At 31.2% G+C, this 144179-nt stretch overlaps 2 protein-coding genes across 2 annotated transcripts; both read right to left on the reverse strand.

Moving 5' to 3' along the window:
- Positions 1-8790: 8790 nt before the first annotated feature.
- Positions 8791-62985, reverse strand: LOC132953626 (uncharacterized; the record flags this gene model as incomplete). Its single annotated transcript, XM_061026002.1, has 4 exons — positions 8791-17588; positions 21966-22168; positions 23827-23928; positions 62929-62985. Coding segments are annotated over 4 exons (555 nt in total), but the record flags the coding sequence as incomplete, so codon positions are not given.
- Positions 62986-103787: 40802 nt separating this feature from the next.
- On the reverse strand, positions 103788-122280 carry LOC132934839 (putative mediator of RNA polymerase II transcription subunit 26). The gene is made up of 3 exons (XM_061001222.1): positions 121793-122280; positions 107643-108265; positions 103788-107112 (listed from the first exon to the last, which is right to left on the reverse strand). Exons 2-3 carry the CDS (start codon positions 108255-108257, stop codon positions 105811-105813), a joined length of 1917 nt encoding a protein of 638 aa, XP_060857205.1. The 5' UTR covers positions 108258-108265; positions 121793-122280; the 3' UTR covers positions 103788-105810.
- Between the last annotated feature and the right edge of the window lie 21899 nt (positions 122281-144179).

Consider the following 144179-nt stretch of genomic DNA (forward strand, 5'->3'; position numbering starts at 1 on the left):
TCCATAGATTTATAATATAAAACATAAAACCCGAAATATATAAATAGCATCTCATGTATTGCTCGTCAGACTTATCAATTGTCATTAATTTCAGACGTATTGCAAATACGGAACGAATAGACGGCTGGTCTATCTTTATTTCTCAATGAATAATATTATATTCTATGGAATTTTGTTTGGGACGGCGGTGGTTATAACTTGCCATCTGTTCTATTATTTGTATTTTAATTATAGTTTAAAAATATTTATAAAATTCTGGGAATTTGACATATTTGTAGCGACAGTAATATACTAATATAGGCTAATTACATAAATTACCTAGTATATTATTTTATATATTATCAACCGAATACAGAATATTAATTACTTATAAGTAATAAGTACTAAATAGGAATAATTTATAGTCTTTTCAGAATAACGTCATATATTTTTAGCCCTGGATGTTATTTTACGTACAAGTTGTGCCTCAGATAATGAGAATAAAAATAAAACATTTTCGCTAATAAAATGATGTCGCTCTGCTGTACAGTAGGTTACAAGTGGGTCACTGTAATGGATGGTGTTAAATTTGAATTCAATGATATAATATCATTGTATAAGAAAAACGATTCTGAGCGAAAACGGTCAGTCACCCTATGATATTATCAAGTATATTTGATGATATTATTGTGAATAAAGTAATTTATATATAACCTATTTACGTGGAGCCTTGTTTTCAATTTTCAATCCTTAGCTATAAAAATTGAACATTTTATAAATTTTTCAATACAAAATAATTATTAAATGTTAGATTTGATCAATTTTGTCAAAATTTGAACCTTAAATGCTTATAAAAAAAAATTGTGCATATATATTTGTAATATTTTTCAACTGCTATTAGTATAAACATTCAGTGAAATTGTCAAGTATCTACAGTCATTCGTTTTTAATAACAATAAAATAAGAAAATTGTTACATGAGAAATCGAGTGAATATCAAATGTTGTAAAAATATAAATTTCAGACGCTCATAAAAATTTAATTTAAGTTTCTTGTAGACATTTTTTTTTGATAAAGGTAGACAAACTTATGAGTAATCTTAAATTAAATTTTCAAATCTTAGATTTAAACAGAAAAATTTTTATGAATTCTCAACTCAAAATAATTTGCTAATTTTCGTGATTTTTCCGTATTTTTAACTTTAAATGCTTATAAATAAAAACTGTGACTAAGGATTTTTAATTTTTTTGATCTGCCTTTGAAACAATAACCTAGGATCCTTCTATTACATTTTCAAGCTTTTTTACTCAACAGGTAAAATTTTATTGATATTTATAGAAAAAAAACTAAAAAAAATGGAAATTGACAATGTCCGTAAACAGCTCAAAATAAGTCAAAATATTTGGAAAATGTTATGGTGTATAGGAAATGCAATTATAAACATTCAGCAAAAATTTCATGTCCCTACTATGTCATTTGTTTAGAGTTACACCAAAAACCAAAATCGATTTTCTCAAAAACAGATTTTGCGTAAAAATTCCCGTTTTTCCTTAATTTTTCTTTTGTTTTTCACATCGCTTTTGAAAACTACTGGGAAATTTTTACTTTTGACCCCACAAAGTACCAACTAGATTCACTTTCCTATCAGAAAAGTTACTGTTGAAGAAAATCCAAGCACTTTTACTGTCCTAAAAGTTGATGACAGACACAAAACAAATTAAAAATTAAAAAAAAAACACACATCATTGTAAAATCAATACATTCATCGCTTCACTCAGAATCTAAAAATAATTATCTTGATAATTTATCTAGATAAGTCCTAACACTGGTCACCGATGGGTGGCTTCTTCGGTCTAAAGTTTCAATTGAATATAAAATCAGCCATTTACACATTTGCTTATTTGTTCTCTACATAAAAGATTGTGAATATCATATAAAAAAAAGGTGGATAAGTGGATGTCGCTCTGCTGTACAGTAGGTTACAAGTGGGTCACTGTAATGGATGGTGTTAAATTTGAATTCAATGATATAATATCATTGTATAAGAAAAACGATTCTGAGCGAAAACGGTCAGTCACCCTATGATATTACCAATATCCAAAATCGATTTTGTTAAAAATCGATTTTGCGTAAAAATTCCCGTTTTTCCTTAATTTTTCTTTTGTTTTTCACATCGCTTTTGAAAACTACTGGGAAATTAAAATTTTGACCTCCCCAATGCACCAACGATATTCACTTTCCCATCGAACAAGATACTGAAGTCGAAAATCGAAGCATTATTTCGACTACTTATCGTGTACACAGACACAAAAATAAAAAAATAAAAAAAAAACAAAAAAAAAAACACACATCATTGTAAAATCAATACATTCATCGTTTCACTCAGAATCTAAAAAACAAACATAGTTTGAAATTTTAGACGCTTATAAAAAAATATTTGTGCAATCATAATCAAATTTGATTTTATATAGTTATACGGAATCTTGGGTTAAATGTTAAATCCATAAGTATGAATGCTAAAAATGTTATGAATTTTTGAATACAAAAAATTTGCAAATACCTATATGCAGTAATTGATGGATTTATTCAAAATAAAAAACTACTGTGGATTTACCATACCAACTTTAATCAAAACCACTGTACTTACATTTTTTGTTCAAATCACAACCATAATTCTTATTCATAGTAAATTTGAGATACGTCATACGTGGTTCTAAGGCACAAGCCACTAAACCCAAAAAATTCTAATGTTCAAACTTGAAATATTTATAATTATATATAGTTATATGAACAATTTCAAAATTACTAATCAAATCAAACGACAAGAGTTACTTACTTAAATCACACTCTAAAAGTCTAAACAAAAAATGAATCAAATTAAATATTATTGATTCATACTTTAATAATGTAGAATGATTTTTACTAAATGTTCTAAATCAACATTTAAAAATTGTGCAAGTAGGTAACAACTAAACCACTCTGGTGTACTACAGTTGTAGGTGTGGATTGTACCTCGGCATTGAGTAGGTCACTGAAATGGACGTATTGAATTTGGATTCAATCGTTGAATCGATAAATCGTTGCTCATAAAAAAAAACGATTCTGAGCGGAGACGGTCTATAGGCTTATATTATTAAGTACCTACATTTTATCATAATAGCTTCTAATTGCTGTCGTATTCATTTATTTTAGTATAAGTAATACGGTACACAAACTTGAAATATTTCCAAAAATATCACATTTATTTATTTATTAATTTTTATAATAATACCTATATAATAATACATTATATATTATTGTCACCTATAAAATTTCGAGTTGATACTGACTTACCCTACAACGGTCTGAATAGGTCCTTGGTATAAATAGGCAATAGTTTAAAATTAATTTAAATATTTAAAAAATGTCAGTGTATATAGCAATATATATTAATATTCGTAAAAGTTACAAGTTACGACAAATAATATTTTTGAACTGCAGCAAAAAAAAACTAAATTCGTTATCCTCCGTTTAAATATCGAATTTTGTCGATTTAACTAAGGTGTTAAATCTATATATTTGGTGACCTTAATTAACAAAAAGTTCTCCTACGTCCATCTATCCATCTCATCTATTTGTTTCAAAAACATTGTTTATAGATATCTTTAAATGGTCTTTATTACTGTAGGTAATAATAAACCATTGTCTAATGTTGTATTAATTGTTTGTAAAATTTCTGCATTTAAATATTTAATTTATTGACTGCTGAAGTTGCTCTAAACAGTCTAAAGTTACAGTCTAGACTATAGAGTCTATATTTTAACTCAACGTTTAAATAAAGCAATTAATGTACTTTTGCAATTTATTTTTCATTATATTTAAAATAACCATTAAACATTTCATTGAAACAAAACAACTTTTTTATCTACATTAATATAACATTTTATCTACTTATGTCAAAGTCGTGAAATACACGGAATTCCATGATTATAATATACGGTAGATAGTTATAGAAGATTATATAATAAAAATATCTCCTATAGAATTGGCTAGTACTGCTAGTAGTATAGAAACGAAATTTAAAAGACAAGTAAATTATTAATTGGTCATAAGCATCAAAGATTCCTAACATAAAATTGTATATTGCAAGTTTTTAAATAAATTAAGCATGTCATATATTTAATGATCTCATGTTTCCAGTTTTACCTAGTGCTATATTTTTAGTATCTAATATGCATTTTATGTATTTTTAATTTAAAAATATGATATAAAAATATATAAAAAATATTATAAATCAATATATGCGAATATATAAGCACTCATTTCATTGCGTTAAATCTTCGTTTTCATAAAAGTTAATTTAGTATTTTTTTTATTAATTTCTTAAATCATTTTTATAAATTAATTACTTTGAAATTGTTAATACAAGATATTATTAAATAAAAAACATTTTAAATACATTTTTTCTGCTAGCTATTTGTTAATTTTGTTTGCACATGTTTAGCGCAAATCATAAGATATTTTTGACAAATTTTTTTAGTGTAAACATCATTAGGTACTTTTATTGTAACAAAATCCTAGTACTATAATATTACAATATTATATAAATGTTTAACCAGTGCCATAAAAAAGTTTGCCTACCTAGTGGTATAGTAATTGTTTATGTTTTTCACTTCAGCAGTAGTGCTTTAAATACATTCAAGTTATAACTAATTAACTACTAGTTCAAAATGTTTACGTTTCGAAATACTCTGAAAAAAAACTGTTTTCAAATATAATAAACGGGCAAGTGGGTAACATTCTGCTGTACATGTGTCTAAATAAGTGAGTGTAATGGGTGTATTAAAATTTAATTCAATTATATAAAATAATTGTATGGGAAAATCTGAGCAAAGACGGTCTGCAAGACTTTATCACAGGGACTGGAACCTTGATGAATTTTAGTGTTCCAGTTCGGTTCCCAGATAAACTAAAATTTAGGTTTTGGTTTCTTTTCGGTTCTTAAAAAATAAATGTTGTTACCTGTTTTGATTTATACCTATGTAATAAGAATTATTTATACCTGATATAATAGGTCAATGGTTGTTACCATAAAACAATATTGTATTCCATGACATGGTTATAAATGTCATGGATTAATCAATCGTATTTTTCCGTCTTGACATTATGGCTGTCTGACTTCAATATACTTATTAAGTCGGCTATCTAGTCGTTTTATATATCCATGGATATTATGAAAACTAATAAGGAACCTTGAATTACATTTTTTAGCTTTTAAACATAACAAAAAAATTTTATTGACATTCATACAAAAAAAAAATGAAAATGAAAAATGTCTATAAATATCTGGAAACGAGTAAAAATATTTTCAAAATTGTATTTTATCTATCTATAAACATTTAATACAATTTTAAATATCTAAGGTTATTATTTTTTGAATTACAACAATATAAGAAATTATTCCATGAGTAATTAGGTGAATATTTCAAAATTTCAAACTCTTATAAGAAATTTATTTGAATTTACGGTAAACTCTTTTTTTATTTAAGGTGGGATAACTTGTTAGGAGTCGTGTATTTGTTTTTAGATTTTAATAGAAACTTTTCTTTTAATTTATAAACCTAAATAATTTTATAATTTACGTGCTTTTGAGAGTTATGTCAACATTCTAACTTTAGACGATCTTAAATAATTATTTTGGATGTACGCTCAACTTTTTTTATTTTCCACTAATAACTTATTAGGAACCTTGTATTAATTTTTAAGTTTTTTGACCAAGCGAATATATTTTTATCAACACAAGTCACTATTTAAATAAAAACTAATGAAAATCTAAATTTTCTTATGCTTATAAATACCTCAAAATTTGTCAAAATCTTTTGAAAATTGTATGGTAAATAGATAATGTTAATATAAACTTTAATGTATTTACGATTATTCTTTAGTTGAATTTCGGTAGATTTTAGTAAAAACTGGCTTTCCGTAAAAATCTACTTTTTTTCCTGCCGTTTTTGAAAATTATTGGGAATATTTTTCTTTTTGGCCCCAAATAATCGATTAGGTTTACTTTCCAGAAAACATAGGTACTGAAGTAGAAAATTGAAGCATTTTTACTTCCCCAAAAGACAAAAAAAAAACATATCATTCCTTGAAATCAATACATTCATCACTTCGCTCTAGAATCTAATACCTATAATGATTAAATGTTTAATATTATTTTCAAAAAACGTGTTTTGCAATGACATCAAATTATGTAAAAATCATATTTTCAAAAATGTTAAAGCTTTTTTAATTAATGGTGGTAGATATAATTAGGTACTTAAATAGATCATCTATACACTGATCAGTGACCCCTCCCCGCTTACACGACCAATCATGCTTACACAAAAGTTACACATCTAGGGATTTTGAGAGCATTTTGGCTTAGCTATAGACAGGTTTTAAAATTTATTTTCAACAACTTTTCTCAAAAATATTTTAAATATGCAAAAACCCTAGAAATATGCAAAACAAAGTCGTATAGGTGTTTGAATTTTATTTACACTCGTTTATCTGTAGAATTATGCAATACATATTTCTTTACAATTTTCGTTTGTAATACAATACATTATTAATTAATAGAACTGATTTATGACTGAAAATAATTAATACGAATTAGTGTTATTCGATGCCGATGGCGTTATTTATAAATACCACGGATTTGTGTTTTAATTTATTACTACGCAACTCTACCTTTAAGTTAAACATAATTTAACGTTATTGTAGAGTTTATAATGGGTATCGTTCCGCTATGTTCGATGAAAGATTAATTTAGAACATTTCATGCAAATTAAAGAGATTGAGAATATTATATTATGAACACACCTTTTTATTCACTCTTAAAAAAACTTGATTAAGGAGTCAAATGGGGCAAACCAGATTAACAGGACTGACATTAATGTATGTACCTACCTACACAGATACATTCAAATTGATATAAACATAATAATACATTTACCAATTTAAAGATTTATAAAAAATTTAAGTGAAATAGACTTAGGTATTATAAACAACATAATATGTTATAGGTTCTTGAAATGACAGTTTTACATTTTTTTAGTTTTTAAGTTCTTAAGTTTTTTTTTTTAATCGTACCTATATAATAATATATATATTTTACCTATTGTAATCTGTTATTGAAGTTCTGATGGTTTTTTTTACAACATTTATAAAAAATTAAATAGGTGACTGCAATCAACCCTTACGTTTTGATGACTATACATACAAAAATATAGTATATAGGACATAGGTATACTAACCTATGTAGTCTTATGATATTTAGATTTGAGGTTATGCCAAACAAACTCTCACAATGATTTAAAAACCAAAACAGTACTTATGACAATATTATGGCTACTAAACACCATTCCAGATTTCACTAAAAAGTATAACACATCCAAACCCTTAAATTTACTTTCTCTTGTAATTCTATCCATGAAAATCTAACGCACAACTTGAAACTTCCATTTTGTGCACTGTAGATTTCGCATTACTATTAGTACAATAAAAACATAGCGAAATAAAAATCCCGTTGGGTTCTATTATATCAATTGAGACGGTTTCCTTCATCGTGTGTTTCTATAATATTATGTTATATTTTATTATTATTTGTACAATAGAATTATTTAACTATTGTGTGTGAAATACAGATTTTAATTTTTTCCAATAAAAAATATAACACACTAATAGTACCTGTGTATAATATTTTACATATTGCGTCATAATTTTTGTAAAAAAAAAAAAACAAAACTATTATTACGTAAATGTACATGCGTATGAGGGAAAAAAGTCTATTGACAATAAACATAATACACTATTATATAATATTATACGCTTAAGCACGGTACCTATACAGTTTAAGTTCAATAATTGTTGAAATCTGAATCTCATTAAGCGATTGTCTTGCGACCGTATCGTAGGTAAGAGTCACAATCGAGACAAACTTAAAAGTTGAATAAAGCGTATACCTATGCATTATTCATGTATTGTTTATTTATTTATTATTATATGTATATATTTTTTACAGCTCGATTTGGTTACGTACAATACCATTGTACGGATCTCTGCTCGAGATGTAAGATTGCTCGATAGGAAAAAAAAAACGACCGAACGCTTACTCGCTTACGAAATCCAAACAATTACCATTCATTCGTCTGAAGACACACAGGCTGATAATGTCACGCCGCCCTCGACCTTTGCTTCGGTGGTATTATTAGGTTATATACCCACGGCAGCAACAGGTGTTATATATATAGGTCGTCATATTATTAGTTCTGTCATTGTTTCCACTGCTGCAGTATCATACACGCAGGTTTATAATATGATTGCGCATCGGTGTAATATTATTATAATTTATGTAAAATGGCAATTTTAAATGACTATACTATACGCATATTCACCTATACTCTGGCTCGGGAATCAAAAACACAATCAAGCACGTACACGAAAAATAATTTTTTTTGTGGGGGCGGGGGGGGGGTGTTTGATCCCCGAATTCCCTCCACCCCTTTTGTGTGTACGTGACCGATCACAATAATCCATTTACTCATAATTATACATGCCGAACACCCATCGTTAATAATTGTATTTCAATCAACTCGAATCAACCGTTATTTTCGTTGCTGAAATATAATAATAATATAACGCACACGAATCGTGTACAAGGAATAACTGTGTTCAAATAATATTATCGCAATATTATTACTAAACTATAGTAAGCGATTTCTATATTCTATGTTATGGAATTACGGAAATAAAGGACGAATGTCGGATGAATGACAATACATAAGGCAAACCACAATATTCCACTCGTATATTCATATTAAATACAACGCATATTGTACACAACTAATATTGGTACTTAAGTTTATCATATTAATATAATATAATTATAGTTATTTTAATATTAGGTATAGGTACATCATGCAAAAAAAAAAAATCCATTATTTTATTTATTAAAATAAATAAGTAATATATTATATTTTGTACCTAAAATGTCATTGTATTCAATGATAATAATATTATAATATGTTCAACCATAATACTATTTTAAAGATAAAAACAGTCATGCCGATTGCCAATAAATTACAGAGGCATCTACTTCATCTGCCAAATATACCAAGATAAAAAATTATAGTTATAATATGTTTTATAGGTACTTAGAAGTGGCGGTTCTAACGTACAGGGTAGGCAGCTGCCCGTGCCAATTTTTTTTGATGGTCGCCTGTTAAAAAGTTCAATATCGTGTCGTTTTGATAAGTAAAGTAAAGAATTATTGGTCGAAAGAATGAAAATAGTTCATTCATTTTTACAACTTGTTAAATTAATTTTTCTTTTTTTAACTTATCAATTATACGCATAACGTTGTCACTAATTTCAATGGTGACGTCTTCATTATTTCTGATGAAATTATTTTGCTATCCAAAAACCAACTGTTCTCGTACTTGTCCAATTTTTCATGTAATCACTGACGTACACGGTTCAGTTATTGCGTTTTAATTGATTGTTGATTTTGTAAGACAAAAAAATTTAATACTACATAACTCCAAAAGATGACATTTTATAAACATAAATCAGTTACGTTCTTTATGTTAAAATATGAACATCAGACATTTTTTTAAAAACGATATTTTAACACGGACTATAAAAAACAATTTTTACGAGTAATTTTGAAATAAATAGTAAAATTAATCGAACATTTTTTTTTTTACAAAATAATGTTCCTTTAATAATTTATACTTGGAATAATTCAATGCCTAACACTGGGAACTGGTTTATTTTTTACTACAGGTACCTAATAGTGAATCGTAAAATATGTAATATAAAATGTGAATAATTATTATATAAAATCTTAATGCCGGTTTGACTTAAACTTAATAGCTCGATTATATAAATTATTATCACTTATCACCTATCACCTATCACACATAAATTATTTATTTAATTCTGCCCTAAACCTACTGGTTTTTACTTTTTAAGAATTTCAAATAAAAACATTCAATGTTGAAAACTATTGTTATTGAATTAATTGAAATTATATTGACCTTGTGAATTTTTGGAGTTATTGTTCAAAGCGAACAAATAATATTTTTAGAGATTAACTATAGAAATCATAGCATGAATTTGCGTTTTATAAATTTGGTCAAAAACGCCTTAGAAGCATTCCACAACGTAATTAATTTTTATTAATGTTTTTCATAATTTTTATGTACGCTGAACAGTTTTTTTTAAGACTGACAAAATTTCCAATCTAAAAATAAAGTCCCTATTTAAATTAAGATTAATGTTATTGTAGAACTAAAAAAGTAAATCGATTAAACGACTAAATGGCGAGAATATTGGAAGCCACTAGAGGGCCAGTGCAGTATGGCGAGTTAATCCGTTTTTAAATGACTCGACGTTAGCAGCTGATATCGTACCAGTATTAAATGTCCCTGTTCATTGCGATTCTGAGTAGAGCTTGATTTACCATATATTTATATGTTATGGGCCGTAATTTGCACATCGTCTGTTTACCTGTACCAAAATATCGTAGGTACGTCGTTTGAGGTACATACGTACCTATTGTACCTAATGGAGGTATAAAAACAATTTTTGGTTGAAAATTCAATAATTTACATAATTTACATATAAAAATAGATACAAACAACTAAAAATAAATTGGATTAATTAAATTGAGTTGTAGTCATACTAACTATGTAAATTTAAATACATATTTAACTATATAAATGATGAATAAATCTAAGATTTTTTAGTTTAAAATCATAAAGATACATACATAGGCGAGCCCGGTTGTAAAAAATGTAACAGGTGCCAATTAGGGCTGCCACCCTTTAAAGATGGCCCAATAAGCAAAAAAAACACCAAATTATCTCCGTAGGATTTCAATTAAATTTCCAATAAAAATGACAAGTCTTAAGAAAGTTGTGATTGTTTATCCTTTGGGTGTAAGTCGCTGTAAGTACAACTCCGAAACTATACACCTGATACTTATGAAATATGAGTATATGAGGGTGAATAGTTAGGCGATGGAAACACCCTATTTCAGATGCCCGTGTTTTTAAAACTTCTAATATAACATTTTTTTTTAAAAAAGGCGGGTAAGTGGGTTACAAGAAGGTCACTGTAATGTATGGTGTTAATTTTTGCGTGAAATGTATAATACAAGATAATACAATATTGTATTTGGATTGATACACTAATATGGACTAATGCAACAGTATTTTTAAACTGTATAATTTTGTGCATTGCAGTAATAACTCACAGTAATTTAATTTATTAATTTCCTTTAGTCTAATACTATATTATACAGTTTAACGCATTTAATTTTTCCAGTACGAAATAATATTATACACTAGTGCATTGTAAAGAATGCTATTTTCACTATAAGAAAACATGTAAAATTAAAAATCGTCAATTTTTTGGTTAAATCTACACTAATGTACTCGAGTGTGATAAATTTCACAGTTTTTTCGATAGCTTTTCACAATTTTTAAGAAAATTCAACAAAGATTAACTCTGTAAAATACAGATCTATTGTCCAATAATCCTAAACTGTAAAAAGGAGCCGCTCAGAGTAATTAATACGTCATTGGAAAAGCAATAGCTCTACTCAGAATCTAAAATACCAGTAACACATTAAATACACGACAGTGAAATAAAAATAAATCAAATTAATTTGCTTATGAAAAACTAGTTTACTATCCTTAATCAAGTTAATTGAGTCTTGAACTTGAATTAATAAAAAAAAAAATATGAACACATAAAATAATATGTTTTTTAAATAAATTACGATTATTATATGATTAATATAAAATGAATGGCAATTTAAAATTCCAAGATTTTAAATTAACTGTGTTCTTAGAATTTATTTAACATAATATTATGGTATAATGATGTCTGCATGCTTAACGTACATTTTAAACCATATTTGACCATATTTACACACAAGTCTTATAATTTTATAGTACCTATATTATAATGTAACGAATAACAACAGTATAATAATATTATAATATTACAACAGTATTATTATAATCGACTTATAATTAATGTTGATGAAATCGCCATCTAGTAATTTTACTCACTTAATGAATAAAATGTGGTGTTAGAAAATGTCTATGTCTCGCATGTCTTGTTTTGAGGACAATCGTTGCAATCGACGAATTGGAAGACGAAACATCTTAGTTAATGTAGATAGGCAAATAGGTCCTCATATAACTTCTGTAAGCGTTTTGTCGCGTTATATTATTAGTAATTATAGTAGATTCCAGTCAAGTCTTCGACGTCACTCTTAGTTTTTATTGGTATTGTAAATAGGGATTTCCCTTGGTTAGGATTCGTTAACTGCAACAACTCCGGTGTAAACAAACAAACAAAAATTAAATTCTGTTTTTTTTTTTTAATATGTTTTTAGGCTGGATACACATTTCATTACTTCTGACAAAATTTTCGTAAGTTTTTCGTTGTCGTGGTTATTTATTAACAAAAACATATTTATGGTTCATAGATTTTCCTTGTAGAGGAAAAATATCGAATAGTAGGTACACACGTCTTGTAACTTTTTTAAACGTATCTATCAAATATCAATAAAACCATATAAAACCAATTAATTCGAATTGAAAAAATTATTTTTAATGTAAATTGTTACTGTCATTCTCATAATTTCTTGATACAGTAAAGTAACCTAATCCAGACAAAAATTAGCATAAACAGTAATTGAATCATTATTGAAGGTATAAATACAAATTTTAAATACCTAGGTACCTATTCTAAGACTTTTCCACCAATATTATATAATTAATACCTATTTAGGGGGGGAGGGGGTTGATAGGGTGTATTATATCGAAAAAAATGATTTCATGGGAATAACTCCAAGCTTTGTAGAGTTGTCGGATTTTGATGACTATTTTTTTTTATCCGAAAGAAGAAGACTTCCTACAGCCCTCATCGATCTCTGATTTTGTATTTTATTTCTAATAATTGTATTAAAAAATGTGTATAAAAATGCTTTTTATCTTGTATTTTTTTTTAGACATATTCTAAAGTTTGAGAATAAAATATTGAAAACAGAGATCGATGCGGGTTGCAGACTATTTCCCTCTAGCAATGCAAAAAAATATATAAAATTTGGTTGATTTTACAAGGCGGTATCGTTATTCCCGCAGAGTGTATTTTTGAGGAAAAAATGGCATCGGCACCAAGTGCCTTAACACATGAATACTTTAACATGAAAATAAAGTCTTTAAATCAGTAATTTTAGATTTTTTTTTTATTAAAGAAATAAAACTTTGAAAGCTGTGGCACTGACTGTGATTTAAATTATTACTTTATTTTAGTATTGATTATGGGATTGAATATAAGCTTTTAAATTTTTACCGAAACTTTAATACTTATTCGTAAAATAAATTATACCTAATACATATAGGTACCTATAGTCTTAAATTCTCAAATTACATGGATTATAAATAAATAAAAACTGACTATGGAAAGAAATCTAAAGAATATTACTCAATTCTTTAGTTAAAAGGCTTCGTTACTACCATACATTTCAGCACAAAATAGCTTTAGTTTTGACAAAATTATAGTTAGTTTACGTTGTCCAATTTTGATTCTAAAAAAAAATTTTACCTCGACAGAAAATTGTCACTAGAGCGAACGGAACACTCAGTAAATATTTTAAATCTTACATAATTGTGAACTGTAAATGAAAACTTGAAAATACAGTTTTTTTTTCAAATACTAATTAAAATCAAAAACAGAAAGTGTTTTGTGGGATCTACAGAATCTGTAGAATCTGCTGAATTAAAATACTCTTTTCAGAATCAAAATCAGACAACGTTAAGTAACTTTATTTTGTCAAAACATTAAGTCAGTTGTTGTAAAATTCGTATAGTGAATTATAATATATTGTTATCGAGTGATTAACATGTGCTTGCACGTACGCATTGAATTTCACTCAAACTAATAATCATTAATTACAACCCGGGTGGATAAAACTACATTAGAAATTGACTAAATGTTGTCCCTTAAAATATAATAGCCGTAGCGAGACACCTTCATAAAGAGTATTAAATTCTGTTCTCATTTGATTTTTAAATAATAATAATTTATTATTTTTACATTTGAAATATAAAATTTAAACATGCTATTTTCATATATTGTATTCAATTTAACAGTATAATAAGATGGCCGGTGAAAAGTATTTCGTCGAGAGCGAATTTACGTATAGGTAAATGAAAATTATTTAAATGGAATTTTTTATTCAGAATGGAAAACTACCGTTCAAATCTAACGCGTAATTATGTCATAATGTGGCCGTAATGTTCATAAAAAAAAAAAAAAAATTGTTCGACCGGTGCTAGAGGTGAGTTGTTGCGAAAATCCTTCCAAAGGGACCTCCCTATATTATTATTATTAAATCTTGTTGACACAGCAGAACTGGTGTGAGATTTTGATACGTCATTTTCCGTCTTCCGTGAAAACAAACAATAAAAATCACACGTGGTTGGAACACAATTTAGACTTCATCGTTCGTTTTTTGGCTCCTCTTCTTGCAGCATCCACTTGAGAGTTTCGAAAAAGGACTTCATACCATGATCAGTGTTCGGGTCATAATAGAATTTACACATTATTTTTGTTAAACTTTACTGTGAAATCTATGTAGAGCAAGGTTCAAAATAATTCAATTTATTAATTCCAAAAATCAAATGTGAAAACTTAATGCAAAATTATTTCCACGTTTTATAAGTTATTGTACAATACGAGTGCTGACTTTCAGTTTTGCATGATTTTTTTACAAGGCTGGGCATTAATGAGTTAAACATTTGAGTTACTTTTAACTAAGTTATTACTTTACTAGTGTTACTTTTTTTTAGAAGTTACTCCTATCCTACCGACTTTTTTTACCTTATCAGCTAATTAATTTTGTTGTCACGTTAAGTTAATTTTTTTCCTAATAAACAGATTGAAAATATATTCTATTTTGTAAAAATTAGTTTTATAAAAAAAAATATTTTACTATCAGAAGTACCTATATCAAATATTATTTATAAATATAATTACAAGGTAATTATAATTTAGTATAGTTGTGGACCATAGGTAAGGTAAACAAATACATAAAAATAATTATTTTGTTGGATTTTGTCATTGATTAGAATATTTAAGTTATAAGTATATAAGTAATTATTTTAATACATACATTTATTTGAAACTGTATGACCTTTATTAAATTACTATGTTAATTTAAAACTGTAAGACCTATATTAAATTACTACCTATGTACTAGCTTTATGTAAAAGTAACCTTTAACTTTAAATTTTACTTATACTTGTCTATATTAACTTAACTTCACAAGTTAAAAAAAAAGTTAACTTGCCCAGCCATGCTTTTTTAATTGTTCTGCAATTTAAATTTAAATTTAAGACATTTTAATCAATAATTAGATGGAACTAAAAACAATAATAAATTAGAATTCACACTTTTTTCGTAAGGTGTTTATTAGTTGTTGTGACTAGCCGCATATTCAATAATTTAATTTTTTCTTTTTCAAATTAAAAATTTAATATACTTCCATAGAAGTATGGTATTTCAAGTCTATTATACAGTACATTGTAACTTCTTGTATTTATGATTTTAATTTTCTCATCTTTATTAAAAGTTTTTTTCAGAAGATTTTTAACTAAAAAAAATGTATCCAAGTATCAGCCATTATGCGCAATGGTTTTTAGGACTGGTACAATACACAATAGAACTTAAAAAGATGTCCCCGAACCCTGATCATGGTACTTTTCGGCTCAAGGCATTACAACCAGCCAGACGCGCCTAGACGTGTCTATTCAATTTTGACCCCTAATCAGTGGCGTTTCCGGTCTTCCTGCTGTAGCCGTGGTAGTTGGTGTCAGCGGCGCAAAGGCGACAAATGCAAAAAATTAAACACATCAAATACCACTGGACGACGATCCACAGGACTGACTGTCCGGATCAGTCGACTGTGCTCTGTTGAAATAAAAACGGTCCAGACTTTTCGTCGACGAACATTTTTCTTAAAAAAACATTTCACGCGTTATACTGTGGATACACACACCGAAGAAATATCAGGAATACGTTAGAGTTTTGACTGGAGAAAAAAATCCTTAAAAGTTATGAACTTTTGTTTGGTTTTTTTTCAAGGTCTTTGTCGTGCTACTTTGTATTGAATAGACATAAATAGAACATCATGAGATATTATATTATAGTTTATCGTCCACACAAAGCAAACGGAATCGTTCTGACATCGGTACATGGAAATTAATTTGCATGTGAACAATATTACAATTATTTATAATTCGGTGTCAGTGTATTCAAGTACATGCGACGCGGCAGTTCGTAGTTTGGTCTGTTGAAAAACCATCAATGATAATAATATTAAAAGGTCACGTATTTGGTGGGTGCCCTATAGTATTATGCGTACAACCGACGGACAAGACACCTCCACCGATGTGTGTTCGGAGTTAACCGTTCGTGAACTTTACGACTTAAAGTCGTAAAGGTGTGTCAACGGGCGTGCGCGTAAATAGAATCTTTTGACGATTTACTCGACTTGAAGAGCTACTCGACTTGACGAGTATAGTAAATGTTGTACACAGGTCATATCATGCCACGGTTAATCGTGAATATTATGTGCAAGTTGGACGTCCGTCGTGTTTGATAAGCGGTATCTCATTATTGTTTTCAATATCGTCACACGCCACACTGGTCAAAAGTGCTTCGTTAACGCAATGGCATTGCATTGCGCGGTTTTTGCACATAATATATTATTTAAGTTTAAATCGAATGTATCGGCTTGGAATCAAAACCAGTCGACATTTTAAGTTCTCGGCAATATGATATTCATATAACGGTACCATGTCGGGTTGTGCAGTCGAGTTCGACACACGGTATTTAAGCGTACCGGAGAAAGCTCAAATATTTTGGAGCCTTTTTCCGAGAAGTCGACGATATTATAATAATATATGTATAATAATTATTAAAAGAAAATCGATGATATATAATATATATAATTATTAAAAGAAAATCGTGCATCCCGATACATTCGTCCGACGCTAAAATGTTTGAAAATCGATTGAATCACCTAAATTGATCACAGGCAATAGAATTAGTAGTTTGCATGCGTTTTATATATAGCCATTAGCCAATTTTGAATGAATCACTAATTATGTGTATGAAAAACATAATAGTATGTATTAAACTTAAGGTATTCAACTCGTATTCGTGGCAATTAGTATAATAATGATTGTAATCGTCATCGAACAACGCTTCACTGTTCCTCGCGTGTCGGAATGCACACTGATCACGAGATTATATAAGTCTTAAATTACAATTTCCCTGGATATCTGGTAAAGTTATTCTTATATTATACATTATAAAACCGTTAAGTTTACTCCATGAGAGTATAGGGAAAAATAACGTCTTACCCATTGTAGCATATCCAAGCGCTTATCACATAATATCAACTCCAATGGTTTGTTTTTGTCCATAGCGTTGAAAGGGTCCATAAACAATCCACGTCTGTTTTTCTTCATCGCTGTACTCAAGGCGGCGATCAATGGCGGCCTGTAAAGACAATAACACATAATAATATTATAATGATACGTTGCCCGAAAGATTATTTTACTGCCAATAGTAATATTGTTATTATTTAATCACTACAAACGGTAATGACGTGTTTTCCTGTTATGTAGACAATCATATAAAAATCGTACTATATATAATTATTTCTGCTCAGTGTTGTAAGATATTTCATTAAAAATATTACAGTATTGGTATTCAAACACTTTGTCGAGTATAGGTAAGTTACTGTAGTTAACAAATAATAAATAATAAAGTGTAAAAAGTAACAAGTTTAAAGATTCTACAACCTACAGTATATGTCTAATACTCTAATGTGTATAGGTACTGCACAGTATTACAAATTACAATTCATTAATTACGTTTAACTACTACTGCCTACTACTACTACTATTACATATTACTTGTTTAGTGAATAATTTAAATTTAGTTGTAAAATACAACTAAATACTTTTTTGAAGCTTTACTGGTTCTAAATTAAGGAAAAATATGTATATAATATCATAATAACTTAAAAAAGATAATAATTAAAATATGGTTCAAATACTTATGAAAAAGTATTTTAGTTATATTTTAAATACTTTTTTTCATGTGTATCTTAAATACAACTCTAATAGGTACATTTTAAACATATTTTTACATAATTGTTCTAAACCCCACCAGATTGGCTGACGTACTAACTGATAATAATATTATTGTCTCCTCCAATTCTGTATGTCAACTTTGGTTTTGAGTGACCTAGTAAGCACACCGTATATTATAATTTTAATTCACGTGATCGCGCGTAATTAACTAATTTTTATCATAATTTCAAATAGTTGAAAAAAGAACTGTTCCGAGTACTCTTTTCTTTCTATTTTAATTAATTAAAGTCTCCTTCGACTTTTTACAGAACGTACCAAAAAGTCTGAGAGTTTTGTGTGCGTATTTGGATAAGTAACTCTATTTAATATAATATGTTATATCACACACCTCCCGCCACCATAGCTTTTTTTCTTTTATATTTTTAATCAAATTTTAGTGTTGACTTTTATATTCGTAGACGACATGTACATTTCACTCCTTAACTTTCGTTAGAATACAAAGCTCGTACCACTATAATTTATATTTGTTATCACTAAGTTAGATTAGTTTTATTATTTTCAATTTAGGATTTGGTTTGGTAATACTAATCATAGGCTAATCGCAATATGTACGTTGATATAGAAGAAGAGTCGGATTATATATAGCCCGAGAACACCGGAGATTGATTATTATTTTGTGCAGTATAATAAATCAAATAAAGAATTTTAAAACACAAGTCCCAAACGTGATGTTGAAAGCCACGATATGTTTTGAAACATAGCCTATAATACACAAGTGCTGGCCCAGGGGAGGGGGGTTCTAGTGTTCAACCCCCCCCTGAACTTTTTTATGTGTACGCGCCTGTATAAGTGTACTTTACATGAATGTTAACGAATAAATAAGGAACCTAGGGGAGACTGCTGAATGTTCATGTGATGCGCCAATATTTTTAATCCAATATCATCCCCAGAAGAAAATCGTAAATACGCAACTGCAGTGTAAAGGATATGTTAAATTTTAACTCGATGATATATTATTATCATTGTAAAAGAGAAACGGTCTGAGCGGAGACGGTGCCGTGTGTCAGCCCAAGATATTATATACATATTATATTAATATTGCTATTGCTATTAGTAAAAATCAATTAATACAAAATGGTGTTCCACCGGTATCTATCTTATAATATTATTCATTTTATTATAGTAACAATGAGACAATGAGCATGTTTACGTAAAATATACCCAAATATATTCTCAACACTACACAAACGACGTTAAATAATTGTATGTTGCCTATACAATAAACCTTGCACTCAAGAATATAAATTTATTATTTATATATAATAAACATTATAAAAAAAACAATTGATAATCACGGACAAGCCATTGTTGTGTATTCTTCTCATAATACATTTTGAATATATTATGATAAAATGTAATCAGAGAAAAAAACAATGGTCAGTAGCTTTAACGATCTCTTCCGAAACGGTTAATATTCATTTCTTGGCATGAAAACAATAATACAATATTATGATCATAATATTACACGTTTAGCCGTGTTTCGTTTTTATTTCTTGTTTTTGAGAATATAATATCATGAAAACTGCCATTAAATGCCTAAAACAAAATAATTATTCTCAGATTTTTAAACAAAATCCACCATTATTAATTTTCTATAAAAACGCTGCGCGAAACTTGTCAAACATTAATTTTGTAATGTCTCAAAATGAGCTTCCCAAAAACCATAACTGACGACGATAATAATATAACGATGAGTCGTTATAACGTGGCTGACATGGTTCTCAATAACCACATCAATGTGATAATAAATTTTATACGACGACATTATTACATTAGCGAATCGTTTTTATATAATAATAGATTTGTTTGATTTTGGCGTCGCGATTTGTACTGCGTAGTTTACTATCCAAACATGTTTACTACAACTTGTGAAAATTATCATAAATTAATGATTTACTGTCGTGTTGTAATAGTTAAAATATTATGAATATTATGTGAAAAAAATATATGAAAACACCCACCAGCGCTTTCTTGATTTAGTCCTCATCAATGCACGCATTATCGACTTAAGTATTGGTGGGGGGGGAGGTGCGGGGAAACGGAGTAAGTAATATTATTTTTCTTAAAAATATTTTACCATACTTTCTAGTTATATCCTAATCAAAAAAAAAAAACACTAAATATTTGGGTACGCAAATTCTTTGATAGTTTTGATAGTATCCTCCTTCAATTTTTTTCTCCCCACCAAGTCACGTGGATACCGACGGTATTATCGAAGTGTATGGGTAGTATTCGTTTGTGCAAATTTGAACTTATTATAATGACTCCACATAAATTTGTCATAAAATCACAATGTACTCATGTTATGTTTATGGACCAGGGATTTCCAACCTACGGTCCACGATGATCGGACCCGTCAAGCTGAACGATGTTATGACTCTGATCTATAAACTCTATATTATTATGTATATCCAATTTTTATTGTGAAAAACTTGGTCAAATTTAATCATAATACAATTATTTTTTCCTTTGTACAATATACCTAATGCGGTGAAACAACATGATACAATTTAAAACGATGATTCATCTCTCTTTTAATGCCATTATTACATCTCTACAACTCTTATCCAAACAATTGCATCATCTGATGCTGAAAGGTATCTCATATTCAACACACCGTAAAAAAAAATGTAGGAGACCCCAGAACGGTTAGGTCTACACGGTTAATTGTTCGGACATTGTCAGCAGATTAAAATAAAAAAAATAAACCTATACCCAAAATACTGAAAACACTGAAGTAGGCCTTCACCTTGTGGACTCGATGATTATATTATTATGTTTTAAATCACAACAATGAAACCACGACACTGACTAGTTGGCTAGTTGGCTGGCGCAGTGCAACGAGTCTCTGCGTTTTAAATTATGCGTTTTATTCTCGTTATCGTGTCATTATAATAAAAATATTATAATGTGCCTAGAATACTTATTTAACACTCGACGTTACTTTCTACTCTGTCCCACATAATATTAATCCCGCCGAGTGACGGTAACCATAATAATAATATAATATAATAATATTATGATATTATACAGACTGAATATAGGTAGGCACGAGATCGCGGTTATTGTCGAGTTGTCAATCTGCTCGTTTTTATTGAATACAGGTACGAACGAACGTGCAATATTATGCAGATCATTATATTTTTACAGCTGCAAACCTACAATCTTACAGTTGCTCGCTTTAATTTTTTTTTTGCTTTTTGCTGCACTCGAGAAATCATAGCCGTTTCATTTTACTTAAACACTTAACAACATATAGGGACAGGCGGCCCAAAACTTGGTAGTGAGAGGGGGGGGGGCTAGACGAAGCAATTGCCCCCTCCCCCCACAATAGATTTATTTCTTTTTGCAAAGATGTGTATTTTAAATTTATATTATGTATAATTTGTACATTTTAGATAATATGATGGTATTATAACACATTAATGTTAAAGAGTTTTTTTGATAAAAAAATAACCTTTTATTTTTAAATTACCATTGCTCCTCTCCCTCCCTAGAAAACTATCTGAGGACATCCAACCAGTGGACCTACTGCAGTGGCTTATATTATAAAAATATGAAACCGCATAAGAGGCCTACAATACGCAATATTAGTCCTAACGTTTTTCGTCGTCACGGAGCTTAGAAATATTAATTGTTCACGCCGTATCATATTATATGTTTTTATAGGCACATCAGTGTAAACAGACGTGGAGACGTGGTTATAACTTATACTTACGGTTTTAATCCACTCACGCCAGTTAAGCTTAATCTTAAGCTCAACTGAGTCATTTTCGTGCAGTTTTTCGAATTACGTTGGTAATAGCAATTTTTCTTTCCACTGCACGACCATAAATCCTCTACGGGTATCGAGAAGACTATTTTGGAGACGCCGTTGTTGCTAATGCTGCCTGTTAAATCTTGACATGTATATGACACGATCTAAACAATATAAATGCAAACAAATTAAGTGTTGATTAGACATCGCATGCGATGCTGTACGCTATATCGTATGCGACAGTAGAGGATTAGACGAAATTCCAAAGGTGGGTAGAATCTAGAGACTAGAAGGGACAAAATATAATAGTAAGAAAGTACCATGGAAAAAATAATATTCGAAAAAACGGTTTGCTCCCTCTTAAAAAATCTGTGCGCATTTATATTTGCATTATTGACTATTGTTATATAATACTTTAAAACTTTTTCAATATATACTGTTAATACATATTATCGTCGTATATTATTTTAAATTTACGTAATTAAAAGAATTAACTAATTCCCAAGAGGAGAACGCCGTGTCGATGGTTTTACATATTATGGTCAGGTTAAAAAATCGGTTAGTCGCCAATCTCCTCGATTCGAGTGTTCGACATTATATTCCGTGGGAATATTATAATAATAATAATATTATATCATAATGGAATGTCGTACAAGAAACAATTATATTAATAATCGGGGGACGGAGTGGCCGAGCGGACTAAGGCGTTGGTTGCGACGCGCACCGTGACCGGTTCGAACTCGGTCAGGGGTGGCATTTTTCTTCGAGCAATCATGGTGTCCATCTCCCACCCGGGTATGGTTACCTACGGGTGCCCACTTAAAAATTCTGCCAAAACAAACACACACGTGTTCAAAACCTACAGTACCCTCCCCCATGGTTCCACAGGCTAATGACCTCAGTTGTCGAGGCCTCAACCAAAAAAAAAAAAAAGAAGTTATTTTAATGACAATATATCGTTACACGTGGTGTGTATACCATAATCCTTTTCGGAAAAAGGTTAGCACATAAGGTGTATAGTAAATTGGTGTTGTACATTCGCATGTTTTTGTTTCTCAAATCATTAAGTTATCTGTTAAAAGACTGAACTATTATAAGCTTATTTAATGATAATAAATACAATGTAACAATAACACGGAAAACCGAGTGGAGAAGCCTTCCAATAGAGGTACTTTTGAAGAATACGAAAATGTACGTGAAGAAATTATTATATTATTGTTGTTGTTGTTGCTGGAACTTGGATATCATTGTTTTAGTCCAATTGCATCAGATCAGTTAGGTTACGCTGTGCGGTTACCACGGTCGCTTTCTATCAATGAAACGCGTTTAAGACCGAAATAGAGAAACACGTCGAAAATACTGGTTAGGATGCGTTGGGTAATAATTGGTAGGCCGCTGAAGTAGGTATATAGAAAGACTATACACGGTTTATACCGTACACGGTTCGTGTGGATATATCCAACTAAACTTTAAAATCGGAACGGTTAGCGACTTAGCGTATACCTACTACCTACGTAAAATATTTTACGATGGTATTATATATTTTTTAAAAAACAGTGACGTTTATTATAGTATTATAATATATTATTATGTATAATATTATACCTAATATTATGTAGAAGGTTTTTGATAATTTTTTTTTATGGGGGGTTTTCTCTGGGATGAACTTTTTCATGAGGGCATATTTTTGGTGTTATAAGTTATAACTTTACATTTGAAAATACACATATAGTTAAAATAATTGTATTACTATTAATTGTTATTTTTGTTTTTTAAATTTATTTTTCCTACTTAATTATACGAAAAAAATTTAATTTCATACCTTCGTCATAACTATTACCAGGAACAGCATCAAACATATAATTTTGTATGGAAACCATTTGGAGACCACATTGTTTCTTTTCGGTAAGTCCATTTTGGATGACTGAAAAAAAAGAATATTATATTATAATAAATAGATTAATTTAGAATTTTTAGAATTTTTAGAAAACACCACTTTAAAATATTTTACAACATTATAATATCACTAAAATCAAACGAATGATAAAATATAATATATTTAAAACGCTCAATACAGTATTATTATGAATTTATGAAGAATTATCTATGATAATTCTGTGCGTATTTATCGGGTAGACAATTATTAATTAGATACCTTAATCAATATTCAATAGTACAACAATACGAGTACAATTAACAATAATAAATAATAATAATAATACATTAATATGATGTCGCGTGTTATTTCGCAGTGCAACGGTTCGATCCGTTTAGCGTCGGTGCGGGCGGCGGCGGCGGCGGCGACCGTCGACGACGACAATCGATGCCATAACGATTTAGGACTTTGAACTTGAACCGAGGTCCCTCGTGTACGCCTGACACGGATAATATATAATATCGTATTATATATTTCGCGCGTACTTTCACGGCCGACTTTCTTCAGGCGTCGACGACCGGGCGGGAGAACGACGTTTTCTCCGTAACGTCGTTTACGTAAAGAAGAGAGAGAGAGAGAGAGAGAAATTATTATTGAAGAAAAAAAAACCGTCTGCGGTGAGTACCAACAATATAATAATCTATAATATTATGCGAACGAACGTGGCGAACTCGGGTCGACGACCCGGTAGTAGATATCTAGTCCGCGAAATCCGATGATGACGACGGCGACGCGCATAGTCCCTCCGCGATCCGTACGCGCGAGTTACGACTGTAATAATTGTATATCGATGACGACGACGACGATGACGATGATGATGGAGATGATTATGGCGATGGCGATGACGATGACGATGATTGATGATGATGATGACGATGATGATGATACACACGATAATAATAATATTATGAATACTATACATATACATATTATGCTAATGTGCGATATGTGACGATAGAGTACTGGTTAGGTATTAGGTATGGTATTAGGTATGGTATTATCTTATTATTTACGAGGGACTATATTACGCGTCACATATTTAAAATAACCGATGCATACGATCTATTATACGATTTCGCGGTCACTTTATAATAATATATTATATTATACGATGATGATAATATTATACAGGTAATGCCCTATACGGTCCGAGCGAATGGCGATTATTATTATTTTCTGTCGTATTTCGCGCGGCTCGTTTCGAACGTACCTACCTATACCGTCGGGTATAATTTCGTCGGGAATGATAATACAGTCGAGTCTAGATAACTCGAATTCATTTCTTGATCCTTGCAGTGTTGATAAGTTGTGTTTGAGGTATATAAATCAAAAAATATAACACGAGTCGAATTCATTTTTGTTCCCTCGAGATGATTCGAGTTATCGATACTCGACTGTAAAAATCATTGTGTCGTATATACTATATATATATGATTTGAAAATTGGCACAGCGTCATCTCAAATATTGGAGATTAATCTTCAACAGTAATTGGGGGTTGCGTATCAACAAAAACCTATTCGGGTTTCGAGTTATTTCGGGTGCTGGACGTATTTAGGTGTTGAAAGACCGGGATAAAAAACTAAAAAAAACGTTTGGGTGTTATTACCAGTTAATATTCGGTTTAAAATATTATAGGTTAATACCGGTGTCTTTTATTTGGGTATTTAGACCCGAGAAAAATTGAAAGAGTAATCAGATACATCACGTAGGTACGTCACGTACATAATATATTATACATCACGCAAGAAAGGAATTTTTTCGGATATCATCAAAATAACTTAGCACCCCCACTCCCTGAGCATATTCGTGCCTATATTACTGCATTTAATAATTTATTATTAACAATTATTTAATACAATTATTCCTCTTAATAATTATTATACACATTTGTAAAATAAAACATTTTCAGGTTTATCCGGGTTAACCAAGGAATGTTTTATTCAAATTTCGGTTAAATCGGGGGTTTCCGGAAAAAAAAATCATTCGGATTATTCGGGTGTTGATTTTTCAAGGGGTTTTTAGGCGTGTTACGTGTTCGGGTCGATTCTGGTGCAAAGCCTATAAACAATAATATTAAGACGCGTTTTTGCAATTTTTGGTAAATTTCAATATGAGTACTATTGTCGAGTTGAACGCGAAAAAATATTCAATTAAGTGCCCACATTATTTTCTGTTTTCGATTTCGTCCAGTTTGGAGGTGACGATTAATAATAAGCGAATACTTTCGAAATGGATTCGACGCACCGTTTACCGTTGATCCTATGTGATTATACACCTATAAATATACCGATTAAAGACGTCTTGTCATAACCTGCATGGTAATAATTATATTATAATATTATTATGTATTGCTCGATAACGATCACAGAGTCGGCAGCGAAAATAATATTACGTCGAAATGATTTCAAAATCGATTTCGAACCACGCGACGGCGACCGAACGGTAACCCGTAACCTGCTCCGGTCCACGACGGTTGTCGTAAACAGCACATTATACGCTTAGGGACATCGAGACGGTGTCGTCTCGTGTTCGGTATGCAAATGCGTGTAGGTAATACATATAATGATTGTAATGCGACGACGACGACAATACGAAAATTGTCGTTTCCGTCCGGTCGAAAACGGTCCCGTGTACGATAATATAATATGTAACATAATAATAATAATAATAATATATAATATCTGTACATAATATTATATGCATTGTTATAGTACCTGTACGCGAACGGTGCGCGATGACGTGGCTCGCGTATTGTGTTCCGGTTGTGCGTATTTTTTTCCGCTCTTTCTCCTCCTCCCCATCTTCTATCCCTCGTCACTCTTTGACTTCTACTTCTTCTCCTACTTCTACGCGTCTTATTATACTTCTTCTTCTCCTCCTCCTCGCCGTCATCGTCGTCGTATAATTCCTCCACCTCCCTGTATAGGTACACTCGCGGCTTCTCTCCCCCCGAAACGAGGTCAAACGCGGCTCGGATCGGTTGCGCGCCGCCGATGCCGCCGCCCGAGAGAAAGACGGTCAACGACCTTAACCGGGATATGTGACGTGAACGGCGGCGAGTTCACGAAACGCTATTATTATAGGTGTGTGAGTGTGTGTATGTGTGTGTGTGTGTGTGTGTGTGTGTGTGTGTGTGTGTGTGTGTGTGTGTGTGTGTGTACAGGCCGCCGCCGAGTATCGTAATACTTTCACCGGAGTAGGTGAAATTTCTTATATCTTTTTGCGGACGACGATTTTTTTTTTTGAAATCTTTATTTTTCTCGGGAGCGCGCGCGGTACACTTTTACGTCCCCGCCGCACCGTCGATCGTATAATATGACGACACGAAAAATATAATACTATCGTCAAAATTCGTAAATTTTTTAACGACACCGTGCACTATAATACACGAGTGATCGTGAGTTCAGAGTTGTAACACCCTACGCGTACAACATACGACGTCATAACGGGCGAAAACCCGTTCGTCACGAACACGAAATGTAAAAATAATCATTACAATATTGTAATGTATTATTACAGTGATAAATATTATACTGCCGACGCCGTACGATTCTCTTCCTGCTCGGCGTCGGGTTTTTATTTTTTTTTCGTTTAATTTTGGGTTTGGTCGTATACGACACTATACGAGTAGGTATTTTTAAACGTTTTCCTCGTCGTGGAATACGTATACTTACATCAGCCAAGTATTAGCCTAAGTGTTGTAAGTGTAATGAGTCAATAACATCGATGGACCAAGGCGTAAATAATATTCGAAATTAGTTGCGTTCTCGAAAACCTTAACGACCTGAATGCCGTTTCTGTCTGTGGGTTAGGTCAATTTTGGTGGTCAATTTTAACGGAACGATTAAGACATAATAATAATATAATATAACTAAAAACGTTTTCAAATTTATATTACATTATATGAGTACGTATAATATTAATTAGTCAGTATAGGTACCGTTATCGGTATATTATATTATATAGGTTATTAAATGTTGAGCAACCGCGAAATTTCGTAGGTATGGGAAAAATATTGCTTCACACTAGATGTTTACACGATTTAATAATATCAAATACATACCTAGGTATATAATATATTACAACTCGATAGCTCTACTGCAGAGTCGGCCAACTCGAAAAATGTATAGTTATTACAATCCGATAAAATAATAACTTGACCTGCAGGCTGCAGTCGAGATATAAAAACTATAATAATTAAATAATAACTACAATATTATATTGAATAATAATAATAACAACTTATACCGTGGTATAGTAACATTTCGACAGCTGAGTGAACTGACAGAATTTCTCGTCTCTGCACGAGATAATTATAATATAGGTAGGTATATCATTGGCTACTAACTTGAAGTCATTACGCAAATAATATAACCTACTTAACACACATAACAGTTTGCCCCGAAGACGACGATCTTAATATTCTGTTTATAAACTATTACAACGAACCATCGGTCATTGTACCTAATCATTACATTATTATATTTAAGATATTGATGCAACGTAATTTTTTTTTCTAAAAACATATAGCTCTGTAAGTAGAAATGTGTTTTAGGTACTTAACACTGATTATTTAAATGAAATTTTAAGTTTGTATTTTTCACAATATTTTATTTTTATTTTACAAATATAAAAAATATTTGAATATAGGTACATGAGTACTTAGTGCATTGGATATATTGACCGAACGTGAATTATATAATATAATAACAGTTACTAATTATATAGTACAACACGTTTCCCGAGATAAACTCATCCAATGATTACTCTTCGCCGGGAAGTTAAACCCGATCAACGGAAAGACCAATCCATCCAATTGAAATATTAATATTTGAAAATCAAAGTATAATATTATTATTATCCAAACTATGTATAACATATATTACTATGTAGGTATACTCTAACGATCGTGGTACAAGACGTAGGTACACTATACCACTATATAATATTATACATTATAATAATCCGAATAACCTCTTCGGTGCTCTAAATCATAATAATATGCTCTCGGAAGATTAAAAAAATAACCTCGTGGTACAGTTTCACATATTATAGACGATTTTGACTTTGTCTTACGTCAGGTACCTATTATAACATTATTTTTTAAATCTTTATCGTTACTCGCGCACGCGCGTCGGACGATTACGACGAAGACGATAACAATAATAATGTACCATCGATATTAGGTCATACACAAAAATATGTGCCTACACAAAACATTATAACGTTATTGACGTATTGTTCAGTGGAGTTATTTTGACCTGCTCAATTATTTAGAACGCGTCGAGATCGGTGGAAAAAACCACATATCGCGTATTACGTCCGACAAGAATATTCGGCTGGCCTCCTTAAGAGTTATGACGTTGGTAAATATTACATTTTGTAAACTCCGAACGAGTGGGTTTGTTATTATTAACATCGTAATGCGTGGGTTTACAAGGCGATTATTTTAAATGGTAAACATTTCATTTTCCAGAAAAGTATTAAGTAACGTTTTTTGAAATATTTTTTCACATGAATTGAGGAGATAATCTGTAGAAATATTATTATTACTAAATAGAATTTTGAAAGAAAAAACATTGTATTTTACTTTTTTAATTCTTTGAACAAAGCGTACATTTTAATTTCATGTTCCTAAGCAAAATATTTTTCTTGGAATTCAAATCTTAATATATATATATATATTTCTTCTGTCCGTGGTAAGTATTCAAGAATTTCAAGTATTCCTAAACGGCTGAACCGATTTTGATGAAATTTTTTGTGTGTTCTTGAGTGGGTCCTTGAATGGTGTAGATTCGCAATTTATTGGACTCGGTAGGCTCAACTTGGCCGGGAGATACTCAAACCGGGATTTTGAGATTTACGATGGACATTTTTGTTTATAAATGGTCGCTATTGGTTATAGGAGAAATAATTAGTAGAATTTAGTTTTTATATTTTATTATTTATTGCCATTGGTTATTCGTGCAGATCAGGTACAAGCATGCATCAAATCGAATTTTTGCACATTTCCTACCAAGGAGGCTGAGTCGCACTTATAGCAGGTGGATTGCCTACTATGATATATGGTGTCGCACATTGTCCGCGATCCGACGTCCGACTTACTGCAGCGGGTTATACCCATAAGGAGTTGATCAATCACAATTTTTTTTAAGATTTGTCATTTTTTATTGTCAACGAAGTGCGCGTGAGATCAGGCTCATTCTTCAGCCCAATCATAACGGCTGCATTTAAATTATTGAAAGTGATTAATGAATCACATATTATACTGATTTATGTCAAATTTAATTTTAAATTATATTCATAAACTGTTTTGTACTTAATGGTCATTATTATTATGATTGATACTGTATATATTATTATCCAATTTGAATTATATAAACTGTGTTTTATGAATTTTTCGTATGAATTGGCTTCGATGATTTATAATAATAAATATTTAATAACTAAGAAACTGTAGCTCGTTCAAAATTTCATTTTTAAACATTTAAATCGTCAAAAAAATATTCTGTTTGGGAATACGAAATCAAAAATGTATACGCTGGCTGTTCAAGGCAAACAACGATGCCGATGAGAAAATAGTATAAATATAATTTATATTCAAAAATGTTGTTTTGTAATGACTTCAAATTATGTAAAAAAGTGTTTCCAAAAATGTTGCCTGATAATTTTCGAAAAAAAAATATCGTTTAGCTTTAAAAGAATCACCTTGTATAATTATAATATGATACCAGTTACAGGTGTACCACATTAACGACGTGTGCGTTTCGAATGTGGAATTAATGAGGTTATTGCCTAACAGCGAAAACGTTTTGCGCCCGAATCCCAAACACTCGCGACGAACGTTTCTGGGTCGGAGGTATGAAGTTAATAATATTATAATACTTGTTTACGGATTATTTACGATTTGGATCCGAAACGTCGTACCAATACAATAATATTGTATTTTTATGGACGCATAACATTATATAAATAATATTGTTTGGAACGTCCAGGAATCGCGTTGGAAAGCGCACGTGACATCATTATTACTGAGCTCGTTTTTCGAAATTCTACGAATTGTTCACGACGTATCTTACAACGAAACAGTATTTAAGCACCGAATTTCCGAAATACCTGACCCTCGAAAATTGTTCCGATATTTTTTTACGTTTTGAATATTATTGCAGAGAGTCAGATCGGAATTTCCATTAAGACGGTGAATAACGCACGCATTGCGCTTTTGAAACGGTAAATAGAATACGCTTTTGCCGACATTATTTCGTACACATTTTTTAACTTTTCCATAAAATTGCGTCAAATAAAAGGTTAAGGGAGTTCACACTAATATTATCACTTTAACATTATAATATAAATTCCAACGTGTACGACTTATATGATTGGAATACCTATACTGACGTTTCATTTCATTACATTTTACGATTTCAGCGAACAAAATTGTGTTTATTTATTTTCAGTTGAACACCCGTATAACGGCCAGTATTCTACGATGAATATTGTTGTAAATAAATTCACATAACAAATATATACAAATTATGTAATATAACTGTATTAATTATATAATAAGTAGGTATACGGTACACGTGTTGTTATATTATTGACGCATATATAATATATTATAACACATTAGCACATGGCGATAAACCAACCATGCTCTCGCCACTTTTATAAATTATTTATTTAAAATTTTGATTTTCAGAGTTTTCCAATTCAATTAAAGACCATATTATTATTATTTTCAAATAGATAATTTGATTTTTATATCGTTATTCAAACAGTGTCTTTTGACGATACAAACTTCTTTTTTCAAATAACAACCACCCATTTGTACCGTTCGTTGTTGAGCACATGATTATTTTGAAACGGGAGTAGGCAGTGACAATGAGTAATATTTTAGTATATAATAAACTTTGTTTAGAGAGGATAATAGTCCTGCATGATGTCTGTGTAAAACTTAAAATATATGTAACATTTTAGTGTAGCACTTATTAGTTTTAAAACAATTTAACTAATTTTTACTGACAGAGTATCTATATTAGATAGTATTAATTATATTATTAAAAATGATAAACTATCATATTTTGCATACATATTTTAAACCTGAGATCATGAACATTGTCTCTAGTTGATACCCAAAGTTTAATAACTCTGAAACTTTTCTACTTATTTATTTAAATTTATTTATGTACACACACATTTTTAAATAGAATCATAATACTATGCTTACTAATAATAATAATAATATAGAAGGTGCTCCATGGTCCTATTGCTTGTAAAAATGTGTGTATCGCTACAGCAGGACACGCTTTAAATGGTATAAAATTCTAAGTATTTAAAAAAATTGTCATAAAGTAAACTTAGTTATTCCAAAATATCAGAACATGAATAAGTACATACCTAGTTAAAAGGAAAAATTGTGAAGAGAACGCTTAGTGAATCACACAGTTTAATCGTTAATGACTCAATAAATTGCTTAATTATTATTATGTAGTGACAATTTGTATGGCACTTCCCTAATCTTAAATAATATTTACATAGTAGTATGTAGGTACTATATAATATGGTCTATAAAATATATGGATAACACGACACATGCTGCAGGTTTATACCTAGAACCAAATTATTTAATTACGTTTTGATTAGCTTTATGGTTTTTATGATTATATTATTAGCTAGGTATTTATTTTATCAATTATACGGCTAAAGATTATGGGTCTTATTTTATTATTAGACAAACAAAACAGTACATCTGACTTATTCATGATTTGGGTTTTCGGCTTCACTTAATCGGATTAAAAAAAATGCATTAACACACTTGAAATAAATAAATATTATACATTCAATAGCTCTCTTAACTCTAGCGTCATCGAACAATTTTCATGAAAAATAACCGTAACGAAGGAAAATAATATTATGCAGTAAGTACCTACCCTAAATCCTAGTACCTATTTGTTTTACTCAAAATTGCACATTTAAATTATAAACTTTGTATACAATACTTATTAGTTATTGTAGTTACTACGTAATTACACACTTCAGTTTAATTAAAATCACCAAATTTAATAAATTACAGTTTTAAGTACCCACAAAATTAATCTCTATACGCGTTTGTTGAGTGGAAATAAATTAAATTTGCAATCGTATGTTTTTACAGCACTGTTCGCTTCATACAATACAATTAATAGTCATGACTCGACTCTTGAATTATATTTATTTTACATCGTTATAATTATAACTAATAGGTAGGTACACTGTAAACACTGTGATCGCTTCGCTTGACAACCCCTCGACCAAAAACAAATGAGGACATTTGTGAAAATGAACTTGTTAAACACTCCAGTTGAACGGTATTTTTTGATGCCGAGCAAAAACCAAGGTAAAAACACTGCAAAATCAAAAATAACTTACCAAGGTGGCAATTGTAACGATGTTATTGACAAAATTCGAAATTTTACCACATGACTATTGAATTATGATTATTATAAAAATCACTTGACCCAATGGCTGCAATGTTGAAATATTTTTGTGACTTTGCACGACATTTTGATCGACAAGATTCGCTTGTGAATAATATTATAAACAATTTAAGTATTTTTAGGCGTTCGAAATAGGCAAAATGACATCGATGTTCTCCGTGTTGCACTTTTAAAATTATACAAACCGTAATACCATAAAATCTACAGCACACACCGGTTGCCTGATTAGTGATTGGGTTTATGGGCACTGCATTCAAACGTGTTCCATTGAGATTAGGTACTTTAATAATATTATTTAATTGGATTCATAAAACAATAAATCTACACATGAACAAAATATGAAAATTTTCGTTAAAAATATTGCACAGAAAATTAATCTGGCAGTCAAAAAGTCATACATATGATAAATATGTATATTACATAATAATATATATTTTCTTTTTTCTTTTTTGTTCTTATATAAATATAACTGAAAAACTAAAATCTACCGATTCTAGTTGTTTTTCCGGGCTTGACCAAAAACTATAAAATATATTGATATCCACTTGGCAATACTCGGTTTTTAAGGAAATTGGTTTAGATAACTTATGTGCTTCAAAAAAACAATAAATTACCCTAGTCTTGAAACAGATAGAGAATTTTAGAAATTTTTAATATTCTTTATGTTTCATTGTTCGAGACACTTAGAATTTGTAACCAATAATTATATTCAACTATATATATTTGAGAAATCCCTTTTCCGATAAAATAAAACACACTGAGGTCTGTATATTTAATTTAAATGAAAGAAATTCTATGTGTGCTATATAATAATACTCAATAGTAGGTAACATTAATACATATTATGACGTAAAAAAAATTATAAAAGCGTGAATATAGTCAATTTTTAAGATTAATTTAGGACAATATTTTCAAGTCCTTAATGCAAAAGCTAAAAAGTGTACTTACTATTTCAACAACTTTTTTTTTAAATGAACTAATCTTTTTTTGTACATTTTTATGGAGATGAAAATGGATTTATGGATTTATGGATTTTAAGATTTTAAGAACATGATGCTACTGTAAATAAATCGAAATTAAATATGTGTAGTTGCTGTGTTACCTATTTAATCTCAAGTACTAAGGATAATATTTTATATAAACAAGTTAAGAAGGAACTATAATAGTTTGAAAATTATACTAACTAATTGATATGAGTTTATTACAATAATTGTATAATTTGTAAAAAAAATTGGAGTATAATAAAGACTAAACTAAATTATATTACGTATATTTATATTTCATGTAAAATCATTATTATAAAGAGTAAGGGCTATTAACAATTTAAGATGTATATTATATAAGGACGATCATGGTGAGAAAGGGCACAAGTCAGCTTTATAAAATATATTATTATTTATACATTTGTTCTGTTGATAAATTTACACCGGATCAACTGGCGGCACTGACATTTGGCTGTCTCAATAGATAAAATTATTAATAATTAACAATTTATTTATTAAATATGAACAATGAACAAGATCTAGGTATAATAATAATTTGAAAACTTCTCGCGAGCGGTCCCCGGACCAAGCCGAGGATAGACATTATAATATATTATAGTATAATTTATCATTCATAACTTGTTCTATAATACATAATATACCGCCGACTTTCTTCGATTTTGTCCAACCCCCCGCCATGGCAGCGATTTTTTGAGGTCCTTACTCCGTGTTCGTGGAAGTAAGAGTTTTTTTTTTTTTAAATAAACCAAATTCGCGTCACCGGTCGCTCTTAACAACCAGCTAGTAGGTGATAGGGAAAAGAGTGTGGGTAAGTGTATTATTTTATAATATTATTATGTGAGTCGTTAAGCGGATTCTAATAATATGGTGGGCAGCGATTATCGTCTCTACTCGAGGCTCCTCTACGATAACGGTAGCGGCGGCGTTTAGCTGGCGTGCGACAATGTGCACCTATAATATATTATATTATATTATTATTAGAGCTAATAATTACTCATATGTACAATGGAGTATATGATAATTTGCATTAGATATTTAGACGTCACAGGAGACTTCAAATGTTTACGTATATTTTATTAAGGTTTACTACAAGCAGTTAATTTTCAAAATATTTAGATCAATTTTATGCAATAATTGACTATTTATTCCACAAACTTATCAACAATGTTCGACGGTAAGATGGTATTCACTCACAATTTAATAGCCATAATTAGTTACGATATAAATATACAGCATGATTTTTTGAGCATGCTCGCCCTATTTTTATACTTAAATTATGCATATATTCAAACTATGATTTTCATAATTTTTGAATACACTTGAAGACCATATTTTCAAATCCTTCAGATTTTTTTATACCACTTACGGACGATCCAGTGGCAATACAAACTTTTGTTTTTCAAATAGAAACCCCCTTTTCAATTTTTAATTTCTAAGCAGATATTTTTTTTTTTTAAGAATTTTGATGTGATTTAAACGAAATTCGAACTTATAGTTTTTGAGTTGCATAACTTTGTGTATAAGGAATAAAAATAACATGTCTAAATGGTAATGACTTAAATAAATAGGGGGCTTAGGCGATTTTAAAAAGTTACTAATTACTATTGATCTCACAATATAAATAATTTGTAAAAATAATCTCAGAATACTATATCAGATGTATTAGATTCTAATATTACATACTGTAGTTTGTTTTTTTATAAAACCATTTTTTAGGATTATTAGCCTTAGTATAAACATTTTCATACCTTAGAACCTAATTTACTCATTAAAATGTTGATTATTTACATGCTTCAAAGTTTTAGAGAAACCCGTCCGCTAAATAATTTTCAATAACAATGGGGGTTAACATTTGGAAAATTGAAGTGAGTATCACCACAGGACTCTTATTTTTAAGTAGGTAGTACAAAATTTATCAGAAATTTAAAATATGGTCTTTGGATATACTTAAAAATTTTAAAATTCAGAATTTGAATACATGTATTACTAAAGGAAGCTAAACATTAATTCAACAGAGTTAAATCATCTATTTTCAAGTTAAAAAGAATACCAAAACAGTAATGACTGACTTAAAATCAATAAAAGCTGAATGTAAAATGTAATACAATACTTTGTAGAACATACCTATACCTAAACATTTTTAATTTTTAATTTAGCAATTTGTTTTGTTTAAACACACATCACATAACGTGTATATTCATATTAAATTGAAAAAGTGTTAGATACAAAAATTGAATAACTTTTCACAGTTAATATCGATAAATAATTATACAAAACAAATACACGTTCATCTATATCATTAAATTCAGACCTTGTGCATCACAGTGCATCATCGGATATGTACTGGGATGTATCTCGGTTTGAATGTTTCTCAGTTTTAGTGTACCTTAATCCACGGAAAAATCAGCGTCAGTGTATCTATTTTTATGAAATAATTCGTGTTTCAATGTAAATAGGCAACTCCAAGTTATAGATTGGATTTAACACTGTTGGTATATTTTGAATGTGGTTTTAACTACATACTCTCTAATCTTTTCTCCTATAAAAACTATCTCTAAGATTTTCATCGAATTTCATTAAGTCATTTTTTGTGTATATAAGCTACTCACATACATTTTGTTTTGAAACATGGTTCCTTCATTTGACACCATAAGTGCAATAATTTGATGCATGCAATTGTACCTGATCTGCCCGATTAAACAATAGTATATATTTGTATACAAAAGAAAAAGAAATAATAATAATTTCTACTATCACTATTACTATTTATAAATAAAAAAAAAGTTTAAATTTCCACCCTGAATCTCAAGATTACTGTTTGACCGTATCTTTAAAATGCGAGCATCGGAAAATCCTATCTTATTGCACATTTGGATCATTATAGAGAAACAACTATTCCAAATTTCAAGCGTGTACGTTATATGTAGTTTTCGAGGTGTAGCGATAAGTGAGTGAGTGAGTGATTGGTATTTGGCTCTTATATATTATTTTATATTTATGGATGATTGAATTATATAACTACATAGATAAAAGTATTTAACAAACAAAGTGCAATATTATAATAAAGTACCTATAATAATCTTACTAAGATATACCTAATACATAATTATAAATCCCTAGTATGATTATACGACAGATAATATTGTCAGGGCTCATTATTGATGAAACAAAACATAGGTTGTATATAAGGTGTTTATGGCCGTCATGACATAATCGTGAAATAGTATGAATCGAGGTCGTGGAATAGGAATGATAATAATATGGACAAGTGTAATCATTTTTTGGACATTGACCTATCTCCCCGGTTTACGCCAAAAGTAGGAACGCTAGAAATGAAAGACGTTCAACAAGAATTTATGACGTATGCACTGCTGCTGGTGTGTGCATGGAATGTTCAAAAGTTTGGCGTTGTAGGTAAAAAACTAAAACTAAAATAGTTTATTGTTTAGTATATGATATCGCGAGTATTTTTTGGCACTAGCTGGCTCACGCGAAAACATCAATCGGAGTGCTGTGAAATGCCGATACGCGATGGAACGCGGGGTAATTGCATAGAGCAAACAACACAGAAATAAAATGATAAATGCCTAAAAAAAATAATGAAATAATGGAATATTGTTGAAAAAAAATCGCGTCGGTTAGTCGCACCGGTGCACGAGTGAAGTCTGCAGGTGATTGGCTGCAGTATTATACACGTCAATGTGTGATTGACCGCTCACGCCAAGGTACCTATTCTTAAATCGTTTAGATAATATTAATAACATGAACGCACGCGTCACTATAATACGTAAGAATATTATTACCATATATTCGATAAATTTATTGTAATTTGATCAGACGTTAATACGTTATGTTAATGCGATTCGATTGGAGGTTAATTTTTAAGAAAAATCTTATTCTATAATATGATTAATGGTTTATTATCATAACGTAGGTACTCTAACATAAGAGCCATAGGGTGCTTAAATTTTTCTATTGTCAGCTGCTTGTTTGCAATGTTTCAAGTGCTATTGATATCATAACATGTATACTCGTACACTGAACGCCGTTCATTTCATTTTGTTAGGTTAATTTCTCAATCTTACAAAATAAAAATAAACTTATATTATAATTTAAGATGTGTAACAAAATAATAATAATTTTACTAATATCATAATATAAAAACTTAAATAATGATATTTCACCGTAGGTACCATTGTGAATAGTTAGTTAGGTACTCGGAATTAGAGATTATGGTCATGAAATATATAACATAACATACAACGCAGATATAGGTGCCTACCTAGTTTTAGTTATTAGGCAATCGCATATAAATATTGACTACTATTAACACTTTAACTTTATCGAAATAATTAGACACATCGGGTCATTATTATTATGATAATTATTTCTAATTTAACAGATAACTATTTTAATTATGGCATTAATAATAAAAAAGAAAAATGGGTGTGAGTAAAACTATGAGATTTAATTCAACGACGATAAATATAAAATGCTCTAATTGAACAACTGTTTTGATAGAAATGTTTAAGAGCATTTTTTTAAAATAATAACAATTAGTAACTGTTTTTCTTTATTAATTAAACAGATAAGGTACACAGTTCAGCGGTAATTAAATTTGTAAATTATAACACATAGTAATATTATAATATTGTAATGAAAAAAATATAATCATTATTACTATAATTATAATTTATAATCGATCGACATAATGATTAAATTTTAAATTTTATTCAAAAAATAGAATCATTAATCGATTTAAATACAATAATAGGTGAGTATACCTATACTAGTCATTATTTTATGACGGCTAATAAACGAAAATGACTTCCAAGTAAATAGATTAGAGTTATTGAATCGTATACAAGTGAGTGGGCAAACAGAAAAATTAAATAATGACGAAATATTGTCGAATTTTCAATAATACCAGTAAATTAAAATACAGCGACGAGTGATGACAATTTTATTTGTGTTTGATTTGTAAAACAACATTCTATAGTATTCGAATAGAAGTTATTTCAAACTGAACTATAAAAAAATATGTACTTTATTATTTGATTTTACTTTGAAACTGAATTCTGAACTCTGCAGCGGATGCAGCTTACGTCGTCAAAAATTATAATTAATTGACGTGTAAACACAATTTATCGAACTCTGGCGGGTGGCATAAAAGTTATCGGTAAATTATTCCAACCAATGTTTATGGATTTAAATTAGAAACTGTATCAAAAGGTACATATCAAAATAATATAATATTACCTACTGCAGTGTAATAAATATCAATCGGTTTCGTACATATTATAATATTATACACGTAACAAGAATCTCGGTTGTTTACAATTAATTTGTTTTATTGAAAAGAACAAACCACTATCGCTGCATTGTTATCTGTTATTTTTCAATTATTTAACTTGAAGGTTGAAATACATGTTATTTTGATTCGGGAATGTTCAATATTTGAGTTTCGAAATTGTGCCTAATCGTTTTGACTTTGAGCGATACCGAATATAATACCAAAGTGACGATAAGGTCGTTCTGGTAATGGGTCATCGTACCCCGGAATACTACATAATAATATTATAATATATTATATTATTAATTCCACCGCGTTACGTATATTATACAGCCGTCTCTCGTAATACCTACCTACTTTTTTCAAGCCTCCACGCCGGAGGTCGAGTGTTATTACAGCGTCGTTACTGTTGGGATATTTCGAAATAATATTACCATAAATCAATAATAATATTATCTTAATATGATAGGTATCCGCGCAAATGGATGCGCGCCCGGTGTATATATTTTGGTTGGCGTTTAAATTTACGAAAACCGCACCGCACCGAAACGACTCGGCGAGATTACAATAATAATAGTTTTAATCGGTTTTTTTTTTTTTTTTCATGATTATTATAATAATATATTATGATACCAAACGCACCAAACCGTCTTCCGGCCGCGTTCGCCGGTGCTGCAGGTGGTAAAATGTTTTATAGGTATACTATACCGAGCCAACCAAATACGACAACAGTCCGAGATGGGCGAATTTCTAGTGTACCATATCATACCACGGACTGTTCATGATATACTGGTACCTATAGGCAGCAACAGTCGCACGGATGACCTCGTGAAACGAAAATAAAATAGCTGAGTCGTGTTGGCGACCAAAAACGCTGAGAAAGCTCTTCAGACTATCTGCCTGCGTGTAAATCATTTATTTTATATTATGGATACTATTATAAAATATACTTAATTTAATATTATACATTCATTGTATGTGTGTGTGTGTTCGATGGTTGGTCGTTTTCTTAGACGTTATAATACGCGTACCTATATTTTATTGTTATTTATTATATCACAGTGTGATATATATATATATATATGTATTATTATTATATAGGTATATTTAAGTACAATGCGCGCATGATAGGTGCGATGGAAAAAAAATAAATACGCATAAAAACGTGATGCTCGAGATTCCGTCGAGTGGATTTTCGGTAATATATTATGTTGTGGATACACACGATAGAGGCAAACACAACGACACCGATACGAGCAGCCTTTATTGCAGCACTATTATTAAATAGGTACGATGTGTACTATTTTGATTATATTGTTATATTGTCATCGTCTCTTTACAATCATTATTTTACTTGTCTATAGCGTTGTATGCTATACAAGGGCCGCCCGCGATTCAGTTCATCTCGACGGTTGTGACAGTCTGATCCACCATCACGTGCTCAATTAATACCCGGTCGTGTTCCACATTATAATATAATAATACCTATATTATCGAACGAAACTAAACCTTTAATACTCGTTTTAATGGTACTCAGAACTCAAATAATGTATATTACACCTAGATATATAAATATATAGGTATAGTATACAGTGTGTCCACTGTCAAAGATAACTGGAAACACTCAATTATATAATTATCTGTCAGAGAGTAGAAATGTAGAATTTTAATCATGATTGTTTTGTTTGTCGAGATATTAAAAAACACATAGTATACCTATGTTTTTTATGCAATTGTTTTTTTTCATGCATGCGAGTCTAGTGCATGCGCAGTGAAGTTACTTTTTTTACGAAATTACAACGCCTTTTACAACCAATTATTTTTCTTTGTATTTTTTCATGGATTTAAGTGGTCAAACCAACTTTGTCAAATATATCTTTCATGATGGACATTTTTGGCCATGTGTATACGTGTGAAATATTATTTGTTAATCGGTCATATTTTAACTGAGTGATATATTATGGGCCTCCCACTTTTTTTCTAGATTCATTCCATACTGTCATAGATCATATGCACTCATTACAAATAATTTTATGAAAATAAGTTTATACATTCGTTATTGCAAAATCAAAGAGAAAATCAAATAGGAGAGTAAACTAAAAATTAGTTATACTGAAATTCTGAGGCTGTTATAAAAAAAAAATTATAACTACCTATTAAAATAGTGTATTTTGGGGTATAGGGTATTCTTAAAATATATATAGATAATATCAAAAATATATTGGTAGGAAGTTAATTTCAAAATTAATGATTAATCGAAATTATTGGACACTTTGCGCATGGTAAAAATATCTAATATTCAGAATGCTCTTTATATAAAAACTAAAATCGATGAAAAAATATAAAATACATTTATAATTTAGATTGAAAAATATTTGCTATTGTTATATAAAGTGAAGTTGTACTGGGCAAAAACGTGTTAAAATGGTATTACATTAAGGGATAAAAAAATTAAAATCTAATAACTCTACGCTGAGATATTAAATGTTTTCATTTATTGTGGGCACACTGTAAAATATATTATCGTAATAAAAACTGAGTGAAGCGTACCAAAACAATTAACATTTTACAATATAATATAATAATATTATAATATAATGTATATCGTCAATAAAGTAAATCCAAATTGTAGTAGTTAAGTTTTTGCATGATGCACACAATTTTTGTTTAATGGAAATAGCAATATTTATTGTATTTTAGTCATATTCAGAGAATATGGAGAATTTTAGGTGAGTGGATGTGGCCTTACCTAAAATCATGTCTAAATTGAACTCAGTTATCGTTTACAAAAATCAATATCGTATCGAATAATGGGTTTCATGTTATTAATCAGAAAGTCGACATTTTTAAAATTCTAAAAGGAAATATTATAAGATGGCACATTCGGGCTCTGGGAGACGCAGAGTGACTACTGACTTTGAGTACATCCAGAACACAAAGAAAACACGGGCAACTTCTGTAAGATGATTATATTATTATGCATGCCGAGTCGCGGAGTCAAACGAATTTAAAAGAATTTAATATCAACAAAAGTATATAACGAAGGCCAACTGGTGTTTATGAGTACTTATAATATGTCAAACGGTATAATAACTGAAATGTATATTATACAGAAACTAAAGTACCCACATATAATCGCTTTTGAAGCATTTAAAAATACGAGTAATTCGACAATATTTTGTAAATATTGTCATTGACATTGAAAACGTTCTTAATATTATTAGAAGAGGGCGAATCGAAATAAATCGTGACGCAAAACGACTTGAGTGAAAAGATAAATGAAAAAAATGTTAAACGTATAGGTATAGCGAAAATAAACCATCGACATCAATCGTGATGATAAATTGTTATCATTGTATATTTAAATTTAAATTTGTATATTATTTTATCTTTGTATTATTCTTACAATATAGTTACGATATAATCCAACCAGCCACCTTGTAGTTATAACTGGCTGCCCTACATGCAGACCTGGTATTTCTCACTGTAAGAATTCTAAACGATTTATTCGAAATACACCTAATCCTTTTTACCGTCGATCGCTGTGTTCGTGGGGCGTAAAGCTTGGTCATAATAATATATTACACGAGTCTTATTAGATTCGAAATATAGCTCTTTGCGCTTACCAAACTAATTTCGGAAATATATTTAGGTTTTCGTGGTGCTGTTAAAAATGTACTTTCGTACCGGCTATATCAGCTTACAACCAAGAATATAATAATATGTAGGTATACCCCTTACACGCTACGCTCGTCTTTCGGAGAAACGATGCCTTTAAAAGTAATGGAAGACTGACAAAGTGATTAAAGTAAGAAAAAAATACGTTGAAATAAAAACAAAAATAAATTATATGTATAAAAAAAAAATAAGTTTTATGAAATGTGGGTACCTATATGTATGCTGCTCTCCTCGTATTTAGGAGCTACCTACATCAAGCAAAGTAGCCCAGCAAGAAAACCGTAATGTAATAAAAAGAAAAATTGGAAATGTCGAGTTTCGTGATAAACATGTACGTAATGGGTGTACCAGATCGTGTCGTAAAGGGCATTTTAAAGGAGGATAAATGTAGTGCTGGGGCAGTTACTTTTTTCTTCTAGAAATTATATTAAATTTCGAATTACATTTCAAAATTGTTGTGATTAAATTAATTATTTTTATTTAGTCAAGTAACATTAGTTTTGAGTTAAAAACGTAACTTATTCAATATGATTAAATTTAATATTATATATTATTTATGCATAGTGAGGATTTTTATAACCATCCCCAAAATGACTTATTGATATTGCAATGTGATGTTCCGCAAAAGCTAAGTTTTAACGTTGTAAGTTTATTATACAATTATAATAAATTAAGTGACAATTAAAGCAAACCATCCTTGAATTAATATCTTATTAACATTACATGTGATGTTCCGTATAAAACCCAAAAGATACGTCGCAGATATGTTATGCAGCATAAAATGTTTAGTGTTGGTTAATTTTAAATTTTTATATTCAAAATTACCATTGTAGTTCAATACTACGTATTATATGTTATCAATACACTAACTAAGTAACGATATACTTACAACAACATAAAATTACGATATATACCTTACAGTTTCATTTAAGAACCAATAGAGACAATAATTAATGTTATTTGTTCAGCACATTGTACTCTTTATTTTTCAAATGTATTTTAAACAACAATACTTTTTTAAATTGCTACTTATTAAATACAAAACATTTTTGTCAAATAGCTATAGCCTATAACAAAAATGTTACAGTCTGAAAATCGTACCTACTTTATACTACTATATAGTATACTAACGTAATATAATATTATTAATTGGTTCATAAAATGTATTTATAAAAATAAAGTAACGAGTAATTTATTGATTTTACTAGAAAAAAGTAACATCAATCACGTATATACAATTTGCTTACAGTTAAATCATCGTCAAATTACGTCTTAAAAAGTAATTTCGTTACAGTTATACTTGTAACCTAGTTAAGTTACTCCCAAACACTGGACGATAAACGTATGTGCCGAACTCCCATGGCGTGTGTCAACCATACACTGTGTACCAACAATAAATTATACCTATCTAAGTGCCAAAGAAAATTGTTCTTAAAGTTGCCAAAAGGACACGTTGTTTGTTCGAAGATGCTCTACGACGTTTTGACTTCGGCGAAAAACATTCAAAAACCGACAATTTCATTAGTTTCTTAGGGCGGAGCAAATAACAATAATGTATTGGTTTTACGACTAAAACCGTTCCTTCCGAACGGAAAACGCCTTTTTCGCGGAAATCGAAAATAAAATTGTCAAAAAGATGAGTGCGCATCGAAAACTGACGGCAGTCGACGACAGTATACTATCAGCTATATTGTCTCCGAGTGGACATTTTCATCTCACAATGCACCGGCCTTTATCAGATCCAGTGGGTCGTTTATTTTCGTAGTTTTTCCTGAGAAAAACGGTGAAATGACGTGATTTTGAACGTTGCATAATATAAACAAGACGTCTGTCTCCGTGGCCCACCCGACTTTGAATTTTTCAAAACGTACCAACATAGTTGGTATGTATACCTACTATTCAATCAAAAACAAGAGAGAACCTATAATCGTTTTTTTTTTTTTTTAATCTGTCATCAAAATTACAAAATTTGCACTCGACGAAAAAAAATAAATACCGTGCCCATCAAATCGAAATGACGAAAGTGCCAGGTGCACGAAAATTAATTGATTTCAACGATTTGAAGTGCACGCACGGGTACCTACTTCAAATGGAAAATAAAAAAATCCAATTTAAATCATCAAAGTATATCAGAAAATCTGAGGAGCGCGGAAAAACGTTAAACGGATTACGTCGTCTATAAACACGCTGTTATCGAATAATAATAATTATTGTACACGTCAAAATTTTGAAATCAAAGACTTGAAGTAGTAGACCTATCATGGTAGGTACCTTTATATTATTATCATGGCGTATTTACCTATAGATTATGATATTATTGGTATTATGTGCAAACGGAGCAGTGAAATCATTATGCGTAAAACGTATTGCAAATGTTTACGGAATGGAAATAAAAAAATATTATATATTTTCGCGCGAGGCTAACCACAGTAGTTATAATCTGTTTTGAAACAAGCGTAATCGTAAATGGCAATCGCTAATAATAATATTATTATTTAACGTGTATCGTGATAGTGGCTGTACCTACCTATAATAATATGATACTGTGGCTCTCGTTCTAACAACGTTCAGCAGATGAACTGACTAATGTGATAATATTACGAATATTATCCATCATCGTAATCAAACACGGTGTGAAAAATCACGCTCGATTTATCCGAATTTGCATTTTCCACAAAACATATTATTATATATTGTGACGGAATGTGCACGACAATGCGTATGTGTTATTAATATATTGTTCATTTGTTATATTCTATAATCTAATGGAAACAATACAATAAGTAATTGATGAAACCGATATACATAAATGTAATGATGTTGTGGTAAAACAAACAAGGTGAATTAATCAGGAACGATGATGGAAGATACTGTTACGTTCTATGAATTTATGAAAAAGATGCATTCACTGGTGATAATAATAATACCCACCAAATAACACTAATAATAATTAGTTAATTTAAGTAATAACTGCAAATAATATTATGTAGGTTTCCCATAAAAATAATCATTGTGGCGTATGGTTTTCGGCTCGGTTATATACTTTATTGCATTTACACATTGGTATACTCATAACCAGGACCCGGAAACTTAATGCGTTAAAAAACAATGTGCATGCATAATACCCACTTAAAAATTATTAAATTTGTAGTATAACGTGCAATTATTTTTTTTATAAAATATGCATTCATGTGGGAATAAACTTCCAAAAATTTATAATATTGTTGAAAAAGAATAATAATGTGCATACATATCTATGAACCTACCTATTATATTATTTCATAATACATATAATTAGGTATTATAAAAAAAATTTAACTTTAAATAATAATATTTTTAAATATACTTAAAGGTATGAACCGTACAAATAATTATTAAATCTATTGTATGTTTCAAAATATAAATTACCATAAGAATAAATGAAGGTTCTTTAAAAAATATATATATAATTTTATTTTATAGACATTTCTTTTTGTTTATTCAGTTACAAAATATGCGTTGATAAAATCATAAACTTTTGTAAAATCACTTAAATTTGATAAAATATGTTACTCACATTTTTGGATTTAATGTGTATGTACTCGTATTTTGAAACAAACTTGTGTCAAATCAGATTTTTAATATACAGCTTCTAAGAAATATTCAAATGGATAAAGTTTTAAGTATTAAGTTTTGCAGTTATAACTTTTAAGTTACAGTTATCTCAGTATTGTAGACTGTCTATAATTTATCCGGAAAGTTTTGTTAAGATAAAGTTGATATTATTATATACCAAAGAGCTGAAAAATGTAAATAGCTTGGTGACACCTTCAAAACGTAATATATAAATCGTGTCCATGAATTTCGTAGGTATATGTTAATTAACACAATTCATATAATTTTTGCCAAATAGTCCGTTATAACTTTCAAAATACAAAACTTGGTATTTAGGAATTATTATTGAATGTACGTATCATAATATGTTTTCTACATTACAATATATTTATAATAATTAAATAATTTTCCAAATATTTAAAAACCATGAAAAAGCTGTTTAAATATTAAACATAAGCTAAATGTTGAAAGCTGCAACAGTTGTAACCCCTACATCGATACACCAAAAATGTGATGCCAAACGCATACCTATAAATTAGTTTTTTATAATAATATAGTTGTTATATCATAATATTATTATTATTTGTAATCAGAAGAATGTGAGAATAATATTTTTTGGATCTTTGGTGTATTGACGATTGCTGATATAATATTAAACAAATTGTATTCGAGTTATCACAATACTATCTATATTATATTCTATAATCATTGTTGATGTAATTTTTCCCACACGATAAACAAAAAACAAATCACGGAATTGATAATAATATTATATTAACGTTCAAGGAGAAGTTGTTCATATCTACCGAGATGAGTAATAATAATAATAATAATAATAATAATAATAATTTAACGGTAGGTCACACGTCGTAACATTATTTTACTTGTCCATTACAACTATTCTACTCTTTATTATTGCCCGTGCACTCGTTAAATCTGGTATTGGCTATTCAAGCGGTCTCTATAGCCAAAAATGCTATCTTTTTATTTATTTTTTTTATCGTCGGTGAGATCGGCAGACTTAATGAAATTGGTTTTGTGACGCACTCAATCCCTATCACGGCCTACGGACTTAACACACCGTGTTTATGTTTATGTTTAATTATTAATCGTGCCGATGCGTCAATAAGATAACCGACCGGCGCAATTTAATTTAAAAGTTCACTTTACTGGTTCGCTATCGTAATATTATTATATAATATTATCATAGTAGCAATGACGTATAGCCCGATTTCGTCCGGGAAAAAATGAACAAACGTAAAACCCTGCAGTGCATATTATATCGGTGCATATCGGTTTTAGTGTACCTCAGGTCACGGTCAATTCGGAATCGGTGCACCTCTGGTGCATGAACTGTATATTCAACCGAGATAAGCGATCCGCCTGAGGGGGATAGGAAATACCTATAAGTCATAGTATGTTTTTGAACGTGGTTCAAACTACTTTTTAAACCTTTCTGATATCTCTAAAAACAATTATTTTTGAAACTTTTGTCGATATTGGTCGAGAAGTTTTTTAGTCTGTAAACTACAAACATGCAAATATTGTTGTTTCCATATCTAACAAATAATTAATTTAATATTATTTTCTTAATTTATTTTATCCGAGAAAACCCCCATTGCAACGCATGGCGGGTTGCCTTGTCCATACCAATTATTTTCGAGTGAAATCACTTAAATATTTCGTTTTGTATACCTGTACACATTATTATAAATCATTTAAAAATAGTACTTACATAATATAATCGAACCTAAAACTGTATTTTTAAAAAAAACATATTTATTGTGAAACTGCAGATTATGAAACTATTTATTTTTTTAAGTAGTTGATTCCTGTAGGTTTCGTCATCATCATCATACCAAGAGTGGGCGAATATGTGTGAATTCGAAACTACACACTTTCTTGGCTGAATTTTAAAAGCATGAAATAAATATTTATACTAAGTTGGTTCGATATGAAAAAAATTAAACGATTGTTTATCAGCTTATTGTTAGGAAAAAAACACTCTGTGTCAGAAAAACAACGAGTATAAAAAAATTAATTAAGAAACCCGAATAAGTCTTTAAAATAAAAAAAAAGGTTTTGGCGAAACGGAGTGCTTTTTAGTTCGTAAAAAATAGAACGCCCAATCGTAAATTTTCTGAACGTGAATTATTCAAAAAAATATGTTTAAATGTTATTTTGTTTTGCTTTTCTTAATCTATCTAAAATTTGATTTTGACGACTTAATAACAGTAAACATGACCGCATTATGACGGGTATTATTAAATTTTTAAATATTATTCTCAGCGTCGTTGTGTGTTTATTATTATAGTTATTACTCTGTCGTTTTAAACTTGTTGTACATAATTCTATTTGCAGAATTATTATACGCCGCTGCAATGACAATAATATGACATGGAATATGAACAACAACAATATACATGAATTGAGCGTTCCCAGTTTGTTTTTAAATTTCCAAATGGATTGGCGGAAAAAATAAATATAGCGAAAAACGTGGAAAAAATAATAAGAAATTTAGAAACTCCCAATAAATAAAATATTCGAACTTAATGACAGTATAATTAACGTCTAATTAATTAAATTAAATGAGCTACCTACGATGAATGGAAATGCGAACAAGCCTTATCAAGATCGATTTGTTCACATCGGCACATGGTAGATAATTTATATAATATATTATTTTATGGTGTCAGTCAACAATCATGCACTGCACTTGTTAAGATTATATCCTCGAAATCTTCACAGGTTATCACCTGTTGGAAGTTTACTATATTATGCATCACTGAGAAAATCAATTCCTATATCAAAAACCTATTCAGAAAACAATCGAGCTGCTTCGGCATGCCCAAAAAAACTGTTGTAAGATACATACTTTTTTAGTAAATAAATATGCACAACACAAAACGTTTTAAAAATCAACTCCACAAATACATTTAATAAGAATAAAAATATGATTAATATAAAATAAAATAGGTACCTACCTACAATATTATATAAATTGGTTATTTGAAATTATTCACAATGCATATTTTTTTATTGGAACTATATTATCATTATTATTATCTTATAGCGGCTCGTAAATCTTTTCCGTTAAGTTTATATCTCATCAATAAGAACTTGGCTCATGAATATTTTAAATATTATTCTCAGTATATTTTATTACTATGGTTCTGCTTATATATAGATATAATATCGAATTCCAATCGATTCTTCTTTTCCGTCCATGTTATAAACATAATATAAGTACCTAATTCATATATCTAAAGACACGCGTTCAACAAACCCATTTATACACTGTATAATGAAACCACATGTTGCACGATTTTTGTATTATTAATTAATTGGGCACAGAGATGACTGAATAAAACGAATCCATTTTTCAAGACTTCGTGATGTGTTTAATGCCTCGTTTGGCAATAACGTATTGATAGAGTTTGCATTGCCTCATACATCATCATGTCATATATACGTCGACTGTTTTGAACTCCAAATCCATAATGTTTGGTAATATATTATGATAATAATTTTGTAATATATTGTAGTTACCCACATTCAACTACCAACACGAAAACATTTTATAATCAATGTTTGGCACGTTCCGTTTAAAAAATTAATTTTTTTCGTTCCTTTATGGGAAATAAACGAGTTCTTTTTTTAGTTAAAAAAAATAATAGTTAAAATAATAGATATGCAAATTATCTCATCTTCTATTTAGTTTCTAGTTTTGAGTAAACTACTTTGTAAAATAACATGTTCTTACAGCTGTTATAGATTTATTTTAACATCATGATTTATTAAAAAAAAAAAAAAAAAAATAGAGATTATTAATTGTATATTCTTGCAGTCTGCACTCTAGGATGTTTAAATGTATACAAGTACCGGGACTTGATTTATATATTTGACCTGATGATATATCTTGATCTATGATTGACCGGAAACATGTTATAGTTATTTTTATTTATTTTCCGTGTTACTAAAGAATTTTGTTCCGTTTGTTTTTCTTATTTATAAAAATTAATTTGTTCAATGTGCCATAAGTCTATTCTCTTAAAAGCAACTCATTCCTTCCAAACAGTGGCACAAAACTTCTTAAAATGAACTAAGGTCAAATTAAAATACAACGGCCTACGAGGCCACAATAAGTCTACATTTTATACTTCATAAAAAAAAAACAATTTGTGAAAGTCCAATTTGCTTAATTACCAAAGGAAACGTCGATAACGGAATGCATAATCGTCATTCATCACACGTAATTCGATTTGTGTCGTGTACGAAATTGGTATGTATATAATTAGTATTACTATAGTAATTAGACACATCTTATTGTCTGTACTGGATAAATAAATATTTATCACGTCTTGTTTACAATCATCTCGTGGTGTATCGCCGTTCGTCCAACTATAAGATCCTTAGCCATCACCAACCACATTTAAAAAATCAGAGTGCAATCCTCAACATTCAAGCCATGGCAGCTTCCAAACACTGATATTATGAGACATTTTAAAACGTATATTACACCGTGATGATGTAATTATTTTGTTATACCTTATGGCTTAATCAGTGCTTTCGTGTATTATATTATTATGCATTTCAGTCTAGTGTCACCGTTTTAGATTCTGAGCGGAAGTGGTGGAGTCGTGCGCCCTAAACCTAAACATTGAGTGTCAATGCTTCCAAACACTGATTTTATAAGACATTTTAAAACGTAGGTATAGGTGCATATTATAAGTACATTGCTCCAGAATTGTGATGATGTCACGATTATGACGGTATACCTTATACAGTGCAATTTCGTTGTACGTACCAAAGAATGCCGCTTTATACTACAGTGTATTATATTAATGCATTTCAGTCTCGTGTTTTAGATTCTGAGCGGAACAATGAATGTAAAGATTTTACAATGATGTGTGGGTTTTTTTTTGTGTATGTGTCAACGCGTTTTATAGTAGAAAAAATGTTTCAATTTAGACTATTTTCAACATTAAGGGGAGATTTCTGAAAGGAAACTGTATCTAGTTAGTACTTTGAGAGATCAAAATTAAAAATTCTCAGAATTAAAAATAAAATAAAAAAACAACAGAATTTCTATAAGACCAACTGTGTTTTTTTGGTATAACTCAAAAACGAATAACCATAGTAACTTTAACTTAACGTTACTACGTAAATAAATAACCAAATGTTCATATTAGCATTTTCTATACATGATATATTTTTAATTAATATTTATATATTATATTATATATATATTATAAATATTAATAATTTAATATTTTTATATTATGTTTTGAACAATTTATAGAAATTTGAAATGTTGGTTTTTTAGTTTTTTTTTCTATACATTTTGATAAAATAAAGTTTTCTGTAAAAAAAAACCTTGCAAATTTAATGGAAGGTTTCTCATAAGTTATTATTGTTGAGATTAAAAAAAAATATTTAGAGTAAATCCACAATTATTTTTATGAGCGTCCGAAATTTAAATTTGGTTACATTATGGTCTTGATATACTACTTGACATTTTTAATGTATTTATGTATATTTAACGCATACAATAACATTTCGAATTCAATGTTATCGGAAATAATTAATTCAACTTGCCGTATTCCTATAATAAATTGTAAAATAAATAATTATAACAGCGATAATATCATAAAATATATTGAGTTTACTTAGGCTGATGAGACAGTCTCCGCTCAGAATTGTTTTTCATAATATATCCCATTGAATTCAAATATAAAACACCCATTACAGTGGCCTACTCAATGACGGGGCACTCACGGGGACCCATGATGTGTCACGGAATTCCCCTAAATATAGAACAATATAATTCTACGTCGTCACATCGATATGCTCAAATACACTGTCTACATACAATTGTGTTAACATAACAGTGAGCAATGTGCAATTTGGTTGCACCGTACCGAGGAATGCCGCCGTATATTACAGTTGGTATATTATGTTATAATAAGGTGTGCGGCATTTCAGTCTCTTGTCACCGTTTTTTTTTTTTTTTTTAACATATTTATAATTTATATTTTTTTTACCTACAAAGTCGTTTTTTTTTTACGTTGAATCAAATCCTGTTACACGCGACTGTTTTTTACCCACGTCGGAATCGCCTTCGAGTCTGTTCGACCGCGACTAATCACCGTGTAACCACCAATAATATAACATTATTATAACATTGTATACGACATACGCAAAGCTGAACATAATACCTATATATGTTATCGTTATTATTATTGTGTAATATATGTACGAACGTTACGATGTATATACTTGTTACGATCGACGGCAATGATTACAATACACAAAATATGCTAGATATAATATATAACAAGGAAAAAATCAATACCTACCACATGGATATTATTATATTCTTAGACGTAAAAAATAAGTGGTAATGATGACGATTATCGGCATATAATATGTAGCAATAAATCGAGAAATGATACGAACACGGAGAACGAACATTTGGAGAAATAATACAAATTTCAGGGCTTACAAACGTTGTAGTAACGTTATTATTATATAACGTAATATTTGACAAAAAAACGATTGAAATTTTCAAACATAATTATAACGGAAAGCGATAATCAAAAATAATTAAATACCGCAAAACAAAACATAACAATGAACAAAATATATTATATAACATTAAACGAAACGTAACGCAAAACGTAATTTAAAGAATATCATTGAACGAAAAATAACGCGAAACGAAATATTTTAAAATCTATTTATTTAAAAGGTCTATTGGTTTCGTCGAAACATTTATTTCATGCAAACAATCTAAGGATTGATTATAATATTTATATTACGTATCCGGGCCATTGCCCACCCGCATTAGTTATTATTTTTAAATTTAATAGGTTACAACACTATTTTAAATAACGATAAACGCAAAACATGGATACGTTTTAATTCTAAATAAGAATAATCGCAAACGTCGAATAACGTTTTAATTTAAAATAACAAATAAACTGATTTTTTTTTCAAATGCAAGTCCTGGATTACAAACAATAATATATTATTTTATAAATGGTAAATAATCATAGAAAACTAAACATAGATTAAGAGTAGAGAGCATACAAAATTTTGGTTATGGTAAATTTACCATAACCACTCGTACTAACCGGCAAGTGTCGGAAATGCGTGCTACAGCAGAGAAAATCTGATAATGAATTAGTTGAAGAGCTGACCAACTTCACGATATAATATACTACAAGGACCAAACGCACAGTTTAGTTATCCGCGAAGACAAAAAAATCATACGTTTTTTTTTTAAAAAGAATCAGGAATTGAGCCAATTGTTTTGGTCAGTGTTAAAAAAAATACAAATATATAATATTTAAATAATAAAAATTAGTATAACATTATAAAACATAATGAAGCTTTAACGTTCGAATGAAAAAAAAATACTATTAAAATACTATACATTATCATATTATTATAATATGATATACAGTACCGGAAAGTCGAATCTAGAAAAAAAAATCCACAGGTGTACATCGCGGAAATGTTGCGTACACGAGTATGACGCATATTATATTTGAAGCCACTTCGTCTGCAAATAATATGATTTCGCTGAAATACAATATCCCTATTTTGTTTTTTTACCAACATTTCAATATTGTGTCCTCAGTGATATTATATCGTTTTCTCCCATGAAGTACGCAAAGTACAATATTTAAAGTGCCTATATGTAATCGATACGAGAACTTAACATTTGTACTACATAACAATATGTATATAAAAGAAACTTGCATAAAATCCAGAATATTAATTTTTATCAAATGTGGTATTATCAATAAGTTCAAATCGTGTTTAATATTATATAATATACCTATATAAAATCAAAATTCAAAATGTTATTTTTGATTTGCTGTATTATATTAATATAATATGTTAAATGTTAATTTATACTGCAGTTATTAACTATTATTACAAAATAATATTATGTTATTATTATTATTTTCCGCAATAAATATTATTATTATTATTATTATTATACGCCCCGGAGACGTCAATAGATCGGCTAGTCCTTGTACGTGATAGAAACCTCCATGACACACGAATGGCAAAATTCACACGATCCGGACTTAGGGTGTTTATTTATTTGAATTGTCGAAAATGTCGATTCGTTTCAAGCGGACGTGGGTCGTGTGGGTCTGTCTCAGTTTATTTCGAAATAGGTACGACGCGAGAAACACGGAGTAAAGAATAATATTATTATATCGTTTCATGCATTTCGTCATCCGTACAGGCGATAATAATATTATGTTTTTCTAGATTTTTCACCCATAGTTACGAAAAACACCATAAAATAATAAATAATTGTAATTACGTAAGAATTACCTATAGGTACGATATAATATTCTTATGTGTCTAAAACTGAGTGATACTTATAAGTGGCACTTGTTCCAAGTAGGTTTTGGTGTTTATTTACAATAAAAATTGCACATTATTAATAATAATTTGTGTTTAATATTGACAAATGTACAATAAGCCCGAAGTAGACATGCGTGCATCGAACGTTATAAGAGCCTGTTACTTTTGCGAGGACTTATCGACATATTTGTCACAGCGACTCTTTGTTAATTTTTATTCATACATCTTCAACCCGTGTATTATATACTTCCAATTCTGAAACTGAATAGAGTTCTATGAAATCGTCGATGAAAAAATGTATTAAAAAAGGGTCAAAAATGTAGTCTCCACAAGAATTTTAAAATGTACATGAACTATCTAACAGAGGTATTTATAAGTTGTATACTTCTATAGACCATACAGGACGATTCACTATGCATGCTCACCCCTTTTCCTAGGTATATAATAATTCAAGTTATTTAAAACTGACTTTTGGAACTTTCAAACATATTTTAAGACTATATTTTCAAATTCTTGAGATTTGTTGTTCTTAAGGTGTGTGCAGGGGAGATACAAATTTCTAGCTGTTTTTCAAAAAAGAACCCTCCATTTTCTACTGCAATTAAAATGACCTATTTTACAGTTTATTTTTCTGTAAACGTTGACGCATCAAAATCAATATTCAATCCACTTTAAAGTTATTAAGTGTGTGTAGGTACAAAGGACCTATTAAGTCCATTGTTTTAAATGTGTTTGAAAGATAGTATGTGGGTTATGGTAGTTTAAATAATTTATGTTAATCCATCAATTTTGAATAAGGTACATTATTTACATTTTCAAAAATACTTTTTCACTCAATATAATTTACAGTAAAAAAAATGGTGGTTCTCATTTGAAAAACAAAAGTTTGTATCACCACAGTTAGTTCACTTCAAATCACGTTGTACGGAACAAATTCGGGAACTTTGTTTTTATTATGAAACCTCAAAGTCGTATTATCTGTTCTTGATTTTCCAACAGTCTACGTAATATTATATCTATATAGGTAAATATCGGCAACTATGTATAGGGGCATAGGGCTACCATGGTTTAAAAATATATTAATATTAGCGTTCTTCGTAATGGCGTGCCCTGCAGCAGTAATGCGTGTAAATGAAAACTCGTAGTAACACGAAATTAAATTGCATTTAAGAAAATTAAACGCGTGTTGCATTAAAAATTATAAAAAAAAGTGCCGCAAAAGAAACTGTGCGTGACCAGCTGTACCACCGACCATATTTTTACTAAATACACGCTTCGATTAAACATTACGAAATCGTTTCTGCACCAATACCTAGAATACGCATACGATATTATGTAAATTGTTTAACTATTCTAAATTGATTTTAACGAAATCGGCATGGGTCAGAATCAATGCTCAGACTTTATATAGAACTAAAAATAGCTTTAATAATACATAGGTATTCATGAATTAATATGCGGTATACCTAATATGCCATACAAATATATAGAAAATAGGTAACAAAAAAAAAAATTGTATTTTTGTTAACAATTATTATGATATAGGTATGTATTTCATATTACATTTGATGTATTTAAATTGTTATTGTGACAAAAGATTAAAAAATGATGCTGTTTAGTTGAATTGACGTTGGTAAGCATTACTATTCAAACTTATCTGAAAAAAACGTAATAAATATACGCGTACAATTGTTGTCCGTGAATTCTTTTTCACTACAAAACTTTCCATTATCAAACTACGTTTTAATTAAAAACTTAAGATAAATATGAATTTAATTACAAATTTCAAAACAAAATATCACCGAAACTGGGAAAATAGCACTTGACGTATAAAATGCTTAAAAATATACACGATGTATATATATTTGGAAAACTTGTTGTATAGAACAAATATCTAACTTGCTCAACTACTTTTACTTTCATGTTATAATAATTAATAAAATGCAATTATGCTATACAATCAGAGCCCAGCTAGTCATATTATTACGATTTAAAACGCACTCAAAGGACAACGAGTGCTTCAAAAGTTTCATAATATTAGTTATCATATTATTACATAGAATATTAATATGTTTTCAAGTGTTCAGTCGGTGGACGACATTTTGTTTGTTTTTCTACAAATGGTTCTCATTTGAAAATTGTTTTTTTTTTGAAAACCAATTATGTTTAGGTATATAGTTTGTTATAACAAATATCATCGTCAGCCCCTAACCCTCCCCCTTGAAAATATTCAGAAATAATATGATGAGATTTGTAAATTATAGGACTTGGTATGATAACTAATTACAAAAAATAGAAAATACGTTGGAAAAATCACTATCAAAAATAATAAAATAGTCACAATAAAATAGAAATATACAATAACTACTGAAACATTTATTTATATTATATAAATATCAATTAAAATGAAAAATGTATTTTTCTAAATACATATTATTGTAATGACAAAAATATGATTTAAAGTGAATATGAAATGAATAATGAATTAATTTAAGAGTATGCGATGATCTATATTATATTATTAACTGTTATGAAAATATGACAAAACTATCGTGTATCATTGTTTTTTTCAAGTGAAGCGAGAACATTTTTTTACAATTTTACTTATTATTTTAGTGGGTTTTTAAATTTTAGTCACACCAAATAATAATTGCAATGATAGATTTCAGCTATTCATATTAAGCATACTATACAGAAGCAATGTATATTGACTCAAAACAAATAAAACTTAATCCATACAATTTACAGTTATGATAATTATAATTTATGTTTGATTTATATTAGCAAAATGATAAAATCGACACAAATTGTAATTTTGTAAAATATAATGTCGGTCGGTGAGATGACGTCGTACAAATAATAAAAAAAAAAACCCAAAATGTAATGTTATCATCAATGTATAAATCCAGATAAGACCGATGAATAAACGCAAACTATTTTTGTATAAATAGATTAATAATATAATTTAGTTCACACTAACGTTCAAAGTAATATAACAACGTTAATTATTTAAAGTAAGTATTTAGTTTGGTTGATATTATTTTTCTCAGAGTAATATTTTTAAAAGTCTTACCAGATACGTTACCTACACAAAAAATTAAAAAACAAAAAATACAATACAATTTTATTATTACTTATATTTTAATAGTTACTCACTTACTCCATCATAGAAAATAATATGCATACAATAAATATTTCAAATGGTTTATAAGTTTAAATTGATTAAAAAATTAAATATTGAATCAATAATCGCAGTCAGTAACATTTGGAGTTCTTACGTTTCGTCAAAATATTAGGAAACTGTGTAATAATTAATTTATTGACAATCATTATATTATATTAAAAGGAAATTAATTTTTTCTTGGGGATTTGTATTCCGATTTCCCATTAGCTAATATTGTAATAATTGGCTGTCACCACTCACACATGTACAATTTATTATTGTTTTAGTCGTCAGTCTTAGTGATAAATGATAATCTTAGAAAATAATATGATCGACCGTGGACCTTGGTGTTTAGTATATCATAAAAGTCAGACAGGGCCATAAAGACTTGTCCGATCAGCTCGACACAAGTCGTATTCCGTGGTGGGCGAGCTAAGCATGTTCCCTGCCCCCCTCCACTTTGAAAGTTGAATAACTTGGGCAGGGATTGAGCACAACCGACGGGATTAAAAAGACAAACCAGCACAAATGAAGCGCACATGAATGGAGTTGATTTCGTTTCGAAATTCCAAAGTTAGGGGGCCGGGACATGGATCTATCGTTTCCGCTACAAGTCACGACTCACGACTGTTACGGACGCAGTTGGTCGAGAGACATTTTGTTCGCACTTCGCTTGAACCCTAAAGTACACATTTGGATAAATACTATAATAATGATAATTATTATTATTATAGATACCAACCATCTTATTATTTTATTCCCGAAGTTATTTTACGCGTTTCGAGAGCGCGACGAATATGCGTGTCGGCTGTCGTTATTATTATAAAAACAATAAGGAGACAATAATATATTATTTTAATAACGTTTTCCGAGTAGACACACGTCAAATAGTTACCCTGCCACCCCCTCCCATAACAAATATGATTGAAAACCATCTGTATAGGTATACTAAAGCACAATAGTAATCACCAACGACAGCCGTCGGTTAAAAAATAACGATCATCGGAATATTCATTGGGCGAAATTTTTTCCTCGTCCAATCGAAAATTATTATTATAATTATCACTATTGATTACGAAGTATAATATTATAATTGCTTATAACTGGACGAATCGATCATTATGTACTGCATTATAATAATACTATTCAAAACAAATAAAAAAATATTATCATCTAATATAGTATAATTCGTTTGACATTTGGAGTGCGATTACGGACGTATTTGTATTCCGTTCAATTAAGAGGATGTTAGCACACCATTTGTTTTTTCTCTCTGACCCAAGCGAAACGTAATGTTATTATACAAGTTTATGTTCGGCTGAACCAACACTGTTTTGTCTCTTTTTATAATATAATGAATTCGCCTACTATCAAACTTTAAACAAAAAAACATTGCATGTGTCCCTAATGTAGGGACATTATTATTAGCTTTTTTACGACATTTTAATTTTTGCACGATTTATAAGTATTTTTAACTGTAATAATTTGCACGCTCATAACTTAAATAAAAATAAAAACATCATCAAATAACCAATACGGTTTGATGATGAATTCACTCTAATATTAACACAGGGTTGGTTCTGTGAAACGACATATTTTAAAATGTTGCGTATGGGTTGGAGAGAGAAAACCAGTGGCACGCTGACATCTTCGTAAAATATAAGTTAATGTCTTGTGCAATTTTATACCCTTTTTCTATTCTGCAAATAACACTGCAGCCATCAAATCGTCACGAAAAATCCGTTATTGATAATAATTCTATACTTATAGATTTCACGTTTAAATGAGGCTCGATGTAATATTATATGTGTTCCATTTCGTGGAAAAATGCTCAGCCAATCGAATAAAAAGCGAACGCGTTGTTTAACAGCGCCGAGTCCTTGTCGACACGTTTTTTTGATTAAATTTCAGATGACGTTTTATTTATTTATTTATTATTAATACTATTACTATTATTATATTTTCTAGTGCGTCGTCATAATAATATTATACTTAATACCTACGCGGGCGGGTACTACACGTCTTCGACGTCGATGATTGACATTCGTGTATAAAAAAACGTATATTATTATTTATTACCTATATATATATATAGCAATTGTTTTATACTTTGACACGCGGCCGTAGGTATATAATATTTCCACGGCAAAACATCAACACCGACAGCAAAGCTGCTGCCGATAATATAACGGCCACGTACCACACGAAATTATTATTTTTCAATCGTTTATTTTTCAACCGTCTTTTGCAGGAAGGCGATGATAGGAGTTCAGTCAAACTGCGCCACGTAGATAACGATATTGTGTGCTTATTTTATATTGTTTGTAAACATCGGGTTGAGAGGATCCGCCCCTCATCCATCGCGCCAGCTCGTCTGTACATCGAACGAAATATATAGAAATTGAAAATTGATGAAAAGTTTTGGAATTACATACACGACTTTCTAGGCCACATACAGGTGAAGTATGAACATATCCGGATTGAAAATGAACGCTAATGTTTCGTTTGAAACTCAGGGCAGTAGCCAAGTGACAAATGGGCAAACCTTTCCCCCGTAGATTCAACAATTGCCCCCCCCCCCCCTGAGTGTGTAATGGTACTGGTTTCCCTGTATAACTGCATAGCATCAATGCCCCCTTAAAATGGGCTGCGGCCTTTTTGAAACTCCCCAAATCGATGTACACAAGTTTACGCGAGTGTGTAAAGTACATTTCACATTACAATTTCTAGTTCAAAATATGTGCCATGTAAAACTCACTGCGACTCGTTTGCGCACATTCAAAATTTTTTACTACCTGAAAATTGATTACTCGCTGGCACACAACGAAATAAGTCGTTTACCTGAAAACAGATAACTCGTTTGGGCACAATGACACATTCACACACATTTATATATCGTCACAGACTGCAGTACAAATTATCAAATATTTGATAGCAATATTATCTTATCATCATTTTGGTTTTTCCGTACCCAACTACTTTTAGTACAGTTTTGGTAGTTATGGTTCAGTACAGTGGTGACTAGTGTGTTGATGACATAAAAATTTCTAATATTTTTGAAACTCTGCAAGGAAAACCATGTCTTAATATCGATAATTATAAATTTAGTGAATATCGTGTCTTAATGAGTCGATATTCAAATTTTATATTTATATTGACTATACTGTAACGATATTATGACGATTTATATAACGCACACACACGCACACACACACACACAGACACATATTTTTAATCACGTCTGTTTGAAGCAGACAGTCCTAAGCCTGTTAATAAAGTGAGAAGGAAAATGTGTGTGCAAAAGAGTTCTGATACTAGGGATTTTTGTCACAGGTAGCCAAAATATATGTGCGCAATTGAGTAGTGTTTTTTTGCGCAAACGAGTTGTAGCCGTATAACTTATAACTGTATAAATATTTGAAAAAGTCGGTTTCGACAAAAAAGAACATACAACCTTTTTACTCTTTGCCCGCGATACATATTATTATGATGTGGTTCGGCACATCCGTTCAAATGAATTTGTGCATATTTATGGTCGTAACGGTTAACAACAACTACAGTCAGGACTCAGGAACGTGGTTTTGCATATTATTTAAAAACCTAAAGAACTGAATGTAATGTTGTAATATTGGATCGTTAATATGTTATAACTCCATTGGGAAAAACGTGTATACTTACATCGTTAATATTATTATATAAATAATAATTAATTCAGGTATATTCAGTAATCTTAAACACCATTACAAATTTTCCATTTTCCATTTTTAAATTTAAATTTAATAATTGTATTCATTGCGATCGTTGCAAGTTATACTTATTTCAGAATGAATTTAATAGAAATTCACTTTATTCTTAAAAAATAATGAATGGCATTTGAATACAGTTTTATCTCAACAATATCTTCGAAAGTCACAATATCATTCAAATAGCATTACTCAATAAAATACGTTATTTGATATTCAAAGGAAACACTTTGACAAAGAGAACACAAATATTATTAAACTATATTATTTATTTATATATTCGTTTAACGAGAGTACACCCACGACCTACGTGAGCAATACATCAGAGAAATGAGAATTATAATTGTTAGTATAATAATATATGCAATATGCTCAACATCGTTAAATTAATTTAAAAAATAAGAAAATCTAAACAGTTAAATTCGTTGTGATAGCCATGGTATCCCGTGATAATAATAACAATAGTATTCTGCACTGCAAAACTTTCGACAGAAATCATATTTAGTGAATGATGAGTAACTGGTGAGTTAAATTGTGGGTGGGTGGTGGTTACATCGGGTATCAAATGTGCGGACTTTGAAACCAACACGCGCTATTCAAACTACATTATAATTACGCACAAAAAAATACACATCAAAACCTTACCCGTCGATTAGGATTGAAAACCCGGTTGCAAGTGGATCTTGAATTTACGAACAACCGCGAGATTACCAAGTTTGTTGATTAATATGGTTTGGTTCACTGAAATCGAATGTTCTTCTTGAGTCTGTAAAAATTACACAAACTTAGCTGTCACCAGAAAGTACGTCGGAAATATATGAATAAATTGTTATGTAAATGATAATATTAAGGGTGTATCGTGTAACACGTTTGTCCACACAAATAATATGATTATTTTCGAAATTCGTCGATTTCTTTGAAATATTATTAATAATACGATACTGGAACTGTTTATAATTTATATAAAAGCATATTGGATGACAGATTTGTTGGACTGAATTTGAACACACACAACATTTTAAGTTTAATAATCGTTAAAATTGTTCAGTCAGTCATGAATTAAACAATTCATCTAACCGTTTGCTGACAGCGTATGCACTCAGCTGTGTAATGTAATCCAACTATGAAATTACAAAGGTATAAACCGACGCAAAACAAACACAACTATCAAAATATTGATATTTATTATTTTATACAAAATTATAATGATTAAATTCAGTGTTACATAATTACTAGTATTGTTAATGCGAGCAAACCAAAAATGTTAGTTAAATTGTGCATTTTTATATGAACAAAAATCTAATAACATTTACCCATGAATGGAGAAATGAAAAAAATAACTATTGAGTTATTTAAGTCAACGTTAAGTTATGAGTTAATAAAAAAATATGGCAATATATTATTTAACTCAAAAATGTTAAGCCTATTGATATAGGTATGTGGAGAATCATTAACCTTTACTCGGTTAAAAAGAACAATTATTAACTTTTAATTAGCACCTGGGTCATACATAGCGATTGTGCTTCAAAGTTTCAAAGTTATAAAATAGTACCTTACTAAAATATAATATAGTCTTAAAAAATGCATGCTATTATTGGTTTTTATTAATTATATGGCACACAGTTAATGTTGTGGTTTACGAAATTATACGTTAGCATCAATTTAATTATTTAATCAATCAGTTTATTTTTATTTAAAACATTGTTGGTACAAGTACAGTATTGACTAAACTACAAATATATTAACTAATCATGTTTAGCTAAAAATTATTATAATATTATATGATGTGTATAACGTCATGATTTAACTAAGCAAGCAATATATTCTTCGAATTAACTGGAAAAAGCTGATTTGTTACAATAATGGATATTTTAGGTATAGCAATGTAGATTGGAAAATAAAATAACTAGTAGAGTTAAAAATCTCTACAAAAAAATGAAATAAATTATTTTATAATTACGTATTATTATTTATTATTTATTCTAGTGTTCAAAATATGATATTATATTAATAAAGTAAGGTATTATGCAAGATAAAATTGACTATGAACCCGGTTTTAATTGAAAATTGTCTTGTAATATTAATATTAGTGCAACACTACGACCGGCACTAGTGAGTTTTAAATCATACTTTTTATAATATCAAAACATGTATAAGTTACCTACTTGCTGGTTTCATTCAGATATTTCATAGCCGGCCATATTGATGACTGATGATGCAAATCTAAAAGAGAAGAACAGGTGTTTAAAAAAATGTAGATATCATACTTAAGTGTAATTTTTTATTAATTTTTTTATGAATATTCCTTCAAAACCATGAACAAAAATATCTTGTCATCCTAATACCTATTGGTCCTTTTTCCAAGCTCCACTCAAATTCTAAACATTTGAAAATGTCAAGATAATTGCCTATATGCGATTAAATTATTTTTATTATCGTTATTATTAAATTATAAGAAAACACTCAAAATTGGATAAAAACGTTAAAGTTAATATTATAATGTATACCAACTAATGTATTATCATACGAGTTTATTACATTATAGCATAATATTATATTATGTATGGTTGTGACTTTATCGATAGTAATTTTTGAGTATACCCACGTTTCAAATTAAATTTTTATCATAACATTAAAATCCCGTTTATAGTACCTAACACGAGATTGAATTCAAATTTAAAACTTCTTGTATTGATCTATGTAAGCACCCGTATATTATTGTTTCTCTGTGATACCTACTATAAATAATTTAGTGAATTTTGTCGGTTGAAATATTGGGCTTACAATAATTATTTCGTTTTGGTTAAAATAGTTTTTATTTCATCATGTAATAGGTACGCGGCACACTAATTTCGTTTGATCTTTGATAACATTTTAATTGTAAAGACAAAACCAAAAAGTGTTTGCCGGGAATAAACAATTACATGATAATATTATTTATACAATATTATAATTATAGTGCAATTTCGTTTAGTTTTTGATACAGTTATCCAAAACAAATAATTTGATATATTTTAATGTCAATGCGTTTTTAATTAATATTGATGATTTTCAAAGTGGAGAAAATTCAAATTTTAAAAAGTGTTTATTAATACAAAATACAATAAGTACGTACACTTATTTGAACGATATAAAATAAAATGACTTTTTTGTTTCAACACGAACAGATGTTTAACTATATTCAATTCACACGATAGTTTATTTGATTACCTACCTCTAATCGTTTAAGACTAGTGATTTTTGTTTAATGTTATTATGCCAATGTAATAACCAATAAATAATAATATACGGGCAAATATTTAAACGACAACCTATAGCGGTTATATTTACCGATCGGAATCGTATTAGGAAATGTTTATCCATCACTATTTGCTATCATACGTAGTCGATGTGAGAGAATCGGTACGCGCCGTGCATGTGTGCAATGCCGGTTACGATTGGCAATTCTTACTGTGAAATTTATAATTTCAATTTGTTTGCCCGCACCGTTTACCTATAATAATAATTACTATGCCGATATTGTTTCATTGGTGTCTTTGGTGTCTCGTTTCGCGATAAACTATATACATTTTTCACGACGTTTGGTTCATAATAATATGAAGGTCGATAAATATATATATATAATATATTAATGTATTATATATAATTAATATTCTCCCAAAATCTAAGGTATATCCGGTTAATCGAATCTTGGTAATACATATTGTGAATAAAATATGTAACGGGTCTTGATGCTAAAATTTATCAGATAGATATTTCTGGTCAGTTTTAGGCTAGGTATTACGGTTATCGATATATGCTTTTAAAACATTAATCTATATAGTATATTATATCTTTGGTATTAAACATCGATGACGATTATATTGGTAAGTTGTGAAAAAAAATTAAAAATCAACTTCACGATATTGAAAATTCCGAACATAAAATAATGTAAACGTGTTCATTTACAGACAGATAATACCAAAAAAAAAAAAAATTACGTAATAAATTGTATACGAATCATAAATATCGTTATTACCTGCTACCATTATCAAAGTATTACATTTTTCAAATTGAATTGCTACCGAATAATTAAAATACTACCTAATTCAATGTGTATTTTATAATATGTAATATTACGTCATGTTCAATCCTCAATAAGACGTGATTTTATATTATTATATATTTTATATTATTAGGTCGTACACACTTTCAACACTACACGCAGCAATCCAACGACAAGGATGAGAATGGGTCGCGCGTTTTTCCGGGAAAACACGTTTACGTAATCAATAAAATTGAATAATGACTCGAATAAACAGGTCTAGACAAGTTTAAGTCAGCTCATGTTTTCCAATTTTCGGGGGTAAAAAAAAACTCTGGTCGCTTATAGTTTTCATGTAGGGATATGATGTTTGGAAGAGAGTGATTGTAGTAACATAGAAGTTTAATTGAGTATACGAAATTGTAAGGGCGCAACTGATTGAATATAATTATAATATGTTGCGATTTGCAGTGTTAAAGGCGCTCGGTATAACTACAGTACGCCTAATCAAATTTAACAGCACTATATGGTAATACAAATGCATAAGTTAACTACTCACAACAGAATAGATACCTATACTAACAAAATTACATAAAAGTTTTAATTTTGACTTTTAATTTATGATTTTGAAAGAAAAGTTCTGCCTCGCTATAATAAATAATGCGCATGTCCAAGAAGATTAAAATATTGTAACGATGATCGAAGGGGCTGTAAGCTGCTCTCCACGAACTCACAGCTAGGCTCTATTATTATAGCCGCCGAGAAAATGTGAGTTCTTCTATAACTGTCGTATTGGTCAGAAGGCCTTAACAGTGCAGGACAAGGGATATGAGATCGGATGATGATGGACTTATCCGAACAAAAACACCGTCGGCGGTGGCTGTTGATCGAGATTATATATAATTGTGTTGTATTTGCGTTCGGGTTTGACAGTTTGAATTATTTTCGACGCCATTTCGATCGAGTGTTCAGCGGATTACTGCTGTGAATCGAACGGACGCAAATCCGCCCATAAAGCCCTTGTAAGTCAAGTATATATTATTATTTCGACGGAGTTAATTGTAAGTAATGAGTCGTGATGTTGATGTATAGAATATTATAACGTCAATACGATATTTTGTAATTCAGTTTAAAACCCTACTCCAAACTCTTATATACCATTAAAATATTATATATTTTGTTTGCTTAAAATATTATATAAGCTTTCAAGCTTTTGGGGCGTACTATATGAAGATTACAGACAATCGTATCTTAATGAAGTAAAGAGTTGTGACAATCAAGTGCGCTGATATTATTTTTCGTCAAAAACGTCAGCCGTAGATTATAAATCTCAAAAGGCAGTTTAAACCTTGTATTTATAACAAAAAAAAAGAATCGAAAGATGCATTATTTTTATTTAATTTGATTTTGATGTCATATTGTATTAACCGTGTATATTGTGGCATCTGGGGGAAAATGTCCGACGGATATAGGAGAAAAAATGTATATTAAATAATAAATTGAAAATAGTCTGATTAGAAAAATATTAATAATAGTATTAACATTATTTTTATTAACCATAAATAATTATTAAAAATTAATTCACTTAAACTAGTTGAAAACAAATTAAAAAATGTAATTAATTTTCCAATATGATTGCCTAGTAACAATAATAGTATTGTAATATTATGTATAGAGAATAGTTTTTTATAAAATAATAATATATTATAGCCTATTATATTGTTAAACGTTTGACAGTCATACTTAGACAATCTTGTAATCATTATAATTTTTTTTAACTGGCTACTTTGCATATTATTTTGATTTTAATTGTATGTTTTGTTCTGTTTGTTTTTTAACCCTGGATTCTTATTTGTTGGATATTTTGACCGGGATCCTATATTTCCATACATAATATCACTGACTACATAATATAAAATAGGAATTAAAATCGTTTTACGCTTATTCTGCTGTTAAATAAAATTCAAAATTCAGAAACAAGACGACTTGCGCTTTAGGTATTATATATACCACCTACGACAACAATGAATAACACAATATTATTATTGTGCGTGTAAGTCATCGCTCAATTATCATATATATTTTATATTATTATATTGTTATTCGTTATGCGTCACGGTGACTCGGTATGGACCATCATATTGGTATGTTAACCTTCAAAATTTGAGTTGAGTCTTTTGAAAAGTCGTTGGAGAAAATACGTATAATAGGTATATTTACGGAGCAAACTGCAAACAGAGATTATCGCAAATTTATACCGAAAGTGTTGGTGACTTCATAAGGGCTGCGCCACACATAGCGGTTAAAACGCTAAGACAATTTATATAGTCTCCCTTCGACCTACACACTTCAACAAGTGTCGACAATATTTTGAACACGTGTATTTTTTATAAGACCCATATAATATAGGAGATAGATATACCAGTACAATTGACAGCCAGACGCCTTCGCCTTCACTCGTGACAACTGGCCAATTTATTCAGGATAAAAAAATTTTGAAATTAATGATTTATGCGGCGCCCGTTTTTGTTTGTCGTTGAACTGGGATTTTTTCATCGACTGTATTATTATTTTCATTTTTTTTATTGAGAACGGGTCGTTGGTTTTTAACAAATTTGACGTGTTCTACGACAATGTCTACTGGTGCCTCGATTATATCACTTTTGTTTTACACATAATATATTATATAGGTTTGCGTCATCGGAATGTTAACCTTCAAAAGTCAAGTAAAGTCCATCGAAAAGTCGATAATGAAAAAACGTATTATAGGAATTTACGCAGCAAGGAAGTTTACTAACAAACAACAACTATGGAAAGTTTATATCGAAAGTGTTGCGGCGGCTTTAAGACAAATTTTAGTCACTATAATATATTATACTCTACGACATATATATAGACTTCAACCACGCGTGTCGATCATATTTTGGACACACGTTTTTTATAAGATCCATAATATAGGAGATACCTATATAGTCGTAGTATAATCGACAGCTATAGCAGACGTGCTCGTCTTCACTCGTAACAACTGGTCAATTTATGCAGGATAAAAAAAATGTTTGAAATTAATTATTTACGCGGCGCCCGCTATTGTTCGCGTCGGTTCACTAGGGTTTTTTTTTTATCAACTACCTATACATATTATTTTCATTTTTTATTGGGCACGGGTCGTTGGTTTTTAACACATTTGATGTGATCCACGCCAATGTATACAACATGTGCCTCTACTATAATAATATTATATTAAGCCACTTTCGTTTACCACATAATAATATTACATAGGTACCTTATGGTATCCTGTAATAATCTGGCCTAGGTATACTAGCTTCGCGGTAAACGGATAATACGTAATAATAATGTTATATTATATTGTACTCTTTAATTTTATTATTCAACTCGCACATACCGACGAGCGGAGTTTACAAGCAACAAAAAATGTTTTGTTTTTAATTTGTTCCCTTTTGAAAACAACGAATATATACGTGATGTTCATAAACATTAAACAAATTTACGAATGTATGTCGTGCGAAAATTACCATATAATATGCGAATAATCTCGGTTATCTCACACGCAAATACCTCAATTGTTTTACCACCAAAAAATTATTAATATTTTCAATTTTCGAAAACAGTTTATATACGCTAATATTTTAATACTGTATGATAATAATATACATATAAATTAATCTCTATGGAGACTGCTGTACGGTGGAAAATAATTGTCAATCCATCATAATATTAGATGACGGATTGATATAGGTAATAGTGTTTTAAAAGGATTTGGGTATAATATCGTCCTGGAAGATGTAATATTATTATGTTTTATACCATGAATTATAATATAGGTTATAAATAAAATAATAATTGCAGTGTTTTTAAACAATATCATAGACATAATTAAATTTTTAACATAAGTTATGTTTAAAAACGATGAGTTATTAATTATTATAATAAATTATACTATTTAAAGTGTCTCACTTTAATATTTCTACGGAATTAATTCCTACTAAAGGTATTGTTATTTTTGATATATTTAAAAACATATCAAGACATTAGCAAATATAAATAAATTGAATAAATTATGTTAAGTTTATATCTCCTCGTTTGAAACATTTAATGGAAATATTCCACGCATTATTTTATTTATATTTTATAACAACCTTTAACATAATTTCACAAGTTTTATAAAAATCAAATATAATATTTAATTAGCTTAAAACAAAAACATTGTTCACAAAATACATAAATATTTTATCGAAATATCGTAATAGATATGGGTAATAAATTATAATTTTATCATACTAAAGAGCCACTATAATCGGTGGCTTCTATAACCGAGTCAATCATGACTGTTAAAATATAATCTAAAATTATCACTTAATTTACTCTGATTCGTTTAGTCTTATGTAGTGAAATAATGCATAGACATTAATAATCATAATTTTTTTGATTTTTAGATTTATATTTAAATTGTATTTTGAATATTTTGAATGATGACGGTATATTGAGCCTACAATATTATTACATGTTTTTTTTTGCTATTCAGGTCCTATACCATACAACTCTAATTATTCAGGAAAAAGAAGTTTTTAAAGCTACATATTAATAAAATATGGAAAAAAATTATCTAAAGATGTAAATTATTATTTTAGTTTACATTTTTAAAATACCAAATTTGTAATTTTAAAACATATTTATGTATTCAAATTAGTGAAAATATCAACTAAAATACTAACAATAAAATAGATATATAAGATACACAGAATTTTTGAAATGTTAAACCGTCTCCCAAAAAAATGTATTTGAATATAATTTTTTTAAGTAAATATTTCTAATAAATTCGATAATTTTTTAATATCTGTAGAATATATTATTATAGGTAATTACATTTTTTTCGAACACGATAATATTATTACATATATTGTTGTTTTTTTTAAAACTAACAATTTTAAGCAATCAATAATAATTGTAATATAGGTACCTAATTAAATATTTTTAATAAATTCAAATATTTTGGTAAAATTGCAATACAATAATTAGTAATTCATTTTTTTTAAGACAACATTTTTTACTATTGTATTTTAAAAAGAATTGCAATTTTAAATAAAATTTCCTGTATGTAATGTCATATTATTATTATTTTTATTAAAAGTATAATAGAAAAAAAAAACTATTTATTTATACTTGAGTATCTACTACTGAACTAATATGGGCATTACTGTATTAGTAAATAAATTATTTAAATTTAATAAAACATACTATTATATATTCCTACAACTACATAATGATGTATATACTCAAGAATGAAATATTATAATGACCTACATGTATCATATTACAAGAACAACTAGAAAAAACAATAAATATTTCTTAAGTCAAAAGTAATGTACAGTTATTTGTTCACATTCATTTTTTTTTAAAAGTATTTTTGACTTAAGATTAAAGTCAACTACTGATAACTTAATTGCATAAACGGTGAAAAAATCAAACATGACATAATATTATAATATAACAGTAATTTATAAGTTTATTTTATATATATATTATATTATACAAGTAAAATCTATAGTAATAATAATAATAATAATAATAATAATTATAAGTCATATTACCGTGATTCGTCTTCACAGTTTCAACGGATGGTGTGGACTGTTTGACGATGAGACGGCTTGGTAGTCGTTTGTCGACTGAGGATTTCTGGGTTGCTGTGGACTGATCACAGCTTCTGGCAGACGGGCGTTAGTCGCTTCGTTGTCGCCCAAAAAGCCTGGACGGTCCTATGGGAACGCACGAACCCTTGACTGGCGGGTTGGGGTGGCCGCACCCTTCGTCCGCATTGCCCTCGCGCGATCCCTACCCCTGACCCGCCGGCCATACACCCACTGACTGTCTATATGGTGCGCACGCACCCACCGCCAGAGTACCCGGGACCCACACCCACCTGCAGTCATCATCCCACTCAACAACCCTTTCCGCATCCACCTCCACCACTGTCACCTACGCATGAAGGTACAATAATTCAACAATTTCATAAATATGTGTATAGGTACCCATATTATATCCCTGCAGTAAAATAATGTGGAACGATTTCACCGAGTTTTTAATTTGTTTATTTTTCTCCTGAGATGGCTGATCGGGGATAGGAGAATAGGCGCATTTAGAGGGAACTTAAGGGAGGGGGGATAAGCCCACACAGTTTTATCCGTACCCTTTCTCCCAGGTTTTTAATCATATCTTATTTTAAAATATTAACTATCGGGGTTTGTGCTGCTGATTCAATTTTAGCCCTCTCAGCAAAATGTCGCTAGTTGCGCCTATGTGTTGCATTGCTACCACGGTATGAGCTGGGTAACGCGTTTCAGGTGTAATAATGTATGCACAGTAAAGATGCTTTCTTTGTTCGGCGTCTTTGTTATTTTTAAGTTTTATTAACTTCTTTATACTATATATATATATTATATGCAACAGCGTATATGTCAACTACCATTATACGGGTTAAAAAAACTCAATTATTTTCGTCTCCTGGAATTTATTCCAATGGTTCATTTTACATTTAATCAATTATATTTTCATATCCAAATAATTATACCACATAATAATATAATAATATATTATAATCGCCATCAGGCGTATAGTTGGTTAGTTACTAATAAAATAGTATCTAATATTACCGGTTACAATTTCCATTGTGAACCTAAATTTATAAACACACTATTACAAATTTATATATATTATGTACAATAAAAATTATTGATTAATTAAATCTCAAGCTGGAAATATTAAGTATTTTACGCTTTATCAGTTAATGTATAACTCTTAATCTACACGATGATAATATAAAACAAAATCAAACATTTACACAATTAAATTGATAAATATATGACATTGGACGAGTTGTGTACTTAAAAACATTTCAGCCTTACATTGGGAAGACAAATGTGTGTCAGAATAATTAATACAATTTAATTTCAACTTACGATTTGAAAGTAAAAAAAATATTGAACCGATTAAAAAATAATGTCGGTGGAGTTTAAAGCTTAAGTTACGGGTCACAGTACAGGTAGAATTTACATTAAAAAAAAAATGTATGGTCTTTGGAATTTACATTTTTTTGTTTTGATATATCAGTGACTTACCCTAGGTCTACTAGGTCTTCGTCAATATAATATGAATAGTGTATAGTATAATAGGTACCCGTATAGGAAGTTTACTTATTACTAATAAGTTATTAGTTATTAGTTATTACTAATATTTATCTTTACCAAATACTTTAATATCAATATTATTTGTCCGTATACACAATATACATACATAATAATTTATTATTATCATAAACAGACCGTAGTGGCAGTGTTCCGTACCCGCAACATTGCAGGACGATAATATGAATGTATGATATTTGTTAATTATAATAAATTCCAACTAATACTATATAATATTTTAGATTCTGATCAGAGCATTTAATGTATTGATTTTATAAACAGTGAAGTGTGTTTTTTTTTTAAAAAAATGTGACACTTCATGGCAGACTTTTGGAGAAGTGAAAAAGCGCAAAACCTGCATACCTTTTTGACAAAATCGATATCGTTTTTTTTTGGTCCAACTCCGAAACGAATAACGTTACTAAAATATTTGAAATTGTCACCAAATGTTTGTATTATGATTCGTACATTTTAATTGTAATATTAATTCAATATTTAAAAGAGAAATAACGATTTCAGGCAGGTATTTTTTAATTTAAAAATATTATTCGTGGTACTCGAAACACTAAACGGATATTATTATATTTTATACACCTAATGAAATTTTTAAATTCAATGTTTTCAGCGACAATTAACTTAACCTACTTGCTGTTACTAATAGTAAAATAAGTTACTTTAATAGCAATATTAAAAAAAATATATAAAATAAACTTGACAAAGGCTGATAGATCGTCTTTCCTCAGAATCTTTTTTTCGTATACAATTCAAATTTAACTCATCCATTACAGTACGGCACCAAATGGGTAAAATAGAGAACGGTACCTACTATACTTAACCACCTTTTTAGATTCTGAGTGGAGCGAGTTGGTTTCTTTTTATTTTTGTGTGTATCTTACACGATAAATAATAGAAATAAGGCTTTGATTTTCAACTTCAGTATCTTTTCTAGTGGGAAATTGAATCTAGTTGGTACTTTAAAAATGCAAAATAGAATATTTATTTTCAGAAGTTTTCAAAAGCGTCAGAAAACCAGTTATCTACAAAATCAATTTAGTTATTTTGGTGTAACTATAAAACTAATAGGTCACTGTAAGTGTTTTTAATTTTCAACAGAGGTTTATATCAACATTTTCTGGGCCATTAAATATTAAATATTTTGACTCTTTTTTTAGCTATTTATGGGCATAGGAAAATTTCGATTTTTATCAGTTTTTTTTTTAATCTTTTCGATTGGTCAAAAATCAAAATGCTTAAAATGTTAATACAAAGTTCTTAATAAGGTGTTCTTAATGGAAATAAATTAATAATTCAATTTCGGGCTTTCGGCTGTTTTAAGGCTCTGTCAAACAGAACGCGTTAAAGCGGTAATGGCTCGTCGGCGTGGTGCTTTCACGCACGTGAATAACGCGGCGTTGTAACAAATTACAAAATCGCCCCTTAAATTGTACCTTCTTACTGCTGCACGACCCGCGACCTACCTACTGCTACACATTACGTCCTACATATTAAAATATAATATATCCTCATCTTTAGTTGTGTTGAACTTAACTTCAATCTAGACTCTAGGTCATTAATTGTGTAATCTGTACAATATTGGTATTTTCTAAAATGTCTAAGAGTTCTACATAAAACCAAATACAGCCGACAATCTATTAAATTGTTTGAACTCGCCTAATATAAATCCATTAGTAATCACCAATCTGTAATACCGTTTATTTAATATGGAATATCGACTATCGAGGGATAATTATGCGATAATTAATTCGTCACCATATAGTCATATAACTGGTCTTTTCACATTTTAGTATTTGACAAAATGTCATGCGTGGACAATATCAATAATATATTCTTAAATTAACATAGTAATATTATAATCTGACAGAACGTATTCGCTCAGAATCGTTATAAGTACAATGATTGTATAGCATTAAATTCAATTTTAACACATCCATTACAATGGCTCTCTACTCTCCAAGCATCTAATGTGCGATAATTTATAACTGTATACTACCATACAAGTTATTATTTGTAGCTCGGCGCAGTGGCTGAAATCAATCACGCAACGTGATTGAGAGTAAGTAACGGCCGCTGCTACTAGTTCCCGGATGGGTAACCACCCGGATCTATATAGTGGCAAAAACCTTGCCACACATATACGTGTTGCCGCAACCAACCGTTCCAACCCTAACAACCGTAACTCCTACAATAGCTAATGGCCATAGTTGCCGGGCTCTAGACCAATAAAAAATAAAGTTATTATTTTTTTTTTGTTTCATGAATGTATTACTATTTACTTATATTCTGGAATATTAAATGGGCGTACTTTGTAATAAATGCCTTCTTGTAATAATAAAATTAATTTTCTTGGTTTAGTATTATTATGATAGAATGAAATGGATTTCCCTAGTGTTTTCGCTATTCCACAAATTTCCCAATTTGCTGTTTGTCGTTTTATGAAATGCCTAGTTACTATACAAAATACTTAGTAAGTGTATGTAAAAACATATTATATTATTATACACTTATTTAAAAATGGCCAGGTGATTTATAGAATTCCTAGGCATTTTATAAAATATCATGTTATGCCGTGATGCCAAAATGCCGTGTTATTTTTGAGAATTATTATTATAATGTGATAAAACACCGTATGTACCTACCTATCCCATATTATTTACCAGTCGCAGTTAGAATTAAACTAAAATGTTTAGTATTGTTGATATCAACTATATAAAAAAATAATTACGAAAAACATCAAGAATCTGGATATGATCAAATCGTTTCAAAATTATCTTCCTAAAATTAGATAGTACGATTGCATGATTATGCTTTGTTTCGTTAAATAGCGAATGATCCGCGGTACGGATAACGCCTAACTAAAAGTTCTGATGTCATATTGGGCTTGAAACTGGTCTTAAATGTACGGCAACCGACAAAAACTCTACAACGACAATCACATTGTCATAATGACAAAATAAAGATTAAAAGATTCTTTAAAAAAGAAAAATAATTGTATATAAAAATTTAAAATTAAATAAAGACATTCGATAATTCAATCACAGAATGTCAAGTACGAACGGTTGAAACATTATGGTCATGATGGTCAGCCCCCCCCCCCCCTAACCGTCGCAGAAAATACAGCCAAACTAAGTATAGATTTTAATATTCGACACAAAATTAAACAAAAAAAAAAATTAACAATAATTACCCAAACTAAGTCGGTAGTTTTATACTTTTATTTTACGTATTATTTACTATATCAGTATCTATATTATTTTAAAAACGTTTTATGATAAACTATAATATATTGAAATAATACCGAATAAGTATTTTCGGGAATCGTGCAAAGTGCAAAATATGTTTACGGTTGAATTAAAATCAAATCTATAACGATGCTACCGTTAATTATTGCAGTTAACCGGTCTTTTTGTTCGCAGTATTTGTACCTAAGGTACTTACTATAATTGCCTATTATTACAAACGCAACATGCCGTGTGGTAATCGCTTCCATGGTCGTACCTAACTTATACTGATGTAATCTGTTTTAAATCGTACACACCTAATAACCACCTTGAATTGTATTTATTATGATCGGCCGAACACGTGTATTATTGTACACAAGAAAAATAACAATATTATTAAGGTGGGTACGAAGAGGTACCTCTCCTATACAGGTTATACGGAAACGTATCATTTTCTCATTTCTATGAGATGCTGACCAAGTACTTTTTAAGCGCTATAAATGAAACGACTGTCGTAAATTCAGACATCGATCTAACCGACAGGATACCTATATTATAATATTATACTGCTCTACCTTATTATAGTTATTAGTGTTATTTACATATTTCCATTGGTAGTTATTTGGTTGAATGTGTGGAGGGGCTTGATACCCATCATCAAGTTTAACCATTATCAAAACTAGGAAGGCTCAACCTTCAATTGTCTGCCCCGCAAACTTGTAGAAGTATATAATATAATATATTAATACGTAAATGTAAATAAATATTATATTATATTATGTTTATTTTAATGTTATAAATGTATATTAATATTAAGTGTTATAGACGGACTTAACATTCTGAGAAAAGGGCTTGAAAACATCCATAGGAGACTTGGGCCCCTCATCAAGTCCTCCCTCCAATATATCGGCCTATGCTGTATCGTTCATTATTTGTGTTAAAAAAGGTCAGGATTTGCGTGTAGGGACTAAGAACTATGTTTTACGGACACCAAGGACCTTTAAATGAGTATAATTCAATAAAAAAAAAAAATTCAAAAAGTCACTCTGCTGTATAGTAGGTTTCGATTGTCCCTAGTGTCAATGAAATTAGGTCACTGTAATACATTATGGATATTATGTTAAACTTGAATTCAATGATAAATCGTTGTATACAAAAAACCAATCTGATCGAAGACCATGTGTTAGCTTTTATTTCTAAGGATATTGTATAACACTAAGAGGTGATGGAAAAAAAATGTAAATATTTAAATAAAAAACAACAACTTTGTAAAACATAAGATTACCATATTAGTGGTCTTATTCATTCATTTTTCACTGATGTACCTACCTACGTATTACGATTTACGATAGTTATTTTCCGCTCCACAAATATCAGCTTATCACGAAAATCTTCGTTTTTGATACAACGTCGGTTGAGTATTATGAGTGTTATATAATAGATTTATCTTTAAGAGTTTTACAATAAAAAATTAAAATAGAGGACGTGATGTATGGAACACGCGAACGATGATCCTGGTTCGTAGATAGAAATCAACATTTAAATAGTAAAAATGCAAGTGATATTTTTTTAAATTATGTTTATAATCTATTGACAAATCAGAAGACAATTAAATCGATAATGAGCAACAACAATATAAAAATAATAAATCAATATAATATTATATAGAAAAAAACTAATACCGATAAGAGAAATAAAACTAAAAATCGAACAATTTCATTCAGATTTCAAAATAATATATGTTTATACTTAATAGTATACTTATATGTTATGTGTTAGAAGTAGGCAGATAAAAATATGGATCCGATATAATCTTTTCCATTAGATAATTGAAACTTTGTACAATATTACCTATACCTAGTTTATCACAAAATAAAGAGTCAAAATTACGAATTATATTATTTTAGCCAGTGTGATGTCACAACCTACCCGCAGTCTATCATATTAATATTATAATTAAAAACTTTGTCTGTTCCAAATGTATTTGACCGATTGTAAAAAAATTGACCCGATTATTTATTATGTGTGCTGCATCTGAATTTATTTAAGTCTGCGCACGCCTATTTTGTGTATAGGACTACTACGTACTATAGTGAGTATTACTTTATCGTAATTTTACATAAAAAAAAACTCGCTACATATTTTCATTTTTTTTTTTTTCATATTTTCTTCCTTGGACATGTATGGTGTAAATAGCGAACTGTGCACATATTATTCAATTATTAAATCATGCACCTAGATGCATTTAATATAATACAATTATCGTTTATATTTTTTTTTTTAATCAGGTCTCGCCGTTACGGGTTATTTACTAATCTCACGTGGTATTATCAACCACACATATATTTTGTGTTAAATAATGATAAAGTACCTACCTAATAAATGTATAAATTTTTTTTTTCAATTTTTTTTATTTTTAAAATATTACTATTTCAATAAACTTTTATTTCGACAGTTTGAATTATAATTCATATTATATTAAAGTATAATCTTATATAATTAAAATATAATGTAATTAAATAAATCATTTTGAACATAATAGTTTTATATTTGTTGGTTTTGTTGTAAATGCCAACTATAAAGTCAATTAATACTGCCGGGCTTAAATATTTAGAGCAAACGCCAAACATTATTATTATTATTCGATGGTTATCATATTATAATTATTGAAATGACGTATGCAATTATATTAATCATGGCAATTAGGCACACGAGTCTATTTGCAAAAGATTTGGGAAGTTCAATTTAAAAAAAAATTAGGGGACATATTTTCATGCGGTATTCAGTTTTTCTGAAACATAATTTTACACCTATTTACAAATAAGACAGTTACCTAACTACATTATTTATGTTTATATTAATCATAACATTATCGGTTGGCACGCGACATATTACAGCTGCGACTGCATTACGTGAAATCGTTGCGTTATTATTTTGTGCATTTAAAAAAAAAAATACTGATTAATATATTATATCTACCTGGTTACCTAGGCGCATGATTAATACAAATAATTAAATTTAAAAAACTCGTTTTTCACTCATTCATTATTAATATATTTACAATATTATAACACCGTGATGTACACTGACATATCGTACACGTACGTACACCTGCACATGATACAATGTGTACAATACGTATAATACAAATATATCTATATATGACAATACGTAACCATCGTATTAATCGGAGCCAGCAAAGACTTTGTCGTAACGCATAGGCGTAGGTACCGTATACAGTCGTGTTATTCGGTGGGATTTTTGCCGCACCGTCGTCGAATTGCGTCATCATTCGAGCGATATCAACACTGGGTTGGTCGTGAATAATCGCATACGACTAAAACGAGTAGGTATAATAATCAATAATAATATTATAATACAATAATATTATACGTTTTCAATAACACAGAGCTGCGTAGCACGTATACAATATAATATTATATTATTATTGGAACGATATCGTAACGTTACACATATTACAATGTTAAAATATGAAAAATGATAATATAATAATATAATTATTATATATTATAATAATAATAATCGGTAACATAATAACCGACACATAATATCATAATATATACGTGCCGTATAGTTATTAATATAAATATTACGCAACGCGTATGTTGGTGTTGTTTTTTTTTTCACCGGAAACTGGCGTACTATAACAATGTTGTGAAAAAACCGATACTTATTGCTTAATTAAAAAATCGGTAGAAAAACACACTGCAGAGAACTTGTAGTCGGCTGACGTTGTACAGTTACGTAAACGTTCCTTGTTTGTATCTTGGGACGGATTCACGGCCTTTTTCGAAGGAATGCCAAGTATGATAGGCCTAAGATGTAGTAAATGTTCACCAAAATATAATATAATATTATACTACCTTCTGGGGATTGAATTTGAGAAAAAAATCCGTTTGATGTTATTTACAATTACAACTTTACGTTTATCGTTATTCGGAATTAAAACGTTATACAAGTTTTGCGTTTATCGTTATTTAAAATAGTGTTTAAACCTATTAAATTTAAAAATAATAACTAATGCGGGTAGGTAATAGCCCGGATGCAGAACATAATATTATAATCAATTCTTAGATTGTTTGCATGTAATAAATTTTTCTACGAAACCAATAGACCTTTTAAATAAATAGATTTTAAAATATTTCGTATTGCGTTATGTTTTATGATATATAATATATTTTGTTAATCGTTATGTTTTGTGTTGCGGTATTTAATTATTTTTGATTATCGCTTTCCGTTATAATTACGTTTAAAAATTTCAATCGTTTTTTTTTTTGGCAAATAATCATAACGTTATAATAACGTTTGCAAGCCATACATACTACATGACGTGTAATTTGCACCAAAATTTAAATTCAAATTATTTTGATAATACCTACGTAGGTAGGTACAAGTTTTGATAAGAGAGTACAATATATTGAGATATGAGAAGCTATTAATAACACCACAGAATATTCCGTTTTAGATTCTGAGCAGTTATTTCACTTACCTATTTACACCGTTCTACATCAGTTTTTACTTAAATTCTAATATTATATAATATTGTGGTCATATATTATTGTTATAAGGTAATTATTGCATTATTTTAGACAAATATAACATATCAACATCATATAATTTTTAAAAACTTAATGATTTTAAATTATTTGTATACAATTTAGATTTTTGATAAAGAAAGTCTACAATCAGAATAATCCTAACATAATTACTTTGGCTTGGTTTTCATTTATAAAATAGGTAGAAAAATCACTAGATTATAAAACAAAATTCACAATTCTGTTTAGAACTTAACTCTCCCAATACATGCTGATCTTACACAGATTGTTGTAGCTATGCAGTATGCTAAATAAATGTATAAGTATTTAATTTTGTGCTGTATTAATAGAGTCTTAACAATATAAACAAGAATAATTGTCAGTCAAGTAGTGGTAGTCAACATAATGAATATCGAATAATCGACGAAGAATCAAATATATAGATACTAATTTTAGTGCAAATTACAAACTCCAAAGTTAAAAAATGTACTTTTTTATATATAATATACGATTGTATATACAAATATACAAATAAAATATAATCCTTGATTGAATATCATTTAGCCGACACAAAACAAACATAGAATTGCTTAAACTATAACAAGTAAAAACTATTGTGAGCAATAATTAGAAATAGTAGGATGATTTTTTATATTATCAAATATTACATTTTTATTTCATACATTTGAACGTAGCACAACCACCTAAGTACTTATCATAGGGACCCATGTGGTAATTTGAAAAAAGAAAATTCACTTTTTTAACAAACCCAAATTAGATAACTCGTTTTTATTTTCATTAGTTGTTCACAATTCATAATCAATATTATCCTTCGTTGAAATTCATTGGTAGGTACAACAATATAACATCATCATAGGTGGATAATCACTACTCATTATTTAACCGAGAGTAATAATTATTGACTAATGTTATTAAATTGCAGATGTCAATGTGTTAGATTAAATAATTATAGGTAAACAAATAATGTATAAATATTTTTATATTACTTACCTACGTATGAATTTGGTAGTACCTACCTACACCGTTACTTATACAGTATTCACATTTTGTCATAATTTCATATTCAAAATCGAAAAACAAAACTTATATTTAATGAACAAGTCACTGAACAAAAAACAAATTGTTTTTTATATTATTTTTACCGATACTGATTACCTACATGAACGTTTGTTAAAGATTTAACCTGGGAAACCTATTGAATAAATGATTACAAAAGTAATTTATATTATCTAGGTATCAACCGCAAATCAATTATATTTATTTTTGTAATCGGTATTTAGGTTTTAAACGAATTTATATGACGACAACGATGATCACTATTATACTTCCTAAAGGTAATATATTATTATTTTAAGAAGATTATAAGTTTTTGTGCGTTTGAATCTCTTACAATTATTCAACACTGCTGAAGCGTTCAAGGTTGACCTTGAAGGTGCCTCTATTAATTTACTTCATGAGTAGGAATACCTATCATCCTAGGCGATGATCAAATTTTGTGCCCGGTCTCGCAATAAACAGTAAAACGTGTTTGAAATTTGAAAAAACAAACGGTATCGTTGGATCTCTTAACTTTTATCGTTTTTTTTCTTTAGAAATCGATGAATATACACATATAACATATCGTTGTCATTATATATGTTATTATATTGTGCTGCCAATTACAGACGTCGAACCTAGACCAGGGCTTTATTTACTCGCCACGTTCTTCGGACAGATACATTTAAATCGAGAAGGTCCTTCGATTTACTAATAGACCATCCTAACACACAGGGTAGATTTGTAGTGAATAGTCAGTGATGTAGCCTTCAATAATATAAGTTAATATATATTATGTATAACATATTACATGCATATATTATACTAGTTCATAATCGTATAATTGAGTAAGTACTCGCAGTACTTATATAATATTATGTTCTCTGTTATATAGATTTCATTAGTGCATAATAATATAGTCGTTTGCCGTTTACTGCAGTACACCACCATACTATGTTAACACAAAAAGTCAGTGGCGGATCTATTTTGAGGGGGGGGGGGGCATTGTCTATTTCCAAGTTTTACGACACAAATATTTAAAAACGGCACAATTTATTAACCTAGATGCTGGGCCGATGGAAAGGTTAAGCCCCTCTGCCCGTCCCCTTAAATCTGCCACTGCAATAAGCGACTTCTATGTCTGGCCGATCTGTCAAAACAATTAATCCGGGTCTGTGTATAGTTATTATTGACTAAATCAGCAAGGTGATATACATTGAGACGATAATATCTCGGGTGACACACTGACACTAGGGCAGGGGGCAGCTACTTACAAACAAAAATATAAAAGGAGAACCCCGCCCTTAATTTTTGCCTGTTGGTGTCTATTTTCCAATTTTTAATTCCTACTAGAAATGCTAATAATAGCAAGTTTTTTGTGGTGACTTGAAATCTAAACGTTTCCAAAATTCTTTAGATATATTATTATTATTATTATTTACAGCGTTGAAAAACGCATCTAAAAAAAATATCATTTCATTCGTTAATATAATATCTAAAATTATGTTGATGCATAATTATTATTTTCAGTATCAAAACTCGTGTAAGACATTTGTATGCAAATTAACTCGGTAAAAATGACGTTACAGGTCTAATGATGTGTTTCTGCAATAATATGGAAAACACATTTTTAAAAATGTTTCCAAAATCTTTTATCGTGAGCAACGTAAATTTAATATACTTTAATCAGATTGGCTAGTCCACAGTTAAAATAGCATCATCTCTGAAAAACATTTTTTAGACCAAGTTTCGTGTTAATCTCATTGGCTGACATTAATTGAATCCGGTATTATATTATACGCGTGGCTCTCAAGAATGAAGCAATTAAAACAAGTCGGACATCGGTTGAAAAATCGTCTCAATAGTTATCTATACCCATGTAAGTTACTACTACATTCTATAAGTAGTGAAATACTTTTCACCGTCGTCGGTAATTCGATTTTAATTAACTTAATGATGGAATTTCATTTATCCGATATACGTGCAGGATGTATGAAGACACGAAAAAAACCAATAAATCAAAAGCGAATGTGGATGACTGATGTACTAATGTATATATTATATTATATAGTGATATATATTATATAGGACATATTATTATTATATACGCACAGTATATAAATATATATTATAGACAGGTCACAGACACACGCAAAAGAATGTAATTTGAAAATTTCAATTTTGAAAAAAGCAATTTCTAATTGATTGTTATTTGCGGAATAAAAACATGAAGAATAAAATAAATATTTGATTTAGCACCAACTGTTGCAATCCTTTTTTTTGTTATTATAATACTCGTTTTAGACCTTTGTTTCTAACCTAACCTTTTAGAATATTGAAAATATTTTCATTTTATGAGCATAGTAATGCTGTTATCAATTTGTACATTATAAAGAAAATAATCAAAAAGTGTAGCTAGTAAGTAAAACAAACTACGACTTTTTTGATGTTATCAATAGAATTATTTATTGTTTATCATACAATATGACATACATAAATTATTTACAAAATAGTGAATACTCTGCAGGTAAGAAAATGATATATTTCGGGAAATCATATCCTTACAATATAATATTGTTGCATTGTTGCGTGTAAATTATTACATAAACGATGCTATATAATACCTGAAGTGGGGACGAGGTGGCCGAGCGGTCTAACGCGACGGATTTGGCACAGCCGGTCCGAGTTCGATCCTCGACCACTGGGTGGCATTTTTCTCCGTGCAAGTCATGGTGTCCGGAGAACAAGTGCCGCCATCCCCCCACCACGGGGCACGGCAGAAACCTACGGGTGCCCCATTAGAAATTCTGCCAAACACAACACACACGTGTACCAACCTACCCAATATAAAAAACCTACAGTGCCCTCCCCACACCCAATGGCCTTTGTTGCCGCGGGTTACCCAATAAAAAAAAAAAAAAAAAAAATACCTGAAGTTTAGTATCCATATTTCTACGAAAATTATTGATTTTTTTCGTATATTATATTTATTAGATTCTAAATCAAAAAAGTGACACGCAAAAAATAACACATCATTCGCTTTTCTCAGATCTAAAATATGTAGGTAATACTCGTGAGATTACACAAACTCGATTATGTTTGGTTTTCAATTTTTATAATTCAAAATCATTAGGTGCCATATGGAATTAAATAAGTTTTTGATTGAAACGATAACGTATAATATAGACGACACGCTGAGATAAGATGATAAACAGCAGGACCAGAAGATTATACCTACCTAGATTTGGCTTCTACCAGCGACCATAGTAGATAATAGTTCACCGCACAGATTAGCTATACCTAGTAGATAACTGCTGTGGGATTTAGAATTTCAGACGAAAGTCGTAAATCAAATGATATAATACAAACAATGTACATTTTTCGTATATTATATTTATTTACGTTCAATCTATCTGTATTGGAAATATAATAATAATTAATTATGGTCTATGAATTGACATAATATTATTAACTATTATAATATAATATGCTGATTCACATCGCCCTACAGTCCAATAGCCGTGGTGAGCATTGGCAAAATTCAGGGGAGCACAGGCTCCACCCAAAAATCTTTCCAAGACCCATTTAAAACGAAATCAAACATGATTTTAATATTTCCCTAAATGCAAGTTGTCCAAAATATAATAGCATAATATGGTGTAAATATAGATGCAGTTTGTAAATTATATATTTATATCCAATGTTGGGTATTAACGTATATAGGTAACGAAACTAACATTACTTTGTTCGTAACACATTACAACCAAGTATAATTATAATTATACACATATAATTAATAATTAGTAATAATTATTATTTTCGATAAGTAATTCTTAAAATAAAACCATTCCTATGATAGATAACTAAAAAAAAAAACAACAATTGATTCATTGGAAAAAAATATAGTACTAACTACTAAGTAGGTATATATTTTAGTTATAAAATTTATTTAAATACATAGAATGGGTATAATGTATACTATATATTATTACATATTTTAATTCTTGACACTTAAATTTTAGGTAAATTTTTTTTTAATTTTGTATAATACATTTATACTTGCAATACACTCCTTATAATTATAAGTTATTATAACTCTTCTTGAAATATCTACATTTTAGATTCTGAGCGGAGCGATGTTTGGTATTTTCTTACACATTAATATTATATGCTCGTAGGTACTTATCTTCTTCAAATTACCAATTCACTATTTATACTTAATCTTTTTGTCGATTGACGACTGATAAGAATTATAAAGAAATCGCCATGGACTGTTTTATACTTTTCTTTTTTTGTAAGGTGAGTGTAACAGAGCTGATTTTCTTATTAAAACTCAAGGAATTACATTACAATTGTATTCAATCCACTTCATTACTTCTTTCTCTAAGTAACAAGTAAAATAATGTGTTACTTTTTAAAAGTCTCTCAACCAACACCACTCAAAATTAATCTAAATATTTTGAAAATGTTATGTGTACCTATATAAAACTTTACCTAGGTACAATGTCAGAGTTTCAAGTCTCTCTGATTAATATCTTTGAATTACAATATGTTATTGCTTGAGAAAAAATTGTTATTTTCCGCTTAAATTGCATAGCGTCAAGGCTTGAACTGCTAACATTTATAAAAAAAAAAAAAATTATGACTATTTATTTTCAATAATTTTAACTGCTGTGAGAAAAACTTATGAAAACCATGTGTTAAATTGTCGAGCTTTTTGGCCAAGAAACAAAATAGTTTTTAAAATTTTAAATCTTTAAATAGATAAAAAAAAACAATATTTTCCTAGAAGATTGTAATATAAATATTTAGTGAAAATTGTCATTTTAAAAATGTACTCATTAATTTTGTATGATAATATATAATAAGTCTTAAACTAATGATTCAAGTCTTTAGTTCACTTGAAACGGTCAGAGATATTCCGCACCTATCGGCTACGTACGTGTGCGAATGGTAACTGCATTTTATTTATTTATTTATTTATTTATTAGAATTAACGTCATGTGGCTTTGAGAACAATATTAACAATGCAAAATTAACAGATCTTATGATAAGTCATAAATTAAAAATTTAACTCAAATAATATATTGTAATTAGTATTAAACTATTGTCGGCAAACAGTCATTCTTAGTAATGGCTATGTGGGTAGTCATTATTGATAGCAGCTAATTCGGTTAGTCAATATAGACAGATTGTCTGAATGATAAGTATAATAATTCAAACTGATAAATATTAATTAATTGTTAATGTGAGTTATAAGTTGTAACTAAAATTGTATTTATTTATTAAAATATTAGGTACTTAAATTACCGTAAAATACTTAGAATTTTCTAGTGGCCGACATTGGTATCTGCCATTCTCGGGTGGGGAATGGTGGCCTCTCTCTCCAGACACCGTGACTGCCCGAAGAAAAATGCCGCCCGTGGCCGAGTTAAAACCGGTGACGGTGCACGTCGCAACCGACGCCTTAGTCCACTCGGCCACTCCGTCCCCCAATATTACTATATTACTGAATGTACCTATTAACTATTAGTTATTTTAGGTCCACATATCTAGAGAAGTAGATATGTTATTTTAATATAATAAAAATTCGTTGTATCTACCACATTATCTAGATAAAAGTGTTAGAGTATCCTTATCTGTATCATATCTAGATGACATTTTCGTTATATATTCTCAACAATTGTCCGCAACTGAACGATGAAATTCAAAAAAAACAAATTCAGAACATATTTAGCCAAACTTTATCGTTATATCGGTATGATTACACTACTCATTTTTAAAATAAATTTTGCTTATCACTTAACTCTACTGTGATGAGATTTGATGACTTGGTATACATTCCTATATGTATTATATCTATGATTGAATACATAATTTGGAGCCAATATCCATATAGGTACCTATAACTTACTAGCTGATATAACATGAAAAATTGAGGGTGATACACCTGTGGATGACAAAGGAAATCATCGAGGACGTAAACACAGCAATAATAATTTAGCGAACGTTTAAAATATTATCATTGTTATCATATAATTATTATATTCATCTATAAACCACACGAACGTCCCGAACCGAAAAGCGAGAGGAAAAATATTAGGAGGTATATGATGTGCAACGGAGTTCAATGAAACATCGTCGTTCGAAAATATTATCCGTATCTTTGTTATAATATATGAATAATAATGCTTAAGGATATTATGTAATGCATATCATTTATTATTATAATTTATTTTAGATTAACATTCTTGTCTGGAACACATCACATAACGTAGGTACCTACTATTACACGAGTGACGAGTATTAATATGCAAAGCACTTGTCTATTTTTACTGTATCGTGACATAATTGATTAGACTGAAATCGTCGTATACAAAAAGTTGGTATTTCCTATATACTTTATAAATCTAACCGACTGAGTGTGGGACTTTGGTTAGACGGATTTCGATTTCGAATACGGATCATTCCGATTCATCGACAAGTCAACTTGCTATATTATGTTTTACTCGAAATAATTTTCAATATGTATTTGGTATTTCCGCTTAAATGTCCACACGGTCGTAAAAACGTAATTTTTCATACGAAACATTATAATATTAAACAGTTTTTGTAGTGTTAAAAATCGTTTCGATTAAAACACTATGTGTTTTAAATACGAGGATGCTTGAGATCAGAGATCGGTGTGATAACTCAAGTATTCATAGATAATATATAATAATATATATTATATATCATAAAAGTAAAATGAAAAAAAAATAAAGTCACTGCGATCGATCGCTTCACTCGGACGAGGATCACAGCTACGTTTTGTTAGTATTGGTATCTATATATTTATTTTATAAAATAATTAAACAAATATGTATGACTATAGTTATGCTAATATAAAAATATAATTTGTAACATATATAATTATGCTCTTACGGAATAGTACGGCAGATGGGCCTTATAAAGTACAATAATATTAGTAATTAATAAACGCGTATGACGAGAATCGCGAGAATGGTGACCGGTGTCTGTATTATAAATTATGTTAGACATAAATATCATTGCAAGGAGGTTAAACATCACATTAAAAATAAGTACATAAAATGTTTTCTCCGTGTAGGTTACCTATACTGCTCCTCCGTATAAAAATGTTTCAACTGCTTGGATTTCTATAGACGTTTACATTTCTTTCAGAAATAAATAATTGTTGAGAAAACTTTTAAGACTGTCGGATGGCATTACCGATTGAAGACTAAATAATAATTTCGAACTCGTCATAATAATATAATAATTATCGTCAGCAACGGGAAGTAAAATAAATAACACACCTTATTAGTAGTTATTGCCTATTGGTAGCGGTACCTATACGTCTTATATACAAAGAACCTTCCGTACAAAGAAATTCAATTTAACAAAATTTTCTATTTGACGAAATGTTTTTGAGAACCATAACCGAATAAATGTTGACGAATTTCTCAATAGTACGAATTTTTATTTGTTACCCGTGATGACTTGCGAGACTTTGCAACGTGCAGCGGAAGTTTCAATGACTATATTATTGTGCACGCAGAGGAAAAATACGATTACGAACTAAATAATATTATATATTATAATACAATAGATGGTGATTTCGACGTGTTGTCATTATTTGTCAATATAGACTTTGACTGTGTTAAAATATACGGTTATAGGTAATTATATTGTGTGCGGCCGTATTGTATTCACGCGCCATTCATGATATTATTATTAGGTATACAATCATCTCGGCGAGAACAGTCATTATATTGGAGAAAAAAATAATTCCCCTATCATCGGGTTCGGAAAATATCGTATAGAAGCACAATGTTGACGAGAGACCCGAGTTTTTCGGGCAGTATAAAAGAAAAAAAGTTCACGAAAGTGGTAATTATTTCGGTAGAGAGCTGAATATAACTAACTTCGTGACGGGCCAACCGATGGAATCGTGTCGACATTCACATAAATGATAAATCTGAAGGGGCACGATGGGCACCCATCGCGTGGGGTCAATTTTTAATGTACAAACCGAGTCGAGTGAAAATTTAGATTCCCGGAATTATTAAGTTTTCCGAATAAAATTTATTCGACGCGGACAAAAATCGCGTGGCAAGTCGTCCGTGGTTCACGTTTTATGCTTACATCGTTCGATATCGTCTCTGAAACTATATACCCATATTAATCTGATCATGTTATATTATTATTTTTACTTCCACAACACTAAACATGTACTTAACTAATAATAATAATAATAATAATGATATTATATCGGGTGATAAATCATTCAACGGCAACGAGTGCAATATTATTTAGTTCATAATGAAGAAAAGAGTTTATTTCAGGACCAGCGAACATCATGATCATATTAATATTATAATCTATCATATCGCGTCATGACGGCGGCGGAACGTTTAGAGTACATTAATATTATAATATTTTGTGTATTTCCCACGTATTGACGTAGTAATAATTATAAGATATTATTTGTAAGCTCCTTTCTAAGTATATAATATTGTGCACAATATTAAGCCCTGATACTAATGAGAAACGCACTGGGGTGTACTGGTATATTAAACGCATCTCTCTATAGAATTTAGGAACTCGTGCCATCAAATACTTTAAAATATGTAATTATGCATTTATGTCTTGAAATGTATTAATTACTTGTGAAATAAGTGTGCCTATACATTTATTTTAAATAGGTAATGTTCTTTATTTATATTTTATATACCTACCTACCTATTGAACTAATTCAACCTTCTTTCTGACGGAAAAATCAAAAAACTTGTGTCGACTGTGTTTAATTTAAAAAATAAAAATATTAATTAAATATTCTTTTAGATGATCTTATACGTTTATTTAAATTAAATAATACTTATGAATGATTGGTTATTGACATTATTTTTATATTTTTTTTTTACAAAAATAGTAATCATGTTATAAATTTATGATGATTATTATGTTTATTATTATTTTTTCTTTTTAATTGAGCACTTATTATTAAAAAATAGTTTTATAGACTAAAAAGTGTTTATAGCAGATATTTGTAAGCAATAAGCACTCATAATATCTGGGAACTAGCCAAATATGCACTTATGAGTGAAAAAAAGGTCAAATATTATGTAAAGCATAGAAAATAAAATTGAAGACATAAACTCTTATTGTGTAGGTAATGAAAAACATTTGTATATCACGTCATGTTATGTTTTTGTATAGTTGGCTAACTACGATATATTTATTTATGTGTAACTACATATAATAAAATACTTTCTTTAAAAGTTGAACACTCATTTTACTAACAATTTCTAAAGTTTTTGAAATTAATGTTCTACTCATCTTAATTAATACGTATTTGTATACCTAATTTTAAGTTAATAACACAATAGGCACGTAATAACAACAACATACAAAAGTTTATGATTTCATATTCCAAAGTACAATATTTTTTCTGAGAATTTAAGTGTACAAAAATCGAACTTTGGACGAGTAAATTTACAAAAACAATTTTAATTATTTAAACCTATCACTATAATATATAGTAAAGCGGAAGAGTGGACCAATATGTTACAAAGCACAGCCTCGATCCAATCCATGGCGTGAACTCCTTAAATAATCTAAAAAAATTTTTCCATTAGGTTATCACAGAAAAAATGGAAAACAATTCAAACACATAATATTGTTTATATTAGGTATATGGTATTAAGTATCATATATCATCGCGTTACCGTTTGTGTTACACCTTCCACGTCGAGTCTTATACATATTTTAATATTTCTCATATGGACGCACACGCTGCAATAACCATAAGTCTGAACGAATAATGTTTATGCAAAACCACGCTAATTTTTTAAACATGATTTGTTTCTACGGTCTGCAGGTGATCGTCTTGCACAGTGGCTATAGAAAGCCGACGCGATGGCTCCTCTGTGTCTCGATCGTCGATGGATCACTCTACAATCATGTACGAAGGATTTACGATCGTCGTATGATTATTATTAATTATTAATAATGTTTATGGACGATTTTTTTTCCCCTGTTGACCTCCCCCCTACTATAATGTTATGCACACTGCAGGTATATTATTACATTTTAATACTTTTAATAAAACAAATTTAATTATCAATAATAACAATAATACACATAGTTGGATGGCTTCTGAGAAGTCGAAGGTATTGTAATTTGTATACGTCCATTTTTTTTTTTTGCAAAATCGTTTAAGAGTATAAGTCCATTAGGTAAATCAAGGTTGATGTTGTCATTTTTCAAAATATTAAAAATCTTGAACCACAGTTTTTTTCTAATTTAACTACCGTCAATTCGTATCTATAGACACCAGACGACACGTATTTATATTGTGTATAATGTACAAATACCTAGATAGTATACCAATGTTCTAAAAAATTAAACATTAAATAATGTTTACAATTTAAATTTCAAAAATATTTTCATCAACGTAAACATAATATAAAAGCCACACATATAATATGTCCGGACTTGTTTTATTTTTTCCAAATACGACTCGACTCATTTTGTAATTGATATTTTACAAAATGTCTTACAATTTAATAACAATTTAATACTGTATAATACTCAAGACATTATTATTATAACTTTTAATACAATTTAATATTCCAATATTAACAATATGTACAATATATATTAGTCTGTAGGTGTACCTATTGTCCATCAAAATTGTGTGTGTTGACATAAATTATATTATAAATCTGCAGCACAATAGCTTATTTTTTTTTTCTAACAAATCTTATGAAACAATTCTTTTTTAGAAAAAGCTTAATTACCTATAAGGTGTATAAGGTAAATTAATTAATTAATATTGTTATTCATATTCATAGAAAAAAAAGGGTAGATGTCAGTTACACGTTACACTCCACTATACCCTAACCCGTCGAATGTACCCCCGTGTTGTCATTGAGGAAGAAGTCACTTTAATGTATACCTATGCATTAAATTTGAATTCAATGATATCATTGCACACGAAAAACAATTTTGAGTGAATACTGTTTGTTAGCCTTTATTACCAAGTGTATATGATATATTTATATTGTTATTTAAGTAACTTAGTTCACTATTAGTAATATAGTAGTTCAAATTAATTTTTTATTGCATTTAAAAATAACCAAAATCGTTGTCCTTTGTTTAAATAATATCTCGTTTCGTCCACATTTTAACTTATAATGTGTATAAAAAAAACTGTGTTTAGATTTTTTTAGATTTTTCGATTGAATCAGAGACTACTTATTAGACACCTTGTTTTAAACTTTCATAATCCTCCAAGGATTATCTAGTTCTTAGATATTATAGCAATCGAAAAAGAGTTATTACTAAGCTACAGTCATAACTAAGAAACGAGATTATCACCGCATAAAAATGAGAACTTTGGCTGTGCAACGTTGTTTTTATTTTTTTGATATCACTTATATTTTAAAAGAGTTCTTACTGTTTCAAAAACCATTATTGTTTGTGTTTTTCAAACATGAAAAACTTTTTTTCATTATAAGTAATATCAAAAAAATAAAAACAACGTTGCACAGCCATTGTTCTCCTTTTTATGCGGTGATAATCTCGTTTCTTAGTTATGACTATAGCTTTCTCGGTTCTTTCCCGCGCAAAACAGTTTTTTGCTATGTTGTAAGACGGAGACAACGCATGCGGGTGTAGCGCCCTCTTAACTATAATAATATATTATACAATTACCCGCCTTCCTATAGTGAAATACCTCGTCTTGATACCGATTAAGAGGACGCTACACCATTATAATATAGTTACGTCATATATACCATATAGAACCAATATAAAAAGAGCCATTTAAAATGAGTAGTGGCTACATGACTATTGCGTAGTATAGCGTGCTCTTAAGGATTTCATCAATTCCGCTATTTATAAATTGTAAGTTTAACAAAACCAGTAAAGTATGGGGAAAATATAAACTTCCCAAACAAAAATTACAAATCATAATTTCGAAAATAGTTTGACCATGGAATACTATTGATAGTATATAATATTATATAGTTTAACTGGTTTAAAAGCGTACTACTTAAGACTGATAATTATTTTAAATGTTCAAATATCTAATAATTTGTTAAAAGTGTATCTACATGTATAGTTATTTATACTTTATAATTTGAAATGGACTATTACATTTTGGTTTTAATAATTACATGACCGGTTGGTACCTGATTTATTATTTGGTAAATTATAATAGTTTATTATTTTACATATACAATTTGGATAATATACCTATAGGTACTATTATGTCTAATATAATTTATATAGAAGTACTTGGGCGTGAAATGTAATGTCCAACGTTCAAACCTACGTCTGATATTTCATTATTTTAACGTTGTCTACAATGCATATTGTGTAAAAAAATAAAAAATAAACTATTATTATATAATTCCATTATTAGCATAACTATAACCTATAAGATAATATCGTGCTAATCAGATGTAAATTCATTTTTAATTGATCGCTAAAATTAAGGAGTAGGTAACTTGCAGGATGGCCACGAACAAAAATTGGGTAGGTATATTGTGTGGTTGGAGCGATGGTCGTTTTAAAACTGTATCTAAGTATAGGTACTTAAATCTATTTGTACCGGCGGACGGAATCGATGAGTGTGCGCCGCCGATCTAATATAATATATTAATAATAATATTATTTATAGGTAGGTACCTACAACTATAATAGCAGTGAACAACAATGATAGGTAACGATGTAGGTTTATTATTTATTTATTTATTTATCGGTCGTGCCGCGTCTGCCGCAGAAACGTGTTTGTAATCACGTGTGCGGGATTGCGAAAAGTCGTCTTAGAGGCGGCGGCGGCGGTCACATTAATAATGTAACGGGATATTTTCGCACAAAACGGCACCCCCACCTCACCCACTTCACCCACGTCTGCTCTCGCGGTGTAAGACGAGACGCCGAAAATACATATAGCGGATTTGCCGAAACCGGCTGCTGGAAACCCGAGGCCACGCGGGGTCGTGCTATAAATCCAGAACGAGACGACTATAACAATATAATATATTATATCGAGGGGAGACCAGTGCGCAGCACCCATCGTCGTCGTATAATATACTGTAAAATAAAAATGTAGGTATAGCTTTATAAAATACAATATAATATTATGGTATTTTGGGCAATATAATATACCGGTATACCGCAGCTTCAGTGTCGTCCGGTGATACCCAAAATCGAAAATCGTCAAGTCTTTTCGACAGCCAAAAACCATGAAATTGATTTAAGCTCTTGTATAACTAGACGAGTTATGGGCACCTGCAGATATTTTTCTAGGGAAGCAAAGATAATTTAAAAAATAAACGACTTTTTTTTATATACCCTTCGAGACGCCCATGGTCAAGTTCATCTTGTAAATCATCAACCATCTTATAGTTCTACGTCAATATTTGATGAGTAAATTATTTTGTATATAAATATTCAAATCTTTGTAGAAATCGAAGTTCGAACAACATGACTCGTTTTTTTCAAACAGGAAAAATTCTGTTGTATTTTTGGAAAATTGATTGGCTGTAATAATCTTCATTGATACTCTACTACCTACGCCATATCTACCTGGACTTGCCGAGTGTCACATCATATTATTATATTACACTAAATGTTTAATTATTATTTAAAAAAATTTAAGTTGCACAGTCAACATGACGTGACCAATGTGATAGTTATATTTATAAAAAAAATAGTCAATTTATTAATTTTAACTGTCTCAAGTAAATATTTTTTTTACACATTAACTTTAAAATTGTAGAGTTAAATATGTTGTTGTTAACTGTAACTACTATTAACTAATAACTTGTATGTATTAACTTAATATTGTGTTCATTAACTCACCCTGCACCTTATTGGGCTAATACTTAACGCAATTGAAGATCGACTCTCGTTTTCTAGGTACAAATTAATTATTTACAAGAGAATTACTCTGTACAAACACAGGTTACACTTTATATTGACTATATCAATGCCATATTATGTTTCAGCGCCAGTGCAGTTTAAACTTAATAGTAGGTAGATAATATAGAAACTCGTCACTCAAATACTGCAAGTTTCGGTCGACATAAAGATCACTTTGGTCAACCGTATAGTGCAAACGTGTCTCTATAATAAAGACTATAATGTACGTATTATAAACATTATACATATATAATAACGGGGTAGCAGGCAGTTGCAAACTATCACGCTGAAAGTAAAAACAACGTCCCGAACTGTTAATTATTGCTATAGGTCAGGTGTACTTCGATGTATAGGTATAATCAATTAAATTTACCATTTACACCCCTGCAAGTAGCTTAATTATTTGTTTTTCACAACTATTTGTGCGACCGAAAGTAAGCTACTCAATCACTATTCGTGGTCTCGTGTTTTCGTAATGCGTTTTCTCCGTGCACGGGGAAACGCAACGATTGATTTTCAATCTCGAATATAGTATACCTGGGTTAGGTGAACAACCTATCGAGTTGACGTATAGTAAAATAAGTATTCAAAAAGCCTCTCCCCCCCCCCAAAAAAAAAAAGATTTATTGGTTTCTATTTGCACTATCCAGAGTATAGAATACTTACTTTATATCAATTGCCAAAATCTCAAAGTGTAAAGATGCATTTCCCTGGCACCCCCACCTCAGAATTTTGGATTCAAACCAAGGGCTTTCGTTTGTGCTACGTTTGTGCCGGATTGTGCTCGAATTTCATCGTTTGTGCTGCAACCCTTCTAAAGTTATAAGGGATAATGATTGGGGGTGCCAGCGAAACGACTGCACCCCCACCTCAGAATTTCGGATTCAAACCAAGGGCTTTCGTTTGTGCTACGTTTGTGCTGGATTGTGCTCGAATTTAATCATTTGTGCTGCAACCCTTCTAAAGTTATAAGGGATAATGATTGGGGGTGCCAGCGAAACGACTGCACCCCCACCTCAGAGTTTTCAAATATAAATTATGCCATTCGTTTGTGCTACGTTTGTGCTGGTTTGTGCTCGAATTTTATCGTTTGTGCTGCAAACCCTAATGAGCTAGAATGGATCTTTAGTGGGGGTGCCAGCGAAACGGCTGCACCCCCACCTCCAAATTTTTGAATTTAAATTATGCCATTCGTTTGTGCTACGTTTGTGCTGGATTGTTCTCGAGTTTCATCGTTTGTGCTACAACCCCTAATGAACTACAGGGGATCATTAGTAGGAGGGGGTGGTATGGAGCCATAATGCAACCACAATTCAAAATATTGGTTCTCCAAATATGAGCCAATCTTTAGTAGTTTGCTACTGATATCCTGTACCATACAGTACTCTACTACTTCCGGAGTTATCCTTATAAATTTAATTAGGTGGTTGTAAAGACGAGCCGACACCCCCCATATTGAATTAATTGGTAAAAATGATCCATATATGTCATTAGTTATTTCTCGTAGTTTTTACGTTCAAATAACTTACTTGCATGAGTTTGATTTTAAAATTTACGTAATCGTAATAATTATTGTGAAAATTAAAATTCTCAAATGTACGTTTTTATCTTGCAAAACTATTAGAAATAACTAAATGGCGTACATAGATCATTTTTACTTTTACCGAAAAAATACGTATCCCTAACTGTTGAATCAAAGACCAAAACGAAACAATTTTAAAAAAAGTTAACCAAGGAAATACGTAATACGCGTGATTAAATCACTCAAAAATCAAAATAGACTTTAAAATTTAATAAAACACTTAGGTAAAGATATTTAACTATTTTTTTAAATTATGTAGTAAATAGTAATAAAATATATTGGCTTCAATAAATTTAATATTAAAATTAATTGATATTATATAAGTAGCTACCTTAGTTACCTTATTAAACTTGTGTAGGTACCTATAATACTAGGTAGTATAGGTACCTATAATTCACAAAGCACCTACTTATGTACATGTACATTGTACACATTATATAAAACTTCACTGTTAATATTTATTATTATATAGTAAGCACTAAGCAGTATAACAGTATAGTACAATAATTGTAAGGTACAATAAATTATATTATACAATAAACAATATTATTTACTTATACTTTACGTTACACCTAACGTTTTATATAAATAGTTGCAAAACATCAATGGACAATTTGTGCAGGTTATAATATAAACTTTTATTTTATAATACTTACCTATGGTATTATACTGTAAAGTTTTTTCCTTGCCCAAGCCTAAAGTGATAACATTTTTAATTTTCATTAACAAACGTAGATTTTTTAAGACATAGCCACATAGGTATACAGGTCTGAAGCTATCTATGTGTTTTATTTTATCCTGATACGTGAGTTATAACTTACAAGACTTGTAATACAAGTTACAACTCACAATTCATTGTTTTTTAATATTATTGGATTTTTAATCATCATCAATTTATTCGCCTACTTAATAGTATAATATTGAGTGTACCTAATATTGATTAGTGATTAAGTACCTATTGACAATACATTCAGTGGAATCCAACTATTGTACCTACTGTATTTATTAATAATTTATTCTTCAACATAATTTGTTTAGGTTCTAAATTACTACTGGTAACATCTAATTTTTTTTCATGTTAGGAATGTTCAACTATTGCCTTTAAATAGGTATCTAAATAATGTGTATATTTTGTTATTTTTAGCAAAACCTCTTATTTTTTAGTCTTGAATAAATTAAGCCTGGAAACTTTAGGTTCTACAATATTGTCATGATTATGTAAGTAAACAAAAAAACACCTAAATTAACTATCCACAGGTGAAAAAACCAGACCTCTAAGTCGAAAAGGGGCCGCGCACTAGTCGACCAAAAACCGAAAACAAACGAAAAAATAATAATAAAAAAAAAAACATGAACAATGAGCTTGTTTTCAAAATGTTCACACTTTAAAAACGACTTGGGACTAAAAAATCAAACACACTAACAGCGCGGACCTAAGGGTAAAACATTAAATAAATAAATACGAAAAGTTCAAAATAATTATTACTCAAAACATTAGTTGGACGTAAACATAAGAAAACGTATGGGTATACGAAAAATCACTCAATGCGTTTTCAACTTTTTTCCACCCTGATTACGGGCGAAATAATGGTCGTACGCACTTCGACCATAAACCCTTTTTAAATCGTTGTATGCCATAATACCGGAATCTTGAGTTTCGTAATGATCAAACGAAAACTCAAAATCCAAAAACCACGTAACTACGTAATTTTCCAAGTACAAAGACATACGAAAAATCATAGCTCCCGAACTAAAAGTCGGATAACCTTGATCTGGGTACCCATCGATCCGGAGCAAAGACTTCTATAACATCGACTACTAAAACGGTTCGCCGCGCCCAAAATCTAAGTAACTGTGCCAAGATTATTCAACAGACAGTATTAAGTTCAGAGGCGAATAAATTGATGATGATTAAAAATCCAATAATATTAAAAAACAATGAATTGTGAGTTGTAACTTGTATTACAAGTCTTGTAAGTTATAACTCACGTATCAGGATAAAATAAAACACATAGATAGCTTCAGACCTGTATACCTATGTGGCTATGTCTTAAAAAATCTACGTTTGTTAATGAAAATTAAAAATGTTATCACTTTAGGCTTGGGCAAGGAAAAAACTTTACAGTATAATACCATAGGTAAGTATTATAAAATAAAAGTTTATATTATAACCTGCACAAATTGTCCATTGATGTTTTGCAACTATTTATATAAAACGTTAGGTGTAACGTAAAGTATAAGTAAATAATATTGTTTATTGTATAATATAATTTATTGTACCTTACAATTATTGTACTATACTGTTATACTGCTTAGTGCTTACTATATAATAATAAATATTAACAGTGAAGTTTTATATAATGTGTACAATGTACATGTACATAAGTAGGTGCTTTGTGAATTATAGGTACCTATACTACCTAGTATTATAGGTACCTACACAAGTTTAATAAGGTAACTAAGGTAGCTACTTATATAATATCAATTAATTTTAATATTAAATTTATTGAAGCCAATATATTTTATTACTATTTACTACATAATTTAAAAAAATAGTTAAATATCTTTACCTAAGTGTTTTATTAAATTTTAAAGTCTATTTTGATTTTTGAGTGATTTAATCACGCGTATTACGTATTTCCTTGGTTAACTTTTTTTAAAATTGTTTCGTTTTGGTCTTTGATTCAACAGTTAGGGATACGTATTTTTTCGGTAAAAGTAAAAATGATCTATGTACGCCATTTAGTTATTTCTAATAGTTTTGCAAGATAAAAACGTACATTTGAGAATTTTAATTTTCACAATAATTATTACGATTACGTAAATTTTAAAATCAAACTCATGCAAGTAAGTTATTTGAACGTAAAAACTACGAGAAATAACTAATGACATATATGGATCATTTTTACCAATTAATTCAATATGGGGGGTGTCGGCTCGTCTTTACAACCACCTAATTAAATTTATAAGGATAACTCCGGAAGTAGTAGAGTACTGTATGGTACAGGATATCAGTAGCAAACTACTAAAGATTGGCTCATATTTGGAGAACCAATATTTTGAATTGTGGTTGCATTATGGCTCCATACCACCCCCTCCTACTAATGATCCCCTGTAGTTCATTAGGGGTTGTAGCACAAACGATGAAACTCGAGAACAATCCAGCACAAACGTAGCACAAACGAATGGCATAATTTAAATTCAAAAATTTGGAGGTGGGGGTGCAGCCGTTTCGCTGGCACCCCCACTAAAGATCCATTCTAGCTCATTAGGGTTTGCAGCACAAACGATAAAATTCGAGCACAAACCAGCACAAACGTAGCACAAACGAATGGCATAATTTATATTTGAAAACTCTGAGGTGGGGGTGCAGTCGTTTCGCTGGCACCCCCAATCATTATCCCTTATAACTTTAGAAGGGTTGCAGCACAAATGATTAAATTCGAGCACAATCCAGCACAAACGTAGCACAAACGAAAGCCCTTGGTTTGAATCCGAAATTCTGAGGTGGGGGTGCAGTCGTTTCGCTGGCACCCCCAATCATTATCCCTTATAACTTTAGAAGGGTTGCAGCACAAACGATGAAATTCGAGCACAATCCGGCACAAACGTAGCACAAACGAAAGCCCTTGGTTTGAATCCAAAATTCTGAGGTGGGGGTGCCAGGGAAATGCATCTAAAGTGTAACAATTTATTAGTTTTATATTTCCCTAAATTGTCTATAATTTGTTTCAAGTCTTGAATAATATAGGTAGCTGGTACCTACTGCAGTAAGACAAATGTATATTCCTCTATAATAGACGTCATCATGAGTTTTACTGAGACTAAGACCGAAGTTGACACATGTTCGGCTCTTCATGTACACGGTGCCCTCATAAGACTATCTACCACTGATAATATAATATAAAAATGTTTGAATTTTTTGTTTTGTATTAATTAATATAATTCAGTCAGATACGACTATAATATATTATACAGCCAAAAACTGCAGTATTATCCAATTGAGAACTGCCAATAGTTAAAAACATTTTGACGTTTTAAAAGAAACAATAATAGCTAAAAATATAATAAGTACTTACCTTTACTGAACTCGAAAATATTTATTTACCAATAATAGCTTAAGTCAACTTTCAAGATATATAGCTTACGTGTAATTGTGTTACAAATCACGTTTAATAATGTTTCTATGCATCGAAAGAATTTTAGATATAATTTCATCTAATAATAGATAGGTGTATAATAGTTTCAATATATAAATAATTTATAAACTGTTAAAATTATTATTCACGTTTAATTTTTTTTTTTTTTTTTAATGCCTACCTTCAGTGCTTATAGGTATATCATGTCATTATGGTATTATACTATTTGATCGCAGTCGATTGAATTCGGCCAATGAGCTTCATTTGCGTATATATTTGCGTAAAATAAAAATTATAATTTATAAAATTGTTCTCCATTTCAAAACTTTTTTTCTTTTTTTTTGAACCCGTTGAGCCGATTATATGAACATTCGTTTATCGCATAGATATTTATTTTGTGTCGTTTGAAACCAGTTGGAGACTCGTACGGTTACCAGCAGCTGTAGTATAGCCGGTCCGTATAATATTATATTTGTTTGGAATAGGTAGGTATTTACGTTACTCAAAAACGAACCGACGACGACGCCTCCCTACGACCAATTACTGTAAGTAACTATAGTTGCTCGCGTGGATGGCGAAATGAAATTGACGAAAAACTGTGGAAAAAAAAATTGATACACCTCATAGATCGGCCCTGCCTATATCGCTATTATTGTGCGCCTTAAGCCGAGATAGACGTCGCGATTAAAAGGTCTCTATGTGACCGAGTGACCGATGCACGTACGCAGTTGTACAGGGCGATTCACCAAACACATAAGATTTTTCGAATTTGAAAATATAGGTATACATACTTAAAACCCGTATTTTCGAATATTTGATATTTTTACTGGGTACCGTTTATTAAAGAGTTTGGAAAAAAACAAGTTTGTATCGACTGCAGGACGCCACGGGAGTGCATACTCGCTGTTAAATTGTACAAACAATCTAATGTTTCGTAAAACAATAATTGTCTTTAAGTATAGGTATATATTGAAAATGTCAAAAATCAGATAACTGCTTTATTATATGTGGAAAAAAAATCGTGTGGACTTGGCTCTGTGGATCACCCCGTATATTATAATAATAATAATTTAAAGTTTTACTACCACCGGCCAATCCGATTTGAGTAATTATTATTCACTCGGCCGGTCTACGATGGTCGAAGTGTCACGTACAATAATTTATTACATAATATAATATTATTATCCGTACAACCGTACGATAACACTGATAAGACAGTACGACGACTGCTGTGTATCGGTACAAATGCGTGCTCGGGGAGCTCGGAAACCGTGTACGACCGTGTTGACAAGGAAAAAATTCATTTATTTCTGGGTGCCTATACGATATAATTTTACGACGTGGTCGAGCGTCTCCCGGCGGTATTCAATAACGACCACGAGGGGCGAACAAAACGTAATAATATAAAATTTAGAAGGAAAAAAAAACCGCTGCAAGACAACGGCGATATATTCGCCGAGACCCGTTAAAACGGGTTTTTTTTTTTTATAATATTATGTTCGCAAGAGACTATGTTATTATTATTACTATAATGCTCGCGACAGTGTGGTGAGCGAACGTGCTGAATAAGTCGGTCGGCGTCGCTCGAGGTAGTCGCGAGGGTGGTGGGGGGGGTGGTGGGAGGGGAGGGAAAACGGCGATGTCGAAAAACTGTACACTCCGTCGTATTTTACGTATATGGATGTATGTATATAATATACAAAAATAATATTATGTATATGTGTTTGAATTTTTTTTTTTACCTCGCACTCTGCACAATAATAATACAACCGCGTTTGATGATAAATATATTATATAATATATTTCATGTATTATTATATATTATTACAATAATATGGATATTTTTTATAATATAATAATAATAATAATAATAATAATATATAGATAGTAGAAAACAATAACAATCTTATAGTATTATGTAATAATAAAAATTATAATATTATGTACAGGTTGTTAAATCATAGTAATAATATATACGCATGTTATGCGTCATAATATTAAAAAACATAAACTTTTGCATTGTACAAGTTTAAAAAATAAAAACTTACGATTATAAATAATTTATTACAGAATATAAGTTTCATGACGATGAATAATAATATTAATAAAAATCATAATAATAATAATATTATATAGTGATCGTACAAATAAATTAATAAATAAAATATCATTGTATTGTAATATTCTTAGACAATAACACGCGAGTTCGCGCAATATAATAAAATTGCAATATAATATTATTGTATGCTAAGCATAATATTATTAAAAATATTCGATATTGCAACGCAAACGCAAAACGATAAAGTAATATTACAATATTGTATAATATGCTTTCCTTCTCGTTATTATGTCTACATTATATTAATCATAATAATAATTACAATTTTACTATGTAAAATATAATATTATCTATTATTTTACGGTGTCGGCGGCGTTTATCGACACGCGTAAAAATACACCAAAAACACAAAAACCGAACGACGGCAACAGGTACGCGTTCGAACGTTTATCACAGATATATTTTATTCGAGACCGCCGTACGAGTCGGGGGCAGAGGTTTCCAAAGATTAGAAAAAGGGGGGGAGGGGGTCCTCTCGAGGCGTTTTTTTTTTCCATTTTCTAATCGTATTCAAAAAAAAAAAAACGGTCAAATTGCTTATTCCCGCAGATCTGTTGTGGTTCGATTCCGACAAGCTCACTGCAGTAACGGAAATTCGACTTTAAACATAATCTCGTCCGCCATGATAGTGTAGGTAATAATATTTTAATTTGCAATCGCGACGGCTGGTGGTGAAAAGAACGTTTTGTTTTGCATGATTGCAGATAGGCGTCCTACATGTTAGGTCTATATAATACACCGCGGTCGGTCGCTTTCGCATATGCGGCACACCGCACACACGACTGAAGAAAAATAATAATATTTAGCTAAATAGCAACATCCTCGCCTGCCATATTGCCCCCGTCCGTTAGAATGTTTTTGGCGTAACGTATATATTTAAAAAAAAAAAAAAATTGCGTTATAATATACTTTATACATTATACAAACACACACACATACACCAATATAATATATATTATGTATATTATATATAGTGTACGTACAGGGCGATTCTCTCACGGTCGCGGTTCACTGCAAGTTTGTGTCGCCGTTATATTATAATATTATTATATTATCATGAAGAACCGCCCCGTACGTATTTAATACGTATAATATGTATTATTGTTACAAGTTTATTTACACGTTATAATATTAAATTATCCGACGATCGACTGCACTGATGGACGAGGGAAAAAAATTCGTCTTTAGATTTTTACGCAGCGTTTATGATTTCACTCACCCACCCCCGACAAGTACCTAACCCTCGATCATCGAGTGTGGTGCGCTCGTCGTTAAGAAAGCAAAAAAAAACAAAAAAAAAAAAACAATAATCATTTTTTTTTTTCGAGATACGATATTATAACAATAATAACATTATAATAATATCATCTATTTTATATTACACACATATTATTATGATATTATAATAAGACATTCGGTGGGCGACGAAAACGTGTTCGATTGATTTACGAAACATCGTCAAAACTACCATAGCTTTTAATAATAACAATGATGATAATAATATATAATAATAAAAATAATAATAATAATAATAAAAATAATATTCATAAAAAAAAAAAATAATAATAATTTACCTATGTATGGATTCGCGTGCGAACGTATAACAAACAAAATACCAGTGGATCGCGATAACGAATAACAAAATTATTGTATCCGTGGTCATAGCCTGCCGCCGCGATTAGTTGACCGCAACGGTGGTGGACTGGGCCGGTGCCGCGGTGGCCGACTTCCTGGACGACAGCATGTTCTTGAGGGTGGCCACCTCGGACGCTAGCCGGGCCACCTCGGACTTGAGTCTGGTGTCGTCGGCAGCGGCCGCGGCCGTCGGGGCGGTCGCGTGCACGGCACCGTCGGCCGGCTCGCCACCCATCGTGGCGGCGGCCGGTGACTGCATGGCGGCGGCACGGGGCGCGGCCACCGAGGCGGCCGTCGGGCACGCGGCTACCGAAGCGGACGAAGGCCGGACGCCCCATTCGACGCCAAGGCTAATGCCAGAGTCGCGCTCGTCGCTGCTTCCCTCCGCATCCCACGGTGGACTGGCCCGGCTGCTTCCGGGTTCCTGCTTGATGGCCTGCAGCGACAGCAACGCTGTGGCCGCCACGTCCTTGTCACCCAAGTGCGTCTTGTGACGGAGCTTGTGTGGCAGACAGTTGCCGCCACCGTTGCCTCCACCGCCGCTGTTGACGATCGCAGCGATGTTGTTGCCGTTGACGCCACCGATGATGCCCGCAGCGTTGTTGTCGTTGCCGTGGACCATGGAGACGTTGTTGTTGTTATTGTTGAGGACCGCGATCGGTATACCTCCGCCGCCACCACCGGTCATCATGGCCATCATGCCGTTGCCGTTAAAGTGGTGCCGGTGTCGGTGCTGATGGTGGTGATTGTTGTTATTCTGGTTGTTGTTGTTTCCGACCAACGCGCCGCCCGGTCCGACGACTCCACCGGCCGCTGCGGCAGCAGCCGCGGCCACGAATGCCAGCGATATGGGCACGCAAGACGACGATGTGTCGTCACCACTTCCGCTGCTCAGCTCGTACGGAGACGGTGGCCGGCGGCTGAGGTTCAGCACGCTGTTGGCAGCCGCCTCGAAGGACGGTGGCTGCAGTGGTGGCAGAACGGGCGCAAACGGGTACGGCGGGTACCCGGCCTGGGCCGCGGCGGCCACGGCTGCGGCGGCCACGGACATCGGCAGGTTTCGGTCACCCTGCTGCTGCTGGTGCTGGTGCTGTTGCTGTTGCTGCTGTTGTTGCTGGAGTTGGTGTTGGTCGACAGGGCTGTCGCAGTCGGACTGTGCGCCGCCATAGTACGAGCCGTTCATTTTGGGCGTGGTCGACTGCACGGGCTGGTGGATGACCGATGTGGGTATGGGACCGGACCCGTTCTGAGAGTAACCCACCGACGAGGACGAAGACGACGTAGAAAGTTTCGGGCGTTTCGTGATGCTCAACACTTGTTCGTTTGTAGGCAAAGAAGCCATAACCTGGGCGTGGACAAAAGAAAAACCATCGTTAGTACGTCAAATTATTTGGGTATATTTCTACGCGCAGGAAGTGTTTTTTTTTGGATGGGGTGGGATCGAAACCAATGACGATTGATGGATCATTATATTCGTAATCTTTCGAAACCATTTTAGTTTATTGTGCGCGTTTAGTTAAATTTTGGAACATGTGCGACCCATGTGGATGCAAGCAAGCTGTTCACTCGTTTGAGTGTAATACTCAAGTGTTAAGTATATGGTTTTTGAAAAGTTCAGTGAGAAAAATAAGACCGAGAGAACGGTGCAAACACATCGCCTCATCGTAAACAACTAATAGCGTTGTATAATACTACCCTTCACACTTGCCCATACAATCATGATCCTACACCACATTCCTAGAATATTATGTATTTTGATCGCAAAATAACTATTATAGTGCGGTAAGTTTGCGTAAATACCTCATGAAACGATTTGTATTAACGCAAACAGGACCTAACCCAAAACATTATGTGCAATGATGATCGAATTATTACCTGTTCAACGCTGACCACAGCCTCGCCACTGATGCCGAACTTGTCCTTAATGGCTGAGAGTTGGGCCTTGAGCACGTGGTTCTCCTTGCTGAGTTCGACCACCCGCTGTTCGAGGATCATGTCGTTGAAACGTCTCTTTTCGCGGGATCGTTTGGCCGCCTCGTTATTCCGCCTCCTCCGGTCCCAGTAGCTCTCATCTTTCTTATTATCCGGTATAAACTCACGCTGTTTACGCTGCGCAAAAAACTCCTTGTGCTGCAGATGCGCGGTGAGGTCGAACCCGGGTGGGTATGGTTCGCCAGGTCCTGGCGATTCTGGTCCGGGTGATACAGAATCGTCATACCTCATGCTCCCGGGACCACCCGACTGTTCCATGTCGCTACAATACTGTGGCATGGCTCCGCCACTGTTTTGCTCCTGCTGTTGTTGTTGTTGTTGGCGTTGCAGGTGGATTTGGTGAAGTTGCTGCTGCTGTTGTTGGTGGAGTTTTTGTTGCTGTTGCTGATGGTGATGCTGCTGCTGCTGTTGCTGATGCTGCTGTTGGTTTAGTTGCTGCGGCTGCTGCTGCTGAGTTTTCTGTTGATGATGATAACTGTTGGCCGTGTCAGCTACCATTTCTCAACCTTTAACACAAAAACACGTAATACATTAATACAATCTGTATTGATATCTGAAACGTTTTTCCGGTATTACGCCTGTGTTATGGGCTCATACAGTTTGCTAGATGGGAGGAGGAGACTACGTCCCCATTTGGATGCACGTGGTTCTCATATTATGTAATATTATTAATTCCTATATATCAACTGGGCGAAAAAGGAATCAATTATGGGAGTTCCCAGAATACACCTCCCTAACCTTGGTGACTCGTAATTCGTGAAAACCTTCAGACCAGCCGTTTCCGTAGAATTATTTGTGCTGAATTTCAGCAGGGGATGGGATTTAGTGCCGTAAAACCTAACGACGACGACGATTACGAATATGGTTTGGGAAATTCTGTGACGCTGTGTAAAACATGTATTATTTTGTGTTATGCTAATGGTTGTATCGGAGCACGAGTATACGTGTCGGTAACCTTGAGAGAAACATCGTTAATGCAGCGGCGGCGGTGGAATTCCGAAGCTACTGTTTCGCAACAGACACGTGCCACGGTAAAAAAATTACTACAATATTCTCCCCTCTCCCTTCCACACACCTGACTACTAAACACGCTCCCGGGGAGGCGTCGGAAAAGGGGACCGATCGTTGGAATCCTAAACGGACGGAATCGAAAAATTCGATGTCTGCAATAAATTCTACCAACGTTTATTACGGCCAGTGATGTTGCTGCGCTGTGCGCCGAGGTAACAACCGAGGTGACCACATTCGTATTACCCGTCGATGTTACGTATTAATATGTAGCACTGCTAACTTCTATACGGTCGTCGTGTTATAACACAATAATAAGTAATGACGCGTATAACATTATACATAATGTTATATAAATCGCCGGACCGGCCAAGGACGGCGAGATCGAGGAAATACAATAATAAACCGAGCAAGGTCGCCCGTTTACGATATCCGACGATGTCTTAACACTGGTTCCGTTCGGCGAATATTTTTTCCTATATTTACACGGTATCGCGAAATGTATTGCTGTTATATAATTTTCCCTGCAGCAGTAAAAGGTAGGTAGGTAGTTGGTTAAAGGCAAGACTCTGCACCTGCAGTATACGCGCGGCCAACCAGTTTGGTAAAAGGCGAGCGGACCACATTTACAATCGCCGTAGTTGCACGCGACGTGATGTTATACAATAATGGCTAGTATAAATTTTATTAATTTGACCTTTTGAAAACACCGTCGAGGTGAATGCCGGCCGTATGGATCGTTGTGACGTAAAAACGCGTTATCGAGCGACGGACGAAACTCGTATCGATCACAATATAATAACATATGCCATCATAATATTATTACGTACGCGATGACTGGCACTGGCGCTAAGATATTATTATAGTTATACTGATCCAAGGATCGACTAAAACTTAAACGAATAGCTGTCAGCTAACGTCAGCGTACCCACTATAGTCCGCAGCTGCTTCCCGGCACGACTCCATTTCGACTTACGCGTATCATTCATCAATTATTCATATACGATATCGGTTTTTTTTTTGGTTTTTCTACATCAATAATATTATACCTATAATAGTTAAAACATAAACACCGAACGTGACGCGATTCACGTACGATGGCACCATAGAAGGGAGCACCAATTTGAAAAGTACACGGCCGTTTATGATAATTATTAGTATATGACAGCCGTTGATGAATAGATGAGAGTTCAACACCACTGATAACTCGATTTCCAAAAAAATATTTTTTTCTACATTACGGACATCGGTCGATCATCTTTGTATTGATTTTGTGTGCATGTGTTATGTTACAAAAAAATAAATAATCTTTTCGAAATTAATAACAATACTCGTAGATCGTAAATATATCTAACAGGCAGTGCTTGGACTTGAAAATTTAGAAAAACATATTGTGGCCGCGTCCAAACATCAAATCCGTCGACCGTCTGACCAAACGAAACATTTTGTGTAAAACAATAATTGTAAAGATAACAAACCTTAATGTTATTATTACTATTTTAGGTTAAGTTTACCGAATAATAATGATTAATTAATGAAAAGACGTCTGCCAGCGACAGTCATGGTCGTGATCTGCACAACGTGGCGTGTAGGTATGTCAATGTATAATATTGTCGACGAATCTTTTTAGTATTTTAGTAGAGTAGTAATAACTAGTAATAAATAACACGTAATAAATAATAAATATAACAACAAACAATTACAAATAACGTAATTATTGTTGGTACACGTCTACATTACAATCGGTCGTAATCGTCCCGAATACCAATAGTCAGTAGATAGTTGTACCTACTACCCACATCATCATAATATTTATTAATTATTATTACGTTATTATTATATTATAATGTCTAGGCTTCGCCGTCGTGTGCGACTCGTCGCTCGCGTTTGCACATAATATTTTTATTATCGTAATTAATTGTTTGTACATAGGTAATAATAATAATAGTAAATTAATATTAAAGCGTCGGCGGCGAATGAAAATACGGTCGAGCAGTAGTTGCAGTAGTCGGAGTCATCCAAAGCTGTGTGTAGCTGTTGTCACCGTTTCGTAATATTATACACAACGACGATGTTAATAATATGTTATTACAATAATATATTATTAAAATATTATTTCGCTAATGTCCTAGAATTTTTTTTTATCGTAATTTTCCTTTACCTCGCTCCCCGTTTTCCACGAAACGTTTCGGCCGGCGCGCGAGACTACGCATAAACGCGGGCTCATAAATAAATCGACCTAATTAAAATATTATAAACACACGCGACAATAATATCGACGAGTGTCTTGTCGGCTGTCGCCTTTAGTAGTTATATTAAAGGACGTTTTATGCAAATAGGCCATACCGGCAACTGCGACTTTTCACTGCACCACATCGACGAGTCCATATCACCATAATCACGTTCTTCTAAAAGTACAGATTCGAGTTCGCTGTCCCAGCAACTGTTGAGGAGGAACCGAGGGGATAACGTTTTTTAATCACTGCATTCACTAACCTAACTTTGACAACCTACATAGAAATGTATAAGATATTACATTGATCACATAATATTACGATCGCTGCACAATATGTAACACGAAATAAACCAAATTTTACTGATGTCTAATTTACTATACATCATAATATTATAATGTAGTGATCAGTGTTCACACACTCCCATACCAAAGACATGTAGGATATTATATTGTAATAATTATATTTTTATAAATAGGGTATTTTTTTCTGAAACATTAATTATATTAAGTATATTATAATTATAATAATATCATATAAATATATTATAATATAATTATTTACACTTGATAAATATCACTTTTACTGCTATTATAATAATATACCTACAACATTATATTAACGCCTGATAAATCATAATGTATATTGTATTACATATTATATACAGAAATATCTATTATAATCGTGTAACCCGAAAAAATAGAAAAAAGTTCAAAGTCAACAGCCAACTCCGTGCGCACGCTTATGAACCGGTAGGTAATCGCGGCTACGACTTCGAAATTTAAGCATGTCCCCGTTATAATTACAATATTAGAATGCATAATAATAACATTAATATCAGAATCATATTATTATTGTTATGGTGCTATTGATAATAATAATAATAATAATATCGACATCACATTAACGATGTTGTAACGAACGCGTTGGACGTCGACCCCGCGGCTTACCTCGGCTTGAGGGTGTGCCTTATCACTATAAATTATATTAATATTTAATGTAATATTATTACTGTTTATATACAACAGTTACAGTTGCCGCCTTGCGCAATTTTATTCACATTTTATTTTTCCTTTTTCTTTCTCCACCCTTCCGATGTCGATAATATTATAATATTATAATATTTAACAATCGTTACTGGTTTTTGTTTAATGTGTCAAATGAAATCAACAGGTGTGTTCTGTTACTGTCGCGTGTGTCTCGCAAGAAAGCACACACACGACACGCCGAGTGCACCGAATATTGATGGTAATAATAACAACGACGAGCGCAAAATAATGACGTACGTCTCAAGTAGGATAATGTTTTTTATTATAGGTATATACAACGGATAAACATCGGGATAGGCCCATCAGTAACTATAATATCCACAGGATAAACCCCCCCCCCCAAAAAAAAAGTTTCAGGCTTAAATTGTGTGAGAGCGAAGCCCCCCTCCCCCGTGGCTAACGTTGATATTTGAAATGTAAGCGCCCCCTCCCCCCGAAATCTTGACGGATTTCCGCTTATCCATCCGATAATACTTGGGATTTTAGGAGTACGAAATACAATAATCCAATGGCCACGGTGTCCACCGGGCGGGGCCAAATGTAACGATACATAATATTATTATTATACCAAACACAATGAAACGCATTACGCGGGTTTATGTAATAATATCGTGCACGCACGCATCATTATGCTTGTAGTATACGTTTTGAAATCGTCCGATGACATTGTGCGCGAATTTTACGCGTCGTAAAAAACTCGTCGGCCTTGGACGTGTTACACACGACTCGGGTTGAGCAAAACGCACAGAGAGAGAGAGAGAGAGAGATAGAAAATTAAATAAATAAACGAAATAAAATAAAATATTATGCACTGCCAAACGCCGCTGCCGCAGCCGACGTCAATGCAAGTGCTCGGCGCGTATACATTACTATTACATTATTATTATTTTTATTATTATTACTATTATTACTATTATGAGATAATCGTCGTCGTAGTCGTAGTCGTGTTGGGCGTGCTGTTGTGTGTGTTTTTTTTTCATCATTTCGCGCGCGCCGAAGATAATACGCGACCGTATAATATTATTATCATTATCATTGTGTGGGATCTTGTAGGCCAACTCGCACCGACCGTCTTGGCCTTCACCCTCAAGGTGAAGTTTATACTACTTTGTATTAATATAATATTATTAGTAGTATTATGTTATATAATATTATTAATCATTACGTTGTACGAAACGATTTTCGTACAAAATGTCTTGACGGTTGTGCCGAAATCGAATTTGGGTAATTTTTTTTTTCTTGGACCATCCTCGCCGATGATCGTTTCTTTTCGTTAGTGTTATCATATTATTATTATTACTATTATTATTATTGTCACCTATTTATTTGTTTTGCATAACGATGCGCCGCGTTCGATATAATACGTATGTCATAATATTATACGACGTGTTGTCAACGCGCGCGATTGTTATTTAACAGTGTGCAGTAACACCACAGTCGTCGTGGTCGTTGTCGCAGACTAGTTATTTATGTTTATCACTCTAAACTATATATATAATATATATGTATACATGCATTTTTTTTTCATTTTTAGCTCGGCGAATATTTTTATGCGCCGGCCTTTGGCACGCGGTCGTCCACTTGGCCCCCGAACGCGTGCGTGTGTATGCCCGGTTACGCGTGCGCGCCGAAATCGCGAGAACCGTTACCCCCTCCAGTGGACGCCGATCCCCCGACAACCGCGGATACCTGTTACGCGGTATAACAATAATCATTATAACACTATATGGTCGATGGCGCCAAAGTCCGTGCTGACGTCGTCGCGGGCCGTGGCTCGACCTCTTTTTTGAAAAATGTGCATGTATAACGAGCATGAGTATAATATTTGAGCCACGATCGTGAATAAAATATGTGGGGCACCTCTATATTAAATATTAATTAAGGCATTGAGGCTGCGAAGTTTTGGAATTTCCCGACCGCATTTCGAAAACTTTGGCGCCACTGACTATGATGGGGTTACCCGCGTATAGTATTAAGGTGCCTTTACACTCAATACCGTGCGTCGTTCATAAATTGTTGTGTTGTTTAATATTTTGATCACAATATTATCTTTGCATACACGTCATAATATTTAGAACCTGATTAGATGTTAGCGAGCGTAACCTATTTCATGCTATAAACGATTTATCAGCAATGTAATCGATAACCATTTGACCACTGTAACCGCACGACGACAAGTTAAATATTTTTCTACTTTGTGCTAACACCTGGTAGCATGCGGTATAAAGATAACCAGAGCGTTCAGCCAATTAAAACACTGGTATCTTAACACGAAATGTCAAATTATGGACGACACAATAAAGTTGAGAATCGGCTGTTAATCGATTTTTTTTTTAAAATAGCAATGTGTGGCAGTTCAATAAAAAAAGTGAAAACAATAAGAAAAATGTTTAAAAATTAGTTAAAAAGGTTAAAAAAAATTCTTATTACCTAAATAGGACGTAATAATATATTATATATGTGGTGGGTTGATTTTAGGTTGCTTATGGGTTATTTTGTTTTACCACTGGTCTACACAACAATACAGTTTGATATGTTGGGATCTACATTTATTGTTAAGACGGAATGATAACATAATATCATTAATACATTTTTATCGACATTACGTAACGCATGGTCGGTCTGCCGATATAAATATTGACCTTAAGGGTGGCGTTACGTAGATATTCAATTGCAATATACCTTTTAACAATAATAATTTATAACCGTACTGGTCATGTCACGTTAATAGTGGTAAGTGGTATAATAATTGTGCGATCGTGCGACAATAGCATTATAAAAGAGTTGCCACAATATATTCGACAGAGTATAGAGTTGAACAAATGCGTTACCAATATTGTGTTACCTACGTGTTTTAGATATAGTACGGAACACAACACATACATATGGTACTATTCCGCTATCGCCGATCACCATGTGCAGGTCGGTGCTCGGAATTGTCTTCTTATTCGCCTAATTAAAACATGTTGTTCCTAGGTAAAACTGCTATTAGAATATAGCCATTGACAGCGGCCACTTAACTACACGCTGAAGTAGTTTTCAACTATATTTTGATATACGATGCGGTAACGTGTTAACCACACGGTTTACATGGAAAACGGTGATACCATGATTTCAATAGCACCAACTCTAAGTAGTGGAAACCCTGCAAAACCTAATGATCGTTCTGGGCGACTTAAAATATAATTTTACTATCGTTTCGATCCCGTTATCGCCGTCGTATTATTCGTAATGTAGCACGAGCTCGGTCCGCCCGCCGGTTATAACGACCGCGGAAATAGAATATAGTCACAATATTATTATTATGTTATTAAATCGAAGGAAGCGGCGGCGAGTGTGCATAGTGCATGCCTATTATCCGCACCACAATAAGACGCCTGTCTAATAGGGCGACGGGGAAAGACGAATTATTAAGAAGAGAACAAAACCGGAACGAGACACGGCGGCCGTTCCGTTCTATTTCCGCGCTCCGATTCCCAACGTGCTCTACTGTACTACATTTCACGTAGGTACCTATTTCGTTACGGGTAATAACAAACCATTCATCATCGGTCCGACTTAAGCGCCGGCCCGATCCGGCTGCTTCCGGTCTCGCCGTTCGGAAGTGAATCGGCAGATCGTCACACACCAAAAATACACAACCCAGCCCGAATCGAGCCTCTCGTCCGGTGCACGTACACATACGGTTTTTTTGCAACCGGTTCGAGACGGTAAAAACGAAATAATAATATTATCGCGGAAAAACTTTAAATTAACTTTTTTAACGCCGCGGTCTGTGCCGCCGCTGATGAAATCGTACCCGCCAATTCAGTCGTGACGTGTAATGTCCAATGTTCGGCCGACGGGTCTATTTATAGATGATATATTTACAATGGGCGAAACGACGTGAGTGACGTTTATTTATTTTTATCCGCACCACCTGTTTTTTTTTTTTTTTTTTACATTTTTCCCACTACGGAGTAGGTAGGTAGTTGTTTTACCGACGACTTGCGTTGTACACCGTGTACCTACGTCACAATGGTGATTTAACATGTTATGGAAATTCTACGCAAGTTGAATACGATACACCGCGGCACTAGCGGATTCTGTGAGATGATTCGTGTTTATACCTGCAGCCAACTGTGAGAATTTCGTGCGATTTAAATCGCTGGTTTCCCGTACTATGTGTTTTTAATTTTGTTTCTGGTTTATTGCGATGGTCGTCCGACCCGGTCCCGATTTTCAACAACACCCACACCCACCCAGTACCCACCTCTCCGATAGACACGTACACGACCACTGACTATCATCTAAAATCACAGCGCGTCATCAAATGATATACCTACATTTTGATTTTAAAAATGGGAACATCGTAGTATGGCTCCGAAATCGTACAGTCAGCAAAACAATGTTTATTCGTACCTACAAATTACAAAGTACAACGGGCGCCTGTCGCCCGATATTGATGTTGGTTTATTTTGTAACACATTCGTTATATTTTTTTATCTACACTGTTATTTTTTTTTTTTTTGATTAGTTCACATGCCTTGATAAAAATATTGGGCAAGAAAACATATTTTAATCTAATTGATTTTTACTCTTGTAATATTATAATAAATTCATTATTTATTTGAATAACCTTACATTAAATATAATATACTAATTTTCTATGAGATGTTTTTAATAACTGACAAGTAGAGAACAGCGAATGTGATGAACACATTTTATTCTACGCCAGGTATAATTTTTATTATTATTAGTGTTATTAGGTACTACCTATACATTTTTTTTATATTCTATATTGTTAACGCTTGGAAGTGTGTTGGAATAAATACACAATTATAATTCTCTATCTACGTGAATCCTATGATTGTTAAATATTATAGCAGATTTGCCGGTCTTGCACAATGGAAACACGGCACCGCAAAATTATAATAATTACGTTTTTTTGATCGTACAACATCGATCGGTAGAGAACATTTCTCAGTAACCTTCAACGGGGTCTATATAAAAACACAAAACACTGTATCCGAGCATTATACCCACCTGAACGAGTATCATATTGTATATAATACAGTTGAATATAAAATTGTGTAAGCATATATTATAATATTGTACACTATCGAGTATTCTATTTTTGTCATGGTGTACTCGAACATGCGATAATTACGAAGGAATTTCACGGCATAATTACATCGGAATAATAATTGCGTAACGGTTTCCGAGTGGGATCGAACAGATAAAAAATTATAAAATAATAACAGTATTACGGAAAACGGTAGGTACGAATAGAATCCCGCGCTAGACCCACGCTCGTAAAACCCGTGTCCCATGTATTATTATAATAGTTAAGTGCCTATATATACATATATTTACTTCATAAATATATTATAATACATGGGTGGACTATACCTAGTTATTAGATTTTTCTTCTCATTGTTTCGACACCGCGTAATCAGGCACCACCGCCGTGTGTCGTGTGACTGTGTTAATACTGTATTATTATACCCATAAACAATATGGGAATAGAAGTTCATTGTCCATCGGCTACATACTATTTGCATTGTGATTGCATTTTAAGAAGCTGAGGTGAGTTATCGTGTCACGGTAACCATCATTGACCATGATAGTACTGTTAGATAGATATAGTGTTGGCCTCAGTTGGCCGCCGTTATGCAGCTGCAGTGCCTCATCTAGTTTATGGCATTTCCTATCCATGATTATACCACCTATCTTTGGTATAGCACAATACCTGTATTTCCAACCCGAAAGAAACAAAGAAAAATATAATATAATCGAATAGGTAGGTCGTGGTAATGTGCGTAACTACTCGTAGAATATTAAAATATTATATTATTATTTCGACGTCTCGGGTGTACTTGTAGCTGCGGCGATGACCGACATAAAAATCGTTACGATAGCGCTGTATTACGATACGATACAATAATAATATCGTTTCGCACTCAATATTATCGAAATGGCCCGGATTCGCGGTGTCTTACCGTGACGGGGAATTGTTTTTTTTTTTCCGAACGCAATCACCGTCACTGTGTCAATATGCCGACCGACTACGGTGGCGTGTACCATAATATAATAATATATTATAGGTAATAATAATATGTAATATATGTGATATTATGTTATAACTCATAAACATTATATTAATACCTATATTATATTGTGTATTTGGAACAACGTCTCGACGGTTTTCGCCCCCGGGGGTAATGACCCACAGTATACTATATCATTATATTACTATTATTATTTCTGTTTCTATTATTATAGCTGGTACATTGGTACCTATGTACATATTGCACTAGTACGACGCCCTACATAATACACAGGTACTGCAAGTACACGCGCAATAGACATATATAATTGTCATAAACAATAAACGTAAAACGATACATTTAATAATATTATTATTATAACGATGTGGAGTATACAGTTACACGAGTAGCTGTCTGCAAAACCACGACCGAAAAGTCTGCGAATTGATAACACGCGGATATATTATGGCGATGATGACCTACAGTTGTAGTGGTTATATCTGGGTAGTACACCTAAGTACCCGAATCGGCCGAATCAAACGTATCGATATTAAGTTTCGTTGACGACCACGACCATGGTCGCGTTGGCAATCAATTTAGGCCGCTGTATGAACTACTATATTATTATATTATACAGGTATTATTGTGGCGCGTATGTTATAATAATAAGCTACACATTTTTGCTACCCACGTTTTAAATAATCTATTCTAACGATTGAACATTTAAATATTATGTATACGTGATGTATACTGTATAATATTATATAAACATATACCATTGACATAATATTATTATGATCAATATTTTCGTTTCGTGACTATTGGTAAGTTAAAAAAAAAAAATCTGTAATATTGTGTTTACTATTATGATGCTAATTTCAGTTGAGTATGTATTATGCGTTTTTATTTTACACTGTTGACAAAAGCGTCATGCAACTGAATAATTACTGATACGTGTTTGGCTAAAAAAAAAAGTTTTCATCGTCCCGAGAGGACGCCAACAAACTAGATAATCATTTCGGCGGAGCACACAATGTATTGGCCTACCAACAATGAACCGTTTCTTTTTTTAACTAATGTCGGTAGATATATTTAAAAATAAAAACCGTGCACTATTCTCAGACATAGTCAAGTAAAATACTCACACGCGAGATGATGAAAAGGTATTATATTATAATATAGGTATTATACTGAAATCACTGAAATCCGAAATTAATAGCGATAGAGGTAGTCGTTAGCGGTGGGTAACGGCTGTTGCTGTATTATAAGTTTGAATTCTCTTGGGCAAAAAATATACATCGCCTGCACTCATTAGTCATTAAATTAACATTATACTATGTTTTTTGTGAATTCTCGAAAGCAATTTTTATTTAACTATCATTCAGCTCGAAAAGTACTCAGTATTATTGAATTTTATACAATTATAATATAATTATGGGCAATTATCGAAAAACATTAAAATTAGCTATTTTATATCGTTGTATTAACAACCGCAAACAACGGGAGAACGGATACAATACAAACGTTCTACAAATAAATCACTTAATCGGTTAAATGCACGGTTAACGATATTTGTTTTTCATTATAATCATAATTATTTTTTAAGACGCCTGTATTTAATGTGTTATTAATGAAATCATTTATAATATGTTTTATACCACGTGTGAACTGCAAGACAAACAACATTATAATATTTTACCTATAATGTAGGACTTATACTATTACTCTTCAATACTATTCTTATACCTGGGAATACTTTGTTTACGGAAACAATTTTTAAATCCGTTCTAAAAAATATCTTTTATAACAACTTAACACAATCGTAAAATAGAAACAATAATAATGTTTTCGTGTTGTAACGAATTCGGATAATACTATAAGTGTTTAAAATCTAAATTCACTTTAATATCTATTCTTTAACGTTTTATAATATGTATATACATAAGGTCGTTGGCGTATACCTACCTACTTTTTGTATTATATATTTTATACTATCTTCACTATTTATCTCTGAGTATGTGCTCCGAACCGATCGAACGTATTCAAGTCATCTCTCCTATATATTAATACTCTGACACTCGTAACTGCATAGGTAAATAAATGGTAAATGGTAAAAATCTAAATTTTCGAAAATAAAAATTTTTTCACAGTAAAAATGCATAATATTATGTGCCAATAATTGTATGCGATTCTGTTAAAACGATTATTTCATTATCGCATCACGGAAATTCCGAGGAACTTGAATGCCGAGGAAACAAAATACACCTTACGCACGCGATACTTGAGAAAGGCAGAAAAAAGAAATTAGCGGCCAACATAATATTGTTAGGTTCTTTGTGACGACTAACGGGCGTGCATAATATACTTCGATTCATTGCGAAAACCGTTTTGGTCCACACGTTCATTAAAAACAAAGTACGCTGATTACTTCTTGGCAGCAACCTTGAACTATAATTGCATTATGACAAAAAGTACGATGAACCCAATCCACAGCAGAATTCGACTGAACACATAAATTCAATTTTCGGTGGATTGGGAGTCGTAATATTTGATACCATATCTGTTGCGAAAATATTTTCTACATTTTTCAAGTGCCTACCTAGGTACGCTATATTTACGTTATTACCTATCTATTTATAAAACATTTAACGCGATAAAAAAAAAAAATTATTAGCGCGTTTGAAGAATGAACTCGAATGAAGTGAACATTGTCTTATTTGACGAGATTACGAAAAAATTATGTAAACCCATTCGTACACTAAATACATACTCATATTAGTTTATACTTATATTTTATAAATAACAATTATCGCCAAGTGATTTACAATAACATAATATAATGTTTAATAATTAACTAAAAAATAAACTTTATACAATACCTACTATAAAATAAAAATAACCACTTCAGGTATAGATAAATTTATATTACATAATATAATAGAGTTTTTGCTAAACTTGCATGCAATTACAATAAACTATTGTATATTGTACCTATTGGTAATGGAAAAATTGTATTTGAGAACATTACGGGACGACCGATGTCGCGTCGCTAGCAATTTTTTTTTTAAGTCACGCTCGTTACTCGGGTATGGGGTGCGAAATAATAATACGTAAAAAGTTTTCGAACACAATCGTTTCATAGGTTAGGTATTTTTTTTCTCTGATGTTATAACACGATACAAATTTATTACGATTTTTTCACCGTAAACCACTCGCAATTTAATATAATAATAATTAAACGCGAGTACGCGAAACATAATTTATTATTAATCGTCGCTGTGTTCTCATTTTATTTTCGCGTGTCACACACTCATTTTATTAAAGTGTAATAATATGAATTATAATATTATATCGGATATCTACACCAACCCAGCCAAATCGCGAGTATAGTTGCAACAACGACAAGATGCTAATACTAAGTTGACAGTTTGTATTGGTTACTAACATCTCGCGTATTGTCTCGGGCGCGTGGAGATTTGAATGCTGGGGCTGCAGTCGCGACAGCGAGAACGGCGCGCGGATGAGTGGTGTCACGGAGGTGCCGATCGCGGCGTGAAAAGAGCAATACTGTTGCGGGTGGAACAATTTTTTTTTTTTTTTGAGAACTTTACGACGACGGCAACGACGGAAGGAAACGCAAAGCGTCGATACAATTTAATGACAATTTTTGGTGCGGTGAAAGAACAAAATAAAATAAAATTTGTAATACTCACGATTGGCCTGTGTGCGGCGCGCTTGCTGTCGGCGGCGTTCAGGAAGGAGCGTTATCCATGTGTGGTGGCGCTCGCGTACGAGTCGAAAAAAAAAAATCGTGAAAACGTTTTGTTTTTCCGCGACCTGCGAGTGAAACTGCCCCGTCGTCGACCAATTAATATATTTTAAAAATAAAATGTCAATAACAATATTAGTCGGTATTTCGTCGTCGCGTATCGGAGTCGGAAAAATAATAATATCGTTCGATAATAATATTATTATATTTTATAATAATAATAAAATATTATAACCGTCGACCGGTGTGGCGAACGAGCGAGCGTCGTGAATGCGATCGCGGACGGATAATGAATACACACTGACGGACGGCACCGCGCGAAACGGAACGAAAAATAACAATATTGAAAAAATAAATGTAACAGCGGTTTGCGCCGTGTCGCGACAGTACTTGCTGGGCGGACGCGACGGAAGCGACTGCTGCCGGTTGCCGCGTCGCCGCTGCCGCTGCGATTATATTATTATTATTATTATTATTACTATTACTATTACCATATCACTATAATATTATTACTATTACTATTACTATTACTTGTACTATAATATATTATTATCGTTGTTGTGGTATGACGCCGCCTCCGCGCGTACGGTACGATGCACGCCGCCGGTCGGCACTCGGTGGGGAGACCCGCGAGTCCTCCCGCCAAACTGCTTCGCCCCCCCCCCCCCCCCCCCACCCACCCACCGACGGCTACGCGCGATGACGGCGCGCGGCGGCGGCCGGTGGACGCGTCACGCGTGTCCGCGGCAGTGGCCGCGCGGCCCGGCCCGGCGTCCGTCCGCGCGCCACGCCAACGATTGCGCCGGTAACAATGCGTTTGCAAAAATAACGACACACGTCGTGCACAATATTGTACATTATTATAATAATTATTGTTAGGTGATTTTTGGTTAATAATTATTATTGGGTGTGCGTTGTGGACATTGCGAAAAACCGATAATATTTTAATAATATTTCACCGTTTTCCCGTATAGATTGTTTGAGAGTCCGACCGGCCGACCGCCTCGCGTATTTTATTTTATTTTATTTTATTCTTTTGACGGTCGCTCATATTATAATTTGGGCAGGTGCCTCGGCCAAAAATTATAAGTCACTGTACAATATTATATTAGAATAATATTTATTTTTTATTTTTTTTCATAATATCAAAATCTATGTCCGATGTATCGATACAAAAATACGAACAAAATATAATCAAAAAAGTTTCCCAAACTCCGTGTATACGCCGTAAAGAAGCCAGCTGATTCGTTCCATATTATTTTTCTCGTAGTAGCCCAAAGTACAAAGTCGGATAGACGAGATTCGAAATTATTGCTATCAGCAGTTGAAAACACGCCGACAGGACCTCTCCGGATCGACGGGAGGAAAAGTCGAGAGCAACGGCACATATATTATATTATATAAGTCCTATTATATGGGCTACACGGGGACACTGTTGCTAAATTGATCATCGACTACAATATTGTCAGCTAACGAATTAAATGATTTACATTTAGATTTTTTTCAAACAAAATATTAGATTTATTTATATACAATTAACATTTAAAAATGGTCCGATTGCTTCTTATATATTTCTGGTATACCTAAACGTGGAATACGTCTCTGGCCTATTTAAAATTTAGACGGCACGAAATATTATATAGGTAGTATCGATAGTAGCAGGGCGTATACGCCGTGCTGTTTATATATGTTATGTAAACGAGGTCAATACCTGTGGGTCATAACTGCATTTGTAAAACTATTGGGGCTGATGTACCTATAGGGAGAGAGAAATGTAAGAAATTATTGATTTTATTATTTCGTTAGAATATCAGATTTACTTGATGACAAGGTGTAGGTGGTGATCGGAAGACGGAAACTCCCCATAATATAACATTCGATACAATATTAAATTCTATTATTATATATTATATTATCTAGTTACAGTAATTATATTGTATGTTAGAAATTTATAATATTATGCGGAGCATGACCTGAGTAGTTTTTGCACTTGGAATATTCCAAAATTCATATTTTAATACACATGGGAGAAGTGAATAGCATAAAGACGTTGCTCTCGCGTTTGGTCTATTTTATATGCGCTATACAGTTGTACAATGTGACGTTATCCACGGGCTGCAGCCAATTTATATGAAGATAATAACCGTAATGTAGTCCAGGCGCGTTAAAGACGCTAGTGAGCTAGATTCTGTTGGGCTTAAAATTAATTACAATACATACATTATAGCTGTGATGAATAATAATTCATTGTAAACAGTTGCCACTTACAACACGTATACTATTATAATATTAGTATATAGGTACCATAGTATAGTAGGTACAGGTAAGTATATTTCCTACAAGTACATTGCAATGTGCTATGCGCCTATACGTATTGTATAATATTATAATATATTATTATAATCATATTTAGGTTATCTATCCTAATAACATACAATAGTTATAGCTACTGCAATTTCATATTTTATTTTGGATTTGAGTATGCTTATACGTTATTATAGTTATTTAAGTTGTGTTACTATGTAATATATTATTATTTTTAAAAATATATCGAAATATCAAACTCGAAAAACGAGTAAAATGTATATGTTGCATCTTTTTATATACTAGTTGTTAGGCAATACGAGTATAACTCTCAAAAGTAAAAGTTTAAAACATGATGATATACAAATTAAATGTATAAACGATACGCCTGCATTTTTACAAAATAATATATAGTCATAAAGCTATCTTAAGAAATATCAAACCCTCTACTAATTAAATATTTTTCATTCGATTGAAGATGCATTAAAAATGGATATAAATTCCATTTTAAAAATGGTTCAGTATAATTTTCCATTGAAAAACATGTAAATCCAATTGTTAAAATAATAATGATAATATAAGCACATATTAATTGCTGTGTAGGTATTCCATATGTATACCTATACCTACGTATGTACTTAACTGTATGCATGGTAAGTACGTTTTTTGGCATTCGACTTCGATCATCGAGCCTTTTAGTTTGTCTGATGTATATATAATATGTATCTTCTGCACTGCAGTTCGTGGCTAACAACGATTTATTACCTATACCGAAATCGCATAATATAATATCATAGTATCATCAGTAATAACCAGGGCTTGCAAATGTTATAATAACGTTATATTTGTCAACAAGTCTAAAGTTAATATTCAATAACTTGCCACATGTGCAATTGTCCAGCAGTAGACATTTTGGACCATAAGTCGCCTTGATATAATATAATATGGGGTACGCGAAAGTAAGCGACACAGCATAGTACCATCAGCTCGACTGATTATTATATACATATCGTGGCGGTCCAACTTCACGCTTCACGCCAACCAAACATTTGAAAACAATATTTTATGTATTATTACCATTAATTACCACTACAATAATAACACGTGTCCAGGCACACGAAGAATGTAACGGTGCTACCATACATACAGCTAGGTATTACACAATAGTGCTATATTAAATATGTGTGGGAGTTGGTCTGAGATTATAACTTAATTTTTCATAATTCTTTTTTAAACTGTGAACCTGCCACTGGCGTATTGTAACACCAAATATTACGAATACCCTATATGTATAGAATGACCCGACTCGCCATCCATAACCTTTTTACTAATTATCATTATTTTTGGAAATCTCGACTGCTGCAGTAGTGTTAGTGCAGTATTAGTATTATGATGAGCGTTCGCGATTATTGAATCGTATACGTCTTACATGTATTATTTGGCTTTATTGTATACAAGTATTATCGTGTAATACATATATTATAATATAATATTATAGATTTGAGCATTTGCCCAATTTATGTAAATATATTTTTAAATTCGGCTCGTTAAATTCCGTTAAATATTCATGATAATATAATGTTATGCACGTGTTAAATGTGCTATTAAAATATTAGGGCAGTAGAGTACACAGCATTTTTAAATGGGAGAAAGGGGCTCCAGAAAATTAAAGATTACCATACAACTAACAAGATTAGCCTTGAAAAATAAAGTAGGAGCTTTCTCGGTTCTTATAGGTACCTATACTAATATGAAAGGTAAAATATAAATACACAAAATTATATTTAAAAACTAATTTTTATCATAAAAATAATGGGCAATTAATTAATAAAATTGTAATTTTGTTGTGTCCAGTATAATATAATGATTTCAGACGTTTATATGAAGTATTTGAAAATGTTTGTTAAACTTCAACTTCTGTAAACTTTATTGCTCTTTTTTTGTTTATGTTGGCTCTAATTAATCCATTAAGATGTACATGAATGTACGTTTTTACGTTCTTCCTAACTATAGTTTACAACTGCTACAGTTAATAAAATATTTAAAAATCCCTCTACCATCTACGCCACTGGACTATGAAGTGCGGATAATAATTATTATGTAATCACACCATGGTGTAAATATTCGACCAATATGCTGATATAGGGGAGACTGGTGCGTTAGAGGTGAGTTAACAAACTCTATGTACATATTATAGTAAGCTCTCGTTATATCAAAGCTTAAAGGGAACTACAGAAAAAAGTTAGAGATATCGAGTTGTATTGGTAATTTATTATTTCAATGAGATTTCAATATTGAGTATGAGATTAAGAAAAATTAGAGATACCTATTGACTTTCGACATAATATCTATAAATATCTACTGTAACTATATTATATTATATATAAGTAGCCATAATTCTAACGAAATGCGTGCACTGTGTGCGTTTTATTCCGCGTATATTATGATCGAAAAAATCGTTAAATTAATATTCTCATAAAAACAATATTACATAGGTGCCTATTATATTGTGTTATGACGTGCAGTAATAGGTTTTAATTGTCTCGTGCTGAAGAATTTTATTCAACAGTAATAAAATTTCTAAAACGATTCGGAATACGACGATCGGATAATATAATATTGTGTTGTATGACGCGAATATACCTACGCAGGATAATCATTATTCATTATTCGACTGCAATATATTATTTCGCATGGTGCATTGTTTATTTTCTTAATTTTGCGTTTCCTTTTATTGGGTACGGGTGCCTCATAGAATACAGCGTCTAATACCGTTTGTCGTACACAATTTATTATTTGCAGCCACCGTTCGTCTCCCGCGACGTAAAGGTGCCTAATAATAATACTAATAATATTAATGTCTGCCGTCATTATTGCGTCATTATTAAATTCATCACATATTAGAATATTATGTATGCCCAGCTTTACCATACGCGATCACGACTGTTAAGCGATCGCTTAAAATATTTGTGCACGGCCGAGTATGTTCATCGGTTTCTGTCCGACGAGGACAACAGACTACGCGATGACATTGCAGCAGCTATATAATGCCATAGCAGTCGTCGCGGACGTGAGCACCTTGCGAAATCCAAATCATCGTTCTTACAATAATAATTCAATTATTATTATTTTTATTACCATCATGTTGTTGTTGTTGTTGTCACAGTGTGTTAAAATGTCGTCTGTATATTTACACGATATTATACATTTAATACTACTGTACTATGATATTATATACTATTATAATTACTAAACCACTATAAGGTACCTTATACACGAGGAGATAAAAAAAAATTCTATTATGTCAATCATACGCGACTGAAATGTATTACTATATACGCGATTATAAAAACTTCTGATCAGTATATTATAGCTCTGTTAATGTTTATATTAAAAGCATAAAAAAAACAATATCGTATATTGCTAATGTATAATACCGTAACTAATAACTAAAATATAATAATTGTATTCGTGTATTCGGTATTACGGTATTCCTAGATGTATTATCATTTATACATTATATTCTACCCGTATACATTGGAGAGGGGGGGGGGGGGAAGTGCCTACGTAAAAAAGTCAGTAAAAGTATATACTTTATAATATTATTATTATTATTATTATTATTATCCCTGCTGTTACCGCGTATAATCATCATGATTCCTCGACAGGTCATCGCAGTGTTCAATGTTTCATACCATAATATATTATGTATCGATGTAAATTTTTTTTTATTAAAATTATTTATCACAATAAAATATAACCCTCCACTGCGGCCATCCAGTATGGTCACTGGGAGAGATTTAAGTATTATAATATTTGTTTTTATAAACATGAATCAGGTATTATAGGTACATGAAAATGGAATACGCGTTTAACAAATATAGGTGCGAGCGTGCGACAATAGGTACCTATATATAAACATTTTACTGCAAGTGATAATAATATATTATACGAAAACACAAGGTAAGTAAAGCCATATTTTGTACATTAAACTGTATGTATATATTATACAAGGTGATTAAATTAAAAGAGATTACACTCATTATTTCGAAAAGTTTTATATTTTTTTTTTTTAAACGAGATTTGTACATAACTATATAGACGTCAATACAAACAAGATTTTTGAAAAATAATTTAACCATCAATAATTTTTTATGCTTTTTATTTTTCGAATGAGAAAATACATTTTTTAATTTCATATTCTAAACCAAAATATTCTTCAAAGTACATACTTTGATAGATACGTAAAAAACTGAAAACGATGTTGTCATCCAAAAATAATAGGAAATACATTTTTTCGAAAATGTTGTACTTCAATGACATCAAATTATGTAAAAAAAAGATATTTTCAAAAATGTTAGATATTTTTTGATCACCTTGTATATAATATTATTATTATTTTGTAACGAAATATTATCATGCGGTGCATGACGAAACAATACAATAGAATATTCTCTGCAAATGTGTATAGGAGGTATTAACTGCTGTTGTAGCATATTTCCTATACTAATATATATATATAGTGTATGTAATATAAACGATTGTATAATAATATTTATACCTATTTATAATTTATGTATTTGCCTATAGGTACATCGAAAACGTCTCGCCGTTTATAGACGACAAACACTGAAACACGTGCTCCATTTATGTAACACATACGGACGCGCAAAAACACGCAATATACGATATGTTACGATAAAGGTTTTTTAAACACTCCATATAAGTACGTTTCGAGCGAACGAACAACAAGAGACGATGTCGAAACGCGCACAACTATAATATTATTGTAACGGTCGTGTTGGGATTCATCGGCGGTGGTGATATTATATTATATTACGGCTATCATCATCATCATAACTGAAAATTCAGTTTTACCGATCATTAATTATATTCGTATCCATTCGTCGAGGTTGAGTCCCGGTCCTAATGTTTTAATTTTTAAATATAGGTATTTAAAACCTCAACACTCACAACCTATGCCAAAGTACAATGAGCACATTCGATAAAAGTATAAGATATATTATTATACACTTAAGAGAAACCAGATATAAGCTGTTAAAATAGTGCACGCGCGTGTGTGTGTGTCACAAGTATGCTCGTGGGAAGCCAAACTTCTTTCGAAGTTATTAGGTTTGTGGAGTTTTATATGTGTTTGACTATATTAAAAGGTCAAAAATGAGATCGAAAACAAAAAACAATTATTTTTTTAAAATAATGTGTATCATTATTATATTTAAACTAGTATCTACTTGTACATACTAAATGGTCGCCATTGCAGGAGGTTACTTGGTCTGCAACGTCTTACACCCGACTGTAACACCTAAAGTTAGCACTCGACCGTTATAGTCACGTGATCCACTTATTTTTCTAGATCCCTGCGAAAAGAAGTTTCACTTTAATAATAGGTACATATATAAGACTATAAGAGTAGGTTTTAGGTATCTATTGGCTAGCATTATCATATCAACTATTATTTTTGTCAATAAAAACAATATTTATTTGTACAAAACAAAATATATTTTACATTCATGGGGCATATAAAAAAAATTAGAAAAGAAATTAATTAACATTATACAAATTTAGCTCATTTAATTATAATTTAGAAGTTATTTTTAAAAAATTACTATTGTTATGACGTAACTTAGGTATAAGTAACTTAACATTTTAATTCATTAATGCCCAGATTTGGCTGTAGGTTATAGTTTGGTATCCATCCTATTCGTATACGAAGCTTATAAGTTATAATATTGTGGAATAAAGAATGGTTCAGTACACGAGCGAATACTGCTGTTTTACCTACATTAAATATTGATAAAATGTATGCGTGTCGAAGTTCATAAGTTAAATTAAACGCACATTTTGAGGTTTTATTTTGTATGTTGTGCGCACACAAATAATAATAGAAACAGTTAAAACACATGTGTTTAATATATTCTTATAGCTTCGAAGTGGTCTCCGCACCTCATGCAGCCATGGGCACCGACTTTTAAACTGGCACACAACAATATTTACAAAATACTTGATGGAAATTAATAATGATCAGAGTTTAATGAACTTTTTTTTTTTGCGTGGTATCGAGGACCGGAGAAGGAACTAAGTTTGCCAATACTTCTCCTCAAGGGTTTAATGAACTATAAAATATCAATATATTGTTATTACCATAATTTATTTTCAATAAACGCGATATAAAAAACATAATTTTTGATTCTGTTTAATGTATCGATTTTACACTGATGTTCGTTTTTTCTATCTGTTGTCCGTCATTACCTTTTGGAGCAGTAAAAATGCTTAAATTGTCAACTCTGGGGTTGGTTTTTGGTAGACAGTTAGATCTAGTCGGTATACTTTGGGTGGGAAAAAATACAAAAGTTAGTACTTTACTAAACCAACCGGGAACAACAACAAAAAAAATTAAACAAAAACACACTATGACATTTCAAAATTAATTTTTTCGTCAAAAATGAATTCAACTTATAGAGCGTATTTATAACTAATATTTAAGTTAATTATTTCAACAGCAAAAAAGCGAAATTAATATGTATATCATAAACATATATAGGTACTTCGTAATACATAACAACGGTGCTGACCGTAGACCGTTGACGGCGAACAGTCTTTTCACGAAGAACCGTTTTTCGTTTGCAATGATTTATCGATTTACTATTGAATTCGAATTCAACACATTATATTATTATAGTGACTTACTTCTCAATGACGAGGTTATACACTCGACACCTTAATGTACAGCAGAGCGGTTACCACCTATATTTTCCCTCTATTTGTTTGTTTCGAGTTTAGGTAAACTAAAAACGACCAAACACTGCAGCAGTATTATAATAATTTTTCGAAACAATATTTCATAAGCATTACAAATGACTGAAAAAATATTGCCGTGGACAAACATACAAGGGAGAGAGAGTGCGACACACACACACACACACACACATTAATATTATAAATACAGTTATATTATGTTATATATATATATGTTTGTGTATAACAAACGTGGGGACGAATAAAAAACGGCTGTTTGTGATCAGCAATATAATAATATACCAGCATAAGACCACGGTCTCGCTTTTCGATGACATTTTATCGAGAACTTTCATATAACAGTAAAATATACATAGTTTGCTCGAAAAAACAATAAAAAAAAAAAACACTGTAATTAATAATAACAATTATTACAATACATACCTATATAATATGTGTACCTGTAAAAAATCGGTTGATATAAATTATAATACTCTTCTGTCACTATATAATATATATATATATATATTATAATATTATGTTTACACAAAGTGGCGGCTCCGCGTGCGTAGGTTACTCCATATAATTTTTTTTTCTGCCACCGAGTTTTATAATATAGGTTCCTACATAATAATAATATTATATTATTATTTACGCACAATATATCGTACACATATAATATAACGCAATATCGTTATGATTGTACTCTGCAAGTTATAATAATATGTAATATACAGACCCGACTCGTACTCTGAAAACACCTGTACAATAATCATTATGTGTGTGCATCGTTATACTATGCAACAGGTATGTCTATACGTATTAGGTAGATCCGAGTGCGCCGCTGCCGTCCGTTTGTTTTAATAACGTTAGCGCATCAACGTAACAATAACAATAACATTGCAGTACGTTATGTATTACCATAATATATCTAATATTATTATTATTATTTTTATTATTATTATACCTATACTCGCCATGCACACAATATTATATTATGTACATGCATTTCATACAATATATTATGATATTATTATGTAGGAAGGTATGATATATCATTGTAAATATTATAGTGGTATGGTTATTATAGGTATACAGAGTGATTCATCACAACCTGCACGCTCACCCCCATTTTTCCTTCAATTTATTCAAATTTTGATTTTTAGGTATGTTTAAGGACCATATCATATTTCCACTTATATCTAATATAGATTTTCTTATACTATTTAAAAAATGTCTTGTGACGATATAAACTTATTTTTTTATTCAAATGACATTTTTTACTCGAAATAAAATTATCAAACATATGATTCTTTTTGAATGTGTTGAATGTTAATGTATCTAAATCAAAATTCAAAGTGTAGTTTCTGAGTGTTTCTAAACTCGTCAACGGATTAACGAAAAATGAAAATATAAAGGTGATAATTCATAAGATAAATAGCCTTATTAATATTTTTAGCATTGGTTGCTATTTGAAAAAACAAGTTGAAAGTGGGTTATCTAATAAATTTAAGGGTGAAAAAATTAAACGTTATACATTTCTAGAAAAGCGTAAATTTACAATTAAAAAAAAAATCTGTAAAAATGTCAATACTTTTTGATATGAGTGTTATACGTTAAATGAAGCGCCCTGTATGCCAAGGTTACCAAGGATTCCTAATAGTCCATAAAAATTATTTAAAAAATATATAAACAGATGTAATTGGATCTAAAGTGTTTATTATACTGTGACAAGTTTACAAATTATAAAATGTTGATAGAATAATATAATTTATTAAGTTTTGAAACCATCACAGCCTGATTACATATCATCCAAATCCAAAACTACGAGCATATACTTAGTACACAAAGTTAAACAATTTAAAAACTTCTTGTTTGATTTTCTATTTGGCAAGCATCATAGGAATTTTCAAAAAACTCATCTGATTAACAAATTACAGTAGGTAGGTAATGATAAAGTTGATTTTCATTAGGAAAAATGAAGCTGGTATCGTTACGGGACAGTACTTCATGTGCGGAATAAAAAAAAATCCAAATATTTAAAAATACGGACTTTATAATTATTAGGTATACTTATTTAAAAGTCTTAAAAATCAGACTTTGTTTAAATTAATTTGGTATCAAAGGAAAAAATATGAATGAGCTTGCTTGGCGTAAATCACCCTGTACCTATGTTATATTAAATAAATTCTAAAACGTGCACGTGCAGCGATAATTGTGTCCAAACAGTCAATCGAGTTTAATATAATAATAATCATAGTAATCGGAGTAATATTAGGTATATTTGATTTAATATTATTATTAGGTTAAAGGTACAATTAGGTACAATTTTTAAAAATCGACAACTGTGCGAACGCGGTAGACACGTTGTCACTGGTCACTTATATAAGGTACCGAATTATACACGAAGTTTATACAATATTATCAGACTAAATTGACAAAGAAAATAGGACGAGACGATAAAATATATTATGACGGATCGATATTTTCGTCGAGGCTATAATATACTCAAGTGATTTCCATAAACGATTTTTCTGCTGAAATAAAAAATCCAACTCTTACATACAAATACTCTTATAATGTCGTAGGACTCTGTTGCTCCATAATAGTCATCCAGTTCATATTTATTCGTCCTACACTACGAGACGTTCATAGAAATGTAATAATATCGTTATTATTTTGTATCGAATTTTTATCGAGTTTTTACTCGCCAATTTCGACAGATATCAATATTATTTTTGTTTAAAAGCTCAAAGTGTAATGTAGTGTATGTAATGTAATGTTTAATGTAGAAGTATGATGCACATATGCTTTTAAAACTTACAAATAATATCCCTATATTATATTCTCTTAAATATGATAAAAATATGTTTTCTATAACATATTACATGTAAATAAACAAACAAATAGTTGAATTGCACAATTAGTGTATACAATTTAAATTGAAAATCGCAATTCATAAAAATGTACCTATGTACTTATACCTCGAAATTATAATTAATAATAATAATCAAAGATTAAAATAAATTGGTTTTTTCTCACAGATTTTACAAAAGAGTCCAAGGTATTTTGCCAAAAATAAACCCACGAAATATTGTCAAATATGCAAAAAAAAAGCTTTTTCCTAGTTCCATGTGAATTTGTTTTCATGTTTAAATTAACATCAGTACCACTGTAATAATACCATCTTAATTTTTTTTCTCCCATCGATGTGCAACGTACACTCAATCAGTGGTGGATCTAGGATTTTTTTACGGTTAGTGCTATTTCGATAATATCTAATGCTCTTAGGTACTTGTTATTATGAACAACTTCGGGGTAAGAACCAATAATGCTGTGGCATTACAGTCTACAATCAATACATTTATATAGTTATACGTGATACATGATAACTGATATCTAAGACTTAAGTTGTATAAAGTAATAAAATATGATGAAAAAATAAAAATTCAATATGTGGAACGGTTGAAGCTTCATTTCCAAAGCACTCCTTTCCGAATGTACCACTGCACTCAATGCAATTATTATGTATAATCATAAATACTCGGACACCTCAAACGCATTTCATGGTACTTAAGGGGTTAGAGAAGATCTAAAAACTTAAGTTTACTATGGCGGAAAACGGATGTAGGCAATATTTTATATTATATATGTATTATTATTACTATATACTGGCGGTAAACGGAAAGGTCGATTTTGGCCGTGGAAAAGTGGAACGCCGGCCGTTCTGTCTGTTGTGCGTTATTAATACAGAACACTATACAGAGCGCGCACCAACAAAACGATTATAACAGACGGTACAATAGACACAAAATAGATATCATATACTGACGGTTTTCAACGAGAAAAACATTCCGCTTCGTAACGCGTGTGGTATTATTATAATATTATAAAAAAAAACTGCTGCAGGTATTATTATTATTATGTCGGAAACATATTGTGTTACGAGGTCCGCCGACGTTTGAAGGAAACGTTGTCGTTGTTGTTGTAAATCGTGAAAAATAGATCGTAAAAATATCGTACGAGGGTTTTTTTTTTCTTCGCAAAAGCTGTCGCCCGGTTAATGTATAGCGCGTCTGACGTCAAAAACAATCACGGTTCTGCAATATTTCCCTGCAGAAACGCGCATAATATAAATGCATCGCGTCACGTCAACTGCAACGGCACGTGCAGGAGTCGCGGGTGAGACATAAAAATGAAAAAAAAAAACAAAAAAAATTTGTTGGAAACGGACCAGTTTGGCCGAAAAATCGCACACGCACTTACGGTTTTTCTATTAATAAGTAAACGGTCGTTTTTTTTTTTTTCTTACGAATTTTTTATTTTCCACCGTAATAATAATAATATTATGTTTGCACGTATATTATGCACGTTAAAATGCGTTTGTAATAATATCATAATAATATCGTGTTGTGAAATATTACACCACGCGCGCTCGAATAACGCACGATAAACGTCTCGCGACCACACGCATCACATAATATGTGTATTGTACGCAAATAGCGACTCGATGATGACGACGCGATATTTATTGTGTATATTATTTTCCTGTTTGTTTGGAAAAAAAATTACTAAAAAATTGAACACCTCGATGGGCTGATTATAATAGCGATGGGCAAGGCACGACATCACACGTGCGACGTGCGCGTAAACGCGTGAAACAACGCGACGAAACGGATAATATTATTATTTTCGACGAGAGTCAACGACGATAGAGTCTTCTCGAAGGGTCAAGCATTTACATAGTATTGATAAGTAATCGTAATATTATTCGTTTCGTAGCTGTATCACCGCTGTCTGCACCGTCAAAGCCGGTGAATTTTCGTTTTTTTTACGTTTTTATTTTCTGCTCAGATCTGAAGCGCTTTTTTTGTTTTTTTTTTTTTTGTTTTTGTCTTATAGATTTAAATTGCTTATTATATATTACTTGTACATATTTTTATTTACGGCCATAATATACGTTACACTGTTGGAGCATAACATAGTGTTATTGTATTACTACACTGAGTTGAATTATTTGAAAAAAAGTTCATAAGTATAGGTCACTTACTCAGTGATAAAACTAATGACGAATACCTATACTCTGTTCAACGATAGAACGCACAGATTCTGCGCATCTCCCCGCGTCACACTGCTATCGAAACCGGTTCTTCGCAGGATGATGCGTGGGGGAACCAGTTTTGGTCGGTGCGCCGAGCGTTCTCTCGTTGAACAGAGTATGTGTATATTTTTCTGTACAATTGTTGTGTATTTTTTTTAGTGGCCACGACATCAATGCAATCAACTGCAGACCAAATTTGGTAAAACTTAACCCGTTGATAGTGATTAGACTTATTATTTACTATTGTAAGCCTATATAGCTTATTAAACCTATACAGACTTATTTGCCTAGTGCACAGAGCCGGCACAGTGGTAGTGGCTGCCAGGTGACAAATTTGTCAGGGATGTCAACATAAGTTATAGCAAAACTGAAAATTTGCAGTAAAAAATATACTATTTATTTATATACTTTACATTTAGTACCACAAAATACGACATGGTTATATTTTCATTCTTTATTCACTGCGATGATATATTATTTCAGTGACATTTATCTAATCATAAATTATAATAGACCAGCCCATATAATACGCATTTTTATTTTTATTTACATAATATTTTAAAATAATTTTTAGTTTTGAATTAATTTAGCTGAGATTCAATTTCGTAATAATTCGTTGTATAGTATAATTTATATGAAAATAAGTTATGCACATTTCTCTGGAACCCAGGGTGCCGCACCCTACATTAAAAATATTGCAATTTGTTAATGCAACTAATTAGCATGCATTTGCACGACTATATTCATAACTAGAAATCTCTTAAATTTCATGTTGTAGAAATATTTTTCCAGCCCCACCAAATATAATTATGTTTATATCAGAATTTTTTCCTGTACAAATATTAAGCAAGTAATTAGTACTAATTACATTTTTTTTTTTTGGAGAACGCGTGAGACGCTGGTTACAGCTATTTAAAATTAAATATTTAAATTTTTTATACCTAATTAAAATAAATTCTTATTACCCCGGGTTATTAATTCAGTTTGATACATAATTTATAAGGAAATATAGCAATACCAGATAATTAGCTATAGTTATAAAATATATAATTTATAAGGAAATATAGCAATACCAAATAATTAGCTATAGTTATAAAATATATAATTCTAAAAACAATTTAATTAATTACCACCTACCTATCTACAATATTTACGCGTAATATTTAAAATGCTCAAGTACCTAATCATATTTTTTGATATATTTTCAATACCGTTGTCTTGTATAACGTTATACTTAGTTTTAATTACGATTTACGAGGATGCAGGAACCCTATATCTACATCTCTTACCCGTTTTAATCAACTATAAAACAACGTTTAAAATTTAAACATTTTCAAAGTCGATTAGCGGTTTGCTGATACCGGACCTAACTTTTTCCAAAAAAAAAAAAAAAAAGAAAATGTTTGAAAAAGTATTACTTCACTTGCGTTGAGTGCTGGGGAAAAATGTGCAAAAACCAATTTACATGTCCAGTGAGTTACGCGAGAATTTTGGGTATGGTAGTGCAAATACATGCTATAATTGCATATAAAAGTTGTAATATTTTGTTTGTTTGGAGGAGAGGCAGACGTCGATAATATCCCTACGTCTAAACTTAATATAACCTATATAGGTACTAATTTATATATTTGATTGTTGATATCATCTCAACTTTGACTTATAAACTTTTATTTATCTTTCAATTATACCATCCGTACAGAATGTTTAGTGACTTTATGATCTGCTGATGTTGGACACTCGTCTCACATCGTTAACCTCTGCACAGGTTAATGTGCAGGTATATGATATACAAACCTGTACTGCATTATAAAATATAAATAAAAAATGATAAATTATCGCATTGCATTGCATGCACATTGCACAGAGTACATATTATATAGTTCAAGCGCTTAAAATCCTATACCAGTGTGTAAAGTGTTTTCATAGAGTGTTGTGTTAGGGAGTGGGTGGGGGGGGGGGGGGGTTAAACAAAAATAATTACATTTCGCACTATAATAAGGCGGTATAGACTATAGGCATGAATGTGCATATGAATGGCACGATTATATAATAACTATTATAATAAAATATTATAATAATTATATAATATAGGTATACGATAACTATTTTTTTTTTTTTTTTATCAATAGATACACACACTTGAACGACTCATATAATAAGTTATAAATTCGAGTGTATAGTAGAGTACGTTATAAACTGTAAGTATTACAGCATAACTATATACTCAATACTTTCACATTACAGTATAACACTTGGTACGGGTGTACCTATAATATAATATTATTGTGTGTAAAAGAATATAATTTGGCAATAAAACAATACATTTAATGACAAGCGACGAAACCAATAGATTCGATTATTACTTATTCAGATATTATCCGACAACTTTGTCAATATGATTTGGCGTCGTTCGCATATTATGTGTTGCAACGTAACATTGCAGGGTCAAACAAAATTCGAGTAAATCCAATTGAATAACAACCGGGGTACAGAATAATAAATCACCGGCTAAAAAAACTATCGAAACCAGCGGATGACCAATATTCGTCGTTTTGTGTTTAATTAATCTTTCGGTACGAACATCTCGGTCAGACATTTTATTATGTTATTTTATCGAATTTTAGTTTAGGTAACATTCACCCGCGAATCACAAATTAATAACTTTTTGCTTTTATCTACCAAATGGTGACTAAACCTAACATAACATATTATTAGGCATATAACTCTGTTAAACGCAACTTAATATAAATTAGCATTGTCTTATAATTGAAATATTGACTTACAACTCAAAATAGATTCACATTTAAACAGTCCAGCCAATGCGGGTTTTCAGAGCTCACCCTTCACCCGAAAATTGTAAATTTTATACGACACTATTATTTATAACATTCTTTTATTGCTGTGGTACCTATAAGACACAATTTTTTTAAATAAAATGTAGTGATAGTTAATTGTTAGTTTTCTATGACACTAACCCACCCTGATTTTTTTTCTGTGTTTGTACCTGCTACAGTATTTTACACTTTTAGATTAGCGGGCCATCTTTTATTTTTAAAAAATTTCGGGACCGCATTAATTGGAATAAAATAATATAAAAGCAAGTAGGTATATTAAATAATTATTGATGATGATTAAAAATGTATTTTACATGTCTGCTTAAAATGTGTTCGCAGCCATCGAATAAAAACTGTGAATAAGTACAGGGAATCATATACATTATACAAGCTTCGCAATAAAAACGAAGAAACATCTTGCTGATCGTCGGATTATGATTTAGAACCCTTAAACTATGAAGTGACATTTTTGTGCTTGTCAAGTTGAGTTAATATTTTTTTTGGATTCATTTTCAAACGTGGTTTATTCGCAGAGCTTATAACGTCAACATCGGCATTTTGATTATAAAACAGTAATTATATTATTATTATTATATTGTTGCCGTCCCGATGAATTTCGACCACTGCTGTGATGAGATGAAATCGCAATAAATATTATAATAACACTTTTTGTCAGTCGTTCGCTGAAAAACACGTATTTTTTTTTCCTCAACAATTCGCTGCTTACGTAATGAACGTAATTTTTTCTCAGTCTGTTATTATATTACATAAATATTATAATATTATTATTAATGTGGTTTGGGGGACGTACGTTCGTGTTGTCCTGCGCACCACCACCTCCGCCGCAGCAGCCGCCGTCGTTGTCGCCGACAACAAATTTTACACGGACCGCAACCGAAGGTCAATATCCGAATTTCAAACCTGTTATTACGATATACATAATGTGTTATGTTTATGTGTTATATTGTTATGTATTTATATTTATATATATATTTAGGTGTATGCATATAATAATATTGTATACATTATATAGGTACTCGTATATTATATAGTACGTCATTATATGTTTAGGTATACAGCGTGTATCGAATGCAATATCATAAATGTTGGCTTCCGGAATTCGTTCGCTAAAAATGCGTAGGTACACAATATATAATATTGTAATATTATTAAAACGCACAACCGTATAATATTATAACAACATATTAAATGTTATTATTGTGTGTGTTTTGTTTGTATACCTATTTTTTTTTTATTTAGAACTGAAAAACTCAACGTTGCAGAATCGTTTTTGAACTTTCCAGCGAGTGTCTTCGATTGTTTTGGATACGATAGACCAGGAGCGGCCCAACGAGGCTCGCGAGTTGTACGGTTTTAAGTTATTTCTATAAATAAATTTGTGGTTTGGTATTAAGTACATAACAATATGTAGATTTAATATATTCTGAAATAAAATGTAAATAAAAAAGGGGCCACTTGCATGATTGTGCCCCGGGCCTCGGGCCACAAAATATCTCTGAACGCGGGCCTGGCAATAGTTGTAACTATATTATTTCGACTGACATAGATTAAAAAAAATATAAAAAACCTCACAAGATCAAGCAGTTTTCAGTGCTATCGAGTGTCAGTGTTCTAATATTACAATATTATGTAATCTATAAAACGAGTTATTAAATAATGTAATTTACAGTTTAGATTTAGAAAATAATAATATTATTGATGTTAGTCATCATGTGTGTGTGTGTGTGTGTGTGTGTGTGTGTGTGTACGTGTGTGTAGTTGTAGTTACACGTGGCTTAGGTATATAGTAGTTATTTTACATCGAGATTAATGGTGGATAGGCACTATACAATATTATATTATAGTAAAATGTCTTAAAACCGTTATTGAATATATTATAGACCATACATTATACAATCAGCCGTTATGTGGAGTTACTGCAGTGGTCTCTGCAGGTGTACGCGGGCGTGTTAGATAATATCCGTTTGTATAATATTAATAATAGGACCCAGAGAAGCTCTTAAAAATATGAAATGTTTACTGTCCATGTTTGAAATGTCATATTATATGTTACTATTACCACGTTTCAGCGTCGTTGCACTTGGCGTTTTGACGTGTCCAACACGTCTTACGCGTTTCCTTTGCGCCGGAGACCGATTCGACTTAAGTTTCGTCGTTTCTTTTCCTGATACAGTGACGACTAAAAATCGATAACGGGACGTAGGTACTTTGTTGCGTCGAGACTGTTGGGGCGATAGCGTCTGGCAAAAATCCAAGATTCGAGTTTATATTTTTGCCAAACTCGCAGTAAGGTTTGGTTCGCTAGAGTAGGTACTACTTATCAATGCAAATGCCGTCGTTTAAGTTCAAAGATATTATATTATAAATATTTGCATAAAAATACGACGCAGAACCCCGTGATTTAGGTTGACCGCAGGTATAGGTAGGTATACGATAAGCCGCATCGGGTCATGCGTAAATTTGAGACGGACTAAAGTAGTGTAAAAAAATTATGTGATTATAATATTACGATCAAAACACGAGTTCTAGCCTAACGCATTGAATATAAATTAACGTTAATATTATTCTAAACGACATTATATCATCATAACGGGACGATGCGTTTAAATAGAATCGTACCAATCAATTATTGGGGATTGGTGGAAAATAGAAGATATATCTGAAAAATGTTCTCGTTCAGTTTAATCACTACAATAGCTGCAGCATGTCTCCAAAACCGATCTAGTTGGTACCACCCACATACATTATGGAGTAGAAAATAATACCTATTGGCATCTCTTATTTGGGAGAGGTTTTATTTGTAAATTGTATCTATATGCGAGTTGAAGCTATCTGCAACAGACCAAATGTTTGTTATTACGTAAATGGTCGTTTGGATTATCGTTGTTGGGTGGGTAAACAATATTTACATGTGATTTTAACAGTTTAAGTTTTAAGTGCATAGCTGTCAATCTGTCATGTTTAGATAATTTGTCCGACCGGCCAACCAACAATGTTTATATCTAACTATAATAACTGTTGTTCTTGTAGTGTTATTGGACCGCGCAACGATAATATCATAATGTACCTACTACCTACTTGGTACATATATTCGTAATACATAAAATCATATCAATTTGTACCTATTTGTTGATAGCAGCCGTGAGTCAAAGGTGTTGGAATATCTGTGGCTTGGTGCGGAAGAAGATCCGATTTCACTTTTTAGTTAAATTGAGATTAAAATGATTAAATGTAATTTATTTTAATACATTTTTTGTTTAATTTACATCTGGACTATATAGTGCAACTAACTTAAGGTTACAGATTGTTTATTTTGATTTGAAAATTGAATAAATGGCAATAAAATTATTGTTATTTAAAAAAATCTTTTTGAATTTTAGATTCTGAGCGGAGCGAGGGATTAGTGGTTTTACAATGGTGTTTATTTATTTATTTTTTTTTATCCTGTATACAAAATTTCTACTAGAAGGAGTGCGTTGATTTCAACATATAGTATCTTATCTTTTAGAAAATTGGATCAAGATGGTACTTTAGACAGGTCATTTTTCGATTTTCTCTCTCAATAGTTATTTAATGCCACGAGAAAAACCACCGACAAATTACAAAAAACCGCTAAAAATGGGATTTTAATTAATAATTTCTAATGCATTGTTTATCACCATAGAATAACCTAACGAATAAAAATAAAAATAATGATTTTAGTTATTTTATTGTAATTTATAATATTAATTCAACCAACTTACAGGCTATAATATAATAACAATATTATAAAATATCCAGACTGACAAACCATCTTCGCTCAGAATCGTTTTTCGTTTACAATGATATGATATCATTGAATTCAAATTTAATACAATCCATTACAAGGTGACCCACTTTTACAGCCTACTGTACAGCAGAGGAACATACACTTACCAGCTTTTTTTATATTGACCCTCACATGGTTTAAAAACTAGCATTCGGTCTATATTCTACAATAATAATAATATTCGTAGGCGAAGTCAGGACAAATGGCCAAAAGCGACTATTCGTCTAAAAGTTAATTTGTAAAAATAATGTAAATGTATATCGGTCAAATCCATAATAACTCATCAAACTAATTGGTCGCATACACTTACTACTTATTTTTGAAAATTGGTATTTTTGAAATTCCACGATAAGTGTTCACATTCAATAGATAATGTAAAACTGTCTCCTTATCTACTAATATTAGTATAGAGGTCTAGTGGCACGTCGTGCGTCGCAGTTGTGTCTTGTGTTATATAATATATTTGACTTAACTGCTGTTTTGTATAGTATTGTAATGATATAAATTTAAAAACATTTGTATTTTTTTTTTAATAAGCGGCTCGACATACAAATTATATGATTACAGAAAACAATAAATTATTGTACTTTATTATTTAAAAATGTATTGTAACTTAAGTGACAATATACAATGTTAATGTAGGTATATATATTTATTTTGTCCATTCGTAAGGTGTGAGTCAAACAAAACTCGTCGTGTTTCGGGAGTCAATCGTTAGAGAAAAATTAAAAGCATTAAAAACACTACACTTCGTGCGCATTCAACATTCGGTTGACGGTGACGTAGAAAAAAAAAATAGTTTGGCGAATATTCTGCGCGGTCGGTTCGAGCCGATACTTGATACACTCATGATACATTGTATTAAACCGTGAATTATAATATTATTAATTTGCATATCTGCCGCATAATATGCAAATCCATATAAACGTTTTTTTTTTCTACAAGAAATGCATACTAACAATGTAGTATTACTTCATGTCTTCGTGGGTTCTTCATAATTTATTGGATTTACGACATAATATGTTTGACTATTTCTAAACGTAAATAATTCGACAAGTTCAACATTGTCCGACGGGACGAGATTCTATAGTCGTAGTCGTACTATAGGTATGTGAATCAGGTATCGAGTTTTAGATGAGATATCGTTTTCATTTGCACGACCAGCTGACGTCATTTATTATATTATTATGTCTTCTAAGTTTAAACACTGACCAACAAATTTTATTATAAAGTGTGTTATTCCTTTCTATAGTAAGACTAATGGTCCATAGAATCTGTATAGGTATTTTATTTTTCCACCTGCTTTACTAACAGTTAACAAATAAAATATCCTCATCAATAGACTTTTTGATTCTAACCGTAATACATCAAAGTTTAATGTTATATTCATGTTAAGAAGAATATTATATAATGTATAAAATATTTATGTAATATAATATATATTATCTTATTTTTATTTTTATAATATTCTAAATCTATGTTTCATTATTTGTATTTTGTAAAATTA

This window comes from Metopolophium dirhodum, chromosome 1 (assembly GCF_019925205.1).
Source record: "Metopolophium dirhodum isolate CAU chromosome 1, ASM1992520v1, whole genome shotgun sequence".
NCBI classification, from domain to species: domain Eukaryota; kingdom Metazoa; phylum Arthropoda; class Insecta; order Hemiptera; family Aphididae; genus Metopolophium; species Metopolophium dirhodum.

Bases quoted from the DNA above. Each gene is read 5' to 3' on its own strand.
- LOC132934839 (XM_061001222.1), bottom strand. From the start codon at position 108,257: ATGGTAGCTGACACGGCCAACAGTTATCATCATCAACAGAAAACTCAG. The intron at 107,113-107,642 runs GTAATAATTCGA...GTCCACGCCCAG, and splicing joins CTGTGGTCAGCGTTGAACAG to GTTATGGCTTCTTTGCCTAC.